Source organism: Adiantum capillus-veneris, chromosome 8, assembly GCF_014529385.1.
Source record: "Adiantum capillus-veneris isolate H3 chromosome 8, ASM1452938v2, whole genome shotgun sequence".
NCBI lineage: Eukaryota > Viridiplantae > Streptophyta > Polypodiopsida > Polypodiales > Pteridaceae > Adiantum > Adiantum capillus-veneris.
The window spans coordinates 169,361,950-169,506,128 of NC_140938.1; the positions used below are offsets into that span (position 1 = coordinate 169,361,950).

Here is a 144,179-nt window from a genome sequence, read left to right on the forward strand (position 1 = left end):
TGTCACTCTTTACTGTTGTCCGATGCCTTATTAATGTATGCAACATGAGGCCAGATATTCAATTTGCAGTCTCACAGGTCAACAGATTTATGCATAGCCCAAGGTCTGAGCATTGGCAAGCTATCAAGCGGATCTTTCACTACTTGAATGGCACTTTACATCTTGGGTTGTTTTATCCAAGGGGGGATCATTGCCGCCAGATTTACATGCTCTTTGGGACTTAGATTGGGCTGGTTGTTTTGACTCGCAAGTATCGACGAATGGTTTTTGTTTCATGCTCAGCAATTCATGCATATCATGCTTGAGCAAGAAGCAAACTACTATGGCCTCTTCCAGTTGTGAGGCTAAGTACATGGCAATCTCATAGCTGCGGTTGAGTGTGTATGGCTCAGACGCCTTATGGTTGATTTGGATGTTGGACGGGACATTGCCAACACCATCTATAGTGACAGTCAGAGCGCATTGGCAGTTGCGAGGAACCCAGTTTTTCATACTCGCACAAAGCACATTGAGGTGCATTACCATTATGTCAGGGAGAGGCTCTCAATAGGAGAGATCATCTTAGCTTATGTGCCGACACAGGACAACCTCACAGATCTTTTCACAAAGCATTGTCTTGTGAGAAGTTCGAAGCTTTCCGCAAAGCTTTGGGCTTACTCCTCTTTGTGGACTGGTCATGTCCCAGGGCATGGCACTTCCCTATACTTCATGTGCCAGCTCTCATTCACCGCATCACTCCCAGGGGGGATTTCTTACCATATACATGTGATAGTGTTGTGTGTGAACAGGCTTAGGATTGCTGGGGCAAATTTTCCCTCACTAGGAGGTTTTTTCCCCCGTGCATTGTATATACGCCCATCACTTTAGGGCTAACTAATCTTTCCATTGCACAATAAGTAATACACTCTCTCTTGTATGCCTTGAGTTTCCTTCGTCTTCTCCAAGCTGTGTGTGTTTTCCTACAACCCTATTCCAACAACTTTCCCCTAACTCGATACAATTGCTTGTCAAAACTCGAGGAAGACATGTACATTTCACAAGCGCTGTATGTAGTCGATGTGGTTGAGGCCATGGCTCTCATCGCACAGGTTGTGGGTTCGATCCTCCAAGGTGGGTGGGAAGGCAAAGTAAACTTGAGGACTCAAGTTTACATTTTTCCCGGGTTTACTTTGTCTGAGATCTACGGTGCTCAATCATCCCACCGTAGATCCCTCGTGTGAGACATAGGTGAGGGTACTCTCAGGTGCTCTCATTTTGATTGAAGGGTCCTCTAGCATCGCCATTATCGAGCCTATTGAGGAGCCTTGACACTAAAGGGCAAGAGGTATTAAATGAAGGGGGAGTGGTGGGTTCGACCTGCATGCACGAGTCTCGAGGACATTGGATGGCTCAAATTTTTTGGCAATCGCGAGATTTGAACCCGAGAGGGCGCCATGTGAGGCTTGTGGCCTATCCAAACCTCTTGTGCGCATATGATGCCCATGGTGGGAAACAAATGCTTGATAAGTAAACTTGGACAAGGGTAGAAGTAAATTAGGACAAAAAAGCTCGAACACGTCGAGTGAATCAGACGACCTCGACCTTGCATCGTGCGCACTTAGTTCTTCATGTCTTTGCAAGGTCTTCATTAAAGACCCCTTGCTGGATATACATTGCCTATACGCCTGCCCGTCAATTTGGGGGCATGGGCAACGGGTATTTGTTACACACCAGCAAGCTTTTCATTTAAACAAGCGATAAAATCACAAGGCTTGCCCTTAGGTCTCCCCAATCTCAAAAAATTAAAAATCATTTCAAAACATCTCAAGTGCATAAGTGAAGGGTGAGTTTACGAAATGAAAAGACCATGGAGGTGGAAAGTCAAAATACTTTTTGTGTGGATATAAATAGACATGGTCGAAATGCACCTTATACATTTATGTTTTTTTTCTTAATTTTTTTCCTCTAACATTTTCAACTATTAGATCCACTAGAACGGCCTTCGACTGCTTCTCTCTCTCTCTCTCTCTTTGTCACTGTGTTGTCGGGCGCTGTAGGCTACATTGTCGGAGTGAGCAGTTGCTACCATGTGACAGGGGGGGGACCCAGAATCCCTCCCCCTATTATAATAGTATAGATTAGGAAATTCTTTTTATTTTTTAACATGTCCTTGAGAGCAACAATCGAAGGTAAAAAAAATAGTTTCCATAGTGAGCTTATTAAGGAGAATGTACCGAGATGCTCGCATACGTTTGAGGACAAAAAAACATCGCGATGGGACGTGGAGAGAGAGAGAGAGAGAGAGAGAGAGAGAGAGAGAGAGAGAGAGAGAGATGCCTTGTGTCAGTAGGAGCTCACCAAGAGAGACATATTTTTATGCCTGCACAATGGATTGGCCCAAGGCAAGAGAGAGATATAAAGTTTTCTTTTGTTGTGCTTTTGTGCGATGGCCTCCTTTTGTGTGTCACGCGCCTGTCAAGTGGTCTCACACATGTGAACTGTGTGCAACTATCAAGTGGTGTCTCTAATTGCAGAAGACCAACAAGAACGGAAACACCCTCTCTCTCTCTCTCTCATCCATACTGTAGGCATGCAGGCGGAATGAGAGCTCCTTGAGAGTCTCTCTCTCCCATCCACGCTATAGGCGCATAGGCGGAACGAGATCTCAAAGAGAGAGAGAGAGAGAGAGAGAGAGAGAGAGAGAGAGAGAGAGAGAGAGAGAGAGAGAGAGAGAGAGAGAGAGAGAGAGACCCTATGTCAAAACAACAACGGAGGGACAAATGGATATATTTTTGTCTATCCTCAGCTCGTGGGTGTGGGGATGAGGTGGAGCGATGGCATAGAACAGACACAGGGGGATGGGGATGAGGTGGAGAGATGGCGTATATCAAACAAGGGTGATGGGAATGAAGTCTTGGGATGCGGGTAGGCAGTCCCGAGTTCTAGAAACCAAGTGGGGGATGAGGTTGACATGCTCCCATGGCAGAGGTCCTAGGTTCTATAGAACAAGTCTGGGATGGCAATGGAAAGCAAGATAGCGGGTGGGAGGGAGCACTATGCAATGGCGATGTCGAGGGATTTGCATAGAGCTGATGGGTACAAGCACAAGACATTTGCTTTGCAATTGTAAGATTCACTCGGCATATTTGTAGGAAATTGATTCAACTTTTTGAAAGCAATAGCGTGCAAGTGTAATAATAGTAGGACCTAATCTTCACGTACTCACAAGCCCCCAAGTTGATGATATATTGGATATCCTCTCTGCCACTACCCCTATCCACCAATAAACTGATAGTAAAAGCTATGCAATTTTTTTTTTTAACGTGTCTTTTTTCATTAGCAAAAGGGGAGGCCTTTGGGGTAAGCCCATCAAGTAAAAAGAAGAATGGGAGGAGGTCACGTTACTTTTGAGTTTGAGAGGTATCTCTAAAGATAGGGAAATTTTGCTCTCTCAGTCTCTATGTGCTTGTGTTTTCATCTCTCTCTCTCTCTCTCTAGTTTGCAGATAGCATGTTTTGGAGGTCACATTCTCTCTGTTTATCTCTGTTGTAGCCTAAACTAGTGACGAAACGGAAATCATGCACAAGGGTTGGTCAAGTAGAAAAAGGGATGCAGCGGAGGACTACATCATTGGAAGCATGCGCAAGAAGGATGGTCTTTCTTTGCAAGTGTGCAAAGGCACACCTCTCTCTCTGTCTCATTGGTTCAAGCCAAATGGGCCACCTTTGGTGCTGTCTAACATCACTTGAGCAAAGCACGTGAAGTGTGTGTGTGGTCGGCACAAGCAACAGAGTCGAGACTCGGGCATAGAGATCATGGCAGTGACAGAGAGGGGGCGAGCTCTGCGTGGAGCAACCATGGCAAGCTCTCTTTAAAAAAAAAAAAGTGGAGTCACCTCTCATCATCCCTGTTCAAAAGACCAAGCTGTCTAGCAATACATAAAACTCTACATTTGCCTAATACAAATAAACACTGAAAAAACACCGAACTTTCTTGAACTTCTGCAAAGTCATCAAACAACAAAAAACGCTTGTTAATTCTTCCTCCAGCTGCCAGAGTCTGGACCTCCACCATTGCCAAACTTGCTTCCTCCACCATAACCGTTTCTCCCCCCCTTCGCCGCATTAACCGCCTTCTCAGTCGTAACCATGCACTCTTGTCCACCATCATATCCTCCTCCATACCCACCTTCCACCATAGCGTGAGCCACTACTATACCCTCCACTCCCACCTCCGGATTCTCAATAGCCACCTCCAGGAGCTCCACTACGGCTTTGGGCCTGGCTCACAGTGATGCTTCGGCCATCCAAATCTTTTCTGTTCATGCCCTCAATTGTGTCCATCATGGATTGCTCATTAGCGAAGGTGACAAAATCAAACCCATGAGACCCAGTTTCCCGATCATTTGTCACCTCGGACTCGATTGTTGGCTGTAGGGATTGATCAAGGCATCTTCGAGACCCTGGTCGCTGGTAGACTAGAGCTCCCATGAAGCAGCAATGTTCTACGGCAGCGGCAGCTGTGCTCGAGACCGTGACAAAGGAAGGAAACCTTGAAGGAGAAGATCTAACCTAGAGGGTTCCTCAATCCCTGTAGAAGACAAAACCCGTCAAAAAGGGAAGTCTCTCTCTCTCTCTCTCTCTCTCTGGGTTGCTACATAACTATGAAGGATGGGGCTTATGGGAGCATCGTAAGGCAGAAGGGGATGCAACAATGTGCATTGTGGATTGCCTTGCAACAATGTGCACTATGGATTGCCTTGTGTTGGGAGGGACGGTCGGTCAGGGAGGACATAGTCAGTACCACCCTGCAGTAAGAATCACCAAGGTTGAAAGTCACAAGTAGGGGGAAGGCTTATGCACACAAAGCATGGAAGGGAAATTCTCAACCTCGTGCGTGCAAAGCATGCTAGGATGCAAGTTGCAACCTTGTTATTTCTCTGTTTCTCCCCCTAGCTGGTTAGCATGCACGCAAAAATAAATTTGTCCCTTCCTCTCCGGTTTCTCTGGCTAGCGATGCATTCATTTCATATTCAAAAACTCAAGACATGTCCAAACTCTTCATTCAAATGACTGCCCACTATCTTATTTCAATCAATTAGCATTTTTGACCTATCAAAAAATGCTTGAAAATACAACTCAACTTTTTTTCTATTTTAGTCAGCAAAAAGAGAAGGCATGTCCATAGCCTTTGCCCTTTGGGCAAGCCAAAAAGTGTTCAGATTTCAACGCATGGCCTTAGCTTATTGGTTTGACCCTTAGGCCTATTGGTTTGACCATGGGACTTGGCTAAGCTGGTCGACATTCAAATTTCAACCTCTGCCCATGCTTGGACGGGCGAGTTGGCGCTGCTGGGCGCTGCCCATTTTTCGCAGCCCGTCATGCTGTCTTCCCCAAGCAGGGGCAGGCGGTGTGAACCCAGCCTTAGGGTGCTTACAGACCGGGGTGCCCAAAGATGGGCAGGCATTGCGAGCGCCAACGTGGCAGGGGTGTGTCAAAAAAATACAGGCTACGTGAATCTCGCTCTGGCTATGAGTTGGGTAGCGGAGCTCCCCCGTGCAAAGATAGGCAGGGATTGAGCCGCGGACCCCACGCCTGAAAAGGGACTGCTGAACCAATCAGCTAACCAACACTCGCTGAAATAGGGTTGCGAAATTAAATACATAAAAATACTTGTTTGCACAGTCTGTAAACGTTGCCCGCCCGTCCCATGGTGAGATGGGCAAGCACGTTGTTGGTGTGTATCCAACCTGAGGGTGGGTTCAGACTAGGCGACGAAAGAAAAATGCAAAGGGACGTCGATCTTCCATGGTGAAATTTGATTGGTTGGAGTTGAGGGACTCTTCCGCCGGCCCTCACTTTTTCTTCCGAACCTCCCCCCCCCCCCCCCCCCCCCCCCCCCGAGTTGATGGCCTCTCTCAGCCCCCTTCACTTTTTCACTTTTTCTCCTCCACACTGTTGACACTAGGCGGCACCAGATTTGTGAAGGCTTCTTTCTTCCGCCTTAGTCTTGGCGAAAGTGTCTTGTGAAAGGACTCTAGGAGTCGAGATTCCAGAAAGAGTTGTCCAAAATGACGGGTATGAGCGTGCCATGCTGCTCCGACTGCTTGGGCATCTTCTACTCCCATTCCCATCCCGTCTCCTACGCCCCCCGACCCACTCTCTCGTTCCCGTATTCTCCCTGCTTCCGGCTCAGTTCCTCTCCACTCTCCTGCCAATCGCGTCATTTCGTTTCGCCTCGCAGTTTCTTCCAAGAAGATGCAGGTACTCCTCTCTCTCTCTCTCTCTCTCTCTCTCTCTCTCTCTCTCTCTGTTTTGTATTACAAGCCCGCCTTTGTGAATGGGTGTTTATTAGTATCCCCGTCCTCTTGTATCATCAGGGCCTAGTGCAACAGATAACATTCATGGAAAGCCTTTTGAGAGCTCAAAAGCACTCAAGTCAAGTTACAATCGACAGAGTGAAGAGGAGGATAATGTGCCCCATTCCAGAGTAGATTCTGGCTCAATTGCAGATGGGGAGGATGAACATGTCCATAGGGAAGATGCAACTAGCAATGATGGTGGAAATGTGCTTGAGGATGGGTATCGAATGATCAGGGTAGCTGACAAGCTCATTGACATCTTCCTGGTAGAGAGAACCACACCAGAAGAGTGGAGAAAGCTGTTGGCTTTTTCGAAAGAATGGAGTAACATCAGATCACACTTTTTCAAGCGTTGTAGAGCCAGAGCAGAACAAGAACTGGATCCTCAAAAAAAGGGCAATCTCTTGAAGCTGGGCAGAAAACTGAAAGAGGTACACTTGTTGGAGTGTTTTATGTTTTTTGTTCTTATCGTTTACTTGCTCTTTTTTGTAGCATTGTTGCTTCAACTGCAGAAACTTGAAAGAGTTACACCTGATGGTGTCTCTATCTTTTTTGTGGAAATTTTTCTGATTTAATACTTCTTTTAGTGCTAGGCTTCATTATGGCTGAGTTTGCCCTTGATCTCTAGAGTCATGACAGAAACCCAGTACGCCGAACTTTGTGTTGATGTATGTGTGTGTGCTTGTGGTGTGTGTTGTGCTTGGGAGCCTATGTTAGTACCTAGTTCTACACTCACTATTGAGCAGTGACGACATTAGTGGGATGTCGTGGTATTTAGTCTATACTATACATGATGGAGTTGATGGTTGCATTATCTTGTGGGTGACTACCATTGGTCTATACCTTGCAATTTTGTTTAAGGGTGATGCTGGTCTTATCTTGGATTCATCTAGGTATGTTTTTCAGTCATACTTCGGACATGTAGACTTCACATTGTGAAGTTTTGGTCAGAGTTATGAGCATTTGATATTGTGCTAATTTTTTTCATCTTTTGTGGTGCGTATGCCCTATCAACTATCTCATTTTTGTGCTAATTTTTCTAATTCCATGCTTCTTTTAGTGCTAGGCTTCATTACGGCTGAGTCTGTCCTTAACCTCCGGAGTCATAACAAAAACTTAACATGCTGAACTTTGTGTTGATGTATACTCATGTGTGTGTGCGTGTGGTGTGTGTCGTGTTTGGGAGCATATGCTAGTACCTAGTTCTACGTCCAATATTGGGCACTGACACTGTAGTGGGGATGTCGTGGTATTTAGTCAATACTTTGCATGATGGAGCCGATGGTCTATATCTTGCACTTTCTTTTAAGGGTGAATCTAGGGTTATCCTTGATCATCTAGGTATATCTCTTTTGTTTTGTTGCTATATTTTGTGGCATTGTTACTTTTGACGTTTTTGTCACTTCATTTCTTTAGTTACAAGGTTTGCGCACATAGTAGGTGCTTTTTCTACCACAAGTATCATCCTTTTGTACCTTTTGCTTTCCTTTCTTGGACGATTGTCTAGCCATGGCCTCTGAGCCCCCTCTGAATTTGGACCTCTTGAACTAGTCCTCCTGATCTAGCACCATGGGAACAAGCTCCTCCCATGTCAAATCACTGGTCCTCACGAAGTAATCAAGGCTAAGTAGAAAGCATTGTAGTCGGGAGTCAATGTCATCATCAAGATTATAGCCATATCTTTTGAAGAGATCATCTTCCGTACCTCCAAGTGTACCTCCAAGTCAGCTCTCTTCATAGGTGTCTATTCTATTGTGAATTTGCCTAAAGTTGTTCAAGATAACTTGAGCATTAGTCATACTCCATGTTAGAGTTATGACATCTCTCTGTATTTCATCAGTCGGTCCCAGTTTCTCCCAGGGACAGGAGTTTGCATAGGTGTCATCCTATTGTGAATTTGCCCAAAGTGACTTGAGCATTAGTCATACTCCATGTTAGAGTTATGGCATCTATGTGGATTTGTTCAGTCGGTCCCAGTTCCTCCTAGGGACACGTGTTAGGGAGTGGGCTGTTTTGTGGCTGTCCCAACGAGTGTGAGGGAGTTTTCTCGTGTTGGGACATTCAAGCCATGTTTAGCTTATGGTTTTGGCTTGGTTTCATGGCCCTTGTCGGCATTTTTCTTATAGCCCTAGAGGACTTCCGGTACTTCTTGTGTGTGTGTGTGTGTGTGTGTGTGAGAGAGAGAGAGAGAGAGAGAGAGAGAGAGAGAGAGAGAGAGAGAGAGAGAGAGAGAGAGAGAGAGAGAGAGAGATGGTGAAGAGGGGGCGATCAGCCCCCCATGACTACCATGAGCAGAAGACCCTTAGTACAATCTGTATGATGGAAGTGGGTTTCCCCTTGGCCCTATAAATAGGTGCCCAAGGGGAGGTAGGGCAAGGCCTGATGAAAATCCTCACGACCCAACAGAAAAATGATACATGAAAATATATGTGTGCGCCCGGACAAAAGTGGGTGGTCGGCCCCAAACTCGGGCGGTCGGACTAGGTACAACCTAGACTATGGGTGGCCAGCCCGGAGACATACTAGCTGTACAAGTATGCCCTAGACCTGTGAAGCAACAGAGTGGTTTAACCAAAACCCCTCGTCTCAGCACTTGATGTCGAAGATGTGAGACAAATGATGAAGGTGTCTGCTGCGATGTCCACTGAAGGACAATACTCCGCGAGTGTAGCAGCAGTCTGGGGTGTCACAACCGCCAAGAAATCTCCATGGTAAAGTGCCGTCACGAGCAATGTAGTAAACTGTTGTACTCCGCCGATACTGTATGAAGGTACTCATGAAGGTCCCAAACTGAGTGTGAAAACAACTCCTTTGTCGTAAAAGAAGTGCCAATAGACCTGCAAGTGTCCTGCCCAACAGGATCGGTGGTGTCTGTAGTCAAACCATCTGGAGAAAATGGAGAAGCCCAGGAACCATCATGAGAATGATCGGAAACTTGTCAATGCATGAACCTGTAACCCAGTGTGGCCAAGTGGCTAAGCTGTGTAAAACTCCAGGAAGGCCATATGTAGCAATCTGCGTCGTAAATGTTCTCCGAATCAAGGAAAGCCAGACTAGACAGTCTGCACTGTAGAAGCTACCGTAAGCTGCAGCAGTCACGGAAAGACCGCACGGACCACCACCTGATGGTGTCCTGTCAGTAGATAGGGTAATCCAAGATGAGGGAAAAGCCAGACTGAGAAGTCTGCTGTAACAAACTACTGATGTGTCAAAGCCTAAAGAATGGAGCCAACTTACAGATGTGGCCAAGGGGCCTAAACCCTAAGAAGAACAAGTAACAAAAGAAGTCCTACCAACTAATGGGGACCCCGTTCGATGGGGCCCCAAGTGACATAAAGGATTAAAATAAAGCAGGACCCGCGCACACGCAAAAGTTGATCACGTGGCAAATTTTTTTCGAAAATTGCAATGGCAGGATGACGTGGCAAGTTGTACGGATTTCCGTGTTTTGCGCTGGTTGACGTGGCAGGCTGTACGGAATTCCGTGATTTACGCTGGCAGCTTTTTGGCTTGCTTTTGGACCATAAGCTTTTGAGTTTTAAAGGCTTTATTACTTTTTAGGCCAAGGGCCTTTAAATATGAGGTTAGGGCTCATTCTCTGGCATGCTTCCTGGAGAAGGTGTAGAGTCTGGAGTACCGGCTTGTACTGCAATATAAAGAAATTCCGAAAGGGGCTTCAAGGTTTGGGGCCAATACTCTATGGGGTGGAATTCCGCCACTCCGTGTCGCGTGTCGTCTCTCTCTTTTAATTCAGTTGTTATTGAAGTGCTAAAAGTCTGTTCAGTCTGTTCTTTTCTATTGGCACGTGGTGCCCGTCTTGTGACAGTGGTATCAGAGCATCAGGTGTGCGCTTTTCTGAAAGCATACCGGTCCCACAAAAGAGCAGATAGAGCAAACCAGAGACTTTATGCGAGGTATCTTCGCCCTCCAACCCGGACTTATCAGCCACTCCCACCCTTACTTCATCGCGCATCGAGCGCGCTCCCGTCTTCACCGCTCATGTCTTACAGGGCATAAGCCATTAAGATCACTTGCAAGAGAAGGATCCAAGATTTGTTTCGAGCTGCCGTTCTTCTGAGAGACAGTACTATGCAGATGTTTATAGCTACCAAGCAGCATACTCCAAGTACTTGGCAAGCTTTCAAGGGAATTTTTTTTTTGCCCAAAGTTATATGGTTTCTGACATCTTTCTTCGGAGTGCAACTTCTAGCAGAGTGGGGTATCTTGAAATGCTTGCCATGGAAACCCTAGCAGATTATAACTTGAAGTTTCTCGACATCTCCTAGTAGATGTCTCTTCACTATCAAATGACCTTGGAGGTCCAGTGCGATTGCTATCTTGGGACTACCATCGCCGCCAAAGAAACACTTTTTGTCCAAGAGCTGATGGACCATGTTGTGCTCGGCTACGACCCTATAGAATGAACCTAACCCTAATTTTTTGGTGCAGGTTTTAGGATGGAAAGTCAGTTGACTTTTCGAGCTCGACTGATGTCGAGATTCTTTTTAAGTTGCAGTTCTGTTTGATCTTGTTTGGTGATCCTGTTTGGAATTTGTTTGAAATGGATGGTATCTGTTTTGAACCTGTTTTGGTGCCGATTTGAATTGTTTTGACTCTGGTTTGATACTGGTTTCAATGATTGGTGATTTTACTCCAAGGTGGAGAAGTGAGAAATGTTGTTTTGGTTTTGTTTGAAAACCTCGGAACGACGCAAGTCGAAGCTTGGGGAGCGTTTCGTTGTATGCTAGAAAACCTCCGAACGACGCAAGCCGATGCCTGGGGAGCGGTTGGTTGTATGCTTGAACCTCCAAGCGACGTAGATTGCGGTCTAGGGAGCGTTTGGTTGTACAGTGACGAGGTAGTCGTTGAGTAGCTTCATACCACAGACCGTTTGTCTCGGGGAGTGCTCAGTTGTCACGTGACACATCCCAACCCTATGTGTCTGTGGACAAGCTATACCACAGCAGGGTTCAGTCTGTTAAGTCAAGCCTAGATTAGCAGTGATCTGGCACTTTTGTGAGTCTATTTGTAGACCGTGCATGCCCAGTCACTTAGCATAGATGCATATCCTCCGGTTGCACACAGCATAATCATCGGAATTCCCATCAGAATCCATTAGCATTAGTTAGGGGAATTTTCCAGTGCATTTAGCCTATTTTCCTATTTATTGGGATTTTCACTTATTGTTTTTAAGTGACTTTCCAACAAAAGTAGGTAGGGCAATTTTGCTAAGTTAATATATAAGCAAACCCAAGTTAGCACTTTCTGGCAGAAGAGGCAGCAGGAGCTTCCCACTCAACAGGCAACTTCTTAGCAGTAAACAACACCCCCCCCCCCCCCCCCCCCAAGCAGTAGACCCTCGCCATCCTCCCACTTCCCTTGGCGTTTTTCAGATTCAGTAGCTATCGCCATCATTCCCCAGTGCTTGGCATTTTCCCCATTACCAGTAGCAGCAAACAGGATTTATTAACGCTAGAGAACCCTTGCAAAACCTCAGCGATTTCAGCCCAAGGCCCAACGTTTTTGGTTCTTTGACCCAGATCTGCTTGGCGTTTTTGGCCAGAGATAAGATCAGAGCTTTGGAAGTGTTCTGAGCTTTGGAAGTGTTCTGCATTACTCAAGGGAAGAACCACAAGAACCACAAGATTTTTTTTTTGCTTGTTGTGATCGCACGAACCCAAGTTTACTTGGGCGTGGCGATTCCTAATCGTGTTTTGTTGAAGAGTGATAGGAATCCCAAGAAAGAAGGCCTTGTCCGGCCTTCCCTTGTGTCTCTTTTCACTCATTGAGAGCGGACCGTGCACTTAGCGGCCGGCCAATCGACGTGAGGTGGGAAAAAGCAACCTTGGTGTGAGCACAAGGCCGCCAAGGGGTGCGCCCGCAGGAAGGAGTAGAACTCGGGTGAAGAGAAGATCCTTCTCCAACGCGATTTGCAAGCGAAAGAACCCCTCAAGAACCTCAAGAACCCAAGATTCTCACGAATCAAGGACCTCAAGACCCCCAAGAACCCCAAGAACCCAAGTTCCTCGTGAACTTCAGAATCCAAGACCCTCAAGAACCCAAGTTCCTCGTGAACTTAAGAACCCAGACCACAAGAACCCACAAGAACCCACGACTTCAGAATGATCATCACTCGAAGCGGAATGGATACTTCGCTTGGAGGTGATGAGCATGAGAGAGGCGAAGGAGAATTTTCTCCACGAGGAGGTTTTTCCGACCCTTCCTCATCTACGACAAAGATTACACTAACTCCTATGGAGGAGTTAAAGCAGATGTTAAAGGAAAGAATGGTAGAAATGAAACGCAGACACATAGAAGAAAAAGCAGAAAGAAAAGCCGAAAGAAAGGCAAGCCAAGAACGGCGCGACCCACACATGCAACAGTCCTTGCGACTCTTGTATCCCGCGCCGACACAGATGCAAGAGATTTAGGAGACGGAGACTCTCTCAGTCTCTTCTTCTCCACAGCATGACACACAGGATTTGCATGATTGTGTGAAGCATGATGATGATTTGAAGCACAATGATAAGCATGATGATTTGGATGCTAGTGATTTGCATAATGATTTGGATGACAATGACAAGCATGATGATTTGCATGATCAAGATGTGATTTCTCACAAGCATGATGAATTGCATGAAGATGATGTGATTGTTCACAAGGATGATGTGGTAGTGGATGCTTTTTCTAGCGAAGCTAACCTCATTGTAGATTCGATCAATCACGAAGAAGCGATCTTGGCTTTCGAGTCGAGGTCCAAAGAACCCCCATAGGACGATTCGATCATTCAAGTAGAAGCGATCTTGGCTCTCGAGCCTAGGTCCACAGAACCCCTTCAGGAAAAAGCGATCTTCGCTATCGAGCCTCGGTCCAAAGAGCCATCACAGGAAGTATTATGTGTTCGCATAATTGATATGCACGCATTGTTCGAGTGTTTCATTCGTGAATGTTTCGTTTATTTTAGTCAACATCGTTATGTGATCCCTTTTCCTAGGCATGACATTGTATGTTAAGCACGTTTCTCTCATGAATGAGCACGAATGTATGCGGATTGTTCAGGAAAAGCTGAAAAGTTTGTATGTTAGGAAGTCGCATTCCATGTGTCTTCCTTGGCATGACAGTTATAGAAAGAACACATGATTGTATGAGCACCAAGCATAGGCATTTCCGTTGTGATTTGCCACAGTTGATTGATTTCGATCAAACAGAAAAGATTCGACCTCATTGTTTGCATGTGTTGGGTGAACGGGTTGTCACTCCGTCTCTATGTTCATCTACATTGCATGCACAGTCTTTAGAGAAGACAAGATTTTTTTCCTTCACTTTACATGGAATGGGTTTGTTCATGGTTTTGTGTTGGAGATGGTTTCATGAATTTTCAGCCATGGAGATTCTTGAAGACGAAAGAAGCAGCACTCTAGACGAAGTTGAATCATCGAAGGAGCCACGGAAGACTTTGTGTCGCTTTCAGCGCGGCCCAAAGAAGCAAGCGATGCATACCTTTATGAAGTTCAAGTACCGGTCGACCCACACATCAGAGTGGGCCGGCGAAGAGTCCCTTCCAGGATTCCGGATGCTGTTGGCGATCTCCCTCGACGCCATACAGTTTGGTATCAGTACCTCACTTTGAAAAGGAGGGGATGTCACGTGACACATCCCAACCCTATGTGTCCGTGGACAAGCTATACCACAACAGGGCTCAATCAGTTCAGTCAAGCCTAGATTAGCAGTGGTCTGGCACTTTTGTGAGTCTATTCGTAGACCGTGCATGCCCAGTCACTTAGCATAGATGCATATCCTCCGGTTGCACACAACATGATCATCGGAATTCCCATCAGAATCCATTAACATCAGTTAGGCGAATTTTCCAGTGCATTTAGGCTATTTTCCTATTTATTGGGATTTTCACCTATTATTTTTAAGTGACTTTCCAACAAAAGTAGGTAGGGCAATTTTGCTAAGTTAATATATAAGCAAACCCAAGCTAGCACTTTCTGGCAGAAGAGGCAGCAGGAGCTTCCCGCTCAACAGGCAACTTCTCAGCAGTACCCCCCCCCCCCCCCCCCCCCCCCCCAAGCAGTAGACCCTCGCCATGCTCCCACTTCCCTTGGCGTTTTTCATCTTCAGTAGCTATCGCCATCATTCCCAAGTGCTTGCCGTTTTCCCCATTACCAGCAGTAGCAGCAACAGGATTTACTAACGCTAGAGAACCCTTGCAAAACCTCAGCGATTTCAGCCCAAGGCCCAACGTTTTTGGTTCTTTGACCCAGATCTGGTTGGCGTTTTTGGCAAGAGATAAGATCAGTCAGCGTTTTTGTTTCCATCCCTACACTGCATCAGACCACAACATTTTCAGCCCTATACACAGTAGCAGATTAGCCCCGAAGATGGTTGCAGAGGTTCCCCCATTTTGAACCATAAAAACGCAGCCAAAACAGTCATTTTCAGCCACTGAAACAGTCCCAGAATTCAACAATTAGAAGATCTCAGATTTCAGCCATCAAGTCGCCGTCGTCATCACCATCATCGTCATCGGCATAGTCCAACTTGTATCAGTCCATTGCATTCGCATTGTACACGTTTGTGCTATCAAAGTAAACCACTCGCCGACGAGAGTGGGGCCTTCGGAGGAGGGTTTTACAACCTCTCGGTGTCGTATCTCTTCTCTCTCCTTCTCTCAGTCTCATTCACCTCCACGCACAATATCCACTCACTTTGTTCGTGACCACAACACTCTACAAGACGGAAAGCTCTCTCTTTCCCTAAGAACTAAAAGGAACCTTGAGCAGTAAAGATCACTAATCTTGAGAAAAAACAACATTCATTCCGCTGCACTTTACATTGGTATCAGAGCTTTGGAAGTGTTCTGCATTACTCAAGGGAAGAACCACAAGAACCACAAGGATTTTTTTTTGCTTGTTGCGATCACACGAACCCAAGTTTACTTGGGCGTGGCGATTCCTAATCGTGTTTTGTTGAAGAGTGACAGGAATCCCAAGAAAGAAGGGCTTGTCCAGTCTCCCCTTGTGTCTATTTTCACTTATTGAGAGCGGACCGTGCACTTAGCGGCCGGCCAATCGACGTGATGTGGAAAAAAGCAACCTTGGTGTGAGCACAAGGCCGCCAAGGGGTGCGCCTGCAGGAAGGAGTAGAACTCGGGTGAAGAGAAGATCCTTCTCCAACGCGATTTGCAAGCGAAAGAACCCCTCAAGAACCTCAAGAACCCAAGATTCTCACGAATCAAGGACCTCAAGACCCCCAAGAACCTAAGTTCCTCGTGAACTTCAGAATCCAAGACCCTCAAGAACCCAAGTTCCTCGTGAACTTAAGAACCCAGACGACAAGAACCCACAAGAACCCACGACTTCAGAATGATCATCACTCGAAGCGGAATGGATACTTCGCTTGGAGGTGATGAGCATGAGAGAGGCGAAGAAGAATTTTCCCCACCAGGAGGTTTTTCCGACCCTTCCCCATCTACGACAAAGATTGCACTAACTCCTATGGAGGAGTTAAAGCAGATGTTTAAGGAAAGAAGGGTAGAAATGAAACGCAGACACGTAGAAGAAAAAGCAGAAACAGAAGCCGAAAGAAAGGCAAGCAAAGAACGGCGCGACCCACAGATGCAAGAGTTCTTGCGACTCTTGTATCCCGCGCCGACACAGATGCAAGAGATTCAGGAGACGGAGACTCTCTCAATCTCTTCTTCTCCACAGCATGACACACAGGATTTGCATGATTGTATGAAGCATGATGATGATTTGAAGCACAATGATAAGCATGATGATTTGGATGCCAATGATTTGCATAATGATTTGGATGACAATGACAAGCATGATGATTTGCATGATCAAGATGTGATTTCTCACAAGCATGATGAATTGCATGAAGATGATGTGATTGTTCACAAGGATGATGTGGTAGTGGATGCTTTTTCTAGCGAAGCTAACCTCGTTGTAGATTCGATCAATCACGAAGAAGTGATCTTGGCTTTCGAGTCGAGGTCCAAAGAACCCCCATAGGACGATTCGATCATTCAAGCAGAAGCAATCTTGGCTCTTGAGCCTAGGTCCACAGAACCCCTTCAGGAAGAAGCGATCTTGGCTATCGAGCCTCGGTCCAAAGAGCCATCACAGGAAGTATTATGTGTTCGCATGATTGATACGCACGCATTGTTCGAGTGTTTCATTCGTGAATGTTTCGTTTATTTTAGTCAGCATCGTTATGTGATCCCTTTTCCTAGGCATGACATATTGTATGTTGAGCACGTTTCTCTCATGAATGAGCACGAATGTATGCGGATTGTTCAGGAAAAGCTGAAAAGTTTGTATGTTAGGAAGTCACATTCCATGTCTCTTCCTTGGCATGACACAGTTATAGAAAGAACACATGATTGTATGAGCACCAAGCATAGGCATTTCCGTTGTGATTTGCCACAGTTGATTGATTTCGATCAAACAGAAAAGATTCGACCTCATTGTTTGCATGTGTTGGATGAACGGGTTGTCACTCCGTCTCTATGTTCATCTACATTGCATGCACAGTCTTTAGAGAAGACAAGATTTTTTTCCTTCACTTTACATGGAATGGGTTTGTTCATGGTTTTGTGTTGGAGATGGTTTCATGAATTTTCAGCCATGGAGATTCTTGAAGACGAAAGAAGCAGGACTCTAGACGAAGTTGAATCATCGAAGGAGCCACGGAAGACTTTGTGTCGCTTTCAGCGCGGCCCAAAGAAGCAAGCGATGCAGACCTTTATGAAGTTCAAGTACCGGTCGACCCACACATCAGAGTGGGCCGGCGAAGAGTCCCTTCCAGGATTCCGGATGCTGTTGGCGATCTCCCTCGACGCCATACAGTTTGGTATCAGTACCTCACTTTGAAAAGGAGGGGATGTCACGTGACACATCCCAACCCTATGTGTCCGTGGACAAGCTATACCACAACAGGGCTCAATCAGTTCAGTCAAGCCTAGATTAGCAGTGGTCTGGCACTTTTGTGAGTCTATTCGTAGACCGTGCATGCCCAGTCACTTAGCATAGATGCATATCCTCCGGTTGCACACAACATGATCATCGGAATTCCCATCAGAATCCGCTAGCATCAGTTAGGCGAATTTTCTAGTGCATTTAGCCTATTTTCCTATTTATTGGGATTTTCACTTATTATTTTTAAGTGACTTTCCAACAAAAGTAGGTAGGGCAATTTTGCTAAGTTAATATATAAGCCCCCCCCCCCCCCCCCCCCCCCCCCCCCCCCCCCCCCCCCCCCAAAGCAGTAGACCCTTGCCATCCTCCCACTTCCCTTGGCGTTTTTCATCTTCAGTAGCTATCGCCATCATTCCCAAGTGCTTGTTGTTTTCCCTATTACCAGCAGTAGCAGCAGGATGTACGAACGCTAGAGAACCCTTGCAAAACCTCAACGATTTCAGCCCAAGGCCCAGCGTTTTTGGTTCTTTGACCCAGATTTGCCTGGCGTTTTTGGCAAGAGATAAGATCAGCCAGCGTTTTTGTTTCCAGCCCTAAACTGCATCAGACCACAGCATTTTTAGCCCTATACACAGTAGCAGATTAGCCCCCAAGATGGTTGCAAAGGTTCCCCCATTTTGAACCATAAAAACGCAGCCAAAACAGTCATTTTCAGCCACCGAAACAGTCCCAGAATTCAACAATTAGAAGATCTCAGATTTCTGCCATCAAGTCGCCGTCGTCATCACCATCATCGTCATCGGCATAGTCCAACTTGCATCAGTCCATTGCATTCGCATTGTACACCTTTGTGCAATCAAAGTAGACCTCCTTAATAAAAAGAGCAAATTGATTGCCCCTCGGAATGACCCTCGGAAATTTTTGAGCTAACTTGAGTTGTTTTGCAGATATGCTGTAATCGCGGACGATTACTCTCTTTCAAGAAGGGGAGATATAACAAACTGCTGACGTGTCAAAGCCTAAAGAATGGAGCCAACTTATAGATGTGGCCAAGGGGCCTAAACCTTAAGAAGAAGAAGTAACAGAAGAAGTCCTACCAACTTATGGGGACCCCGTTCGATGGGGCCCCAAGTGACATAAAGGATTAAAATAAAGCAGGACCCGCACACACGCAAAAACTGATGACGTGGCAGATTTTTGAAAATTGCACTGGCAGGATGACGTGGCAAGTTGTACGGATGTGGTGCCCGTCTTGTGACATCTGCGCTATGAAGATCCTCTAAGAAGAGGAAAGGCCAGACCAATCTTTCTGCGCCGTCTTGCGTGTATCTCTTGCCTCCAATCCGCTGGTGTCAACCAAAATAGAATCCGCGCCAACAACGCCACCAAACCGCAAGTCAATGTGGCTCTCAATGTGAATGAGCTGGGAGTGGCCTCATGGCTAGGTCGGGGGATAAGTCTGCTGTAAGGTTACCGAGGGTGAGTGTAAGCAACTCTGAAGGTAGCAATCCAAATGATCAGGAGTGTAGAAGAGCAACTGCACTACTATGCGAGCCAAGCTCCGGGTGACTCCGAATGTAGTCGTGGGATGCCTAATCTCCTCCATCTCGCAGGTAAACTCTCCAAGAGAGTCCAAAGCACTGAAGTCCCACTCCAGTATGTAGATCCAAGCAATGAACCTGTCCAAGAAGAGATCCAAGATCCTCTCCCTAAGTCCATGTAGATGCTTCTGTGTAAGCAAGTGATCTGACGTGTCGAGGTCAAGTGGTAAGTGTGTCCACCCAAGATGGTGGTGTCTTCTCTGGGAATGTCAGAATCCCATATGCCATGAGCATGGCCATATCTCGTGTTAACTCCTCTGATGAGCGCATAGGCGTGTCCATAGCAAACCATAAGTCACCACCCCCTTCGGAGTGCGTAACCGCCGAATGATGGCTGGAATGAATGGATCTCCCAAGGATCGTATGCCCGTAGATGATCAAGCCGATGTCGAAGATACCGTATATTGCAGCAGTAACTGAGAGACCGCATGGACCACCACTGGATGGTGTCCGGGCAGGAGGTAACGTCAATTCTTTGTAAAAAAAAACAAACCATGTGGCTGCTGTCCACCCAAAAACACAACTGCGAGGTGATGAAAATGCTGTTGTCTAGCGATTTTCAGCGTGCTCGTATGCTCCCGGCATGGTCCGGAGCGGTGCAGAGGGTCTGGGGAGGGTGGTGAATCGCTGTCCCGCCCCTGATGGGCTGAAAACAGAGAAGACAGCAAGGGTAATGGCTGAAATCTGTAGATTTGAAGAGGAACTTCGCGCTAGGAAGGCATCGGATGCCAAGGCCGGGTAGGTGGTGGCAAGATCCGGGGTCCAGAAGCTGAGTGCTGCCCTCCTGCTGCAAAAACGCAGGTCAATTTGCAGCTCACTTTTGTTGCACTCTTTGGCACCAAAAAACTTCTGTTTGCTGAAAAAACAAAGGCTTGATGGGTACCCTAGGTGCCCAGCAACTTGTGGAAGGTGTGAATGACACAAAATGATCAATAAAACCGCGGAAAATGGGCTGAAAACCCAAAAACGCAGATAAAGGTAAAAAACGCAAATGGATCTGGAGGGGTTTTCCGGGACAAAGATGTCCAGAAATGGTAGCGCTAGCAGGGAAATCAGCAGATCTGATGTTTCTTGCAAAAACGCAGGTGGCAAAGCATTCCTTCGCGATGGAAGCTGTCCAAATGTTGGTCTTACAGGCAGATTTGCAGAAACGTTGATGCTTTCTAAAAATGCTGTCTGTTGTGATCCCTTGGGAGGTGAACCTTTGCAATGTAGCCCCTCTGAATAGGCAGAGCCTGAAGCTGCTGATACCATGTGAGTGTGCGTGTGCGGAAGAGAGAGAGAGAGAGAGAGAGAGAGAGAGAGAGAGAGAGAGAGAGAGAGAGAGAGAGAGAGAGAGAGAGAGAGAAAGAAAGAAAAGAAAGAAAGAAAGCTTTATTAACGTCTTCGAAAGGCCGAACTCGACCTATGAGACAATATCATATACATGTGTTGATGCTCTAGGCATCGGAAAATAAAAAAAGGGTACAAACTGAAATGAGCCTATGCTATGCAAAAGGGTGTGGTAGGGTGGTGCATGTGGTGTACAATGTATAGTGTGGGTCCTCGTGTCGAGGTGTGCTCACTCATCATCAGGCTCAACTAGGGGATGCAAGGTGATACCACCATGAGATGATAGGGAGGGTATCTAAAAACAAGCAACATATGTAGGGTAGAGAATGTGGTACATCGGTGGTGGCCTGCTCAAGTATCTCTGGAATGCTGGATCTCCTGGCGCTGGTACATGACTCTGCTCTAGATACTGATGGTGTAAGGTTAGTATCCTCGAGATCTCCCTCTGGTGACACCCATGTGTCCTGTATCCGAAGACCCTCGGTACAATAAGTATGATGGAAGTGGGTACCCCCTTGGCCCTATAAATAGGTGCCCAAGGGGATGTAGGGCAAGGCTTGATGAAAATCCCCACGACCCAATAGAAAATGATATATGGAAATATATGTGTGCGCCCGGACAAAAGTGGGCGTCCGGCCCCAAACTCGGGCGGCCGGACCAGGTACAACCTAAACTATGGGTGGCCAGCCCGGAGACATACTAGCCGTACAAGTATGCCCTAGAGTGGCGTAAGTCTTAACACTTCTTTCCCTATTTACCCCATATATGAGGTCGTTGGGCTGATGATTGTTGCCCTACCCAGACTCTTGGGGTATATAGGAGAGGCCAGGGGTACTTGGGGAGACCAGTGCATGCACATGCCCTAGGGGTGCAAGGCGCCCCTAGGGAGAAGCCCTAGGATGGGCGGTGGGGAGGGAGCAGATCAGCCTAGTGTTGGTACAGATCAGCCCCAATGTTTTCCACATTCAGCCCTAGCATTTTTCATCCCTAGCAGTAGGGCCGCAGCACATCAGGCAGGCGATGGGCAGGAGGACACCTTGCGTTTTTCTCCTCAGGATAGCCTACCGATGAGAGATCACATGCAGAGGTAGAGCATCTCTAATCATACAACATCTCTGATCACTTGCATTTTTCTCCTTCGGACATCCTACAGATAAGCCATCACATCTAGAGGTAGAGCATCTCTGATGCAAGCCTAGGAGAGTAGAGGATTCTGTTTCCTCTAGAGGGCAGCCATACGACGACATCCTTGAGTCATATTTCCTCTCTCCGGATCCAGCTTGTTGTTGGGAGATGGAGTTTGGTATTGCCCATCATAAGGTCGTGCCCGTGGTGTCATGTGCAGGAGCAGTTGGCAGTGTGAGTAGCAATCGTAGTTGTGTGTACCTCGGGTCTATGCATTGGGGCGTGTTAGATCTATGACGGACCACCCTTGGTCACTTTTATGAGCAATTGTTATCAGTATGGAGAGCCTTTCACATCTCTCTCTCTCTCTCTCTCTCTCTCTCTCTCTCTCATTCTCAAATGCCCCGTCTCTTTTCTCCTTAGTGATCTCTCTTCTCCACATGTGCCTTGTTCATGTACGTGGCATTGCAGATGTTCTAGATTGGAGTCGAGGTGTCCACCGGATCGCGAGCAAGTTCTCATCTTCATTGCATCTTCCATTGCCTCCTTTGACTTGGTATCAGAGCTCTAGGTGACTTGACCACCTTGTATGCTCATATTTGGTCGATCTGGTGCTGTTTTTTCCCGTTTTTTCTCCAGTTTGGGGCTGATTTGGGTATGTGGAAGCTATGGACCCTATTCTATGACTTTTCCGTCTTTACCCTTGTTTACCCCGACCCACTACATCGAGGGGAACCTGATGGAGGTTTCAGGATATTTAGCATTGCTAGATTATTCCGGTTTCTTCCGAGATGGAGTTATGTTGCCGTGCCTTCTCGCAAGGGGAGCATGCATGCGGCTTTTGGATCCAGAGGGGGAACCACTTCATTTTTAGCTTCTTCTTGAGAGAGGTGTATGGACAACAGACTACAATAGGATCTGCATCACTTCTGGAGCAGGTTTCTATGGCTGTGTTTTCTTCAAAGAGATGGATTGACGGATTTGTTGTGCATTTGCAAATGAACATCTTTTCTTGGAATTGATGAGGGAGTTATGAGTAGCAGGTCTGTTGCTTCATCTAGGGTTAGGGCATGCTTGTATGGCTAGTGTGCTCCTAGGCAGGCCGCCCACACGCATTTCCATCTCTAGGTTGGATAATGTGGCTTGGGCCATTCTAGCTTGCGAGACATGGTCCATCTCATGTGCACATCTAACCCTATGTGCATGTGGACAAGCTATCTCAGGTCTAGGGTTCAGGTTAGCTTAGGAAGTGTTATGGCACCTTTGTGAGCCTGTGTGCAAGCCTGCATGTCCAGGCACTTAAGAGTAGCTGCATATCCTCTGATTGCACACCCATTACCACCCAGCATATGAATTGTCCAAGCAAAAGGTCCAAATCCCGGCCAGTTTTGGGACATAACATTTTACAGGAAATTGATATTTTTATTATTTAATTGCACCAATATCCGGGTCGTGGGGCTATAGGGATGTCTGCTCGACCGAGCCTTCAGCATGTATATAAGCACAAGAGGGGGTGCTCAATTCCAGCAGAAGAGGCAACAGAAGAAGTGTTAGGTGCAGCGGAATGAATGTTTGAACTTTGCTCAAGATGAGTGCTCCGAACTGTGCTCAAGGTTCCTTTTTCTTACGGAAGGGAGAGCCTTCCATTCCTTTAGTGAGAGAGTGCAATGATCATAACAAAGTGAATGGACACTGTGCGTGCAAGTGTATGAGATTGAGAGATAGAGAGAGAAGAGAGATACGACACCAGAGACGTCGTGAAACCCTCCTCCGAAGGCCCCACTCTCGCCGAGAGTGGTCTACTTATGATTGCACAATCTGGTACAAAGTGGATGCATGTGACTGATGCAAGTCTAGGCTAGATTGATGACGACGACGGTGATGGCGAGACTGATCTAAGGGCTGAAATCTGCTACTCTTTATCTGCTGTCCAAAAACGCTAATGGGCTGAAATCTGCTGCGGCTGAAAACTGATGTTCTTTAGGGCTGAAACTGATGGTCTTTTAGGGCTGAAACTGCAGGTCTTCATTGCTGAAATTGCAGGTCTTCATTGCTGAAAATCGCCAAGGCTGAAATCTGTGAAGGCTGAAAATCTGAGTCTTCTCTTGCTAGGACCAAAAACGCTAGGCATGGGGATCTGCCGGCAATGGCAACTGTTGCAAAACTGCTAGGCTGTGGGAAATTTTGCCGATAAACTTCTTGATAGAAAACGCTAGCTGACTAAGGTTGATGAGGGCGATGAAGCTTGAGGAAAACCGCTAGGTGTGGGGATGTCTTTGCTTGGAGGAAAGTCCACCAAGGGTCTTGCTGAGAAGTTGCCTGTTGAGCTTGGGCTCCTGTTGCCTCTTCTGCCAATTAGTGCTAGTTTAGGTTTGCTTATATACAAACTTACTCAATTTGCCCTACCTACTTTCCAACAAAAGTCACTTAAAAATAATAAGTGAAAAATGTCAAAAATAGGTAAAATAGGCTAAATGCACTGGAAAATTCCCCTGAAGGATTTTGATGGGAATGCTTGTGATCATGCTGTGTGCAGCCAACGGATATGCATCTACACTAAGTGTCTGGGCTTGCACTGTTGCCACATGACGCATCCAACCCTGTGTGTCCGTGGACAAGCTACAACACGACAAGGGTTCAATCAGTCCAGTCAGTCTAGATTAGCAAGTGTTCTGGCACTTTTGTGAGTCTGTTCGCAGACCGTGCATGCCCAGGCACTTAGTGTAGATGCATATCTTCCGGTTGCACACAGCATGATCATAAGCATAACCACAAGAATCACAAGATTTTTTTTGCTTGTTGCGGTCGCACAAACCCAAGTTCGCTTGGGCGTGTCGATTCCTAATCGTGTTTTTGAAGAGTGCACAACAAGCAAAAAACTTATTGTGGTTCTTTTCTTGAGTGATATTGAACACTGTCAAAGTTCTGATTGTGACAAATTGGTGACGTGGCACTGCTCCCGGATACACACACAACCTAGCTGACGTGGCAATGGCGGAAAATGTGGCGGGATTTGCGCTGACATGCTAATGTGACAGGCCATACGGACAACAGTACAGACGCTCTGCTTTTTGCGCTGACAGGCCGTACGGAATTCCAGAAATTACGCTGCCAGCTTTTGGGCACTATGCTTTAATTTTTGAGAAGCTTTTGGAGTTTCAAAAGCTTTTGAGTTTGAGATTTTGGGTCTCTGCTATTGGGCATCCCTTGTAACCATAAAAAGGTCTTTGGGTCTCATTACTCGGAGCATTTGAACGTAGAGTCTGAGTGTGAGATCCTTGAGACTCCCTTGTACTTTGCACACATATTAATATAAAAAGAAAAACCGAAAGGGGCGCCAGTCTTTGGGGCCAACACCTCTTGGCACGGAACTACGTCGGGCCGTCTCGACTTTATTGTGAATTGTGAATAAGTTTGAAGTGAATCTCTACAGTGTCGCGGTAGAATCTAGACTTGGGGTGTCCAAGTTTGTTACAGTGGTATCAAAGCGCGGCCAATTGCTCTTCTACCGGGAAATCCGATCCTTTTCTCGCGACACTTATGGATTCCAACAAGAATCAGTCGACTTTTTATGCATCTGCTAATGCGGGAGGAGATCACGAAGAAGATTTTGATGATTTAACAAAGGAAGAATACGGGCCATCTCGGCCTACTTAGTACGAACTTGAAGAGATGGAACGTCGATAATAGGTTGACGAGTGCACATGGCAGATGATTTAATTTGTGAAGGATCCTCAGTTTGCAAAATTTTTGTCTCAGCAATTCATTGCAGAAGTGCACACCCAATGGTAGAAAGCCACAGAAACACCCATCAAACTGGCAATCAAGAAACCTCTTTCTTCGAGAATGTTTACAGAGCAAGAATTACAAGAGGTGGTTCATACACAGATCAATCGGCTTTTGGACGCAAACAACCAATCCAAAAAGCAAGAGAAAAAGCACAAGAAGGAGACTGACTTCCCGTGTTATTTGGGTCGTCAATCTTCTTTTGCATCGGGAAGAAAGCAAAAGAAGCGTGTACGATTTGAAGGACTACCCAGTTCTTCTTCTTCTTCTTCTTCTTCTTCTGGCAGTTCTCCTAGCTCTTCTGACTTGAGCGAAGAGGACAGTTGAGAGAGAGAGAGAGAGAGAGAGAGAGAGAGAGAGAGAGAGAGAGAGAGAGAGAGAGAGAGAGAGAGAGAGAGAGTTCTATTATCGTCCTGGGAGGTCAAATATGACCTATGAGACCAAATGAACATGTCACGTGGTGTGAGTGGAGTTCATAAGTGACTCTCGAGGCTCAAAAATGGCTAAAATGAGCGTCGCAATAGAGAGTCCACATCATGGTTGGGAGAGGAAGGTATGTAGGGAGAGATCATGGCTGGATATATGGGGAAAAGAGGACCTAATGTGGTCAAAAGCTGAGCACTCAAGTAGTGTGTGGTACTCACTCTCTCGCACTTGACGAGGGCATAAGGTGCAAAGTTGATGACACTCCTCGCCAGTGCCCCAATGTCCTGTCTCGCAGCGTAGAGAATGGGAGCTAAGATGAATGGAGGCAATGGTGCGGATCGCACTCAACGGGATGGGCTCAAGGATGTAGGAATGGGTTCGGTTACCTCGTTCCGAGAAGAAGAGAGATTTGTAGTTTGGGGCAACGTGTGTGGTGTAATGGCTGAAGCGAGAACCTCCGGATTTCTCCCAAGCCATGATACATTGGCGTTGTAAGAAGGCCTCATTAACTTGGGAGTCGATCGACGCATCCTTGACCAAGTGACATGCATCCCATCTTCCAAACCATTTCTTGATATCAAGCATCCACCCCGAACTTAGTATTTTGCTCTTGCATGTCTTTTGAACCATTTGACTTGCTTCATATGCTATTCTAGGAAGTCGATGCAAAGGGCTACGTTGTGTCTTACGCATGTACTCCACAACCCTTTGCATGCCCAAGACCTCAATGGGAAGCAATCCGGACTCAAGAAGTAAGAGCATGTAGGGTGTTTGTGTCTTGACTTGGAGAAAGTTGGTGAGAAAACGCTTTTGGACATTCTCAAACTCTTTCCAAGTAGACTTCCCGATGCTTCCACCCCACACCTCCACTCCATAAAGAAGCACCGGTGTCACCAATGTGTCAAAGAGGTACTTTTTGAGAGCCCAACACTTGATCTCTCCTGCATTGCACATGTTCTCAAATGCATAATAGGCCCTCTTTCCGGCTTCCAAGCGATGCATTGCACAATCCTTCCATTTATGATTGGATGGAACCTCAAGGCCAAGGTACTTGAAGTGATCTACCACTTCAAGTTTCTTATTGTTGTATACAATGCATGGATTTTCATCATTGAGGGTCTTTACAAGCATAACCTTGGTTTTGGATCCATTCACGATCAGCCCGCTATGTAGGCAAAAGCGTTCCAAGACACTCATAAGCTTTTGTGCATCTTCTAAGGTATGTGCCAAGAGCACTACATCATCGGCATAAAGCAAAAGCATGATCACCGCATTTCCGATCTTAACCTCTTCTATGCCTTCTTGCTGCATAAAGTCAAGAACCATGCATTCCAATTCATCAATTAGTAGCCCAAAGAGGGTTGGGGAAAGTGGGCATCCTTGTTTTGTTTGACACCAATAGTGCTTGCAAAAAATTCTGAAATTCCATCTCCCATACGTAATCGACATATCACTTTTTGGTAGATGCGAAAGAGTGCATGCATAAATTCTCTCCGCACTTGAAGGCTTTGCATACGTCTCCAAAGATTTCCTCGCGGTACCATGTCAAAAGCTTTCATGAAATCCACAAAGCAACAATACAACTTTTTTCCTTTCAATCTAGACGCTTCCATAAGAACTCGAAGAGTGACAAGGTGATCAATAGTGCTATGATGCTTTCGAAAACCTGCTTGGCCAAGTGCACGTTTGCCATTCTTTTCAGCCCATTCACTTATCTTCATCTCCATGATACATCCAAATAACTTTGTCATCAAAGAACCAACCATTATAGTGCGATAGTTGTTCACATTGTTTACATCTCCTCCTTTGTGCAAAGGTTTGATCCAATTTGCACTCCAATCATGAGGCATGCCATACTGAAGTGCAAGGTTAAACATATCGCATATCCAATATCGTGTTTTCTTGCTTGTTCATTTAATCATTTCAGCCTTGACACCTTGAAGGTCACCTGCCTTGCGAGTAGCAAGTTTCTCAAGCGTGCGGCATACATCTTCAATGGTAAAGAAGGGAGACATAAACGGAAGGGAGCTACAACACTCCATCTTATCAACATTGGGTTGCTCATAGAGGTTCTTACAATGCATATACATATCCTCAAGAGTCAAGTCACCAAAGCTCTCAACGCGCTTGCCTTTTAGATTTTGCCAAAACTTGCCACATGCATGTGCTTTCTCTTGTGCTAAAAGAAGTTGTTTTTCGACTTCCCACCTTCTCCTCTTCTTTTGAACAAGTGCTTTGTATGTGTGTGAACATTCCAAGTAAACTTCCTTGTCTTTGATTGCATCCAATCTTAGCAAGTGTTTTCGGGCTTGACTACATTCCATGTCAAACCATTTCTTCTTGGTGCTACCCTTCTTAGACCTTTTGCAAGACATGTGTTTCACCGAAAAGCATTCCTTCGCACAAGAGAAAATTACTTCTTTGAAAACTTTCCACTTGCATTCTAATGTTGGGCTCTCTTGATGCTCTATCATGCTTAACATTTGGTCCACCATATCAGCATATATAAGTGCTCGTTTGAGGTCTAGACGTAGGTACAAATGATTCACATCATGATTGGAGGCTACATGCTCGGGCCGTTTACCACACTTGAGGTCAATACATAACATCCTATGATCCGATTCCGGATTCCATTCACCAAGTGTAAAGCTTTGTATGCATTCTAGAGTGGCTTCCGAGAACAACATATAGTCAATCACGCTAGCACCGTTGTGCTTTCTACATGTAAAGTCATTGGTGCCTTGCCATAGAGATACACCATTTGCAATGAGCATTCCGGTACTATTGCACATATGTAGAGGTGACTTTCCATAGTGATCCACTTCTCTTGCATCATTAGAACTTCGATTATACATGTATGAGTCATCCATTCTTCTTGAGACATACGGCATGTCTACTTGTTGTGTGTCGTGTTGTAGCATATTTGTGCGAGCATTCATGTCTCCAAAAATAATGACTTCACCTTGATCCTTGTAATGAGCAATGTCTTCCTCTAGTTCAACAAAGGGCTGATCTCTATCCATATTCAAGCAAGCATAAAAGTTGGACTCATAGTGAGGAATGTAGCAACCGGCCACAAACATGACTTGACCATTTGGTGGGCTGATTTTCAGCCATAAGTAGCGTTTATACTTATCTTCTTTGACAATGGAAACATCTTTCAAACCCTTTTTGGTCATACATGCTATGCCTCCTTGGCCTCTTCGTTGCTTTGCATTTTTGGCCCACATCAAAGAATGCACATTGTATTTGTCAAATTTAAGAATTCGTTTCGCATCATGCTCCCATGTTTCGACAAGAAGTATCACATCGGAGTCATTGGTAAGCTCATCAATGCCAATTCCCGCATTCCATGGATACCCGTTACAATTCCAAAAGCTTATTCGCAAGCGCGAGTTGGTCTCATAGCTCATGTGTCCCTATTTGTTGGGTGGACTTGCATCCTCCTTAAGTGGCTTTTCTTCTTGAGGTGATACCTTAACCTTCTTGCTTCTTTCCTCATATGCTTTGCGACGTACATTTTGTTGCATAAGAGTGCGATCCTCATATACATTACAACCTGTTCCTTTGAGGTAGATCCAACCATTGTCAAGGATGATCTTTCTCTTTACCTCATCAGCCATGGTACATACAATAGGTCTTTCTCCCGAGCGAGGGACTCCTTGTTTTCCAACTCGATGTGCACCATAAGCCATGATTCCTGACATGCCAAAGTGTGTAGCAAAAAACTCTTCAATAGCAACTGCAAGAGATTGGGGTGTTTCCATGCTTTCCTCCTTGATTCCACGAATGACGATGTTCTTCGAGCGTTTTTGTCGTTCGTGTAATTCTTGAGTGTCCACATTCTCTACATTCTTTGCTTGGACAACGGCTTGCGTAATAGGAGATGTAGAAACCACATTATCCTTACATATATCAGCCCATGATTTGGATGCATTTCTCATCTCACATACATCATATCGTATTGTATCTATTGTTTCCTCTTTCAATACATGATCACTCTCAACTTTGCTCAAGCGCTCTTTCAATACATTCATGTCAACAAGAGAGCGTTTACATTCTTGAACTTCATTCTCAAGATGCATCAAGCGTGTTGTTTGCATTTCAAGAACCTTCTTGAGGTGCTCATTCTCCACAACGAGAACTCTTAAAGTACCATTCTCCATTGCAAGTGCGCGCAACTCTTCACCTTGTTTGTTGACGGTTTCTTGTAACGAGATCAAGTAAGCCATGATCATTGCTTCCGTTGTTGTAGATGATGTGGTTGGATTAGCATCCAAATTCCTTGGAGATTTTGCATCATTCTCCATGGCGAGTGTGGCTTTTCCACCCTTGCGAGTTTTGTCTGACATTGCCTTCAAGTCGGCAACAAAAACGCAAAGTTTTGACAGTTTCTTCAGTTCTGAGATGCTGTTACAGCAAAGCCTTCCATTACACAGAAAAATTCTGTCTTTACATCAATGCGTAGAGGGCTTCGTGCTCTTCGATTGAGGCTATAGATCACCTAAATCGGAGTTCGGATGAGCAAGTTATGGTCAAAAGAGTGAACTGCTGTCTACTAGGTCAAAAACGGCTGAGAGAGAGAGAGAGAGAGAGAGAGAGAGAGAGAGAGAGAGAGAGAGTCCAAGCTTCACTTTGGGTCCTGCTTTTATCATTTGCCAGTCTTGCCCATTCTTCATGGCGGCTTTGACGGTCTCGAGTGCTTCTCATGGCGCTCCATCATCACTTGCCTGTCGCGTGGATTGCACTGGCGACCTATTGACACGCATTGACTCCAAAGTAAAGCACTTGGCTCATCATGCCTTAGTTGGCCGGATGATTGGACAGTCTCCACCCTGATCTTCTATCTGTGATTGGTGTCAGACTGCATTGGGCACTACTCAGGGACGGATCTCGGAGCTTACACTCCTTGGCAGAGGCATATTCATGGTACGTCTTTGAGATCCCGCCACCGCCTCAGCTCTCTTGGCTCGCTCTCCGATACTCTCTGATCGCAGGATGATATACTTGACGAGGTGGTATCCCGAGTTTTCCACTGAGGAGTTTGACAGTCGACACCTTATTCCCAGATTCCCTCTGACGCTCTCCTTTCCGGATATTCCTCTCCATTTTATCGATGAACATCTCCTCCAGATGATTCCTGCTCATTTTGGCAAGGTAGTTCCAGGATCCTGCATCTTCTCATCTGGCCCACCTCGCATTCAGGTCTTGGCGTTTGGGAATACTTCATTACCAGATAGAGTTACTGTGGCTGTGCGCGATCGAGACTACTCTCTCCGTATGGTAGTCACTGGCCGCCCAGGACAGTGCTTTACGCTGTCACGAGATGGGACACTTGGCGCGAGATTGCCCCACCCTGCCACGACATCGGCGGCAACAACAGCCGGCCCGCGGCAGTCATGCTCAGCTACGTGGTCAGCGTCAACAGCCGGTTCCTCCTTCTTTCCCATCTACTACTCAAGCACCTCAACTGCCTACAGGCCCTCCTCGAGCTCCCGTCCTCCATGTTCCTCCCTCCGCTTCAACTCCCACTGAGGTAGCATGGCAGACAGTGGGTCGTAATCATTCCTTCCGTCCTCGTCAACAACCAACAACGCAGCCAGCTCCCAGTGTTACCTCTCTTGCTCCCTCTCAAGTTTCCACCACCCCCTTACCCCCTGCATCTCCTCGCCATTCTTCTTCTTCGCGACAGGATCACTTGCCTCTGCTACCAGCTCCTCCTTCACCTGTAGTTCCCCCGCCCGCTCCTTCCCCTCTTCCCGAGGTCCCTGTTCCCATGCAGATGGATCATTCACCGCTACTACCTCTCCCTTCTCCTCCTCTTCCTCTCGTCCTTACTCTCCCCCCTCCGCCTTCTGGTCCTCCCCTCCCTCAGCAGCTCATACCTACGTCTCACGCAGTTTTCTCAGCTCTTGTCCTCTTTCCTGGGGCACTCATCGGGCTGAGATGTGCGGTGACTCAGAAGGGCCATTGCGGGTGCAGCTCTATCTTATGCATCACAAGACAGGTTGTGTTCCCTCTTTAATAGGCAGTCGCTCTCAGCCTACCCATTCCTTTTTCCTTCCATTCCACGCTGCTCAGGAATGGACCGAGGATCAGGTTCTACATTTTGTGCACGCATAGACTATGGCTCAGCTTCATTTATGGTTGTCTACTTCCGCTCGTGATGTTTTGTGTCCTCACTATCCTTCATGTATTGGTGCTATGGAGTGGAGTGATGTTTATGCTTGCTATTCATTGCCTATGGTCATTCATGTATCCTCAGATGTGGTGCTTCCTATATCTATGCGCATTTGGGGTGTTAAAGCTGTAGCATCGGTAATGCAATGTAAACAAGCTGAGGTACGCAGTTGGTGCAATGAGACACCATATCTTAGAGAGGGCTTGCGGGTAGCTTTCCTACCGCCTGAAGCTCACCCCTTGGATGGCCCAGCTGCCTCCAAGAAGATGCGCAGTTAGTCAGATGCTATTCAAACTCTTTCATGCAGTCTATGGATTTACATGTAGTTTCTTGGAATGCTAAAGGTTTACAAACTTCTCGGGTAAAAGGTTCCCGTAAGCTTTTACTTCGCAGAGATTTACACACTCATGTAGTGGGCACTGTGGATATATTGCTAGTACAGGAGCATAAGATTGCCACTCCCTTTGGCAATCTCATGCCCTCGGGCGCCCGCACTTTTTGGGAGCCTGCTCTGGGCCTTCATGGACAGAGTTGCGGTGTATGCATCTCAGTGGGACCACGTTACTTGGCCTCAGTTCAACAGCATGGCACCCTTGTCGCTGGCAGAGCAGTTTATGTTTCTATTCGGATTCCGAAATCTATCATTGGTTTTATGTCAGTGTATGCACCCACTACTCCTCGGGAGAGGGCTACATCTTGGTCCTCTTTGGCTGCTGTTCTACCTGTTGAAGACTCTTGGGTTGTTGGAGGTGACTTCAACAACGTTGAGAGCGACTCTGATTGGCGAGCCATCACACCTCCAGTTCTATCATCCATCTCTCCCAATGAGCAGCCAGCTTGGGATCGATTTCTTCTAGCTATTGAAGGTGTTGACGCCTTGCACTTACCCTCTTTTGGTCATCACCCTGCTACACTTCATTACTCTTGGGGGTTTCAGAGACAGCAGGGGAGATTATTAGAGCGACTTGATCGTTTTTACATTGGCCCTTGGGTAGCAGCTCTAGGCGGATTCACTACTATATGGAGAGGGACCAGCCTCTCAGATCATTTACCCATCTCATTGTTTATCTCCTTCACTAGATCCTCTGCACAGAGACGAGGCTGCCGCATCCCTAAGAGTGTTCTCACCACCCCAATATTGCAGCAGCAGATTCGTGACTTATGGTCCACGAACGCTTCTTATTGTGGACCCCCTGGAGAGTTTCTTGCTCATTGCTATACGTAGTCTAGTATTTACTGCCTCTTGGTTCCACTCAGCGCTTGCTTGAGGAGTGGCCTCAAGATGCATACCTCGTTGCTAGACAGACAGAGCTCACAGAGGAGATTCGTCGCGTACAGGATGCTAGGTCCGAGTTCACTCATCGTGCTTCAGTATCTCATTGGATAGCTAAAGCTGATCGAATGGATAAAGACTTCTTCGCTGCGCATAAAGAGCGCCCTCCTGGCACCACCCTTCGGACTTTGTGCGATGCTCAGGGGACACTACATATGCATCCTGATGTTATACTTGATATGTCTGCAGATTATTTTGAGACATTGTTCACTGCTGATGTATGCACTACTGAGGTTTTACTTGCTCGTGAGTAGATCTGGCATCACACGAGACACCGTTGTACAGACACTATGGCAGAGATCTTGTTGGCACCTTTCACACTTGCAGAGCTCCATGTTGCTATAGAGAGTCTTGATCCATCCTCCTGTCCAGGAGAGGATGGCCTCACTAGAGCTTTCTTTTTGACATATTGGGATGTATTGCATATGAAATACCGCTGCTTCACGGTTGTCAGGACATCTTTGCATCAGGATATATGCATCCGGATCTTTGTTCAGGTCTCATATCTCTTATTCCGAAGGGGGGTGACACCACTCAGCTCCGACAGTGGAGACCTATTACCCTACTTCCTTCGGTCTATAAGATATTAGCGTTAATGATCAGCCATCGCTTGCGGCCGTTCTTACCAGATATTATTCATACTTCTCAGACAGGCTTTGTCATGGATCGATGCATCTTGGATAATATCTTCACTTTTTATGAGGTAGTAGAGTGGGCCAGATCATTTTCTGAGCCTCTCGCTTTTTTCATCCTTGACTTTGAGAAAGCATACGATCGTGTTGAGTGGGACTTTCTTGAAGGAACTTTAGCCAGGATGGGTTTCCCTTCGAGATGGATCTCAGGCATTTCTGCTCTCTTTAGGACTACCAGCAGTGCTATTACTATTGGTGGCCGTGTCAGTCGCAGTTTTGAGCTTTCTCGATCTGTTCGTCAGGGATGTCCTCTAGCAGCATATCTGTATCTATTTGTCGGAGAGACTATGTCCGACTTTCTTCGTGCTCCGAGTCATGCATTTTGTGGCTTGACCATGCCAGTACCTACCGCTCCAGACCTTATGGATCAAGAGTTTGCTGATGAAACTATGCTCATGTTACGCTATTTGCTAGCTGCTCTTGATGCTATGCGGGAGGCCCTAGAGGTTTTTTGCATTGCTAGTGGCGCACTCATTAATTGGCATAAATCCTATGGGTTACTGGTTGGCAGTGATGACATACCTACTGGGGGGTAGCTGATGGTTTCACATGGCTGCGACCGGGTCAGACATGCAGATATCTGGGCTTTCAGGTTGGATTCGATGTTACCTCACAACAGCAGTTTGCACCCGTACTACAGTCTATTCGCAGGAAGCTATGCCATTGGTCTTCACGTCATCTGTCGTTGGCTGGCCGTGCATTGGTCGCCAACCAGGTCATTCTGGCTACAGTATGGTATACGGCTTCTTGCTGGATGTTACATTCTGGTGTGATAGCTCCGCTCCGTCGCTTAATGCGGAACTTTTTATGGAGTGGCACAGATGGGACTACTGATACCCATGCTTGAGTTCGCTGGTCCACGATTATTCGTCCTAGGTCAGAGGGAGGCCTTGGCATTATTGATCCAGAGTTACAGAGCCGCGCCCTTCTTACCAAGCTTATTGTTCGGGGTCTTTTCCCCGGACAAGAACCTTGGAAGATGCTTCTTCAGGCCGCTCTTTGCGCAGTGACTCCACGACTCGGCACTAGAGATGGTCATACTTGGCAGTCAGGGTATCGTTTTCTCTTTACTGATGCCCCCGTGTCTACCGCCTCCCTCTCACCCTTCATCGGATCGCTCCTTAAGATTTGGGTTTCCATGCGACGGGCTATCATACGCTCACCTCCCTCATGTCGTGAGGAGATTGAGCGCCAGCCTCTCATTTGGAATGCTGCAGTTCTTGATTCTTCGGTTGATCCACCCCGTCAACTTGGAGAGAGGACTCACATTGATTGGGCTGCGTGGGACACTGGCCCTGCTGCCTCTATGCGGTTGTTTCATGAGTCCTATGCTGGATGCTGATTTTGTGGCAGAACAATGACATTGGTCGCGGGGTGACAGACAGACTGCTTGAGATTGATTCCGCCGTTCCTTCACAGTGGGATGCAGTCATGAGAGGCACGGTTCAGATGCCTCCCCATTGTGGCTGGGAAGGCCTCTTTGCTCAGAGCACTCTCTTATTAGCTCGTTTAGACACCATGCTATTCACAGTTGATACTGACCAGCCTCAGGGGATTCATGCTAGATTGGCATATGATGCCACCTCTCCGCACCTTGCCCTTCCCGGAGCTCGATGGGAGGCCATCAGAGTAGTTGGCTCCCGCGGGAAGTGTCGTTGTGTTGACCCTCGTTTCGCTTCCGTCGATGCTGCACTTTGGAGGCTTTGGGTGTGGGAGGGTCGTGCCCTATCTCAGCTTTATTGGGACCTTGGAGAATGGCATTGGCCTCACTCTGACCCCACCGGTGCACCAGTATCCTTCTTTGAGTACACTGTTAGGATTGGACGGTTAGCACTGATGAGACAGCAGCTAGAGCAGCCCACTCGTATGCGTTTCTGGTTACATTCAGGCCTCTCCCATGCCTATCTGCAGCAGTTTTGGTCCACCATCTGGGATTTACATGCGGCTCGTCGTATTTTTTTTTTTCATGTGGATGATTGCACATGCGGGACTTCCAGTTGGGACTTGGCTAGCTACTATGGGTCATGATCCGTTATGTACTCGCTGTCCTTTGTGACTACTTGAGTCACCTGCACACTGTCTTTGGTCATGGTCAGCTTCCCATGTACTGTGGCTTGCAGTTTGCTTTCTACTTAGCAGAGCAGGTGTTCAGCATGGATTTCTTACTTGGGGATCTGTCTCATGGTTGATGCCGATGCTTGGCCCCCATCTTTTCTATGAGGGCTCAGACACAGATCCAGCCTTTATGCTCACATCGACTGGTTATCGGCGAGGTACTTTGGCTATGCTACCACAGATTGCTTGACAGGGGGATTCTCAGACACGTGATGAAGTTTTTTCAGTCATCACTAGTATTACACTATGGAATGTTTGGAGAGCTCGTTGTCTCCACATTCTAAGTGCGGCTCCACAGCTCCTTCAGGTACCCTCACTGCTATTTGGCTGGACATCATTCATACCCTGATTTGGCAGTGGGATTCATCCTCAGGTACATCTCGAGGAGCTGAGGCATGACGATTTACCTTCCTTCGGCGTTGGTCTCGATCCCCACTCTTCTTCACACTTACAGGTGGCCAGATTACGTGGCATTATGCCCCTCCTCGGTGGTTTCTCCTCCACTCATGACACCGACCACTATGAGATTGTTCTAGTCGAGTTGTCACTATAGTGGCTCTCCTCCTTACATTCAGCTTGTACACCCCACGTGATAGGCTATTTTGGCATCCACTGGGGATTATATTGTACTCAGTAATATACAACCCTGACTTTTTCCAAAAAAGAGAGAGAGAGAGAGAGAGAGAGAGAGAGAGAGAGAGAGAGAGAGAGAGAGAGAGAGAGAGAGAGAGAGAGAGAGTGCGTGTGTATATCTGTGAGGAAAGCAAATAACTAGAAGCTATCATCTTAAATATATCATTAAGGGTCACCAAAGCCTTTGCATTGTTTTCTAAAAAAATTGGTTTAGCTAGGATATTGACCAAGGATGGGAGGACAACATGATAGTAAGGTTTAACAGAGGTCACCAAATCCCATGCATTATTTTAAAAATTTGGTTTAGCTAGGAAAAGGACCAAGAATTCAACTTGAAAGCGATATATATGTATAGGCAAAAGCAAAGCTTCGGAAAGGGCAGGAAAAAGGCAAAGAAATCGAGTCCAGATTTGTGCAATCTATAGCATAGACCTCTCTCGCCATAGAGAGGGGGGCCCTTGGAGGAGGGTTTGAGAACCGTTTGTGTCAAATTCTTCTCTCTCTCTTTCTCTCAGTCTCAACACTTTTTATTCACAGTAGCATTCACTTTGTTTGTGATCATTACACTCTCTCTCTAAAGGAACGGAAGGCTCTCCCTTCCATAAGTAAAAGAAACCCTTGAGCACAGTTCGGAGCACTCATCTTGAGCAATAACAACATTCACTTCTGTTGCACCTTACAGTGGTATCAGAGCTTTTTGGCAGTGTTTTGTATCACTCAAAGAAAGAACCACAAGAAATTTTTTGCTTGTTGCGGTCGCACGTAACCCAAGTCCACTTGGGCGTGCCGATTTCTAATCGTGTTTTTGAAGAGTGACAGGTAACCCAAGAAAGAAAGGCTTACCCAACCTCCCCTTGTTCCTCTTTTCACTGATTGAGAGTAGACCGTGTACTTACCAATCGACGTGAGGTGGGAAAAAGCAGCTTTGGTGTGAGCGCAAGGCCGCCAAGGGGTGCGCCTGCAGGGAAGAGTCGAGCTCGGGTAAGAGAAAAGCCTTCTCAAACACCGATTGCAAGCTAAAGAACTCAAGAACCTCAAGAACCCAAGAACCTCAAGAACCCAAGTTCCTTAAGAACTGAAGTACCCAAGATCTCAATATGGTCATCACCCGAAGCGGAATGGATACTTTGCGTAAAGGTGGTGAGAGTAGAGTTGGTGAAGAGGAAGTTTTTGGACCAGGAGGATTGTTCTCCGATCCTCCCCCATCCCCATCTACGCCACGGATTGCACCAAATCCTATAGAGGCTTTGGTCAAGTCGATGATGGACATGATACTACAACAAGAGGCGCAACGCTCCACCATGGATCGCGACTGCAAAGAACGAAGGGTAGCTATGGAGCTTGAGTGTGAGCAAGCACGCGAAGCTCAACGCATAGCGGCCGAAGAAAGGCGAGCGGCTATGGAGGTAGAGCGCGAGGCGCAGAGAGACTAACGCATGCAAGAGTTGGTCCTACAGGTACTCACCTCGAAATCCGAGCCAATCAAGGATGTGGGCGGTTCATCAGGTAGCACAAGTAGAGATGCGGACTCCAACAATCAAGTCACTGAGAAGTTGACATTCACTAAGTATGACGGTAAGATGGATATTAATGTTATTCATTCTTGGTTGCATCAATTGAATGCTTACTTTGTGACAACTAAGAAAACAAGGAATAGCAAAATTTTGACGGCACCCATGTATCTTGCTGGTGATGCCATTAATTGGTATCAGGCATGGCAAGAGGCACAGTTGGCCGTGCACTGTGAGGAAGCCGAGGAAGGTGTATCCCTTTCTTTCAATTGGGCGGACTTCCAATACAAGCTCAAGGTGCGGTTTATGCCGCCTCAGTACTTAGCGCGTTGAAAAGAAGATTGACGCAATCTCAAGCAAAATGGTATGCCAATTATGTCTTTCTCTAACTGTGTTTTGCAGCTCGGCACCCAATTACGCAAATCGGATGATGAGCGCAAAGAGGCATTCCTTTTCTGGTTGGACGAGTATATCAAGTTTGATGTTGAAGTACAAAGGAAAGCCTAAGGAGAACAAGTCTTCTCACAGTACTTCTCAGACTCCTCAAAACCCACAGAACGGTAAGAATGGATTGCTCTCGCAGAGGAGATGAAGCACAACAAAGGAAAGCCTAAGGCGAACAAGTCTTCTCACAATACTTCTTAGACTCCTTAGAACCTACAGTAACGGCAAAAACGGTAAGAATGGTAACTCTTCTAGCCCATCTTCCCCTAATCCTTCGGAAAAAGAACTCCTAAAATGAATCTAAGGGTAAAGCTAAAATACCTGCTAAACCTAAGCTAACCCATATGAAAAAGCTGCACAAGGAATTATAGGAGGATACATAACGCCAAAAGAACAAATCATTTATGCTAAGGAAGGTCGAGGTCATCAATGTCACATCAAGGGTCATAATAGAAGGCATGTCCTAAGACGACAACACCTAAAAAACCCAAAGCATCGACAACTACCATAAGCACTTTAGTGAACGAATTTGATTCTCCACATGTTTTTGACACACACATTGATGAGTCTTTCTTTAAATGTTATGGTCATGTGAAGGGTCAGCGTTTTGTCACTGGATGAAAAAACCGCAAAAGGAATTGTAGGAGGATACATATCGGCAGAAGAACAAGTCATTTATTCTAAGGAAGGTCGATGTTATCATTGTCACGTCAAGGGTCATATAAAGAAAACATGTCCTAAGATTGAATCTAACAAATCTAAAGAACCCATAGAACCCTCTGTTAATGCCATAAATGAGAACATTCGTGTGTCCCAAGTTTCTCATGATCCTCTCATTGATGAGTCTCATGAAGTTTATGGTCATGTGAATGGTCAACGCATGGTGGTCTTGTTTGATTCTGATAGTGTGCATGATGTGATTGGTGATTCTCTTGTCGAAAGAGCCCGCTTGGAGATTAGCAAGACATCTCCTCTCGAAAAGTGTCAGGCTTCGCTCCCGGTATGGACTCTCTCATTACACGAGAGTGCCTTGATGTGGTGTTCACTGTTCAACAAGCGTCCTTCCGCAAAAAAATTGTAGTCTCTCCTCTTTTAGGATGTGATATGATTCTAGGCATTCGATGGTTTCGTGAGCATAACCCTCATTGATTGGGCGGACAATACTCTCACTTTCAATGCCAAAAGTGACTCTCTCATTGTCATTCGTGGAGAGGCAGTTGTTCATTCTCTACCTCTCATTTCTAATGTGCAGGCGAAGTTTGAAAAGAAACAGGAGATGGAGACTCTCTTAGTCTTTTCTTCTCCAAAGCACGACACACATGTTTTGCATGATATAGATGTGATTATTCACAAGGATGATGGTTTGCATGATAAAGATGTGATTGTTCACAAGGATGATGGTTTAGATGGTGGTTTTTTCAGTGGAGCTAACCTTGTTGCAGATACGATCAATCACGAAGAACCGATCTTGGCTCTCGAGTTGAGGTCTAAGGAACCAACTGAGGAAGTATTATGTGTTCGCATGATTAGTCAGCACACATTGTTCGTGTGTTTCATTCATGAAGATTTCTTGTATTTTTGTCACCGTCTTTACGTGTTTCATTTCCACAGGTATGCCGTATTGTACGATGCACATGATTCACTCATGGATGAGCACAAATGTATGCGGATTTCTCTCGAAAAGAAAAAACGTTTGGATTCAAGGAATTCACATTCCATGTCTCTTCCTTGGCATGACACAGTCTTAGAAAGAGCACAAGAAAGATTGTTTATCAAGCATCGGCATTTCCGTTGTGATTTGCCACAATTGATAGATTTATATCAAAAAGTCAAGATTCGATCTCACTTGTTGCGTGTGTTTGATGAATGGTTTGACACTCCATCACTTGGTTCATTTGCATTGCATGCACAATCATTTAGGAAGCATAGTCTTTTTCCAGGTACTCTACATGGAATGGGTATGTTCATGATTTTGTGTTGGAAGTGGTTTCAAGAATTTTCCTCCTCGAAGATTCTTGAAGAGTGGACTGACGTCCATAGACGCAGTTGGAGCATTGAAGCAGCCACATATCACTTTGTGTTGCTTTCGGTGCGGCCCAAAGAAGCAAGTGTTGCAGACCTTTATGAAGTTCAAGTATTGCACGATTCACGCATGAGAGTCGGCCGACGAAGAGTCTTTCCTAGGATTCCAGACGTTGTTGGTGATCTCCCTCGATGCTATACAGTTTGGTACCAATACCTCACTTCAAAAAGGAGGGGATGTCGTGCACATCTAACCCTATGTGCATGTGGACAAGCTACTTCAGGTACAGGGTTCAGGTCAGCTTAGGAAGTGTTCTGGCACCTTTGTGAGCCTGTGCGCAGGCCGTGCATGTCCAGGCACTTAGAGTAGTTACAGATCCTCTAGTTGCACACAACATGATCATCAACATTACAATTAGTATCCATCATGAGCATTTAATAGTACACAAAACCCATTTGTCTTATTTTATCCATTTTTTCACTTATTATTAATAAGTGACTTTGTTGGGAAACTGGGTAGGGCAAATTTGCTAAGCTCTATAAAAGAAACCTAGCGCTAACACTTTTTGGCAGAAGAGGCAGAAGAAGCACCTACACTTGCAGTGTACCTTCTCAGTAAGACCGGCATATTTCCTTAGCGTTTTCAGCCATCAAGACCAGCCAGCGTTTTTCTGCAGCAGATCAGCCTTGGCGTTTTTGCAGCAGATTGCTTGGCGTTAGCAGATTCCCAAGATCAGCCTGGCGTTTTTGCAAGTTGCAGATTTCCCTAGTGTTTTGCAGTTTCTCAACGTCAGATCAGCCATTGCATCTGCGTTCCCTATTTTCAGCACTTAGACTCTGTAGTAGTAGCCCCAAACCTCGCAGATCTCACCTACCTATAGCAGATTCTCGCCGCACGGTCAGATCAGCCAGTGTTTTCAGTGTCAGCCCGTTGTTCGCATATTTCAGCATCTGCGTTTTCAACGCGTCGTCGTCCTTGCCGTCCTCGCCAACATAGAGTCAGAATTCAGCCCTTAGCGTTTTCAGTTTTCAGCCGTCTCGTCCCCATGATCATTGTCGTCGACATCGTCGGCGAGTCCATTGCATCTAGACCATTGTACCAGATTTGTGCAATCAATAGCATAGACCTCTCTCGCCATAGAGAGTGGGGCCCTTGGAGGAGGATTTGACAACATTCTGGTGTCGTATTCTTCTCTCTCTCTCTCTCTCTCTCTCTCTCTCAGTCTCAACACCTTCATTCACAGTGTTTTTCCACTTGTTGGTGATCATTTGCACTCTCTCACTAAAGGAACGAAAGGCTCTCCCTTCCGTAAGTAAAAGGAACCCTTGAGTACAGTGCGGAGCACTCATCTTGAGCAAAGTTCAACATTCACTTCCGCTGCACCTTACAAGGATAGGAGCGCTAGGGCTAGAAGCTGAGATCGATGGCTGAAAACTGCAATACGCTAGCGCTTGGCTGAAGATTTGCAAAAGGCTACAGTTTGCAAAACGTTGGCTTGTGCAATTAGCTCTACATGCGAGTAATCTCCATCGACGGGTCGATTGCTCCCTTTATGGGTGAGGTTTTTGGCTCATGAATCATCTAAGGCTTAGGTAGGGCAAAACCTCTTATCAAATTCCTATAAATAAATCTAAAAAATGTTTAGGGGGTTAGTTTCTGGGTGAAACTCTTGCACATCCCACTTGGGTATCCGATTGACCCGGGGAATGGCTCGTTCGATTCCTTTAACCTAAAAGTACATGCACGTCATGCCAGATGCTCATCGTAGTGTAATAACATTTGTCAAAACACGCGTACAAACCATTTATGCAAGAGGGTTCCAGAATTGGAAAACCTAATCTAATGAACTCGTCCGGACATGTAGTCCTTGCGAACAAGCTCACAAAATTGCGGGTACTAATCCTCCTAAGATTCTAGACACTCCTATCTAGGAATAGGGGAAAAGTGGCTCTGGAAATTGATGAAACATGTCCACGCAGCACATAAAGCAATGTGCACGTGACACTATGCTGACTGCTCGGAGATAAAAAAAACTAGAGAAGCCCTGGACCTGAAAATTTGGAATCTATATTTCCTCGTACAAGCGTTCTCAAAGACCTGCTTCTGGGTTTCAAAATCTCAAGCGAGGGAAAGAAGCTTGCACTACCATGTACATTCAATTGTTGAGAATCAGCTTGTGCTACAATTCACAATGTGTAGAAGTACTTAAGCAACCAGTCAAACATTTTCAGCTATAGAGGTGTGCTTCTGTGTGTTTCACTTGGTGAAGAGTTCTTTTGACTAATTCTAGCTTTGCAAGTCTTAATCATGTTTTGGGGCATATTTTGTATAGCTAACGTGCAAGTAATGTTTCGAGAGTAGATACACATTGTACCTTATACGTATGTGGCGTGTGGCAAATGGGCTCAAAGTTGCAGGACTTCCCATGCTCACCTCTCTTTGTGTTCAAGTTGTGGTGCTTCATTTCTCTTCCCTTGTTCTTGTTAGCTAAATTGTCTTTATTTGACATAAAAATATTTCTAAATGAATTATTGATTTATAAGTGAGAGTTTTCTCGCTTCGAACATCAGGAAAAATAATTCTAAATGAATTATTGAAATTTTAAGTGAGACGGTTTTTCTCACTGGAGACATCCGAATATAGAGTATCCCTAGTGCGTCATTTAGAGTAATGACAGGAGCACTGTGAAAGGAAATATCTGTATGGCCGCCAGGAACGGGTACTTCTGATGCGTCACATTGGATGGGTGACGGGGAGCATCGGTAAGAAGTATCCGACCATCCGAGAACGGACATCTCTGATGCGTCATAGGATGGGTGACATAGAGCATCGTGAAGGAGATTGTATCGTAAGTTCGGTAGGAAAGGACTAGGTGATGGGTATTCCTGATGCATCACAAGGTGGGTGACGGGTGCATCGGAAATAGTTAGGAGGAAATTCCGAACCGTGTTAGAATTGTGCAGAAGGAAAAACAAGCACTTGAATGAAGATGGGTTGAGAGGAAACTTTGAGGAAAAACGGATGCTTTCTGAGAAAGCGGGATTGCTTTTCGGGAAAGCAGATGCTTTCCTGTGAGAGGAAATCTATGTCTGCATTGCAACTGTGCATGTGATTGCATCCAGGGACGCCTGAGAAGTGCTGTGAAAGCATTGTTTTTAACTTATAAGGTTTTATTGAGTTTTTGGGCAGATTAGGACCATTTTTAAAGGTGACCGGCCGCTCACTTAATAAGTGGGTAGCCTATAATTAAATAAAGCAATAAAAACCAGCCAACGATTTTTCTCTTTTTTTTTGGTAGAACAGCGCAAAAAAAGAAAAAAAGAAAAAGAAAGGTTGCGATCTCTATGCGAGCAACCAATGCTTTGCTATCTGTGCCGTGGCCAGGGAGCTATAAAAGCATCACACGCCCTCTCTCAGAGGGGAAGACGAGTTTTCGCAAGGAGGAGATGCTGCTGCAGATTTCGGCCGCAAAGAAGACGTTGTCGGTGATGCCCATGGCTGCCTCAAGTGTACCAGATGTCGCCAAGACCCAGTGCTCGAGCTCCCTCGTGAAGAAGTGCCTACGGAGCGTGTTTCCATCGCGACAAGCTGCTGTTTTTCTCTGTTTTCAGCCCACAAACGTCGTAGACGGGGCTGTTTTACGAGGAGGAACCTGAGAACACACCTCTTTTGTGTGTAGGATTGGAGGAGAGGATTTTCTATGTAGAGATCTCTTCCGGGGAATTGCTTTTCGAGAACCGAGTTGCGTTTCGAGTGTTGAGACTTTGAAGGTAACAATTTTCATGTTATGATCTCTATGTATTTGTTTGCAGGTGTACTTCCTCTTAGTGAGGGAGTATGAGCAGAGGAAGGCATGAGCCTCTGCAAGAGAAAGCGCTCTGAGGAATTAGAGCCAGATCAGCCGAAGGGTTTCGTACCCGAGTTTGGGAAGTAGATCCATGGATCCGAGAGTGGTAGACTCTCAAGATGTGATTCGGAAGTTGAAATTCCCAAGGGAAGGACTTCATGTCCTGGAAAGCAGAGTTATTCTGCAGGAAGAGGACTCTGGGAACAAAGTCGGAAAAGAGTTGCAGGGATGCCATGCCCTGAGTCTGGAAGGTGAGATCCAGAGGCGAGAACCTTGATTCTCGAGGATTTGGAATAAGGAACGGAAGTTCCTTGGAATAGGGTTTTTCCCTAGGAATAGGAAGCTGAGGCTTCCAGGAATCATCAAGTCTTAGTTCAGAACGAACCTGGTAATACGTTCGGTTCAAGTGCTTGTATAGACTTCTCCTGAGTAATAAAGATACTATTATGGGGGGGGTGGGGGGAGGGGGAGGGACCAGCCCATCTTCTGGTCCTTAGTACTGTGTCGATCTTCTCTCTCTCTCTCTCTATATATATTTATTTCTCTCTATATCCTCTGGCTTAAGTTATTAGTGATAAATTCTATTTATCCGAGTATATTCTATATTGCTATTCGCTCCCGTTTGTGACAGTTCTCCTTTGCGTGCGACTGCAAGGTTTGTTACTGCTATTGTTCTTTTCATCTTGCATTGCACTCCTTTTTTTTAAGTGCAGAAAAAGTAGTTGTATGCTGTGTACAAAAGAGACCGCTGGGGATGCTGAAAGGCCTATCACCGAGAGGATTTACAAGATGGGGAGAACAATGTGAGGGCTATGTACATAGTCGCACGAACGATGTTTCGGGGGGCGGGAACGGAGTTTCCCCACCGTTTCGGACTGGCTGAAATGATTTTATTTCTTTTGAAGGTTCTTGAGCATGATTTAAAAAAAAAAGATTCTTGAGTATTATCATTCACATTATGGACTACTATTTTGATTATGGACCCTATCTTATGTTTGCAGTGATTTTAGTGATATGCAATAGACATATTAGGACTCTCACCTTTGCTTATGTTTTATGACAATTGATGTTTTGGATCATGGATACTATGAGTCATGGCTGACATTTTGACATGTCATATGTTACAAACTTACATGTATCATGTGTGATTGTATCTTGGTTTGACTTGTCACACCATGAAGTACTAGGTTCTGGTTTGAAAACAGTCTATGAAGTGGTGAGTTGTAAGTTTGTAACTAGTAGGTTTACCGTTTCTGTGTTTGAGCATTAAGTTTGAAACCTTTGAATTAGGTTTTTTCATTTTTGTGTTCAGAATACACCTATGGCCCCTCCTAGGCTACTTGTATTATGAAAATACATTGTTTACAAATTGAAAAAAAAAAGTACCGTTTCTCAACCGTTTCTGCTTCGGGCGAAACTCCGAAAACACCGGTTTTTCCGTTTCTGTTTCGGTTGGTGACTATGGCTATGTATACATCAAGGTGGTCTGTATGAGGAATGCAAAATGAACCGCTTTGGAGGTGCCTAATGTCATGTCTGAAAAGAACTGAAGATCTCGCCCATGTCTGAAGAAAGCAGTATCTGTCTCTTGGCTGGCCTCGAGGAGCCTACTGAAGTATCCCACTGGCTGCCGAGAGTATGTAGCAGCTCAGTCCTCTCCTACATCCACCATCTTGCATTGCACTCTTTGCCTCACGTAATCCAGAGGAAACTAGTGACAAAAGCGTTTGCCCTGGGAACCTGGGTGCATAGTCTCGGTCGTTCTTCTTGTGCACTTTTTTGGTGTATGACGTCTTTGTCTTCAAAGAAATTGCTTTCTTCCATGAATGCAGTCATGATAACACCACGGATGAGTGAGACGAGAAGTATTGCCTCGGTGTGTGTCAAATTTTGTTAAATATGATAACACTACGGATGATTGAGGTGAGAAGTTTTGCTTCAGTGTGTACAAAACTTTTGTAAGTCATGATAGTGCCACGGATGAGTAAGGTTAGACGTTTTGCTTAAGTGTGTACTCTAACTTTATAAGCCTTTCAGATTGAGATAGTGCTCTTGCAATTGAAAATCAGCTGTTTACATTGAGGTAGTACTCTTGCAACTCTCACCTTTACACTTACAGGTTGATGATGACATGGAGAGGCACAATGAATTATTCGCCTTTGTGAAAGAAAATGAACAGAATATTGACAAAGTGATTGCCAGACGAAGAAAAGACTTCACAACAGATTTTTTTCAGCATCTTGAATTGATTTATCAAGCTAGTTATGAACAGCCTGATCAGCAAAATGGTAAATCTCCCAACTTAATGACTGTGTTGTATGTGAAACGTAAGGAAAAAAGTTGATTGAGAGTTGGTTCAATATCAGAGCTGATGAAATCCAATGGCTTCCAATTCCCTTGTGAAAGGAAGATGAAGCGGGCTAGGAAACAGTTTTTTGCTTCATGTAGGGAATGATCTTTGGTCGTGGGTCTCAAAGGAATTTTCTTGGCAAGATAGTGTGCATGTGCTATGCTCCGTGTTGCTTCCGGACACTTGGAAAAGGATAAACGCTTTGAATGTCTCTGGATTGAATGACTTGTCTGATGTGTAGTGCTGTAGATTATTTCTGGTCGAACCCTTTGTGTGTGTTATCACAGTGCACTTGGCATGCCATCTGGGTCTTTAAGATCATGAAGTCAAGAGTCTGGATATGAATGCACTGCATGGTGCTCTAGAGTCAGAGGGGCACAACAAGAGATATATTTTGTCTAATAATTGATGCAAACAGAGTCTGACACATGCTTATCAGCATTACCATCCCCTGAAAATGTGGCATTGCACTCGTGTTGTTTTTGGACTGGAATGAGTAGAGAGGTTGCTGAACTTTTGAACTTCAATATGTTGCTAGATCTTGCAAAGGTTGCTCAAAAATGTGCTGCAGCAATTGAGGCTCACGACAAAGCTACAGAGGAAGAGGCAGCAATCAGTACAGCACAGTTGAAATTTGAGGAAATATTGAACTCTCCTTCTTTGGATGTAGCTCGTAATAAAATCGATGAGTTAGCAAAAAGAAATGAACTGGACTCAACCCTGATGCTCTTGATAACAAAGGCATGGGCTACGTCAAAGGAGTCTTCAATGATGAAGGAGGAGGTGTGGTTTCTGTTTGTACCTTTCTGTAGAGATTCAATGTGGTTTTTTCTTTTCTATCTTCCAGCATACTATTAATTGTTCACTTCAAGGAAATCTGCTTGCCATGTTGTCAATGTGCAAGTTTGTGGCTTGAAAGGACAAGGATGGGGTGTGCTTTTATTACATGTAAATACTTATGTATGTAATTGTGTTAAGCCTTCTATCTTTAGTGGTGCATATGCCCAATCAGTCGCCTTATTGTCGTAAGTATTTGCTTTATGTAATATTTTGTCAAGTGGTTGACTTAGTTATGGCTGAATTTGCCTTGCATCTTTGCAGCCATGACAGAAGCTCAGGTTATCTACACCCTCTCTTGCACAAGAGAGGTGGTGGCCTTGAATTGTCATTGCTAGCACCTGTATAGGTATTTCTTTATTATATGGTTGTCGGCTACAAAGTTGATATGCGTTCAAGGTCAGAAAAGCAGCTAGAGAGAAAATTTCTGCTCTAGAGGAAGAAAAAGGTTTAGAGAGAAAACTAGGTTTTAGATGCCCAAGTGACTCATGAGTTGTCAACCATAGCTTTTGACTCATTGAGCATAGCTTCAGCCTTTGGAGGTCTTATTTGAAATCTTTTTTGATAGCTATCTTTCTTGAGCCTTTTGAGGCCATCATTGTATTGATACGAGCGATGTAGTCCCGCAACAAAAATTCAATGATATTTTAATATACTGGTGTGTATATATGGAGCTGTTAGTTTTTCCCTTGCGCCCCCAAGGGTTTTTTCATCCACAATTAGGGACCTTTGTTTGAGGGGGTTGTTGAGCTATATATACAGTTGCTCTATGTATAGCCCCTAGCTATGGAGTGAGCGACGGTAGAGGATTGCTACTCCGCCAGATCCTCTAGTGGTGTTGTGCCGTGTGCACTTCCTGTGTGTAGACTCCCACTGATAATCCTGTACTCGGGGTAGACCTCTCTTTGAGCTCTCATGTGTCTCTGTGAGTAGAATGACGTCTCTGTCATGCATCACCTCCTCCAATCTCCCTGGGTGTGTCCACAGAGAGCCGTTGCAGTTCCAAACTGCCATGTGTATCTCCTCATATAGTGTCCCATAGGCTGCGAGTCCCTATGCTACGGTCTTGCCATCGATGATGACCCGGCCGTCGCGATAGGAGGCTCGTTTTCCTTCATTGCGTGCTTGTTGGATCCGGGGCATGCATGCTCTTCTATGCTCCACTTGCATTTTTGTGAGGTCGTCATCTAGGTAGATGGGGGGCCCTGTGAGACCTCGTAGGATTACCCTCTTTCGGATGAAAAGGGTGCGTGCTTCTTCCGATGGGAATTGGAGTACAAGAGGCCTCTTCTTGGTGAGGTCTTTGCCGGCTCGCCAAGCTTTGGTGAAGGGGGTTGGGTCTTCTACTTTGTAACCAAGTGTGTTGCATAAGGTTTTACCATCTTTCTCGGGGGTGGATTCCTTCCTTTCTTCAATGCCGATGACTCGTATGTTGAGGCGACGGGCGTTCCGCATCTTCTCCTCTTCAAGGGTGGTGTGTACAAGGAGAGCTTCTTCCTTGTGGGCGTCCTCTTTCGCTTCTTTCTTGAGGTTCTTCTTGACCACTTCCACCCATCCCTCCTTTGTGGCTTCGAGCTTGTCTTCTAGGCTCTCGGTAAGGGCTTTAGTGAGTTCTTCTTTGATGGCCTCCTTTGTGTCCTTGTTGATTTCCCCTTCCTCGGGGGTAAGGGATGCAATTGAGGCCTTGAGGATGGCCATTTGCTCATGCATCTCTTCCTTCTCTTTCTTCCATCCTTCTAGCTCCTTCTTTTTGTCTTCCTTCTCCCTTGCCCATTCTTCTTTCTCTTTGTTCAAGACTTCTACTTCTTTCTCAAGCTTGGAGAGGCGGTTGATAATAGTGGTGATGGCGGAGTCGGTCAATTTCTTGTTTTCTTTGATCGTGGCGTGTAGCTTGTCCTCCATTTTGGCCATTTCATCCTTTGTGGCCCCTTTTGCCATAGCCGTTCAGGGGGTGACTCAATGGGTGAGGCCCCTTTGTATTGAAGGTTGAAAAAGGTGACGGGAGAAAACTTGATGGGCAGGGCAGTGGGAATAGCTGACGGGCAGGGGCAGTGGGAGAGAGAAAAGAAAGAAAGAAAGAAAGATTTTTAACGTCTATGTCAGGCCGAAATCGGCCTATGAGACAAATCAAATGTACATGGCGTGTATGTCATCCGTCTATCGGAAAGACAAATGAAACAAAACTGATACAAAACTGAACTGAATGTAGGTAATGGAGTATCTGAGGAGGGATGGGGCTCTATCTCTAGGGGTATATGCATGTCTATATGCTCAAGGTAGTACAATCATGAGAATGCATCAAGCTCTCTAGCTCCATCCTGTACAAATGGGGGGATGTAAGATGTGATACATGGGCGGGGCTGGTGCCAAGGCTACCCGGATGAAAGCTGTCGGGTCGGCCCTCATCTGAGCTACTCGCTCCTCAGTGGCACGGCGCTCCCGGGCTCGGATCTCCTCGATCTGTCGGTGGTGGGAGCTCACGCCCCTGTAGCCTGTGACTCGTGGTCGTCGTCTAGCTCGGTTCACCTCCGCCTGTGGGAGTGTCACTCCTCTCTGAGTATCTGGTGAGGTAGGGGTGGCAATCCTCTGAAAGAAGTCTGTGAGCTGCGACTGTCTCCCCTCTGTCTGTGTAGCTGTGCGTGGCTGTAGTAGTGTGTCCCGATGGCTCTGTATCTCTAGTAAGAAACGTCCGAGCTGTCTCTGATCTCGAGAGTCCATGATCTCTTGGAGAGTGGGCTGTCCTCTGAATAAGGCCTCATACCTGCCTCTGATCTCAGTGTATGCTCTGCATCTACATACAAAGTGCTCCTCACTCTCCACCTCCTCTGTGCAGGCTCTGCAGACTCGCTCCTCCCTGGGAACACCAGTATGTCTCCCGATCTCAATCTCTAACCTGTGTGAAGCCACTCTCAGCTGACCAATCGCCACCCGTGAGCTATGTGGCATATATGTGTCCATATAGCGTGGTCTCTGTATGAACCCCCCAGACAATATGGTGAGAAACTGGTCTCTGTAATCTGACATCCTCGTCCCCAAGCCAGGTGACTCCCAGACTCTCCTAGTGTATAGCTGCCACAGATCTTGTCTCAATACCAAGTTTCTCTCACTGCGAGAGAGGTGAACAGATGGTGAGTGGGGGTCGTACTGGAATGGTGGTAGGCTCTCCATGTCAAGACCGTGTCCCTCAAACCATGCTCTGACCTGTGAGTACCAAGCTCTCGCATGCCCACTCTCTGATAGCTGTATAGCTGCCTCAAATGCTCTACGAGTAAGTCTGTCAGGAGGTAGCTCTCTCATCCTCTGGATGAAGCAGACTGTCTGGAATAATGCCTCTACAACCATAGGTGGTGTGGCGAGCTCGGCTCTAATAATGTCATGTGGCACTGTCTTCTTGCTGCGGAGATCATACATACCTGTGGTCTCTCAAGCTGTGTCCACTGGTCATCTGTCAATCCTGGTGCCCATACTGCCGCCGAGTACATCAGGGCCGGGGTGACTAAGGTGTCAAAAAGCCAGCCCTTCGTGCGGGGCTCCTGAAAGTGTGCCTGGTGGCATCTCCGTTCTAGCATGGTCAGAGCTGCATATCCTCGGGTGAGCCTGTCAGCAGCAGCCTGCCTCATAGTGAAGGGTCCTGGTAGACTGGTGAATGTGATGCCAAGATAGACATAGGAGGTGACTACATCAACCTGTCCTCCTGCTGTTGTGAAGGTGGCAGCGCTCCTCACTGCACTGGATGTGTGAAAGATCATGACCTTGGTTTTGCCAAGGTTCACAGTCAACCCCTTGTGTGTGCTGAATTCGTCCAAGGCCTCAAGATGGCGTTGCAAGCCCTCGGGTGACTCTGAAATCAACACAATATCATCAGCATATAACATGATGTGGACCGGAGTACCTGCCAAGTCGCTCCCCTCTCCCCCTGCTCGTAGTATGTAGTCGGAGATCTCGTCGATGTAGAGCCCAAAGAGTGTCGGGGAGAGTGGGCATCCTTGCTTAACACCAATGGTGCTAGCAATGGTCTCTGAAAAGCCGCCTGGGCAACGAACTCGACCCGTCACCCTCTCGTAGAGAGTATATATGGCCCAAATCATCTCTGTCGGTACCCCAATGCTGTGAAGGCGTTGGAAGAGTCTCTCGCGTGGGACTGTGTCAAAGGCCTTGCGGAAATCCACAAAGCTGCAGTAAAGCCTCTTCTTCCGCGCCTTTGCCCCATCAATGAGGCAGCGCAGAACGAAGATGTGGTCAGTGGTGGAGAAAGCTCGTCTGAAACCTGCCTGGCCTGGAGCTCGTAAACCCTCGGTCTCTGCGTAGCAGCTAAGCTGTGCCTCAAGTACTGCTCCATATAGCTTGGCCATCGTGTGGCCAATCATGATAGTCCTGTAGTTCCCTGGGTCCAGGGTGTCGCCAGATTTGTGGATAGGCACTATGGTGTGCTGTGTCCACTCCTCTGGGAAGCCCTCCCCTATAGCCCGGTTGAAGACATGTGCAATCAACGGGGCTATAGTGGAGGCCGCATAAATGATGTGCTCACTCTGTAATCCAGTGTGGTCAGCTGATCGTCTGTGCTGCATGCGGCGTATGGCCCTCTCTACCATCTCTGCTGTAAAGAAGGAGGAGCACGTGGGGCGTGGCTCATGTGGCTGTGGGATAGGAGGCTGCCCTGGCACCTCATAGAGGCGCTCTGCATAATCATGCCATATCTGTGGATCCTCAATAGCTGTGGTCGGACGTGGCTCGTGCAGGGTGCGCCATGCCGTCGCGCTATCTATGCTCATGAATAGGCGGTATAGCTCAAGCTCCTGTGCCTCTTCGAATGCTCGCCGCTTTTGGCGTGTCAGCGTCTTCATATCTCGTCTGGCCTCTCTCTCTGTGATCTCTCCTAAGGCTCGCCGTGCACGGAGGCGTCGGTATAACTCTCTGCACTCATCATCATACCAGCGGTTCTGAGGCATAGTCCCGGGGGGGGGAGTGCGTCCTGTGTGAGTGGTGTGTGGAAAAGAGCTAATAGCTGAAGTGTGGAGAACGGAAGAGATATGTGATGTGAGAACTGAGAGTGGTGTGGATGGGTGGAGGAGGCATAGGCCATGCTCGACCTCGGCTGAGTAAAGAGAGGCTAGCTCATGTGTGAAATGGATGGTGGTGTGTGGAGTGTGTGCTGTGGAGCTATGTGGGATGGTATCTCCGGTGATGGAGAAAGAGAGGTATGTGTGGTCGGCTCCGATGGGTATGGGTGGAATGGTGAAGGATGTGATAAGGTGTGTAGCCTCCCTGGGTCCCAGAATATAGTCGACTGTACTCCCCCCTCCCTCTGTAACTCCATGTGGCATACAAGTCAGGCCCCCTGAGGTGGGCCACTGGGCCATCCCGTTATAAATAACGAGACGGTGCTGGGAGCCAAGTCGAAGTAGGTGTCGTCCGTAGGCTGTGACTGGAGCTCTGTCTGCTGTATCTCTCATAGTAGCCTCCTCATCTAGAGTGTGTAGTGCCTCTGGGTCCTCGTGGTCATATGTCTCACACTGCTCACTGCGCGTACGAGCATTGAAGTCTCCCATAAGGAAGACTTCACCCAATGTGGAGTACTCCATAATCTCCTCCGTGAGGCATGCGTACGGTGACTCCTGCTCAATAGGGGCGAATCTGGAGCCTGTGGGAGAAAAGTAGCAAAGGGCAATGTAGACGATCCTGTCTCGTGAGAGCTCGAGGCGAATCCACATGTATCGGGCCTGTGGGTCCCGGGCAACAATCTGTAGTCTGCTGTGAAGCCCCTGTCTAAAAAGTATAGCCACTCCTCCTGAACCGCGAGTGGTGTGCTGGCGCATACATCCCCGATGTAGAGACTCCCATTGGAAACCATGTATCCGTGGTAACCCTCTCTCTGGGCTCTCGTGTGTCTCTGTAAGTAGAATGATGTCTCGACCTCTCATCACCTCCTCAAGTCTCTCTGGGTGTGTCCATAGGTCTCCATTGCAATTCCAAACCGTGACATGAATCTCCTCGTGTGTCCCACAGGCCGCGAGTCCCTATGCGATGGTCTTGCCATCAATGATAACCCTACCATCTCGATATACTGCCTTCTTCCCTTCTTTGCGGGCCTGGTGGACTCTAGGCATGCACGTGCGGCGGTGATCTTGTTGCATCTTTGTGAGGTCATCATCAAGATAAATCGGGGGGCCTTCTAGCCCTCTCAAGATGACCCTCTTTCGGAGGAAAGAAGTTCGAGACTCCTCGGAGGCGAATTGGAGGATGAGAGCTCTCTTCTTTGGATCTTTGCCGGCTCTCCAAACTTTGGAGAAAGGGATCTCTTCTTCCTTGTATCCCACTTTCTTGCATAAGGCTTTCCCATCGCTCTCGGGTGTGGACCCTTCTTCTTCTTTGATGCCGGTCACTCGCACATTGAGACGGCGAGCTTGTCGCATTTTCTCCTCCTCGATGGTTGTGTGTACGATGAGTACCTCATCTTTTTGGGCTTCCTCTCTTGCTACCTTCTTGATATTCTTTTTGACCACTTCGACCCATCCTTCTTTGGTGGCTTCTAATTTGTCCTCAATGCTTGCGGTGAGGGCTTTGGTGATCTCCTCCTTGAGGGCTTCCTTAGCCTCCTCTTTAATCTCTCCTTCCTCGGGGGTGAGGGATGTGATGGAAGCATGAAGGAGGTCGATTTGTGCCTTCATCTCTTCTTGCTCTTTCCTCCATCTCTCCCTCTCCGTCTCGTTCTCCCGTGCCCTTCTCTCCTTCTCCTCTTTGAGGTTTTGGATTTCCGCTCTCATGTCCTCTTTTTCTTCGTTCCATAGCTTGATGAAGGTGGCTTTCTCCTCCCTCCATATCTCTCTCTCCATCCACCATTCTTTCATGTCCTTCTCCAATTGTGCAAGCCTCTTGTTCGTGAGCATGAAGGTTGTCTTCATTGTCGATTTCGGCGTCTTGATGATGGGGGAAGACATAGTTGTATTCGGAGCTACCCTCTCTTCATATTGTGAAGAAGAGGGGAGAAGGGGAGTACGTGTATGTATGCGTGTATGTGTGTAGTGTGTGTGTGGGTATGTATCCGTGTGTGTGTGTGTGTGTGTGAGAGAGAGAGAGAGAGAGAGAGAGAGAGAGAGAGAGAGATGGCTGTGTGATCGGGAGAGAGGAGGGGCTGCGTGAGGGGGAGGCTGGGGGGGGGCAGTTCAGCAGCAGGCGGCAACAGCAGGCGGGGGCAATGGCGGGAGCGACGCAACAGGGGGAGTCGGCAGCGAATGGCAGCGGCGGTAGGGGCGGCAGTGGCAGGTGGGGCTGCAGCAGCGGCTGTGCCGCGAACTGCTACAGCTGGGGGTGGGCAGCGTGCGGACACGCAGGGCAGCAAGGGGCGGCAGTGGCAGGTGGGGCTGCAGCAGCGGCTGTGCCGCGCACTGCTACAGCTGGGGATGGGCAGCGCGCACAGAGAGAGAGAGAGAGAGAGAGAGAGAGAGAGAGAGAGAGAGAGAGAGAGAGAGAGAGAGAGAGAGAGAGAGAGGAGAAATGATATATTAATGTCTTCAATCGAGAGAGAAGATGATATATTAATGTCTTCAAGAGAGAGAGAGAGAGAGAGAGAGAGAGAGAGAGAGAGACCTCTCTCTTTGCTTCCGCTCGCTGCCCCTCCACGCTGGCCACCCCTCCACGTTGGCTCCAAATTGGCGCCCCTTGTGCGTGCTGGCCATGGGCAACCACACGCCCTCTCCTCTCCTTCGTGACCTCCATGCGGCACTATCAACGCGCAGCTTCTTTTTATTACGTTGCAAAGTTTGCGTTGATTTTTTTAAAAAAAGGGGATGCCAATTATGTTATGTGGCCAAGGACACTTACAGTTTTTTTAAAGTATAGTTTGGACACTTCTTTTTTTAAAAGTTAAATGTGAACCATGCATATTGTTAATAAACTCACTTACAAAGTTGCAGAAACTTACAGAGACCTTATTTCTTCAGTCTCCTGCTTCTCACGCGCGCTTCCTCTCTCACAGCTGCTCGCGCTCCCGCGCTCCCGCCATCGCCTGCTCGCCTTCAGACGCTCACACCGACGCGTGCAGCTCCTTGTACTTCAACTTTTCGCGATCGAAAAGTGCAAAAAAGACCCGGCTTCGCGTGAAATTTTCAGCTTTTCACGCACTTCGCCATGGATTCCTCCAGCTCAGATGTGCAGCGTGACGACGCGCTAGGTAACATCCAAATTCCATTCACGCATGCTCTCTACACATGGATTACAAGTACTTTCCAGAGTTTCAACCAGCGTGTTACCGCTCTGGAAAATGCGAATGTTCATACGAACCTTCGCTTGGCCTCTCTTGAAGGGGTCGTACATGGGCTCGGTTCCCGACTTTCTACTCTCGAAAATATGGCTCAGTCGACGACTGCGCGTATTTCCGAGGGCGAAACCCATCTCCAGCAATTGCGGATGCAGATTGCTGCTTTTGGGCGTTCGCAAGGTGGTCCGATTGCCACAATTCCATACAAAACTACAAATTTCTCAGGTGAAGAGGAGTGTACGGAACTGGCTGTAAATAACTGGCTGCACCAGTGGACCACATACTTTGATCTCCATGGAGAGCATGATGAACGGAGGATTCAGACGATTCCTCTCTATCTGCGCAGTAAGGCGCTTATCTGGTGGCGTGACATGACAGAGAAGCCTACGACGTGGGCTGATTTTTGTGTGAAATTCAAGAGGGATTTCACTAAAATGGACCCTTTGAAAGCTTATGCCAAACTGCAGAGTCTTCGATGAAAGCTCTGTCTTTTGATAAATATACGATAGCTTTCAAAGAGACGCTCACCTTCTGCAAGGTGGATTCTACGCACGCTGTGCACATGTATTTGCCGGGATTGCATGAGGATTACTGTTGGGCCTTAATTAAGGATAAAGCACCGATTGACGTCGAGGATGCAGTGGCAAAGGCCAGGACGTTCCATTTGATAAATGGAGAGAATTATGTGAAGAAAAGAAATGCAGACCATCAATCTAGTGAGGGTGCTTCGAGGAAGCGACCCCGATTCAAGCATAAGTCCAAATCACCGCCGAGATCTTCTTAGGAGAAGAAGAAAGCCAGAAATGCTTCAGTTGCTGATGCAGTGAAGAAGGGGGCTTGCTTCGGATGTGGCCAGACGGGTCACCAAATCAAGGATTGTCCCAAGAAGAAGAAGACGTAGAAACCGCAAGGCCGTTCTTCGGTTCCGATTTACGAGATCTCAGATAACTCTGATGTTGTTCAAGTTGAAATCCATCATTTAGCGCACACTTCATGCACTAATTGTATTTTTAGCACCAAAGTGTTTGATAAGCACGATCTTCTCCGTTTCCCCGGGAAGATCAATGGTCACGACGTGACCGTACTCCTTGATAATGGAAGCTCACACAATTTTGTGGATGCAAAATTGGTGCAGAAACTGAGCCTGCGCCAGTGTTACTTTCTAGAAAGAAGGATAACACTATGCGCTTCTTCGTGGATTACAAGGGGTTGAATAAGCTCACTGTCAAGAACAAGTATCCGCTCCTGCGCATGGATGATCTGATAGATCGGCTCCATGGAGCGTTGTATTTTATGAAGATAGACTTGCGATTAGGCTATCATCAGATACGGATCAAATTGGAAGATATTCCTAAGACAGGCTTCCATACGCGTTATGGTCACTACGAGTTTTTGGTCTTGCCTTTTGGTTTGACCAACGCTCTAGCTACGTTTCAGCAGATGATGAATGATCTGCTGAGACCACTTTTAGGCAACTTCGTTGTTGTATTTCTCGATGATATCTTGATCTACAGCCGAAGTTTGCCTGAGCACCTAGTGCATATATGCACTGTTCTCGAAGTACTGAGAACTGAGAAGCTTTATGCTAAGGCTTCTAACTGTGAATTCTTTAAGAAAGAGCTTCTGTACTTGGGTCACATTATTACTCGCGATGGAATTCGCATTGACCCTGAAAAATTGGATAAAGTGCGAAATTGGCCCATTCTAAAGAATGTACGCCAAGTAAAGTCCTTTTTAGGCTTTAGTGGATTCTTTCGCAAGTTTATCAAGGATTACTCAAAAGTTGCTGCTTCGCTTACGCAACTTTTAAAAGGAGGGGTGGAAGGGCCAAAGACTTCGGATCCTCATCGCAAAGGTAATCCCCCTGTTGTCTGGAATGAGCGTCTCGACGAGAGCTTTCGGACACTAAAGCACTTGGTGACTATTGCGCCAATATTACACATTGTGGATCCTAGCAAACTGTTTGTGGTTGAAAGGGATGCTATTGATTATGCTATTGGTGCGGCATTATACCAGGATGGACGTCCTGTTCTGTTGCGTTTGAAAGTAAGAAACTTTCTGACGCTGAGATGCGTTATCCAATGTATGAGAAGGAGCTTTACGCCGTAGTCCACGCCCTGAGGAAATGGCGACACTACTTGTATGGCTCTACGTTTGTTGCATGGACATATCATCATTCCTTGCGTTATATCTGTGATCAGGGTGATCTCAGAGGCCGGAAGGCTAGATGGGTTGAGCTTTGCAAGAGTTTGACTTTGAGATCCGCTATAGAAAAGGATTTTGCAATTGAGTTGCTGATGCGCTCAGCAGGATTCTTGAGGTTAATGCCTTGTCTATGGCTGAAATCTCGACGGATTTCTCTCTCTCTCTCTCTCCGAGGGCTATGTTGTTCTGATGGCCATTTTGGCAAGATATGGAACGAGGTCGAAGCGGGGCATGACTCGCATACAGGCTTGGGTGGTCCGGAGGCCCAAGTGAGTCGTGCCGGAGAGACGAGACAGCGACAATACTCCATTAGAGGTGGACTATTGTTCAAAAATGGTAAAGTCTGCGTGCCGGAAATCGATGAGATTCGACAAAGGATTTTGTGCGAATGCCACGATGTTCCTAGCGCTGGGCACCCAGGCATCCAAAGAACTTTGGCTTTGGTCAAACGATATTTCTATTGGCCAAGAATGCGCTCTTACATAGAGAGCTATGTGAAGAGATGTGCTCAGTGTCAGGTCAATAAGGCAGAGCGCCTTAGGAAAGCTGGCCTGCTACATCCATTGGAAATGCCAATCCCAGATGCCAAGTGGCAGAGTATTTCCGTGGACTTTATTGTTGGTTTGTCAAATACTAGTCGGCGCAATGACGCTATTTGGGTTGTGGTCGATAGACTCACAAAAATGGTGACGTTTATACCAACGAAGTCGACAGTAAAAAGCCATGAATTGGCAGTTTTATTTGTCGATCAGCTTTATAAGCTATATGGTCTGCCAAAGGATATCGTCAGTGATTGAGATACTAAATTCATTGGCTGATTTTGGCGAGATGTGTTTGCTCACCTTCAGACGAAGCTGAGTATGTCCTCTTTTGACCATCCTGAGTCCGACGGACAAACTGAGAGGATGAATCAGACGTTAGAGGACATGTTGAGAGCCTATGTCTCTCATAGGCAATCTGATTGGGAAAGGTATCTTCCATAGTTGGAGTTTGCCTAAAATAGTAGCAAGCATTTTGCTACTGGATTTAGCCCATTCATGTTGATGTATGGATTCGAGCCTAAATCCCCAATTGCTATTGGCTTAAAGAAAGTCAAGGAACGCCAAGCTCGTGATTTCCTGTATGACATGCAAGAAATGCTCGAATTGGCTAAGGATAGTATAAGGACGGCTCGTGATCGAGTCACTACTTATGCTAATCAAAAGAGGTCTCCAAGGACTCTAGATGTGGGACAATGGGTCTATCTGAAGATACCCAAGGATTCCAAGACTATGCGAACGGGAAAGCATTATAAGCTTTCAGCTAGATATTGTGGTCCATTCTTGATCACAAAGAAGATTGGCCAAGTTGCCTACAAACTGGCTCTTCCTTTGGATGTTAGTGTACATCCAGTGTTTCATGTCAGCCGCCTTAAAGTGAAATTGGGCGAAGCCAACGTTGTTGTGCCTATTGAGGAAACTGTATGGCAAGATATGCAAACTGAGTATATTCCTCGAGAACCAAAACAGTTTTAGATCATCGTACCCGTCATTCGCGCCAAAAGGCTTATAACGAGTACTTAATTAAATGGAAGGGTCAATCTGAAAGGTTTGCTACTTGGGAACCTGTTAGAGCTTTGAAGGCTCAGTATCCCCACTTCATTGATGAGGACATCAATTGTTCTTAAGGGGGGAAGTATGTTATGTCCCGCTCACAGGAGAGGGGATCTAGCCCAGATGTCGTCGGGATGGGTGTTGAGTGTCCGAGCGGACGTAGTGCGAACCCGGTCAGTGTGGCCGGCCATTATTATAAAAGGGAGGCCAAGGCCTCATTTACAGTTATCGACCCCCACTGGCAGAGTGCTAGTGGTTAGCCCGCGAGGCTAGGAGTGCGCGAGGTCACCTCGAGGAGGTGAGGCTGGTTGCTATGGGACACTCGGTCTTACAGGTGCACGCCTACTACCTCGGATGCTGGCCCTAGCACGGGGGAGCTGCCGGATGGTGGCTTTGGTCGGGTGGTTCGTCCGACGCGTATCTGTAGGCGGTCTGTGTAGCCGGGAGATCCTTTCTCCTCGTTCGTTTCAAGGGGGTGGTGGTGTTGGTAGTCTTAGAGGTGGTGGTAGAGGTAGGCGTGAGGAGATTTCTCTGTTAAAGGTTGCAGTGGTGGCGGTAGCCCACTTACAGAGAAATGAGCAAAATCTGGAATTGCAACGAATCGTTGTGGGCACAACTTGGACAATTTGAGCATGTGATAAGCGGGGAGGAACATCCTATTTGTGTTAGAGAGAGACCAAATTTCGGAGAGGGGACTTTGGACATTGGTGGAGAACTCTCGCTGGGAGTCATCATATAGGAGGACTGCACGTCAAAGCACTTTTAACAGGATCAACTGGATGGTTGAAGTGGTGGCACAGGACCAAGAGGCGAGATACTTGTGGATTAGATACAGCTCATATAGGACAGGGTCAGGACTCATCTACATTGCTTTATGTTATTTCTCCCCGTCAAGCTTCTCTTATGCCATCACAAAGAAGGACCTGCAAGAGGAGGAGATGGGAGCCTCACCATATGCATGCCTATCAAAGTCCCATTATGTTATTCTATATTGGGAGAGGTCTTGCTCATGGGGAACTTCAATACCCAGACACAAAGCTGCCAGTGTTAGAATTATGATAATGAGGATGTAGAGATGCTACACCTATTAGAGCAAGCAAAGGTGGGGACAATCGCACATTAAAGGATAGAAGAGGCCACTATGGGGATCACTTACTAGAGCTAGGCTTGTTAAGAGTCTCGGTATCTATACTGGGATGACATAGTGGCCTGATTCGGGGGGTGCGTCACCAGGACGTGGCAACTGCTAACACTGAAAACATTCACTCACTGAAAACATTACAGTCATCGACTGAGCTGCGTTTTTGGGAGCAAAATACAAGTATCAAAAGGCCACGCTGAGCCTCTCGAGATGACAAATATTAACGCTTATATTCCATGAAAATGGCGTACAAAAACATAAAATAATTTCTTACTTGAGTGCCCTCGTCTGGTAAATCAAAACTGGAGGACTCCATCACGGGAAACCCAGAGGAAATATCAAAATTCGACTGAATTAGGATTTTTCGCGTCGCGAAAAGATGAGATTCCACGCTCGACCGTGTCAACAAGAGCATACAGAGGCGTGCAGGTGACGGCAAGGGCGCGTGAGCGCGAACAGATGAGAGAGAAGCGGTGGGAGAGAAGCGGTGGGAGAGAAGCAGGAAAGTTAAAGTTTTCACTCTCTGCCAAAACTCAAGTCTCTATACGTGATTTCAATAATGTGCAGGGTTCATACCATACTTAAAAAAACCCCAATGACCAAGGCACTTAAAAAAGTCACTTGGCCAAGTTTTTAAAAAAGTCACTTAATTAAATAAGTGATAGTGTAGAAATTCCAACGCAAAGAAACTCCAGCAGGTACCACGTGGAAACAAAGAAGGAAGCAGCTTTGCGTGTGGTTTCCCGTGCCCAACACACGCCATGCCTCCAATTGGCTGCCACGCTAGGCAAAAAAATCAGCCACGTTGGAATTGTAGCGCCTGCAGTCGATGGAATTTCTTTCTCCCTGCAGCACTGAAGATCTCTCTCTCTCTCTCTCTCTCTCTCTCTCTCTCTCTCTCTCTCTCTAGCATTGAGGAAAGCCACAATTGGCACCCACGATGGTAGGTAGGGAGCACTCTCTCTCTCTCTCTCTTTTTTTTTTTTTTTGTTTTTCTTTTTGGAAAAATCAAGGCTGTATATTACTGAGTACAAGATAATCCCCAGCGGATGCCAAAATAGCCTATCACGTGGGGTGTACAAGCTGAATGTAAGGTTGAGAGCCACTATAGTGACAACTCGACTAGAATAATCTCATGGTGGTCTGTATGAGGAGTGGAGGAGAAACCACTGAGGAGGTGCATAATGCCATGTAATCTGTCCACATGTAAGTGTGAAGAAGAGTGGAGATAGGGAGCAACGCCGAAGGAAGTCAAATCGACGAGCCTCGGCTGCTCTAGATGTACCTGAGGAAGAATCCCACTGCCAAATGAGGGTGTGAATGATGTCCAGCCAAATGGCAGTGAGGGTATCTGGTAGGAGCTGGGGAGCCGCACTGAGAATATGAAGACAACGAGCTCTCCAAACATTCCAGAGTGCAATGCTAGTGATGACTGAGAAGATTTCATCACGTGTCTGAGGATCCCCCTGCCAAGCAATCTGTGGTAACATAGCCAAAGTCCCTCGTCGGTAACCAGTCGTGGTAAGCATAAGAGTTGGATCTGTGTCTGAGCCCTCATAGAAAAGATGCGGTCCGAGCATCGGCATCAACCAGGAAACAGATCCCCAAGTGAGAAATCCATGCTGAACGCCAGCTTCGCTAAGTAAAAAGCAAACTGCTAGCCAAACTGCATGAGAAGACGAGCATGACCAAAGGCAGTGCGCAGGTGACTCAGGTAGGCGCAAAGAACAGTGAGTACATAACGGATCGTGACCCATAGAAGCTAACCAAGTCCCAACTGGAAGTCCTGCATGTGCAGTCATCCAGAGGAAAAAGGAAATACGACGAGCCACATGTAAATTCCAGATGGCTGACCAAAATTGCTGTAGATAGGCATGGGAGAGACCTGAATGTAACCAGAAACGCATACGAGTGGGCTGCTCTGGGTGCTGTCTCATCAATGCGAATCTTCCAATTCTGACTGTGTACTCAAAGAATGATACATGTGCGCCGGTGGGGTTAGAGTGAGGCCAATGCCACTCTCGTGGGTCCCAATAAAGCTGAGATAGGGCACGACCCTCCCACACCCAAAGCCTCCAAAGTGCAACATCAGCGAAGCGAAACAGGGGTCAACACAACGACGCTTCCCGTGGGAGCCAACTACTCGTATGGCCTCCCAGCGAGCATCGGGGTAGACAAGGCGTGGAGAGGTAGTAGCATATGTCAGCCTAGCATGCATCCCCGAAGAGTAGTCAGTATCAACTGTGAACAGCATAGTGTCGAAACGAACTAATAAGAGAGTGCTCTGAGAAAAGAGGCCTTCCCAGCCACAATGTGGAGGCATCTGAACTGTGCCTCGCATGACTGCGTCCCAGTGTGAAGGAATGGCGGAGCCAATCTCAAGCAGTCTGTCTGTTACCCCGCGACCAATGTCATAATGTTCTGCCACAAAATCTGCATCCAGTATACGTGTCTCATGAAACAACCGCATAGAGGCAGTAGGGCCAGTGTCCCAAGCAGCCCAGTCAATGTGAGTCCTCTCTCCAAGCTGACGGGGTGGATTAACCGAAGAATCAAGAACTGCATCATTCCAAATGAGAGGCTGGCGCTCAATCTCCTCACGGCATGAGGGAGGTGAGCGTTTGATAGCGCGTTGCATGGATACCCAAAATCTGAAGGAGCGATCGAAGGAAGGGTGAGAGAGTGCTGGTGCACAAGGGGGCATCCGTAAAGAGAAAACGATACCCTGTTTGCCAAGTATGGCCATCTCTAGTACCGAGGCGCGGAGTCGCTGTGGAAAGAGCGGCCTGAAGAAGCATCTTCCAAGGTTCTTGGCCGGGAAAAAGAGCCCGAACAATAAGCTTGGTAAGAAGGGCACGGCTCTGTAATTCCGGATCAATAATGCCAAGGCCCCCCTCTGATCTAGGACGAATAATCGTGGACCAGCGAACTCGAGCACTAGTATCAGTAGTCCCATCTGTGCCACTCCATAAAAAGTTCCGCACGAGTCTGCGTAGCTGAGCTATCACTCCAGAATGTAGCATCCAACAGGAGCCGTATACCATACTGTAGCCAGAATGACCTGGTTGGCGACCAATGCATGGCCAGCCAACGACAGATGACGTGAAGACCAATGACAAAGCTTCCTGCGAATAGTCTGTAGGGCGATCGCTCACTCCTCCAGTTCTATCATCCATTTCTCTTGATGAGCAGCTAGCTTGGAATCGATTTCTTCTAGCTATTCAAGGTGTTGACGCCTGGCACATACCCTCTTTTGGTCACCACCCTGCTACACTCCATTACTCGTGGGGGTTTCAGAGACAGCAGGGAAGATTATTAGAGCGACTGGATCGTTTTTACATTGGCCCGTGGGCAGCAGCTCTAGGTGGATTTACTACTATTTGGCGAGGGACCAGCCTCTCAGATCATTTTCCCATCTCATTGTTTCTCTCTTTCACTAGATTCGCTGCATAGAGACGAGGCTGCCGCATCCCTGACAGTGTTCTCACCACTGAAGTTTTGCAGCAGCAGATTCGTGACTTGTGGTCCACGGGTGATTCTTATTGTGGTCCCCGTGGAGCGTTTCTTACCCATTGCATTACTCAGTCTAGTATTTACTGCCGTGAACAGACTGCTAGTATTCATCGTCAGTTGAGAGTACGCGAGTCTGACCTCCACATTCCTCTTGGTTCCACACAGCGCTTGCTTGAGGAGTGGCCTCAGGATGCTTATCTCGCTGCTAGACACACAGAGCTCACAGAGGAAATTCGTCGCATACAGGAGGCTAGGTCTGAGTTCACTCATCATGCTTCAGTATCTCATTGGACAGCTAAAGCAGATCGAATGAATAAGGAATTCTTCACTACGCATAAAGAGCGCCCTCCTGGCACCACCCTCAGGACTTTGTGCGATGCTCAAGGAACACTTCATATGCATCTTGATGCTATTCTTGATATGTCTGCAGATTATTTTGAGGCATTGTTCACTGCTGATGTATGCACTACTGAGGTTTTACTTGCCCGTGAGCAGATTTGGCATCACACCCGACGTCGTTGTACAGACACCATGGCAGAGATTTTGTTGGCCCCATTCACACTTGCATAGCTTCATGCTGCTATCGAGAGTCTAGATCCATCTTCCTGTCCAGGCGAGGATGGCCTCACTAGACCTTTCTTTTTGACCTATTGGGATGTATTGCATATACCACTGCTTCGTGGTTGTGAGGATATCTTTACATCAAGCTATATGCATCCGGATCTTTGTTCAGGTCTCATTTCTCTTATTCCGAAAGGGGGCGACACCACACAGCTTCGCCAGTGGAGACCGATTACCCTACTCCCTTCGGTCTATAAGATATTAGCGTTGCTGATCAGCCATCGCTTGCGACCGTTCTTACCAGATATTATCCACACTTCTCAGACGGGCTTTGTCATGGATCGATGCATATTGGATAATATCTTTACTTTTTATGAGGCAGTAGAGTGGGCCAGATCATCTTCTGAACCTCTCGCTTTCTTCATCCTTGACTTCGAGAAAGCATACGATCGTGTTGAGTGGGACTTTCTCGAAGGATCATTAGCCAGGATGGGTTTCCCTTCGAGATGGATATCAGGCATTTCCGCTCTCTTCAGGACTTCCAGCAATGCTATTACTATTGGTGGTCGTGTCAGTCGCAGTTTTGAGCTCTCTCGATCTGTCCGTCAGGGATGCCCTTTAGCAGCATATCTGTATCTGTTTGTGGGAGAGACTATGTCCGACTTTCTTCGTGCTCAGAGTCATGCATTCCGTGGCTTGACCATGCCAGTACCTTCAGCTCCGGACCTTATCGATCAGGAGTTTGCTGATGACACTATGCTGATGTTGCGCTATTTGCTAGCAGCTCTTGATGCCATGCGGGGAGCCCTGGAGGTTTTTTGCATTGCCAGTGGAGCACGCATTAACTGGCATAAATCCTATGGGTTATTGGTTGGCAGTGATGACATACCTACTTGGGGGGTAACTGATGGTTTCACATGGCTGCAGCCAGGTCATACATGCAGATATTTGGGCTTTCAGGTTGGATTAGACGTTTCCTCACAGCAGCAGTTTGCACCCGTGCTGCAGTCTATTCGCAGGAAGCTTTGTCATTGGTCTTCACGTCACATGTCGTTGGCTGGCCGTGCATTGGTCGCCAACCAGGTCATTCTGGCTACAATATGGTATACGGCCTCCTGCTGGATGCTGCATTCTGGAGTGATAGCTCAGCTCCGCAGACTCGTGCGGAATTTTTTATGGAGTGGCACAGATGGAACTACTGATACTAGTGCTCGAGTTCGTTGGTCCACGATTATTCGTCCTAGATCAGAGGGTGGCCTTGGCATTATTGATCCAGAATTACAGAGCCGCGCCCTTCTTACCAAGATTATTGTTCGGGGTCTTTTTCCCGGCCAAGAACCTTGGAAGATGCTTCTTCAGGCCGCTCTTTCCACAGCGACTCCGCGCCACGGCACTAGAGATGGCCATACTTGGCAAACAGGGTATCGTTTTCTCTTTACGGATGCCCCCTTGTGCACCAGCACTCTCTCACCCTTCATCCGATCGCTCCTTCAGATTTGGGTATCCATGCGACGAGCTATCAAACGCTCACCTCCCTCATGCCGTGAGGAGATTAAGCGCCAGCCTCTCATTTGGAATGATGCAGTTCTTGATTCTTCGGTTAATCCACCCCGTCAGCTTGGAGAGCGGACTCACATAGATTGGGCTGCTTGGGACACTGGCACCGCTGCCTCTATGCGGCTATTTCATGAGACACGTATGCTGGATGCAGATTTTGTGGCGGAACATTATGACATTGGTCGCGGGGTAACAGACAGACTGCTTGAGATTGGCTCTGCCATTCCTTCACACTGGGACGCAGTCATGCGAGGCACAGCTCAGATGCCTCCACATTGTGGCTGGGAAGGCCTCTTTACTCAGAGCACTCTCTTATTAGTTCGTTTCGACACCATGCTGTTCACAGTTGATACTGACTACTCTTCGGGGATGCATGCTAGGCCATACGAGTAGTTGGCTCCCGCGGGAAGCGTCGTTGTGTTGACCCCCGTTTTGCTCCCGCTGATGCTGCACTTTGGAGGCTATGGGTGTGGGAGGGTCGTGCCCTATCTCAGCTTTATTGCGACCCAAGAGAGTGGCATTGGCCTCATTCTAACCCCACCGGCGTACATGTATCATTCTTTGAGTACACAGTCAGAATTGGAAGATTCGCTTTGATGAGACAGCACCCAGAGCAGCCCACTCGTATGCGTTTCTGGTTACATTCAGGTCTCTCCCATGCCTATCTACAGCAGTTTTGGTCAGCCATCTGGGATTTACATGTGGCTCGTCGTATTTCCTTTTTCTTGTGGATGATTGCACATGCGGGACTTCCAGTTGGGACTTCGTTAGCTTCTATGGGTCATGATCCATTATGTACTCGTTGTTCTTTGCGCCTACCTGAGTCACCTGCACTGCCTTTGGTCATGCTCGTCTTCTCATGCAGTTTGGCTAGCAGTTTGCTTTTTACTTAGCAGAGCTGGTTTCATCATGGATTTCTCACTTGGGGATCTGTCTCCTGGTTGATGCCGATGCCTGGACCGCATCTTTTCTATGAGGGCTCAGACACAGATCCAACTCTTATGCTTACCATGACTGGTTACCGGCGAGGGACTTTGGCTATGTTACCACAGATTGCTTGGCAAGGGGATCCTCAGACACGAGATGAAATCTTCTCAGTCATCACTAGCATTGCACTCTGGAATGTTTGGAGAGCTCGTTGTCTTCATATTCTCAGTGCGGCTCCCCAGCTCCTACCAGATACCCTCACTGCCATTTGGCTGGACATCATTCACACCCTCATTTGGCAGTGGGATTTTTCCTCAGGTACATCTAGAGAAGCCGAGGCTCGTCGATTTGACTTCCTTCGGCGTTGCTCCCTATCTCCACTCTTCTTCACACTTACATGTGGACAGATTACATGGCATTATGCACCTCCTCAGTGGTTTCTCCTCCACTCCTCATACAGACCACCATGAGCTTGTTCTAATCGAGTTGTCACTATAGTGGCTCTCAACCTTACATTCAGCTTGTACACCCCACGTGATAGGCTATTTTGGCATCCGCTGGGGATTATCTTGTAGTCAGTAATATATAGCCTTGCTTTTTCCAAAAAAAAAAAGAAAAAAAAAAAGAAAGCGAAGCAAGGAAGTTAGAACATGAAGCAAGAAGAGTAGAAAGAAAACCAGAAATTGATCGTAAGTACCAAGAAAGAATGGCAATCATAGCGCATAAGCTTGAGCAAGCACGCTTGGAAGCCAACGTAAGACAAGCCGAATTTGATCGTGAGCACGAAGAAAGAGAAGCAGAATTTGATCGCGAGAACAAAGCCACTCTTTTCTCAAGGGCAGGCACAAATGCAAGAGATTCGGGAAACGGAGACTCTCTCAGTTTCTTCTTCTTCAAAGCATGACACACATGATTTACATGATAACGACAAGCATGATGAATTGCATGATAATGATGAGCATGATGATTTGGATGATAAGGACAAGCATGATGATTTGCATGATGATCAAGATGTGATTTCTTACAAGCACGATGATTTACATGAAGATGATGTGATATTTCACAAGGATGATGTGTTAGTTGATACTTTCTCTAGTCAAGCTAACCTCATTGCAGATTCGATCAATCCCGAAGAAACGATCTTGGATCTCGAGTCGAGGTCCACAGAACCCCCATAGGAAGATTCGATCAAACACGAAGAACCGATCTTGGCTCTTGAGCCTAGGTCCAAAGAACCCCCACAGGAAGTACTACGTGTTCCCATGATTAGTCAGCACAAATTGTTCGAGTGTTTCATTCGTGATGCTTTCCTGTATTTTAGTCACCCGTCCTTATGTGATCCCTTTTCACAGGCATGCCATATTGTACGATGAGCATGATTCCCTCATGAATGAGCACGGATGTATGCGGATTATGCATGAAAAGATGAAATGTTTGCATTCAAGGAAGCTACATTCCATGTCTCTTCCTTGGCATGACACAATTTCCGAAAGACCACAAGAAGCATTGAACATCAAGCATCGGCATTTCCTTTGTGATTTGCCACAATTGATTGATTTAGATCAGAAAGTCGAGATTCGACCCCATTGTTTGTGTGTTTGATGAACGGTTTGGCACTCTGCCACTTTGTTCATCTGCATTGCATGCACAGTTTTTTCGAAGGAATAGTATTTTTCCAGTCACTTTACGTGGATTGGGTATGTTCATGTTTTTGTGTTGGAAAATTCGAAGTGGTTTCAGGAATTTTCCGCCTCGGAGATTCTTGAAGAAAGTAGACGCATGACTATAGACGAAGTTGAAGCATTGAAGGAGCCATAAAAGACTTTGTGTCGCTTTCGGCGCGGCCCAAAGAAGCAAGCGTTTCAGACCTTTATGAAATTTAAGTATGCCGCGACCCACACATCAGAGTGGGCCTGCGAAGCGTCCTTCCCAGGATTGTAGATGCTGTTGGCGATCTCCCTCGACGCCATACAGCTCGGTACCAATACCTCACTTTGAAAAGGTCACGTGACACATCTAACCCTATGTGTACGTGGACAAGCTACTTCATGACAAGGGTTCAGTCCAGTTCAGTCAGTTTAGTATAGGAAGTTATCTGGCACTTTTCTGAGTCTGTTTGCAGGCCGTGCATGTCCAGACACTTAGAGTAGATGCATATCCTCTGGTTGCAGACAACATGATCATCAGATCTCCAACAGAACCCATCAGGATCATTTTTACAGTGCATAGACCTATTTTCCCTATTTTTGACATTTTTCACTCATTATTTTAAAGTGACTTTTGTTGGGAACTAGGTAGGGAAAATTTGATAAGCTTGTATATATAGAAACCTAGCGCTAGCACTTTCTTGCAGAAGAGGCAGCAGGAACTTCGCGTTCAACAGGCACCTTCTCAGTAGGACCCCACAAGACAGTAGGCCTAGCGTTTCTGCAACAGCATTGACCTAGCGTTTTGCTCCCAGATTAGCCAGCGTTTTTGCATTGCAACAACTTGGCGACAGAACCACAACAGATCAGCTCCAACATTAGCAGATTCCCACCGCAGGAAGATTTTTAGCCCTAGCGTTTTTGCATCTGCAAGACACCTCAGCGTTTTTGCAGATCTTCGCGACGAAATCAGCCCTAGACTCAGCGTTTTCAGTTTTCAGCAGTTAGTACCCGTAGTAGAATCCCCAAACCTCCCAGATCCCACCTTCCCGCGCAGCAGATCCTCGCCGCACGGTCAGATCCCGCGAAGTTTACAGTTTCAGCCCGGAAACGCAGATTTCAGCATCTGCATTTTTAGCGTGTCGTCGTCGCGTCGTCGCCATCGCTGTCGTCACCAACATAGAATCAAAATTCAGCAGATAAAGATTTGCAGATTTCAGCCCTTAGCATTTTCAAATTTCAGTCCGTCTTGTCGTCGTCCTCATCGTCGGCAAGTCCAAGCATTGTAGAGATTTGTGCAATCAATAGTAGACCGCTCTCGCCATAGAGAGTGGGGCCTTTGGAGGAGGGTTTGACAACATTCTGTTGTCGTATTCTTCTCTCTCTATCTCTCAGTCTCAGTACCTTCATTCATAATGTTCAACTTTCACTTCCGCTGCACCTTACATGTCCCAAAAGGAAAAGACCAGCTGACTGAGATGATTAAGAGGAGTAGGCAATAAGCCTAAACCCACGGCAGGTTTGGTGCCAGATATGGTGGGTGACAGGCCTAGTACAGATGCCAACGAGTTATGCAGAGCATGGGGTAAAGTTAGAGATCAGACGGCACTCTTCTTCTTTGTTCCAGGTGTCAAAGTAAACTTTATCTCACCAGAGTTAGCTATGAAGCTGGGCATCAGAGCTGAAGAGATGGGGTACACGGCAGAGGAAGGGTTGGCATGTCCTGGCCACTCAGAGTGTGTTACTCCCATTATTGGAAAGCTGCGTCTGCATATTCATATGTAGACACAAAAGAATTTTATATCATGCCATTGAAAGGGTGCGATGCGCTACTTGGAATTTCGTGGATGTTCAGAGTACATGGCGTGTTGGATGCTTTCAGCAAGACGATCACCCTTCAGCATAGGGACAAAACTCATGTTTCGGATGTAAAGCTCAAAGGGGAGTCTGTCCCTATTGTATCTGCTTCTGCTATCACTTATGTAATAAAGAATCATCTTTTGGTATACTTGATTTTTGCACGTGATGTCTCAGATAATTGTCAGTCAAATTTATTTGTGTTAGATAAAGAAAGGTCTGCATTTTTGCAAGAGTCTAGTGATTGTTTTTCTTATTCTTTACCTTCGCAATTGCCGCTAGAGAGACCCGAGGATCATCGGATAGATTTGGTGTCAGGGTGTAGCCCACCAAATAGACCTTCTTACAGGGTCAGCGCAGCGCAGTAGAAAGAGATTATGGGCCAGGTTGAGGAGTTATTATAGAAGGGGTTGATTCAGCCTAGTTCTTCACCCTTTTGCTCCCTAGTGCTCCTAGTGCAGAAATAGGATGGCTCATGGCGCATGTGTATTGATTACCGTGTGTTGAATTAGAATACCATCGAGAATAGGTTTCCTATTCCTAGGATTGATGATATTCTCGATCGTTTAGAGGGTGCTGCAATTTTCACCAGGATAGACCTTAAGAGTGGGTACCATTAGATTCGTATAAGGCCAGAGGATGTACACAAGACTGCGTTTAGAACGACATTTGGTCTTTATGAGTTTTTAGTGATGCTGTTTGGGCTAATGGATGCTCCTGCCACGTTCAATAGAATGATGGACCGGATTTTCCACTCGCATCAACAGTTTGTTGGGACGTTCTTCGATGACATGATAGTCTATTTGAAGAATAAAGAAGAGCATAGACGTCACTTGACCATTGTGTTCGAAGAGCTGCGCAGTCACAAACTACTTGTCAATCCTAAGAAAAGCGAATTCTTCTTGGAAGAGATCCACTTTCTTGGTCACATAGTCTCAAAGGATGGTGTCAAAATGAATCCCGCAAAGGTCGAAGCTATTAAGACATGGCCAGACTTGCAGACTGTGCACGATGTCAGAAGCTTCTTGGGATAGTGTTCCTACTATAGAAGGTTTATCAGGAATTTTGCAGAGATAGCATCACCTCTTCATGCTTTGCAAAAGAAAGAGGTCACTTTCAGATGGACCCAAAAGTAGATTTCAGCTTTTAGTCTCTTAAAGAAAAAGTTGACTTTAGGTCCAGTAATTGTTTTGCCAGATCTGACGCGTGTGGCAGTAGCATCGGAGCAATGCTAATGCAAGATGGATGACTAGTAGCTTACGAAAGCCGAATTTTGCAAGAGCCAGAGAAGACTATGCAAGTCTATGAGAAAGAGCTCTTGGCCGTGATGCATGCGCTTTCTAGTTGGAAGCACTACCTTTTAGGTGCTGATTTGGTTGTCCAAACAGACTATCAGACTTTGCGATACTTCTTGACACAGTCAAAGCTATCCGAAAAGCATATGCGATGGGCAAACATTCTTTCTATGTTCCACTTCTAGATTATACATGTGGAAGGCAAGAAGAAGGTTGTGGCTGATGCGTTATCAAGGAAGCCACAAATTTCAGCTTTGTCAATTTCTTATCATCATGAATTGGATGACATGAAGGAACAGTATGAAGATTTTGCAAGGATCTTTGAACAGTTACAAAAGGGGCAACATCATGAGCACTACCTCCTCAGAGATGATTTTATGATGATGCATGGCAGACTTTGTCACTAGGCCATTGCGACATAAGGTCATGGAAGAGAGTCATGTCCCACCGTATGCAGGGCATCGTGGTATTGATGTGACAATTAAAGCAGTAGACATTCTTCTATTGGCCTACCTTGAGGAGTGATGTGGATGCCTTTGGGCGAGCATGCATGATTTGCCAAAAGGTTAAGTTTGATAGGCAAAAAGGCCAAGGCACCAGGGTTGTTACAACCAATGCCGATTCCGAATAAGCCATGGGAAAGCATTGCTATGGACTTTATCTTTGATCTTCTAGGAACTCCAACAGGGAATGATGGTATATGGACCATTATTTGCAGGTTCAGCAAGCAGGCCGATTTTATCCCTGTCAGGAAGAAGATAAAATCTGATCAGATGGCACGCTTGTTCATGTGAAATGTGTTTAAGTACCATGGTATGCCACAATCGATTGTCAGTGATCGTGATCCCCGCATGACCAGTTTGTTCTGGAGAGGATTGTTTGAGAACATGGGCACTACGCTCAAGTTCTCGTCTTCGTTTCATCCACAAACCGATGGGCAGTCAGAAGAGGCTAATTCTATTGTCTTGGATCTGCTGAAATGCTATGTGTCAGATAATAAGGGCAAGTGGGAACAGTATTTGCCTATGCTTGAGTATGCATACAATAATACGGTGCATTCGTCCACTGGCAAGGCACCTTTTGAGATTGTTGAAGGCGGCAAAAAAGTTCCTATCATTTTGTATACAAAGGATAAGATATTTGAGGCAGATCGATATGTTGAGAACATGGATGAAATGTACAAGAAAATTAAAGTTGCCTTGGAGAAGACTCAGGCAAAGCAGAAAAAGGCTGTTGATCGTCACCGTTGTGAATTATTGTTATCACCTGGTGATTTGTTTCTGTTAAGGTTCGAGAAGGCAAGGTTAAAGAAGATGAACGTCAAGGAACGATTGTTGTCTAAGCTTAGTATGCGTTACTATGGGCCTTTTCAAGTGCTTGACAAGATTAGCGATGTGGCTTACATGCTGAAATTGCCTAATGCATGGAAGATTCATAATGCGTTTCACGTGAGTCTTCTAAGACCCTTCGTGGGTGATGTGCCAGAATGAGGATCAACCAAAAGTTGAAGAACTTGATGAGATCCTGGTACCTAAGCAAGTTTTGGCACATAAGAACAGAAAAGTTAAAGGACAGGTTGCAAGATGCTACTTGGTGAAGTTCAAGAACTATCTGCCTATGGATGCAAAGTGGATGGAAGAGCATGAACTCTCAGAGTCACTAAATGTATTGCAGCTTTACCTTGAAGCCTTTGGGTTACAACCTACCTATGCCCCAACCCAAATGTGCAAACGAGGGCTAATGATAGAGCTAGCACATCAAATGTACATGTGAATTCAGTGTAATAGATAGAAATGACAAAAGTATGAAGGTCTTATTAATAGTAAGTCTGTAATTGGCCACTTAAGTGTCTTGAGACACTAAAGTGTCTTGTTTTTCGACTAAGTTTTGGCAATTTATTTGTCAAGCTAGAAAGAAGTTTTTTACACCTTGCTTCTACCATAGGTTGGTTATGAGGGAGAAAAAACACTTGATTTTTCTCCATATCAGTATACAATCCGTATGGAGAGTTGATAAGTTCTAAGTCATAAATTTTAGTAAAATTTCAAGTAGTTTTTCCATAAAAATCATAAAATTCTTATATCTTTTTATAGAGATGGCCCTTTTTATGTTTATAAAAGCCAAGTGTTAGCACTTAGTGTTACAAAACAATGGAATGCACTTCAAAGATAAGTTTTCAAGTCACACACAAGTTATAGACATAATTTCATACTTGAGCACGTGCTGAATAAGAGCATAATTTTGGTCTTCCAAAGGTTCCCTCATGAAATTGGTACTTTTCTAATGCAATTTGACAACTACAAATGACTTTATATGTTTAAACCAAGAAACTACGTATTTTTTGGGCTCCCTAACTCAATTAAATCTCGTTGCTTGAACTCTATCTTGAAATTTTTTTTGTGCAAAAACTCTTGAAAACCTTGAGTTCTCCATAATAACATTGAAACCAAGGTTTTAAGCACCCCAATTGTGTATGTACCACGTACTTTGATACAATTAGTTGATCTACGTAAAAAGTTTGATATTATTTGAGGTTTTGAATGCTTATGTTCAAGAATGAAAATACCAAAAGTTTTCTCTTATGCAGTTTTGAATATTTAAAGTGATCCAATATTTGTTGCATACCAAAGCCCTTCTACTTGCCACCTTGAGTGCTCAATGGAAAGGGCAAGCAATGTATCACTTTCTAAAACTCACATATACATCAAAAACATATTTTTCTTGGTATACAAAGGTATGCTTGAAATGACCATATCAAACACATGGAGCTTTCCATTATTTTATATACTCCAAAGTCAATTTTTTGCACATGAAACTTTCAATTATCTATAGCAAAATCGTGGAAAAGTCACCTAAAATTTTCTACAAGGTCGCTTCATTTTTTTTTGAGCTTATAAAGGCGATTTCTTCAAAGCATCAATCGCAATCTTACCAGGGTCAACTCGATGAGTATAGTTCTTGATCATGATAGATTCTAAAATGCAAGGTTATATTTTTTTAAGACCCTCTAGCTAACATATTTAAGCATATCAAGAGGGTTTTCTTAAATAAACTGTCTAATGCAAGCAGCATTTAATGTAAATTTGTAAAAAAAGGACACTTAAGTGTCCTGCTTTGGTACCAAACTAGTGTTAAGTCATTTCTATCTATGTGTTACGACCTTTTTTGCGGATACATGCGATGATAAAAGAGTGCTAACAACACAAGATCATTAGTGGCGTGTATAACTGGCCTGTACAACGTAGAGGGCGGTACTATTTCAATTACCTGTTAACTTTACACAGAGCACTGAGAAGGAAAGAGAACACAGTTGCGCCCGGCGACTAGAATGTCACTGCGCACACAAGATCGACACCCTGTAGACCCCAAAGACTGGCGCCCCTTTCGGTATTTCTTTATTCAAATTAAAGCAGACGATCCGACCACTTAGCACAAGCTTTCACAAAGCTGTCCAAACCTGGCGAGGGCTGAAAACGCAGGTTTTCGACCTGATTTCGGCAGCATAACGGCGCAAAAACCCCTGCAGGTCAAAAGCACCTGTCTAGGACGGATTCCCTCGCTATCTGGAAGCTTTCTACTGAGTTTTCATAGAAATTCAGCGGGCTGTAATTCTCTGTTTTTCACTGTGGGGTGTCCAAAAGCCTGTACACGCATCCCAAGGCTCTCACGAGGCTCCCCTGGTGTTCCCTTGCAGTTTAGGTGCGAAACCCTAAACTTGCAGAAAAACACAGCAGGCTGTAATTCCCTGTTTTGGATCGTTTTTAGCGGAGCGAACACGCCTACGCGTGTCCCAAGGGCTCCCGCACACAATGGGACAGTTCCCCTGTGAATTGGACGAGTTTTCACGCGAGAAAACTCTCCAAACTCGCAATCTTTCGCGATGGAACTGTGCGTACCTGTGGGGGATTAGCAATTAGCTAATCCGGTTCTTGTACAGAACGCTCTTGCCTTGGCAAACGCGCATAAACCGCCAGAACTGTACATGTTCATGTGAGTAGCCGAGCTAGTGGGACATTACCATATGTGCCAAAGGGGAGAGAGAGATGCATGAGAGCAAGTCATCGCGCTACTTGGGATAGAGGAGAAGGCAAGCTTTCCATTAAAGCTGTAGACCCGCACCCACTACTCACACACACACTGTAGATCACTTGTGTGTAAAATTCAGCCCCTCTCACAAATTGGACGCCTCCTCTTGCTGAGGTGTCCTGCAGATTGATCTCCTCCTGCCAAGTGTCCAGTTTGCCCCTTTGAGTTAATTCCCTAGTTCCCACTCACTTATAAAGTTGTAAGTGACTTTCCGAGTGGCCCAGATTTCGTTTGGCGGGCACAGGCTTCCATACTCATCAAAATTCAGTGCCAAATGGGCCGACTAGTCCCAGACTGACCGACACAGAATCCCGATGTGAGAAACCTATTCGGCCGCAGCCGTTTGACACTGGCCATGCAATGTCCACTTGCACCTTTTCAAGGGTCCCGGGGAAACAAGTAAAGATAAAAATATCTAGTACTTATTTATTGAAGGCAATAGGAAAAATACACCTCCTGGTGACACACCCCACGCTTGAAATAATGCAAGCGACTTCGCTTGCATGCCAATAATACATGTGGTATCTCCTGATATCACATATATTCTATGATGGGAATCCAAGATATACATGCTTCCGGAAATGTAGCGTTGGACGATTGAACAATCCCACCAACCTGGCTACGACACATATATCAAGCATAGAAGTCTTCTAGTGTACTCTCAAGTACAAACTTCTCTACCTAAATTCTGTATGAAAAGAGTAGATACAATTGCTTAACTACTCTCTTGAGCATCATGAACCATGTTCTTGCCTTGCTCCAAAAAGGCTACATCAAGTCACTGTGGGTTCCATCTGAAAGGCTTCAAGATACAATTGCAATGGCTAAGGTGAATCAACCAATTCAGACTCTTCCATCCATTTGGCATCTAAGGATGGATAGTTCTTGAACTTCACCAAATAGCGTCTTGCGACCTTTCCTCTAACCTTCCTTTCTTTATGTGCCAATATCCTCATCAAGCATATTCTGTGGCACATTACCAACAAAGGGTCTTAGAAGGCTGACATGAAAAGCATTATGTATTTTCCAGCTTTTTGGTAGCTTTAACCTGTAAGCTACATCGTTGATCTTTTCTGAAATTTGAAAAGGACCATAATATCGCATACTGAGCTTAGGAAACAAGCGTTCCTTGCCTTTTTGTTTCCTTAACTTGGCCTTTTCAAAGCGCAAAAGCACCCAATCACCAAATGAAAATACAAGTTCACGACGGTGACGATCAACAACTTTCTTTTGCTTAGCCTAAGTCTTCTCAAGAGCAATCTTTATCTTCCTGTATGTTTCATCCATATCTTGCACATACTTGTCTGTCTCAAAAATCTTGTCCTTAGTCTGCAAAATGGGCGGTACTTTCTTCCCTCCTTCCACTATCTCAAATGGTGCCTTACTTGTTGACGTATGCGCAGTGTTATTGTAAGCATATTCAACCAATGGAAGATGGTGTTCCCAAGTTGCCTTGTGCTCTGACACATAACATTTGAGCAGGTCCAGAACAATAGAATTTGCCTCTTCTGACTGTCCATCAGTTTGCGGATGAAACGAAGAAGAGAACTTTAGTGTAGTGCCCATGTTCTCAAACAATGCCTTCCAGAAAAGACTCGTCATACGTGGATCCCTGTCACTGACAATTGACTGAGGCATCCAGTGGTATTTAAAGATATTGCTTATAAATATCTTGACCATGTGTTCTGGCTTTATCTTCTTCCTAACATGAATGAAATGGGCTTGCTTACTGAACCTGCAAATGATAGTCCAAATCCCATCATTGCCTGTTTGTGTTCTTGAAAGATCAAAGATAAAGTCCATTGCTATGCTTTCCCATGGCCTATCAGGGATCGGCAATGGTTGCAACAATCCCGATTGCTTTTGTCTGTCAAATTTGACTTTTTGGCATATCAAGCATGATCTTACAAATGTGTCAACATCTTGACGCAAAGTTGGCCAATAGAAGAATGCCTCAACTCCTTTCACTGTCGCATCAATTCCACGATGCCTAGCATAAGGTGGAGCGTGACTTTCCATCAAAATCTTTGGCCGTAACTGTTTAGTAACGCATAACTTTCCATGCATCATGAGAAAGTCATTCTTAAGCATATAGTGCTCATGATGTTATCCATCAACAAGCTGGTCATAGATCCTTGCAAAATCTGAATCTTCAGCATATTGTGTCTTCATTTCGTCTAGTTCACAATGGTACGGAATTGACACTGCTGAAATTTGGGGTTTTCGTGACAATGCGTCAGCCTCCACGTTCTTTTTGCCTTGCACATGCACAATCTGAAAATGGAACATTGACAAGATGTTTGCCCATCGCATGTGCTTCTTAGACAACTTCGTCTGTGTGAGAAAATATCGCAAGGTTTGATGATCCGTTTGAACAACAAAATTAGCCCCTAGCAAATAGTGTTTTCAACTAGTGAGAGCATGAATTACTCCCAGCAATTCTTTCTCATAGACTTGCAAGTTCCTTTTAGTCTTCAAAAGAATTCTGCTCTCATATGCGACTACTCTGCCATTTTGCATTAGAACTGCACCAAGACTATGGCCACACGCATCACACTGAACCACAAAAGGTTTCGAAAGATCTGGCAAAATGATTACCGGATCTGGAGTCAGCTTCTCTTTCAAGTGTTTGAACGCTAAAATTTCCTTGGCTGTCCACTTGAAAGTAACTCCTTTTCTTTGTAGTGCATGGAGTGGAGAAGCAATCTCAGCAAAATTTCGGATGAACCTCCTTTAGTAGGAACATAAGCCTAGAAAGCTTCGAATGTCATGTACGGACTTCAAGTATGGCCATGACCTAATTGCTTCCACTTTACCGGGATCCATGTGTACCCCATCCTTTGAAACAATGTGCCCAAGGAAGTGAATCTCTTGCAAAAAAAATTCACTCTTCTTCGCATTAATGAGTAGCCTGTTCTTACGTAACTCATTGAAAACTGTAGTCAAGTGATCCCTATGCTCCTCTTCAGACTTCGAGTAGACAATCATGTCATCAAAGAAGGTACCCACGAAGTTTCTATGTGGTCTAAAATTTTGTCCATTATTCTATTAAATGTGGCAGGAGCATTTGTGAGACCAAATGGCATAACAAGAAACTCATAGAGACCAAATGTTGTCCTGAACGCAGTCTTATGGACATCTTCTGGCCTAATGCGTATCTGATGGTATCCACTCTTTAGGTCTATCCTTGTAAACAATGACGCTCCCTCAAGCCGATCAAGAATGTCATCTATCCTCGGTATGGGGAACCTGTTCTTGATGGTATTCTTATTCAAGGCGCGATAGTCAATGGACATGTGCCATGAACCATCCTTCTTCTGCACTAAGAGTACAGGCGAACAAAAAGGGGATGAACTGGGCTGAATCAACCCCTTCTCTAAAAGCTCGTTGACCTGACTCATAATCTCTTTCTGCTAGGCTGCACTAACCTTGTATGGTGGTCTATTTGGTAGACTAGAACCTGGCACAAGATCTATGGTGTTAGTTGCAGCGGAATGATTGTTTGCGCTTTGCCCAAGATGAGTGCTCCGAACTGTGCTCAAGGTTCCTTTTGTTCTTATGGAAGGGAGAGCCTTCTGTTCTTAATGAGAGAATGCTATGATCACAAACAAAGTGAATGGACACTGTGCGTGCAAGTGTATGAGACTGAGAGATAGAGAGAGAAGAGAGATACGACACCAGAGATGTTGTAAAACCCTCCTCCGAAGGCCCCACTCTCGTCGGCAAGAGTGGTCTACTTATTGATTGCACAAAGTGGTACAATGCGTATGCAATGGACTGATGCAACCTGGGACTATGCCGGTGACGACGACGGTGATGACAACGACGACCTTAGGGCTGAAATCTGTGGTCTTCTAACTGCTGAAAATATGCAAATCTTTGGGCTGTTTTGGGTGCCTGAAAATGACTGTTTTGGCTCGCTGTTTTTGTGGCTGAAATTCCTTGTTTTGTCGCGGGTATTAGTGCTGATAAAAACGCTGAGAAGAGCAAGTCTCTGGCTGCGTTTTACTGCTGCAAATCGATGGCTGAAAACGCTGAGGATGTACTGCGACAAATGCTGAAAAACACTGCCTAAAACGCTGGATTAGGGCTGTGTTAAGGCTGCGTTTCCACTGCTGGCTTCAATGATGAAAACGCTGAAGTTCCTGATGCATGTGAGGCTGATCTGCTAACGCTAGATGCAAGGGGTTATTGCGATCAAGCAAGCTGGGAAAAACGCCAAGAAGGCAGACCTTGATGGCGATGGCTGTTGGAGGAAAAACGCCAAGAGGGAGATGGTATGGCGCTAGGTCTTGGATGGGGATGGCTCACCAAGGATGGCTTGGCGAGGTTCTTGTTGAGAGAGGGAGGGAGTACTTGTTGCTTGAAAAGCTTGCTGTGCTCCTTGCTCATCTGTCCAATTGTGCTAACTTGGGTTTGCTTATATATTAACTTACCCAATTTGCCCTACTTAGTTCCCAACAAAAGTCACTTAATAAATAAGTGAAAAATGTCAAAAATAGGAAAAAATAGGATAAAAGTAAGTTGAAAAATCCCCAAACTGATTCTGATGGAATCTGACGGAAATGCTTGGAATTGGAGCTGATCTCTTGAGACAGCTAATTCCAGTGTTGAAGGATTTCAGCTACTAGTGTGGGAAGATTTCAGACAGCAGACTGGACAGAAATCAGAGACTATACTGAAATGTGGATACTGAAATAAGAATCAGACTTATAGACTGGAATAAGGTTCAGATTTAGATTCAGATTCAGAAGACTGGACGAGAAGTAAGTATCACTGAAATATATACCATGATTGAGATTACAGATCAAGATTACAATGAATATGATTACAGAGAGAAAGTACAGCCGACAATACTGCCACTGATGCTCAAGTACAATTATAGCCCAAAGCACTAATACAAGTGATAACAATTGCCAACCCGATAATAATGTAATGGGTCCTATTTATACACTTCGGGTTTACTGTAGTAATTACTCTAGTAATTACTAAGTAATTCGCTGCCCATCTTCTAAGAACACGTTCCCACACGGTGATTATCCAGCCGTCTACATCCTTCCCTTCTTTCTTGAATTTTGGCAAGATTCCAAAATTTCTGAAAAATCCCCCTGTCTGATTCTGATGTGAGACTGAAAAATCCATCTTCTGGTTCTGATGTTGGGATGCGAGCTTGACCACATAGAGAATGGCCATTCAAAGATTACAAGTAGGAGTTCAAGAAGGACCAAGGATTGCGGAAGGCAGTGGAAAAGGCCAAGGTGGAGCTGTCATTAGGCCAAGGTAGAGCTGTCATCTCTCCCTGCGTGCTGAGAAGAAAAGTCGCCACTGAATTCTGAGATGGAACTACCCAATATCCTTCCATTGGACCGTCTTCCTTTTGCCTTTGCTCTTTGACCGGGATGGTGCCTGAGAAGTTCCAGCACCAGCATTCTCCTTCTGAATCAGTCGGTAAATGGCCTCTTGCTCAAGCTGATCCCGTCGGTCTGTGGTCATCTCTACCTCATAAGGCGGGAGAGAATGATAGGTTTTGGTGTCAGGATCATAGAGTGTACACCTGTCCTTGCTCAGTCTGGTTCTGGCCAGTTTATGACAATGCGAAGCAGTATGGATCCATCCTTCTGGAAGAGGGTGATTTGTTTTGACGCGAGCTTCGAAAAGAATCTCAACCATCTCCCTGTACTGCGGTGCCAGACCCGGCTTTGCTGCAATGTCTTTTTCAGGCAATTTGGAAGATTCGACCGTGAGTTGTAGCAACTGATTAGTAATCCTAGTCAATCCTCTGACTTGAATCTTCCACTGGCCCATACACAGCTGAATCCTATGCAGCTCCTCTTTCATTGCCTGAATGTCATTGATTTGGAGAGCATCATTGAGCAGTGTCTGCCAAGTCTTCCATTCCACAGTTGATCGCTCATACCAATCCTGAAGCTCATCAATTATTTTGAAATATGTGAGTCGATCAACTGGTTCTTGATGTTGAGGATACAGCGCTGGAAAGAATCTTGGCAGCTCAGTTTCTCTTGCTGGAACAACATACAAAAGAACTAGAGAATCAGACACAAATTCTAGGAAATTGAGAACAGCCTGGTTCTCCTGCTTTATCATCTTTTTGGTGATTCTCACTAGCTGGAACAGGGTTCGGAGAGCAGTTGCCTGTGCTCCTACTGACATTCGCGTTTGAGGTCCTCTGCCAGTGGCTGTTTGGTCCTCAAGAATGGCTTTGACTCTCCGATCCAAAACACCTCTGGCAGCTTGCATTTGTACCAGAACTTCCTTGAGTTATACCCTAACATCCTTCATGCAGCGGTAAGTTGGTTTGTTACCCAGCAGAAGTTCCAGTTCTAGAGCTAAGGACCGACAATGTGTAGTAGACTGCCTTTGCCAGTACGGGTTTGCCACTTTCTCATCAGCATTGAGTATCCATTCCGGAACTCGTTCCAACAACTGGACTGTACTGGGATGCGCAGGTAGTCTACAAGCTTCTTTATCGTGGAAAGCAACTGATTTCCAATGTTCTACCATTTCCTTGGCTCCCACATATAGTCTTTGAAATCTTTCCAAGTCAGTCCAGAGAGCATCATCCTCGAGATACTGTCTGGTGATGGAGGCCTGTTGATGTCTCAGTTGCTTATTCAGAGTAATGAGCTGCAGTGAATGCTGATGATCAGCCACTGGTCCCTCATCCTGAACTTTCATTTTCCCTTTAGCCTCTCTGCTGTGATGGGACTGATCCGTTGGCTGATTCCCAGTGTTACTGGGCTGCTGCTCTTCAGTCTGCTGAATACCCGACTGGTGCTCTTTATCCTGTCCTTCATGCTGACCCTCATTCTGGTCTGGCTGGTCTGGCTGTGATTGGCCTCCTTCATCTGGCCCTGTCCCCCCAGTACCCGGTCCTGGAGGTGGAGATGGTGGTGGGGTATCATCATCGTCCTTTGTATGTCCAGTTTCTTGATCATCCTCCTCTTGATCAGTTGCATCTTCTTCATCCTCTTCATCCTCATCCGGGGAAGTGTGTTGCTCAATATAATCCATTATAGCTTGGTTCATCAGAGCATTATTGAACTCACCCACCTTGTCCTGCAAATCGCTCTGTATACTTTCCATCAAGGACTTTAAATTTTCTAAGTCGAAAACAGCATTGCCTGAAGGGCTTAAAATTTCAGACAAGCTATTGTAGATGTATCTGTAAGTCAACGAACGCTTCAGAGCTGTATGGTGCAATAGCAGTTTTCTGAATTCCGTCCGCTTCATCCTGAGCATCGTTTCAGCTCGCTCGGCAGCTCTCAGTGCTTCATTCCTTTGACTTTTGATGATCATAATTTCAGACTCAGCCTTAGCTAACTTTTTGTTCAACAATTCCTGAGTCCTTTCTGATTGAGCTTCCAGTACCCTGTTTTGTATGTTCTGCACTTCCTGGGCTTTCTGGAGTGTTTCAATCTGATGCTGTGCTTCTGCCAAGTCAGCTTTAAGTTTTTTGACTTCGTCTTTTAATCCAGCAGCCTCCACCAATTGTCCCATACAACTGACAATGGTATTCCAAGAAGACTCTATCAGTACTGAACATCTGTCTTTGACCGTGGTTGGATCAGAATCAATAGATTCATATATTGCCACCTGAGCCACGTAGGGTAAAGTTGTATAATCAGCTTTGCTGAGCAAAAGATGCCCTCTCAATTTCTGAGTTTGCATTTGTTGCAACTTATCCTGTTTTACCAGTTGCAGAGGATTTCCAGTAATGGCAGGAACTCCACCAGACAAGTTGAGAACGCTGGACCTTTCCCTTTGTCCAGTTGACTCTTGCCTTTGTCCCCTGACTGGTCTGGTATCTTCTCAACAGTGACTGGCTGGACATGATCTTTCCCAGATCCAGTAGCAACTGTATTTTTGACAACTGGCTGATCAGGCACAGACTTCCGAGCAGATTGCTGCTCAAATTTACTCATCTCAGCTTTCTCAGTGCTTACTGCCTTAACCTGGCTTTCTATTTGCTTCAAAAACTCACTGCTTTTTGTCAGTGTAATTCTTGGCTTCTTTGAACTGCTAGCTTCTTCCGCAGTGGCTTTCCTTTTCAGGTAAGTAGAAATTGTTTGACTGTCTGTTTCCTTGTCGTCTGAGGACAATTTTCTTTGGTTCAGAAATGGGCTGCTCACTCCAAGCTTGCTTTACCTGCTCATTGACATCTGTAGCAATAGCCCAATACAAGAATTGCCAGACATACCATGCCTTGAAAACAGTTTGAGATTTCAGCTTGGCAGTCTGTTGGAGTACATTATGCGAGAGTATTTGTCAAAGGTTGATATGGACTTGTGGATCCAGTATCTTGGCCAACAGCATAGCAAACAATTTTTCTGACACATACGTTGGGTTGTTCTTAAGGCTGACTGCTTCAGCTACAAACCTGTAAGCAGCGGAGGCTTCCAGTCCTGCTACTGGAACTCCTTGAGCACTTGCCTTACGCTTCTTTCTAGCCGTTTCATTCTCCTTCAAAGCGATACTTATTTGCTGCGCAGTTGCCACAGACGGTTTGGGCTCATTAGGCATCCGAAATGCAAATGCAATGGCTTCTGGTGTCACTGACACCATCCTCCTATTTACCATAGCACTGCTAGTTTCAGCATCAAAGGAGTCAAGAACTTGCTTGATGATATCTGAATCAAAAGCAATCCTTGTAGCTTGCAACACAACTCGCAGATCCCAGAGTTGTAGCAGAGTCATTGCGTGATCAGTAAATACATATCGTTGGATTTTACTGTATGGAAGAACGGCAGGGTTGTCCACGTTCGACGTACGGTACGTTCCGTACGTTCCGTACTGTACCGTACGAATCGTACGTTCCGTACATGAGTCGTCCATTTAAAAAAAGTATATATATATATATATATATATATATATATATATATATTGGCGGGGGCGATTTTTGGTGTGGGAATGTTTTGCATCTCGACTGCATTTAAACAAGAGCCCAATGGCTGCATTGGCTCAAACCACCATGACCTATGTGCGACGAGGCTTGGGTAGCGGATCTACTATGGCTGCCACCACTTTGAAGATCATGATTCTTCTTTCTTCGGACATTGCCGTTTCTAATGTCCATGGACAGATCTTTCATGTTCTAACTTGTAAGACTTAAGTTACAAGTATTTAGTACTAAGCAGTGTTAGAAAAAAGCCGGGGTCTAGTGTATTTTAACCGGTTGAAATTATAAAATCCCGGTTAGATTTTGAGCTTGCCTCTAAGAAAACCGTTAAATTTACACAAGTTTTAGCGTAATTACTGGCAAAAGCTTCAAATTTTGACCTGAAAACCGGGAGAATTTCAAGTTTTCCCTTATTTTGATCGGTTAGGAAAAATGTTTGTTTCTAGCCCTGGTACTAAGTACTAAGGTCGATGTCATGACTCATATGATCTATCATGTGTAAGACGCATGGTTTTTTTTTGCATGGTACGTTACGTCACCGTACGTCTAATTTTTTTTAGTTCGATTAGTACCGCACGCCTTCGTACGTGTACCCATCGTACGTGACCGTACGTGTCAACTATGAAGAACGGGAAGACTTGCCTTTGCCTCAGCAACTATAGCCTGGGTTTCCTCAAGAGTTTCGTGCATCTTCTCTGAGCGTTTCCTTCTACCCATACACTGTGAGGTCGATGACGATGAAACAGGCGAAGGAGAAGATGACTTACTTGTGTCGAAGCCGTTTCCTGGTGTCGCTGGTAAGACTGTCTGACAGTCAGCTCTCTCGTCAGAGGTCGAAGTTTGCGGCTGTAGTGAAGAAACTTCGGAGCTCGGCGATGGCGAATGGTTGACAGGAGGAAAGCGTCGCGCAGGAGATTTATGAGAAAAAATGCTAACTCTCCTGACTGTTATACGTGTTCGCGCCATAAAAGCTCCACCACTCGTCGCTCCTAGACTTGTGTGCGCCGTTGCTGTCGTGGCAAACATGCATTGGACAAGACTGGGACCCATCCTTGTAATAATTACCACTGGCATACCACTTGACCGTTGGCCACTTAAAAATTGGAAAGTGTGTCCATACTGGTTCTGAACTGATTCCCACTATGGCTGGACCATATTGGTACTGGTTCTCAGGTCAGCCTGATCTGGTTCTTCTGGTATTGGTTCTGAAGCTGGAACTGGTTGCACATGGAAAAGACCAAAAATGTCTGATTCCGGTATTTCTTGATCAACAACCTCCAGTTCCTTAGTACCTTGTTCCAACCCATTTTCTCTGGTCTCTGAATAATAAAGTTTGATCTTTGCTCCATTATATACTCCCGGCAACATCAATCCTTATAAATCTTTCAATCTGACTGTGCCATTGGAGAAGACCCAATCGACCTCAAAAGGTCCTGCCTAGGCAATCTTCAGATTCGGCTTCTTTGGACCCAATCTAGACTGATATAGAAGCACTAAGTCTCCTTTCTGGAATTCTCGAACTTTAATTTGGCGATCATGCCAATGCTTCCTTCTTTATTGAACAATCTCTTGTTCCAATATAGCTCTTTGCCTGAGTTCATCTAACTGCATCAGTTCATCCAGCCTTTTCTTAAGATTATGGTTGAAGTCTAATCCATACTGCACAGCCATTCTCAGACTGGGGATGACAAACTCCATAGGAACCATAGCTTCAGTACCATACACCATTCTGAATGGGGTCATTCCAATAGTTACCTTATAAGATGTCCTATAAGCCCATAGAGCAGTCTGAAGCTTCAAATCCCACTGGTCTGGTTTCTTTTGCACCACCTTAGTGAGAATAGTCTTTATTGTCTTGTTGCTACTTTCAGCCTGTTCATTGCATCTAGGATAGTAAGGAGAAGATTTCCGATGCTTGACTGAAAGCATATCCAATAGGATTTCCATAGTGTCATTGATAAAATGTGTGCCTTGATCGGTCACAATCTCTACTGGACATCCATATCGACAAACAATATTCTCAAACAGAAACCTTGCAGTTGACTTGGCTGTGTTGTCAGAAAGAGCCTTAGCTTCAACCCACTTGGTAACATAACAAGTAGCCATCACTATGTACTTGTTCTTCCTTGGAGTTACCTTTTTAAAAGGTCCCATAAAATCCAATCCCCATTTCATGAATACTCCCAATGGTTGTATTGGCATTAATGGAGTCATATCTGCAGCTGTTGGTCGGCCCATTCTTTGGCATGTGTCACAAGTCTTACAAAAACTTCTGACATCAGCAATCAGTGTTTGCCACCACAGACCTGCTTGCAGAATCTTCTTGTAGGTTACTTCGTTGGAAAAGTGTCCACCAGACTCACCATTATGCGCTTCTGAAATCACTTGCATTCTTCCTTCCATAGGGACACATCGTCGAAGTATACCATCCACACCTAGTCGATAAAGTACTCCTGCAATGATGGTAAATTTCAGGCTTTTTATGATCAGAGCTTTCTTCTGATTCTGTTTCCAATCCTCTGGAAAGGCACCTTGGGAAAGGAATTGATATATATCATACCATTGAGGATCCACTGTTTCTTTTGCTTCTAACTGAAATAAATCAGCATGCACTGGCTCATCTCTTAGAGGTGATTCTGAATATCCCTCCGTACTTCTGGAAAGAAAGTTAGCTCCACAGTGGTTTCGGCCAGGCTTATGGAAAATTCTGAATTCAAATTCCATAAGGAACATCATCCATCTTATCAGCGTGCCTTGAATAATAACTTTGTTAATCAGAAACAGAAGAGCTTGATGATCCACATAAAAATGGAATAACTTCCCCAATAGGTAATGCCTGAACTTCGTAGCGCTAAAAAAACCATTCCGAGAGCTTCTCTTTCAGTAGTTGTATAGCCTTGTTCAGCCTGACTGAATCTACGACTAGCAAAATAGACCGGATAGTCTGTTCTGCCATCTGGTTGAGCTAATATTGCCCCCATTGCCAATCCTGAAGCATCTACATGTACATGAAAAATAATATCCCAATTCGGCTGCCTAAGGACTGGTTTATTGATAATGGCTTTTTTCAAATTCTGAAAACTCTCCTCACACTCAGCAGTCCAGTTGAACTTACTGGTCTTCTTTGTAAGCTCATATAGTGGTACTGCTTGAGAAGCAAACTTGTGTACAAATCTTCTATAGAAATTCACATAACCCAAGAAAGAACTTAACTCTGAAGCAGTCCTGGGTGCTTTAGCTTGGTGGACACACTGTATTTTGTCATTGGCCATCTCTATTCCATTGTGGGAAACCACATGTCCCAGTAGCTGTCCCTTCCAGACCAGAAATACAGATTTGAATGGATTCAAACAAATCCTCTTCTCCTGACAGCGTTTAAAAACCATCTCTAGGAATAGAAGGTGCTGTTCCTTATCTGAATAGATAGTGAAGTCATCCATGAAAATAGCGAGGAACCAATGAAGAAATTCATGAAACATCTCCATCATACACCGCTGAAAAGTAGCTGGTGCATTGCACAGGCCAAAAGGCATCACCAGATACATGAATGCTCCCCACTCAGTGATGAAAGTGGTCTTGGCCCTATCTTCAGGAGCAATCTGTAACTGGTTATAGCCGCTGTAACCATCCATGAAGCTATACATCTCATATCCTGCGATCTCATCAAGCAACATATCAGGAAAAGGTAAGGGAAATGGATCCTTAATAGTCTGGGCATTTAGTTTCCTATAGTCGACACAAACTCTTAATTTTCCATTCTTCTTAGGAACGACGACTATGGGAAATAACCAATCATTGCTTGCTACTTCCGTAATGAACCCAGCCTTGAGAAGATTATCAACCTCCTCCTTGACCTTCTTTGCATAGTTGGGGTTCATCCGGTATCTTTGCAATCTTACTGGCCTAGCATCCGGTTTCAGTGGTATTCGGTCCTGACAGACTTCAAGATCTACTCCCTTCAAATCTGTATGTTCCCAGGCAAACACATCTTTATAGTTCTAGAACATTTTCTGTGCCTTTTCCTTCATTGCCGGTTTGAGGTGCTTGTTGACTTTGATCATTCTGGGATTTTCCTCTGATCCCAGGTTCCACTTCTCTACTTCCTGATCGTCTCGAAGCAACCAGTTTGGTCCGCCTCCTTTTCGTTTGGTCGATTCTTCAGCGTAGTACCAAGAAGGTCCATTCATTTCTGAATCATTATTCTGATCCAGTGGGTACTCTTCAAAACATACTCGTTCTTCCATTATACCAGTATCAGCTGGTTCCTCCATTCTCCCAATTAGCTGAACTGTTCTTTCCCTTGCATTGACTTCAGTAAACTGGTCAGGAAATTGTCTCTTCTGCTTGTCAGCTTGCTCTTTGTTCAGCAAGACTGCATTCAAATCGATTTCTGCTAAAGGAAATATGTTCATAGCCGCTAGCATTCGTTCAATTTTCTTGGCTCTGTACTTCTGACACAACTCCTTCGGCCTCAGTTCCTTTTTCCAGCTCCTGGTGTTGTTAGTATGGATTTTGATTCTCCCATTGGCCCCTTCTATGGTCAAAGTTTGGTTTGCATAGTCATGAACATGTGCTGTTCTTAACCATTGGCAGCCTAGTAGCATTCCATATGCTCCCTGCACATCTAAGACTAGGAAACTGGTTTTCAATTTCTCCCTCCCAACTTTTATCTGCATGTTTTCAATCATACCTATTGTCTGTACGACTCGATGATCTGCCATTCTTACTTTGAATGGTGGTGGTTTCATGTTAGTGATACCCATTCTTTGCTGAAGATGGGCTCCCATTATGTTGATTCCTGCTCCTCCATCCAGTATGACTCTTGAGAGAGGTTCCCACTTCTTCTTGACCTTGTAGTCTACCTGAATAAGTGGAACTTCATCATCCCGGACAGCCGTCAGGTCCACTGTTCTGGCCTTTGCCTCAGTCTTCCTACGTTGTCTGATAAAGTTGGCCACCTCAGGCAAGGTCTTTCTTATATCCTCCAGCTCTACAGTCAGCTTCTGGATTCTATCACAAATTTTCACATGAATTTCCTCTCGCTCTTGGTCAGACTGATTGTCAGAGCTTGAAGAACTGGTGTCTTCACACTGCCATTCTTTTTTAGCAGTACTTCTACTCTTTCCCTCCACTCCCATTTCATCAGCTAGTCCATGTACTACAGCCAGCATGGTCTCTGTCATGGCCGGTACTGACTGATCTTTATCAGTCGATTGGGTTGGTATCTTCTGAATGACTCTAGCTTCGGAACTTTCCGGCTGCTCTGAGAGCTTCTTAGCTAAATCCTCTGTGATTTTAGCTGCTAGTTCCCGTTGCTCTTGCCACTCATCTACCACCTTTTCTTTACCTTTGGCCTTCCAAACTTCCCTGTGTTGAGCCCACTTGCTGCTGTTAAGATTGATTGGTACTTCTGAAATGTCTGGAATTTCTTCAATGATTACCCCCTTGCTGCTGGTAACCACCCTGATTGGGACTGGCTCTGGTGCCTTAGCCTCAGTAGCAGTCGTTAGCGGGGCATCTGGACATTGGGCTGCAAAATGACCATACTTCCCACAAGTATAGCAATTCATGCTCCTGGTCTGGAAGTTGCCTCTTCCTCTTCCTCTGCCCATTCCTGGTTGGTATCTGCCACGTCTTTAACCAGTACCACTGGTACCTAGTCTTTCCTCTTGAGCTACTTTGATTGGTTCTACGTGCACTGGTTTAGTGTAGGCAACCATTGATAGATCCTTTCCTTTCTTAAAATGGTGAATTCTGATGCCACAATTATTCCATAGGTGACCAAAGGCCTTGAAGTAGGTACATTGTGGACATTCAGTGGAGATGTGGTCCTTGGATTTACATCTTGAACACCAAGTCTCCATCTTTCGGACCGGCTGTCTTGTGTGGCTAATTTCTACAATGTGCCTAGCCATTTCTTCAATCTTCTTGGTCCATGATCCCTTCTTTGATTTCTCCTTTGTTCGTTCATTGGAGCTGCTCTCGGAGCTGCTGGACGTTGCACTGGAATTAGAAGCTTCAGTAGTCGAGCTACTGCTACTGGTCCTTCGCTTCTTGTGGCTCTTCTCTTTCTTAGCCTGCTGTTCCGGCTTTAATGCTCTTTGGACTAGATCATTGAATTTTTTTGTAGGGGCCGGTACTTCTTGTTCCCTAAGCTTTTTGCTTCTGAACCCATTCAGAAACCATACCCTCAATCTCTTCTCAGACGGCGGTTCTTGCAACTGCCTGGTCAGTTCTTTTATCTTTTCTACATAGCTGCGGACTGACAAATTCCTCTGTTTGATCTGATCCAATTTACAGAGAATATCCTCGTCCCCTCGATTGTCGGAATATTCCAACCTGAAGGCCTTAAGTAATTTGTTATATGATCTCAGCTGGCATGCAGGGTAATGGTAATACCATTTTCTCGCTGCCTCCTTCAAGGTTTGTGGAAAATATTTCCCCCAATCATCTTCATCAATGTTTTTTAGTTCAGCATACTGCCTGAAAGCTTGTATGTGAACATCTAGATCATCCTTTTTCCCTCCTTTGAATACGGGAAAGGAAATCTTCAGGGAAGCTGTGTAATCATTTCGTTTACTGCTGATCCCACCACTTCTCTTCTTGGCTTCAGAATGATGCTTGGGAGCCTTCTTGCAATTGTCAGTGTCAGCATCCCAATCAATCTCTGTCTCTGTCTCAGTATCAGTATCTTCTCTGTTTTGTCTGCTAGAAGTACGGTGACTTCCTTTTCTGCCCTTGATATGCTCATCTCTCTGGAGAGACTGAGAACTCTTGGCACTCTTTGCCTTTCGTGCTTCCCGTTCTGTTCGTCGGTGTCGAGAATGACTGGAGTGCTGTGAGTCATGCGTCTCATCAGCTTGACTATGCTCCTCCTGAGCCTCAGTGTCAGTCATTTTCTCTTGCTTGGGGTCAGACTCTCTTCCTGACTCCTCAGTAATGGGGTCCACACGAATGGTAGATTTCCAGCCACGATTGGATTTTGGTGCCATTGCTGAAAACTTCAACTGGGAGAAGAGTCTTTCAGTCAACGAGCTTCAGCTTGAGCCACTGTGATCGCCAAAATTGAATTAGAGCTGATCTCTTGAGACAACGAATTCCAATGTTGAAGGATTTCAGCTACTAGTGTGGGAAGATTTCAGACAGCAGACTGGACAAAAATCAGAGACTAGACTGAAATGTGGATACTGAAATAAGAATCAGACTTATAGACTGGAATAAGGTTCAGATTCAGAAGACTGGACGAGAAGTAAGTATCACTGGAATATATACCATGATTGAGATTACAGATAAAGATTACAGCGAATATGATTACAGAGAGAAAGTACAGCCGACAATACTGCCACTGATGCTCAAGTACAATTATAGCCCAAAGCACTAATACAAGTGATAACAATTGCCAACCCGATAATAATGTAATGGGCCCTATTTATACACTTCGGGTTTACTGTAGTAATTACTCTAGTAATTACTAAGTAATTCGTTGCCCATCTTCTAAGAACACGTTCCCACATGGTGATTATCCAGCCGTCTACAATGCTTATGCTTATGCGGTGTGCAACCAGAGGATATGCATCTACACTAAGTGACTGGGCATGCACGGTCTACGAATAGACTCACAAAAGTGCCAGATCACTTCTAATCTAGATTGACTGAACCCTGATCATGCTGTAGCTTGTCCACGGACACATAGGTTGGGATGTGTCACGTGACATATGGTATGATCCTCAGGTCTCTCAGGAGGTAACTCCCCGGCCAAAGAGTCCGAAAAACAATCACTGAAACCACTCAAAAAAGTTGACCTATCTCTATCTAAGGTAGACAAATTAGATACAACTTGAGGTACTTCTTTTGCAAAAAACAAGTACGCAGAAAGATCATTCTTTATTACAGATGAAATAGCAGAAGCAGAAACAACTGGAACAGACTCGCCATTAAGCTTTACATCAAGGACATGAGTCATAGAAATCTTTTTGTTGTAAGTATCCACCATAGCATGCAACCTGTAACACCATGGGATACCGAGTAACACATCACAGCCCTCAAGTGGCATAATATGAAATTCTTCCGCATCCACATAGCTCTGAATGTGCAGACGAAGCTTCCCCAAAATGGGAGTAACAGGCTCTGAATGACCTGGGCATGCCAAACCTGCTTCCCCTGTGATACCCATCTCCTCTGCACGAATGCCCAACTTTGATGCCAATTCTGGTGATATGAAATTTGCACGGGCTCCTGGATCAAAGAAAACCAGCACTGTCTGGTCTCTAACTTTGCCCCAAGCTCTGTATAGCTCCGTGGCATCTGAGTTTGGTTGGTCTCCAACCAGATCTGGAACAAGTCCTGCACTTGGATTTGGCTTCTTCCCTTTATGGTCTGACTTGTCATCCTTATCCTATGACTTCTTCTGTGGGCATTCATTTGCAAAATGTCCCTCCTGTTCACAAATGTAGCATTTCTTGGCCTCCCTAAGAGCTTTCCTTTCTTCAAAAGTTTTGCCAGAAAAATGCCCTTTTTGCCCTTGTCCTCGTCCCGAAGAAGATTTAGACTGCTTCTTTGACGTATCTCCTTCTTCAGTGGAGGGCTTCTTTGTGGGAGGCTCAGAAGGCTTTGCTGCAACATTGCCCTTGGCTGAAAACAGTTTGCCCTAGGACCCTTTCTTGTGGCTATTAAATCCATTGGAATCTCCCTTCGACAGATTGCTGGCCACTCTTGCATTCTCTATCAACTGAAACATATTCATGATAGTAGTCTTTGTGCAGTAGTCCCTGATTTTCTTGGGCAATCCACAACAATACTTCTCAATCTGTTCTGACAATGGCACAAACCTGTAAGAAGTGACTGGCAACAGTGCGGGCCAAAACTGTTTATTGTACTCTTCCAGATTCACACACTGTTTAGCATTCAACTCGTGCCATTCTGTCATCACATCCACTTCAAAAGTGTTTGTCAACCATGCAGGCGCAAAAAGTTGTTTGAATTGGACCCACGTTGTTGGGGCTTGACCGTGGTTCAACAATGCGGTCCACCATTGAAGCGCATTCCCTTTCAAGAAAGTGGAAGCCTTGCGTATCTTCGAAGACTCTGTGAAGTTTCCTCCAGCATAAGCTACATCGAACTGTTGTATGAAGGTCAAAGCCTTCAATTGGTCCTCGATTCCTCTGAAAGTTTCAAACTTCACTTCCTGCCCACCTTCCTTGTAATCCTTAGGTTGACTCAAAGGAGCCACATTATCATATACAGAAGCTTGAAACAGTGGTGCTCCATGATTGTTCATTCCAGCACTCGCATCAACTGTTTTCCCTGTCGTATTTGCATTTTGTACGTATGGCTGCGAAAAACCAGCCATACCAAATTGTGTTCCAGGCACTCGAAACTGGCCATAGGCACCCTGAAAACCTGGTTGGACACCCATGTTCGCGTACATAGGGTTACCCATGCCTGTTTACATTGTCCCGAACACATTCCCTGGCATATAACCTGTGGAAGGTCCAACCATAGCTTGAAACACCGAACTACCTCCAAAATAACCAGGATAAGTATTAGGTAATGGAAGGGTCTGACGCATAGCCTGTTCATTGCTCCCTTGGGCCTTGACCATTCACAGACGGTTGCTGTCCAGCTAAAGCAAGTTGCTTTGGATCATTGGACACCGCTAGTTGCTCAACCACATGGGCTTTCCCTCGAGCATCATGAGTCCTCTGCGCATTGGAAATCTCCTTTACTTGCAACGGCTCAGTCATGCCCTGTCTAGGAGGCTGAAAACCCTGTGTCGGAGCTTGTAAGAACTCCTGCATCCTTGGGTTGTTAGCCCAACTGTTGAAACATGTCCATGCAGCAACGCAGTTGAGTTCTAAACAACCTGTCCTCTTCTTGAAGAGTTGAAGGAACTTCCTCTGTGCCATGTGAGGAAGCTCCCTCTTCAGGTACTTGGTCTCTCTTCTCTGCCATAACGACAAGTTCTGTGTTGCTTTCACCCACAACAATCCACGCTGCACTTTTTGAAGAAAAAGTGACTATCCCGTTGATGGAACCATATAACCGGCCTGTACAACGTAGAGGGCGGTACTATTTCAATTACTTGTTAACTTTACAAAGAGCACTGAGAAGGAAAGAGAACACAGTTGCGTCCAGCTACTAGAATGTCACTGCGCACATGAGACTGACACCCTGTAGGCCCCAAAGACTGGCGCCCCTTTCGGTATTTCTTTATTCAAATTAAAAGTAGACGATCCGACCACTTAGCACAAGCTTTCACAAAGCTGTTCAAACATGGCAAGGGCTGAAAACGCAGGTTTTCGACCTGATTTCGGCAGCATAACGGCGCAAAAACCCCTGTAGGTCAAAAGCACCTGTCTACGACGGATTCCCTCGCTATCTGGAAGCTTTCTGGTGAGCTGTCATAGAAATTCAGCGGGCTGTAATTCTCTGTTTTTTACTGCGGGGTGCCCAAAAGCCTGTACATGCATCCCAAGGCTCTCACGAGGCTCCCCCTGTGTTCCCTTGCAGTTTAGGTGCGAAACCCTAACCCTGCAGAAAAACACAGCAGGCTGTAATTCCCTGTTTCGGATCGTTTTTAGTAGAGCGAAGACACCTACGCGTGTCCCAAGGGCTCCCGCACACAATGGGACAATTTCCCTGTGAATTGGACGAGTTTTCACGCAAGAAAACTCTCCAAACGCGCAATCTTTCGCGATGGAATTGTGCGTACTTGTGGGGGATAAGCAATTAGCTAATCCGGTTCCTGTTCAGAAGGCTCTTGCCTTGCGAACACGCATAAACCCCCAGAACTGTACATGTTCATATGAGTAGCCCAACTAGTGGGGCATTACCATATGTGTCAAAGGGGAGAGAGAGATGCAAGAGAGAAAGTCATTGCGCTACATGGGACAGAGGAGAAGGCAAGCTTTCCATTAAAGCTGTAGACCTGCACCCACTACTCACACACACACACACACACACTGTAGATCACTTATGTGTAAAATTCAGCCCCTCTCTCAAATTGGGCGCCTCCTCTTGCTGAGGTGTCCTGCAGATTGACCTCCTCCTGCCAAGTGTCCAGTTTGCCCCTTTGAGTTAATTCCCTAGTTCCCACTCACTTATAATGTTGTAAGTGACTTTCCGAGTGGCTCAGATTTCGTTTGGCGGGCACATGCTTCCATACTCATCAGAATTCAGTGCTAACTGGCTCAACCAGTCCCAGACTCCCGATGTGAGAAACCTATTCGGCCGCAGCCGTTTCACACTGGCCATGCAATGTCCACTTGCACCTTTTCAAGGGTCTCGGGGAAACAAGTAAAAATAAAAATATATAGTACTTGTTTATTGAAGGCAATAGGAAAAATACACCTATTGATGACCGCGTGTATTTATGTTATGCAATCGAGGAGGTTTGCGATTTCAAGAGGGGGGTGTGTCACGAGGTGGTGGCAACTGTTAACTATGTTACGAGGACGTGGCAACCGCTAACCTTAGTTGTTGGTTTCTTTTCAATGAATTTTGTTTTATTTTTGGGACCCTCTTTTTGAAGTTGCAAATGGTCGGACATTGTATGGCCAATGTGAACGGTAGTTTCACTCGCAAACAAGAAGTTGGTCGGCACTGGAATTTGTATAGTAAGAGGATGTCTAGGCTCAATTCAAGATCATGTAGGTTCCCTCGTCGCACTTAGCAAGTTGGTGGATACCAGGAAGTGAACTCAATAAAGGCACAAAGCCAAGGTGGGGTCACCAAAGGAAAGTACCTAACAGTTGGGCCACATTGCTTTTTTGGATGTGGTCCCAATGGGGATAGATGGTCAGAGGACCAATAAGAGCCCAACGGAAGCATCTCCTAAAAATTAGAGAACTGCTATTTTGGGCCATGAAATATGTTCGCGTCATTACCTCTGGAATGACAGGGGAACATTTTAGAACTCTGTTGCAAAGTCAACTGAACAACCAGTCGCGAGAATTTTCAAGCGGCAACCCCGAAACAGGAAGTTGCTTGTAACCGTGCCAAGTGGCACATTTTGGTGCACTTTCCTCTTGCAGCAGAAGTGGCACTGAATTTCTAGCTGGGAGGCTTCATTTGCAAGCTCCTGCAACCACGGGTTAAGAGCTATTGACTACAAGCTTTCTCTCTCATGTACAATGTGGTGCAAGAAGTCATGTCCTGCACACCCCACACTGCTCTCTCTCTTCCCTACGTGTAGTAATGTGATGCCCCTCAAGAGGGCTCTTCATTTGACTCATGTACAACTTGTGGTTACATGCGTTTATGCTGAGGCAAGAGCCTCCCTGAGCAGGAACAAGAGTTGCTAATTGCTTCTCGAAAAGCAGGCACCGGTTATGGTGATAACCTCACCGTACAGGTGCGATTTCAGCGCTGGTTATGTGCTGTATTTTGACTGTTTTTCAGCCATACGGACGCCAGAACCCTTGGGAATAGTGTCCCAGTGCTAGAGGGCAGTTCAGGGACTGTTTAGGGCTGAAAACAGGGCAAAAACCAGTAAATACAGCACGCTGAATTTACTGTTTTTGGGCAGGAATCAGAGGGTTTATGTCAGTGGAAGCGAGTTCTAGCAGGGGAATCGATTTCGGGCAAGTTTTGGGGTTGTTATGTTGCCGAAATTTTACCAGAACTGGTGGTATCTAGCTGGATACAGTTAAAGGATTCCCAAGAGTCTTCTCTGTAATTTACCCTCTTAAAGAAGAAAGAAATACCGAAAGGGGCGCCAATTTTGGGGCCTATAGGTTGTGGGCGTTTGCTCGGAGCATTCTAGTTTTCGAGCCGTGTGTACTTAAGTGTTAATTCCCGTCGTAGGTTATTTTTGCAAAGTGCTCTTTATGTGTGTCTAAAGTAAAGAGTTTCGGGTAAAAGCCAAAGCCTACTGCCCCACGGGCGGTTTCAGTTGACATCATAGTAACATGGGACACCCATTTTTGGGTGTTCCATTCCAACTATCCCCCTGTCTTGAGCCGTCCTGATTGTTTGAAACCTCTCTTTTGGAAACAAGGTTCCCCTCTAAGCTTGTCCCCTGTTCCCTAACACCCTCAAAGCCAGAGGCCACGCCTATGCTGCCAGTAGCTAGAAGTTCTTTTTAGGCCTACAAAGGGCACTTTCTTGCAGCATTGGTTGGAATAAAATGAGTAACATGAAGCATCTTTACCTTGAACCTTTTGAAATGTATGTCTTATTTAATCTGTAGATTATCGAAGGCCCTGCTAGCACATGCCACAAACACCATGCACTCGCTTTGATTCTGACGACACATTTGAAGGGGAGAAGCATCAACAACAACGACACTTTGTAGCCGGCACCGGCAACAATGCTTCACACAAACTTTGAAGATTTACAGTAGGACTTCACCTTTGAGAAAAGCCCCATTTGTATTTGACCTACCACCTAGTTGCCTACAAATCTCTAGGGGAGGTGGACACTTTGATCCTACACCCAGTTGACAATCCTCTGGGGAGAATGTTGTGACTCTATTCTTACACCCAGTTGACAATTCTCTGGGGAAGACAACTTTGTACTATTTGGGTGCTACTACATCACACACGGGAAGGCTTGTTGGGGTGTGTGATACATCCGCACCACCACAAGTGAGAACACCCTCTACTTTGGAAGCCTACATGATTGCAATGACTGATTAGGTCACCAGATGCCCTTTCCCAACTCTATATAAGAAGCCCAAAGCTACACACTTTGTATCCACTCATTAGCCATCATTTACACCTACTTTGTACCCACCATTTGCATGTAGCATTTTCTCTTAATCTAATTATGATTTGCTATTAGCACTAGTGTTAATCTCTCTCTAATCTCTCTTGTAATTAACTCTCTAATCACATCAGTTACGACTCATTTTCGTTTTGTGGCCGTCTGTATCTTCGTAGCTCCAGTGCTTGGTCGATGAGAGTCCGGTAGTGGTCGAATGAGTGTGGGCCGAGCTCTGCATTGATGGTTGCTCCTCTAGCTGTCCCATATCTAGTGAAAAGAAATCTGTAATTTGTCTCTGGGACTGTCTCTATCTAGCTCTCCCTAGTAAAGTGTCTCTATATCTGTGTAACTCAGAAGTAGATATAGCCCAAGACATCTCTGATTCTCATAACTCACGACCCTAGAGAAAGGACCAGACCCCTCTCTTAATAAGCAGTGGAAACGCCCCCGTATCTTAGAGTACATTGTGCAACGACATATGTAATGTAGCTCTGTCTTTGGCTCTAGCTGGCATAAGTGGTATATTCTGTCCTCTGTTGGTATCCCTCTGAATTTACCACTCTCAATCTCCAGCTGATGTGAGGATGGGCGTATCTGAACAATGGCACACCGCAAACCATGAGACGTGTGTCCATGTAGCTGGGTCGAATCACAAACCCATCTCCTGTGAGGTGGAGAAGATGCTCTCTATAGAAAGCCATCTTTGTGCCCAACTCCCATGGCAGGTCTATCCATGTCCTCTTGGTATCCAGCTAGATTACGTCCTGACGAATGAGTCTAGTAATCTCCACCCGTGTAAGAGACATCGAGGGTGCGTGAAGAGAGTACGGGAAAGGGGGCAGCCTGTTCATGGTAAACCCATGTGTCTGAAACCATGATGTCATGTATGCATACCAGCATGAAGTGTCCCCTTGAAGAGCTAACCATGTGGAAGACTCAAGGGCCAGTCTAGCATATCTGTCTCTAGTAGTATCCCACAAGCTGTGCACAAAGCAGACTGATCTGGTAAGCGCCACAATCTCCATAAGAGGGGCAGCTAGCTCTGCTCGAATGATAGCGTGGGGTACAGAGGCCTTGGCTCTGATAAGTCGAGAGATCGTAGATACCAAGGGCCTCTCCATACGTCTCGGAGTCTCTCCAACCATCGTGTCCTATAGAAGGTCCTATATTTGCACACCATATAACATAGCTGAGGCTACTAAAGTATCAAAGAGCCATAACTTTGTTCGAGGTTCTTGGAACTGAACCTATGAACACATCCTCTCCAAGCCTCCCAAGGCAGCTGGCACGTGACACATCCAACCCTATGTGTCCGTGGACAAGCTACAACATGACCAGGGTTCAGTTTTGTCAAGTCAGTCTAGAATAGGAAGTGATCTGGCACTTTTGTGAGTCTGTTCGCAGACCGTGCATGTCCAGACACTTAGGTTAGATGCATATCCTCTGGTTGCACACAGCATGACCATTAGATTCCAGTCAGATCCCATCAGTAGCATTTTTACAGTGCATAGACCTATTTTCCCTATTTTTTACATTTTTCACTTATTATTTCTAAGTGACTTTTGTTGGAAAGTAGGTAGGGGAATTTTGTTAAGTTTGTATAAATAAAAACCTAGCGCTAGCACTTTCTGGCAGAAGAGGCAGCAGGAGCACCTTGCTCAACATGCAACTTTTCAACAAGAACCCCCACATCAGCACAACTAGCGTTTTTGCATCTGCAAGGACCTAGCGTTTTTCATCCACAGGCAGCTTGGCGTTTGTTACACAACAGATCAGCCCCGGCATCAGCAAGACCAATCAAGAAGCCTAGCGTTTTGCACTTGGAGGACAACTGACAGCAGTAGGACCATTTTCAACCCTAGCGTTTTTGCATCAGCATAGCGTTTTGCAGTTTCACCGCGACGGAACACCAAGAAGCATCAGCGTTTTCAGTTTTCAGCAGTCAGACATCGTAGAAGAAGTCCCTAACCTCGCAGATCTCACCTTCTCGCAGCAGTTCCTCGCCGCACAGTGGGATTCATCGAAGTTTGCAGATTCAGCCCAGAAAACACAGATTTCAGCATCTGCGTTTTCAGCGCGGCGTCGTCGTATCGTCGTCATCGCCGTCATCACCGACATAAGAGTCAGAATTCAGCAGATAAAGATTTGCAGATTTCAGCCATTAGTATTCTCAGGTTTCAGCCCGTCTCGTCGTCGTCTTCATCGTCGTCGACATCGTCGGCAAGTCCAAGTATTGTAGAGATTTGTGCAGTCATAAGTAGACCGCTCTCGCCATAGAGAATGGGGCCTTCGGAGGAGGGTTTTACAATGTCTCTGGTGTCTTATTCTCTTCTCTATCTCTCAGTCTCATGCACTTCCATTCACAGTGTCCATTCATTTTGTTTGTGTTGATTGCACTCTCTCATTAAGAATGGAAGGCTCTTCCTTCCATAAGTAAAGGAACCTTGAGCACAGTTCGGAGCACTCATCTTGAGCAAAGTTCAACTTTCACTTCCGCTGCACCTTACATTGGTATCAGAGCTTTGACAGTGTTCTGTATCACTCAAGGAAAGAACCACAAGAACCACAGAATTTTATTATTTTTTTGCTTATTGAGGTCGCACGAACCCACGTTCGCTTGGGCGTGTCGATTCCTAATCGTGTTTTTGAAGAGTGACAAGAAACCCAAGAAAGAAGGGCTTGTCCAGCCTCCCCTTGTGCCTCTTTTCACTCATTGATAGCGGACTGTGCACTTAGCAGCCGGCCAACCAACGTGAGGTGGGAAAAAGCAACCTTGGTATGAGCGCAAGACCGCCAAGGGGTGCGCCCGCGGAAAAGAGTAGAACTTGGGTGAAGAGAAGATCCTTCTCTAACACAGATTGCAAGCGAAAGAAGAACCTCAAGAACCTCAAGAACTCAAGACCCTCAAGAACCCAAGACGCACAAGAACCTAAGTTCCTCGTGAACTTAAGAACCCAAGATCATAGTGTATGATCATCACTTGAAGCGGAATGGATACTTCGCTTGGAGGTGATGAGCATGAGAGAGGCGACGAAGAATTTTTCCCACCAGGAGGTTTTTCCGACCCTCCCTCTTTCCCATCTACGCCACGAGTTGCATCAAATCCTATGGAGGCGATGGTCAAGTCGATGTTTGAGATGATGGCACAACAACAAGAAACGAATCGCGTTGCGATGGCACAACTAGAAAGAAAAGCTGAACAACAAGAAGCGACTCGCATTGCTTTGGAACGCAAGCGCGATGCACGAAAAGAAAGAAAAGCACAAAGAAAGGAGGAAGCCAAAGCAAGACGAGCGGCCTTCGAGGCCGATCGTGAGGTTCAGAGAGACCTCCGCACGCAAGAATTGGTTCGATAGGTTCTTGCCTCGAAGTTCGAACCAGCTAAAGATGTTGGTAGTTCCTCAAGTGGCTCAAGCCGCGATTCGGACTCCAACAACCCAGTCACAGAGAAGATCCTGTTCAGTAAGTATGATGGTAAGATGGATGCTACGGTTATTCATTCTTGGTTGCATCAATTTAATGCTTATTTTGCGACAACTAAGAAGACAGGAAATAGCAAGGTTTTGACGGCAGCTAAGGTACTTTGCCGGTGATGCCATCAATTGGTACCACGCATGGCAAGAGGCACTGTTAGCCGCGCACCTAGAGGAAGCCGACAAATTCACGCTTCTTTTCTTCAATTGAGCTGATTTCCAAGACAAGCTCAAGGCGCGGTTTATGCCACCTCAGTACCTCGCACGATTGAAGAACGATTGGCGCGCTCTCAAGCAAAATGGTATACCAGTTATGTCTTTCTCTAATCGTGTTTTGCAGCTAGGTACCCAATTACGCAAGTCGGATGATGAGCGCAAAGAGGCATTCCTTTATGGATTGGACGAGTATATCAAGTATGATGTCAAGGTGCTCGATCCAATGGATCTCAACAAGGCGGTAGCGATTGCTCTCGCACAGGAGATGAAGCACAACAAGGGAAAGCCTTAGAAAAAGAGGATGTCGACAAGTACCTCTCAGACTTCTCAGAACCTTCAGAATGGTAAGAACGGTAAGAATGGTAAGAACGGTAACTCTTCTAACCAATCTTCCAATTGTCTCTCAGAAAAGATCTTCAAAGTGAACCTAAGGGTAAAGCTAAAACAATTGCTAAACCTAAGCTCATTGCAGATGAAAAGGTAGCACGAGGAATTTTAGGAGGATACATCACGTCGGAAGAGCAAAGTTCTTATTCTAAGGAAGGTCGTTGTTTTTATTGTCACATTAAGGGTCACATAAAAAGAACATGTCCTAAGCTTGAATTGAATGAATCTAAAGAGCCCACAAAACCCATTTCCTCTGTCAATGCAATAAATGAGAACACGAGTGTGCCCCAAGTTTCTCATGACCCTTCCATTGACGAGTCTCTCATTAAATGTTATGGTCATATGACGGGGCAGCGTTTTGTCATATTGTTTGAACCAGGTAGTATGCATGATGTGATTAGTCCCACTCTTGTTGAGAGAGCCCGCCTAGAGGTTAGTCAGAAATCTCCTCTCAAGGTCTCTGGCTTCGCTCCCGGTACGAACTTTCTCATTACGAAAGAGTGCCTTGATGTGTTGTTTACAGTTCGACAAGCTGCTTTCCGAAGAAAATTTGTAGTCTCTCTTCTCTCAGGATGTGATATGATTTTGGGCATTTGATGGTTTCGTGAGCATAATCCTCTCATTGATTGGGCAGAAAATACGTTCACTTTCAATGCCAAAAGTGACTCTCCCATTGTCATTCGTGGAGAGCAAGTGATTCATTCTCCATCTCTCATTTCTAATGTGCAAGCAAAGATTGAATGGATTCAGGAGAAGGAGACTCTCTCAGTCTCTTCTTCTCCAAAACATGTGTATTCTTCTCCAAAACATGATACACAGGATTTGCATGATGGTTTGAATGATAATGACAAGCATGATGAATTGCATGACAACGATACGCATGATGATTTGCACGATCAAGATGTGATTTCTCACAAGCATGATGATTTGCATGAAGATGATGTAATTGTTCACAAGGATGATGTGTTAGTATATACTTTCTCTAGTGAAGCTAACCTCATTGCAGCGATCATCAATCACGAAGCACCGATCTTGGCTCTCGAGTCGAGGTCCAAAGAACCCCCTCAGAAAGAACCAATCTTGGCTCTCGAGCCTAGGTCCAAAAAACCCCCACAGGAAGTATTATGTGTTTGCAAGATTAGTCAGCACGCATTGTTCGAATGTTTCATTCGTGATCGTTTCCTGTATTTTAGTCAACGTGTTTATGTGATCCCTTTTCATAGGCATAACATATTGTATGTTGAGCACGTTTCACTCATGAATGAGCACGAATTATGCGGATGATTCATGAAAAGATGAAATGTTTGCATTCAAGGAATTCACATTCCATGTCTCTTCCTTGGCATGACACAGTCGTAGAAAGAGCATAAGAAAGTATAAGCACCAAGTATGGGCATTTCCGTTGTGATTTGCCACAGTTGATTGATTTAGATCAGAAAGACAAGATTCGATCTCATTGTTTGCTTGTGTGTGGTGAACGGTTTGACACTCCGTCTATTTGTTCATCTACATTGCATGCACAGTCTTTTAGGAAGATGAGATTTTTTCCAATCACTTTACATGGAATAGGTATGTTCATGGTTTTGTGTTGGAAGTGGTTTCAGGAAATTTCAGCCATGGAGATAAAGAGGCATGATTCTAGACGACGTTGAAGCATCGAAGGAGCCTTAGAAGACTGTGTGTCGCTTTCGGCGCGGCCTAAAGAAGCAAGCGTTGCAGACCTTTATGAAGTTCAAGTACCGCACGACCCACACATCAGAGTGGGCCGGCGAAGAGTCCCTTCCAGGATTCCGGATGCTATTGGCGATCTCCCTCGACGCCATACAGTTCGGTACCAGTACCTCACTTTGAAAAGGAGGGGATGTCACGTGACACATCCAACCCTATGTGTTCGTGGACAAGGTTCAGTTCAGACAAGGTACAGCATGACCAAGGTTCAGTTCAGTCAAGTTAGTCTAGAATAGGAAGTTATCTGACACTTTTGTGAGTCTGTTCGCAGACCGTGCATGTCTAGACACTTAGGTTAGATGCATATCCTCTGGTTGCACACATCATGACCATTAGATTCCAGTCAGATCCCATCAGTAGCATTTTTACAGTGCATAGACCTATTTTCCCTATTTTCGCATTTTTCACTTATTATTTTTAAGTGACTTTTATTGGAAAGTAGGTAGGGCAATTTTGTTAAGTTTGTATAAATAAAAACCTAGCGCTAGCACTTTCTGGTAGAAGAGGCAGCAAGAGCACCTTGCTCAACAGGAAACTTCTCAGCAAGAACCCCACATCAGCAAAGCTAGCGTTTTTGAGTCTGCAAGGACCTAGCGTTTTTCATCCACAGGCAGCTTGGCGTTTGTTACACAAAAGATCAGCCCCGGCAGCAGCAAGACCACTCAAGAAGCCTAGTGTTTTGCACTTGTAGGACAACCAGCAGCAGCAGGACCATTTTCAGCCCTAGCGTTTTTGCATCAGCATAGCGTTTTGCAGTTTCACCGCGACGGAACACCAAGAAGCATCAGCGTTTTCAGTTTTCAGTAGTCAGACATCGCAGAAGAAGTCTCGAACCTTGCAGATCTCACCTTCTTGTAGCAGTTCTTCGCCGCACGGTGGGATCTATCGAAGTTTGCAGATTCAGCCCGGAAAACGCAGATTTCAGCATCTCCGTTTTCAGCACGTTGTCGTCGTATTGTTGTCATTGCTGTCATCACCGACATAGTCATAATTCAGCAGATAAAGATTTGCAGATTTCAGCGATTAGTATTCTCAGGTTTCAGCCCGTCTCGTCGTCGTCTTCATCGTCGGCAAGTCCAAGCATTGTAGAGATTTGTGCAATCATAAGTAGACCGCTCTCGCCATAGAGAGTGGGGCCTTCAGAGGAGGGTTTTACAACGTCTCTGGTGTCGTATTCTCTTCTCTATCTCTCAGTCTCATGCACTTCCATTCATAGTGTCCATTCATTTTGTTTGTGTTCATTGCACTCTCTCATTAAGAATGGAAGGCTCTCCCTTCCATAAGTAAAAGGGACCTTGAGCACAGTTCAGAGCACTCATCTTGAGCAAAGTTCAACTTTCACTTCCGCTGCACCTTACAGCAGCATAAGCTCTAGTCATTCTAGTCTCTGCTGCTCTCTCCAAAGAAAACCTTGGCCCAATGAAGACAACCCAAGGTAAGTGTATGCATTTGTATAGTCTAATCTCTTTACCATATGTGAAAGTCGGTGCTGATCTTTTGATCCACTGTGGTGTGGTGTTAATTATCATAACCTTCGTTTTACCAAGGTTTACAGACAATCCACTATCCTCTGCAAAATTGTGTAATGCATCCAACTGTCGCTGCATACCCTCTGGTGAGTCAGAGATCAACACAATATCATTAGCATACAACAAAAATGGGATCCACATCCGTGCCAGTTGGGCACCTCTATCACCCTCCCTGTCAACGTAATTAGACACCTCATCAACATACATACCAATTAGAGTAGGAGACAATGGGCAACCTTGTTTGACCTCAATGATGGAGTGAATTGATCAAGTATCCCCTCCGGGGTGCGTATATCACTGGTCTGTATAGAGGCATAATCCCCCAAATCAACACAATGGGCACCCCCCTCTCCTGCAGTCTGTGCATCGATCGAGCTCTCGGTACCATGTCAAATGCTTTGCGAAAATTCACAAAGCTACAATGAATCCGTCTTCCATGTGACCTGCCCTCCTTAATGATGGCTCTGAGTGTCAGAATATGATCAAGAGTGGAGAAACCTCCTAAAACCGGCCTGGTTCAAAAAGGAGATTGTAGCAATTTCATCAAGCCTCGCATCGATTCACACTCGCTTGGATCAGATGCAAATACAAACCTCTTCTCGAAGTCACCCAACAGCTTGTTGGACTATACATGCATCTTCTTTCGACGCTTCAATGGCCGACCAGAAAGAACCACTTAAACATAAGCCTTCGGAACCGAAATTTTGTCACCCAAAGCATGGTTTCTCAGAGACAACTAGACGCAAAGTACCTTCGTGCGAGCAGCAAAAGTCTCAGCATGTATATTCTTGGAAATGTTACAATTCTAAGCATCAAACTTTCAAACTTCTTATTGGAATCATCAGCAACAAAAGCAACAACATGAAGCTTCTAAAGGATCATCAACGATATCAAGATGGGTTTACTTAGTGGCACATGTATCCGACCCTAGTCGAGCACTCGGCCATGAACGCTGCGATGCTGGACAAGTTTCCCCTTGCGAGCCATGCCTACATTTAAGTCTTTCTTGTCTGATGGTGGTACAGTTACAGATTTATTGATCCTTTCCTTGTGCAAGAGGATCGTTCAGAGGTCTAAGAGGCAACAACTTCCTCAACCTTCCCCTTGTCAATTGGAAGCCTTAATACCCACTGAGAAAGCTGAAGATTCAGAAGATTCCAGTTCTTATGTGACAACCAACAAGCACATAACCCCTTCTTTGGCCGTGATCCAGGCAGGAAAATTCACCTCGTCACCGCCCTTGCTGAACACAGTCTCTGTCTCTAAACAGATACCAGATGCTATGGTGAATGAAGATTCTTCTTCAAACTTGAAGATTTCAATCCTTACCTCAAAAAGTACAGAGCATGACTTAATTACAGACTCTTGCAGCACGACTTCAGTCGCTGCAATTGAATCTTTGGACACAACTTGTTCTATTGATAAACCTTTACAAATGGATATACCTCCAAACACTACTCTGTCTACGACATCCCTTCAGGAGGATTTTACTGTTCCAGACAAACCCATGGAATACCTTACAGATTTCCAACCAGTGGTCATCACTCATTAGAAAACTCAAGGCAGCTTACCAATAATTTCACTCGAAGCAAATACATATTCAATCTTTTATTGGACAAAGCTCGAAGTTACAAATGACTTTGACAAAGGCACTTATCAAGTTGCAGATATGATCAGTTTTCTGTTTGGCAAAATAGTCATGGTCAATAACAGTGCCTTGACATGGGACTTAACAGAAAGAGCTTTGGATGCAGAAGCACAACAACAATACATTTCCTTCTCCCGCAGTTTCTTCAACTACCCTGGGTTTTATTTAAAGACGGAGGGAATGTCACGATTGTGACTATGTTAACAGCAATACATCTACTCCTAGTTGCAGATACGCGAAGTGCCATGCCAAGGAGGACCCCTGTGCTTGGATGGTGACGACCCTTCGCTCAAGAGACGTGCCTCTTCGTCAAAAGCCACACTCCTTCGACGAGTGGTCACACCCCTTCGCTCTACTGGTGCGACTCTTCGCCCAATGGTTGCAGCTCTTCGCCGAAAGGATGTGTCTTTACGTTTAAAGTCATGTCTCTTCACCAAGAGATGTGTCTTTTCATTTATGTCTCTTCGTCTCCTATGTAAGGAGCCCTTGTATCACACAATCAATCAATCAAACACAGAGTCTGCTAAGTCTTGTTTCTGAGTATAGTTCAAGTTTTTGAAGTCTTAATCATGAGTTTAAGGATTAGCACCTAGAATCCTCACACGGTGATCGCTGCTGAAGGGGTGCTGGGCTGGCAGCAGTGGCCTGCCGGGTGGGGTTGGGGGGAACAACGGGCGCTGTTATAGGAACAACTTCAGGGCAGGCACTGTGCAGCAAGGGAAAGTGTGGCCGGGAATCAGCATGCAGATGGGGTGCAGATTGTTTTGGTGCCAGACAAGCCTGTCACACAGACTGAAAGTTTCTAGCTATCGCCATTGACGTATTGTTGTCTTTCTACACCTAGGCTCCCCCATTAATCATGTATATTGTCCTATGTCTTTTTAGGTTTTTTCCTTGAAATCTTGTATTTGGCTAGAGACATTTGTATGTATTTGTCCCATTAGTCTCTTAGTGATGAGCTTGAGTGATATGCTTGTGAGGATTAATTCAAATTTTGAAGCAGAGCATTGGACATGACTGTTTGTCTGTTTCACATCTGGAATTGAGTTGTATGTTTTGGGGCTTGAATAGGTCGAGTCTTGAAAATTACAATTGTACAGTATTAACATGAACACCACATGTATGCTTCTTGATTACAGGTCAAAGACATATTGTACTACCTCTACACGATAGCTCGAGGAAATATGCAGAGACTTGTACCTAAAGAAGTGCGGATCTTGAGGCACGTCCTTACTTTGGAAGATCCCAAAGAGCAGTTTGCTGCTCTTACTGATGCGTTTTCTCCGGGAGCTGAACTGGAAGGAAAAGATGTCGATCTTTTATACACGTAAGATAGTGTTTGGGATAAAGTCGAACTTGTTTTGAAGTATAGCTGGGTGATTGACTGTTTCGTTTGGTTCACAGGACACCTGAACAGCTGCATAACTGGATCATGGTCGTGCTCAATGCCTACTACAACAACCAGAAGAATAGCTTGATGAAGTCGGCCCAGGAGTTGATGAGCCCAGCAACTATCAAGCGGCTAGAAACTCTGAAGAGAACCATAGAAGACCAGTTTTTGTGATTTTCTAGCTTCTACTGGAGGGAAGGACTCCCGGCTTCATTAGCAAGAATGAGTTGTCAGCTATGCAGCCAACCAGGTGTGGAAGCAGCAAAAGAGGTGCATTACAAAGAGATGGATACAGAAGCATAAAAAGTAAATGTGAAATCCCTTTGTAAATAAGGAAGATTACTTGTGGGAAAAGGATGTTATGAAAGCATTAGGCCCTGTCCAATGGATGAGGGTTCTTGGGTGCCCAAAGACATTCCTACCTTTTTCTCAGCCAGAGAAAGTAGATGTACGAACTTGATTCGCCAAATGATCTGATGCTGGTGCACATGTCGAAGCTTATGACCAATGGCTAATGGTAAAAGTGGTTTCTGCGACGGATCACCTCTGTTTAAACGACATGTTGAGGGAGGTGCTTGCCTTGATGTTTACAACATTAGAAAAATTCATACAGCTTTTCCTGAAGGTTTTGGCATAGTATGTGGCAAAGGAGTCATGGAAGTCCTCATGTAGTACAAGAGATGAGGAAACTACACGTGGTACATTTTCACTCATGCTATGGAGTCTCTTTTTGACTCTGAAGTTTATCTTCACCTACACAGGTCTCTTTGTTCTGAGAGACGAAAGTAGGGACCATAAATGTTTGGAATATAAAACAAGGTTTTAGGACTTAAGGTGGATGTAATAAGACCGTCTTTGCTTTTGACTGATACAATTAAGAAATTTTGTCCTACTAGAAGTCCTCCATATGCTCAACTACATTTCTTGCATGGTGGGACAAGGTACAAAATTGCAAGTGAACTTCGTTGTTTTAAATTAAAGCAACATTAGGATGTTTTAGAATCTTACCCCACACACTAGGTTGCGAATTGTCCCATAGTAGCACCGTTGTTGACACTAGTAGTGGCCTTTTGTCTTTGGGAGTATACTTCTTGCTAGTACATGCACCTTGTGAAGACTAACATAATGCCACAGTAAGAAAAATTTGTTCCTTAGCTTTGCCCCCTGCACTATCCAATGTCCAATTTGTGAGCCCAACAATAGCAATGGTTACTATCTAAGTTGACAATGCAGAAGCGTAGAGATAAAGACAATTCATGAGAAAGAAAGAGGTGCTCGATCAAACGATCAAGGCAATGAAGTAGATGATTTTACAATGGCAAAAAGAGTGCTTCTTATATACCTACCCCTCTCAAGAATTGTTAGACCCAAAGTTAGTCAAATAAGTAAAATAAATACCTAAAGTGACAAATTAAATAAATGGATCGCATTGTGCATTCACTTGAGATGAATAAACTTTTAACACCCTCTATGTAGCTCATAGTGGAAATATGTAGTCAAGGGGGTCACTCAAAAAATAAGTAACATATCACATGAATCCAATAGAACGGGTTATATGATCTCAAATTTTACACATTCCATAGGTAGAAGAATACCTAGAACACAATTTAAATTGGAAAAGCATTTGTTTTATTCATGAAAACTTAATAGATAAGGGATTTTAAAATTAGGCATTGAACCCACATGTTGTGGAAAGGTATGCATAGAGTGACCTCCCCAAGCATATGTCGGAAAACCAAGTTGACAGACGCTACCATGGACACCCCAATAGTACGTCCCTACCAAATTCACCTCAGATTTGCAACCACAACCCTATCAGCAAAACGAATGCCATTTTGAACACTAGTTGCCTCATAGAAAGTTGAATTGTAGATCACACCACATCCAGAACTCCCCATTCGTGAACTATGACCACATCACGTCCAAGGTTTTCAAGATTGACACACCTTGCCCATAATCTCACCAACAATAGTAAATTGTCTGCAACACATTCATAGTGTTTTGTGAACACCATGTTGGCTCCTTGCTAGATGCATGTGCTTTGAACTCAACACATGGGTTCCAACACCAATGATGAACTCTCCACACGGCTCCAATTCAAGTGTTGGGAGCATCACTTGCCTCTCTCTATCGCTCACATGCCTCTATTTGACTGAAGCATGTTACGGAAACCACCAACAAAATAAAGAGAGAACGTTCATCATTGTAGTATGTGCCACACAGATAGACTTCGTTGATTCTTTGGTAGAATCACTATCACTGCTGTCCTCATCAAGTTTGCCTTTGCCTTTTTCCTTTTGCAAGATTTGCCTTTGCCTTTGGATTTACAATTCAAAGACAAATGACTACGCTTTCCACACTTGTAACAATGGATCCATGATTTCCTTTTAGTTTGCAATGTAGCAAGTGCCTTGGGAGACTAAGAAAGCTTCCTCCTCTTTGAGAAAAGAGTTGAGAGCATCACAATCCACCTTCTCCTTCATAATTTGTAAGCGTAATGCTCTTACTATTAGAGTTCAGACATCTCTCTGCATTTTTCCAGTTGGTCCTAGTTTCTCCTAGGGATAGGAGTCAAGCAATGGGGATTGTTTTGTGGTCGCGTCTAGCCAGTGTAAGGTAGGTTTCTCATGTCTAGTTGTGTTTAGTCATGTTTACCCTTGGGTGTTGGGTTGGTTCCATGGCCATTAGGCGTCTACAGGCTGAAGGTATTTTTCCCAGCCTTGCCGGTATTTCTTCCCCTGAGCCCTATGGGCACCCGATGCCTTCTTTACCATTCTCTCCTATTTTATCCCTATTTTCTAGGGTCATGGGGTTAGAGGAGTGGGTCAGGCAGCCAACCTATGGGCATACATATGTGCAAGGGGGTCACCTCTACAATATATATTGCAATAGAGCCTAGAGGAGGGGCCTTGGGGGGAAATCTGGCCTTGGCTTGCAATCATAGCATAGCACATTCTTAGAGTTTTTGCCCAGTTCATCAGCGTTTTTCAGATCACCCCCATTGTTTCTTTTTGGGCAGTAATTGCAATGTGTAGAGACCATCTCCACGATGCAATACATCTCCAAGGCGCCCTCTCACATGCATTGTGATAATGCAGTGGTAGGTTTTCTCATCCGAGATCAAGATCTAGACCTGGATCTAGCGAGGAGGAGGTGCACTCGGAGGAGGAGGTGGACTGGGTCTATGCTCTGAGAGCATATTGGAGATGGTACCCATGTGGAGACTGTTTTAGAGGTCTCATGTGCAGGAGCAGTTGACAATGTTAGTAGTAGCAGCCACAATTATGTGTACGTGGAGTCTATGTAGTTGGCATGTCAGTTATATGCTGGACCACCCTTGGTCATTTGTCTGAGAAGATTGTTATTAGCCGGGAGAGAATGCCTCTCTCTCTCTCTCTCTCTCTCTCTCTCTCTCTCTCATTCTTGGATGTCCTGTCTCTTTCTACCTCAGTGATCTCTCTTCTCCATAGGTGCCTTTTTCATGTTTTTGGCAGTGCAGGTGTTCTACATTGGAGTCGAGGTCTCTAGCGGATCATGAACCAGTTCTTGTCTTCATTGCATCTTCCGTTTCCACCTTTGCTACTTACCACCATCTCATACTCTTCAAGAAACTTTGTAAATATCAAGGTAGCGAATTGAGTACTAGTTGGTGCACGTTCCTACGAAGGAAAGTCTAAAACCTCGAATCTCGTGACTTCTTTTGGTGTCTCTCCCTGACGTTGTTTTTTCTATTTTTGGGTCAAATGGACCTATATTCCATGAACCATGGCATAGACCAGCAGTCCTCGAAAGCCTACTCCTAAGAGAAGGTCGAAACTTGTGCTTGTCCACAAAATATTGAATTCAGTTGAGGATGACACTAAGGGCAATGCCACCCTACCCATTGAGTACACATGCAATAAGTTTTTGGCTATCCTTGATATAGGCGCTGGCGTGAGCATAGCCACAAAAAAAACATGGAAAAAATGGGGACAATGAGCTCTCTGGAAAACCCGAATGGTCCTTCAGTTGGCTGATGGCCATCTTGAAAAGCCTATGGGTTTGCTAGGGAATGTTCAAAATTTGATTATGGATGACCTTTGCCCTCACTCAGGCTGCATGGAAATGTGAGCTTGAAACTTGATGGAAAATAACTGTATAAGAAGGTTGACTGCTCGCATAGTAGAGTCTTGATCAAACATTCCTCAGACCTCTGACCAAATTTTACTGGGAGTTTCCCAAGTGCGTACATTGTGAGAGACTTCCTTCATGAGTGCCTAAAAAATGGTTGACAATTCCTTTACATTACTTGCATCTCAATCAGCATGTGATTGACGATAATCATCTTGAAGCCGATCCTACCTTTTAATGCTGGACCTCATAGGTCTTGTCTCCTTGGCATTGATGATGTCGCACAAGCCTTTGGGTACATGGTCAGTTTCCAATGAGCATAGTTGTCTTCGATTAGTTTGTGGTTGGCGTTCGAGTAAGGAGATGCCATGGAAACGTGTAAACTCTAGCAAATTTCCACCGTGTTGAAGTCCCCCTCGTTGAGGTTGAGAGAGAGAGAGAGAGAGAGAGAGAGAGAGAGAGAGAGAGAGAGAGAGAGATTTACTAGAGGGCCCTCTTTGGCCCTCTTTGGTACCCCATAGTTATGTCAAATAAGTAATAAATATTTAAACTAACAAAATAAATAAATAGGATCGCATTGGGCATTCACTTGAGATGCATGAACTTTATTAATTACTAGAGCACAAGCTAAACTTCAAGCTCAAAGCTTTGAATCGACCAGTACATCAAGTTCTCCTGTAAGTCAATTGCATGACTTAAGCAAAGCAAGACTTTCGAGAAGATAGTGGGACAGATAGCTCAACAATGAGTACTTGTGCAACAAAGGATTCAATATTAGGCATCCGCCATTGGATGTAAGTTTTAGCATGAGCGCTTAGAAAGAGGATGGGTCTAGGGCCCGTTTTAGTTGCCATGATATTATGGAGGTGTTAAACATTTAACAAATAGGTGCATGCCATGTGTGCAAGAATGGTGGGTGTGTAAGAGAGGCATAAGAGTGGTCAAAGGATTCAGTTTCCCCCCAAACAAGGTGGACAGTTTATGGGCCTTCGATAACTCCCACATACAATCTTTGATTTGAGCAAAGATTATAAATTTTTGATCTACATGTTGAGCACTTTCCGAAGATATGATATGTGATGTGGTTTTATCCATGAGATTTTGAATTCATTTTGAGGAGAAAGTTTGAATTCAAATAGACTAGCCATTTGTCTGTTTAAATTCAAAAATTGTCCTTTGATTGCCCTTTTAAGTTCCAAATAAATAGGCCCTCATGAAACCTCATTCTCTTCATAATTTGGATGTGTAAGAAAGTGGCCTAGGGAGCCAAGGAGCTAGTTGAGCAAAGGGAGATAGTGATGGTAAGAGAAAAAGAGTTAGAGAAACTTTGGAAGGGATTTCACTAGATGGAGTCAATCGTCATATAACTAGTAAAGAGGTTCAATTCATGAATGTTGTAGAAGCAGTGGGTCAAGTGACCAAGGGAGTTGGCAAGGCTAAGAAAAGAGCTGCTAGTCACGAGAGGTATACCTTGAGAGGATGTTAAGAAGGAGAGGGTGCTAAGTCCACAAAAGAGGGTTTCTAAAAGCCAATAGCGGCAATTAAGGAAAATTTGGACTCTCAAAAGGGTGCTATAAGCATGTTGAATTTCTCTCATTTTGCCAAAACGGACGCATGTTATTTTTTTTTCAAATGAACTTGAAACTTGTCAAACCTTTTGGAATCAAAATGTATTCTTGGAGATGGATGAGATCCCTCATATTTTCGAAGACTTTGTTTCTTGATGTGACAACTTTGTCTTATGAATGTAATCTTCTTCAAATTTCCGTTTTAGTGGAAAGGACATAACTTCTAGAAATCAACTCCAATTTTTTTGAAGGTTTTGGATGTAGGACCTACTTTTTAAGATCTGTTCAATGATGTGCCACTTGATAGGGTTTTGATGAGTCCTTCATTGACTTCACCGGGTCAGTCACTCTAGACGAGAGAGAGAGAGAGAGAGAGAGAGAGAGAGAGAGAGAGAGAGAGAGAGAGAGAGAGAGAGAGAGAGAGAGAGAGAGAGAGAGAGAGAGAGAGAGAGTCCAAGTTTTCCATAGTGCAAGGAGAAAAGACCAAAGGTTTGGAAGAAAAGGAGTAGTCAAAGGCCAAGTAGGCATGAACACGTCCATGGGGTGACAATAGAAGAAATAAAAAATGATGAAGTCCTAATGGTCCTAGCTAGATGGGCCAAGATAAAGGGAAATGAGTATTCTTAGTGCTTTTGGAAGCTTCTAAGGTGGCTCAATAACTAGAGGTAGTAGCATGTATGTAGAATAAAACGATGGAAGATTGGCTGTCCAAACTGGGAATCAATACAAAAAGCGTACATGGACTCTAGAGATTGAGAAGAAGATCCCAACTCATCAAATGCTCCAATTGAGGTACCCTTTACCAAAACTTCTAGGAGAGTCACTAATTTAAGTGAAGAATTAAAGAAAATGGATCAAGAAAGGGGTGCTAGCTCCTGTGTTTGAGTGAATCACATTGGTATTAAAGATGATCAAACTCCGTGATGGATTTGATACCAATGAAGGTCAAAGGCATGAATTTTTTGAACTTGTTCTTGGTGTTGGATGTGGGAAATGCTTATAGTATGTTATTGAGGAGGCCATGGCTTAGACCTGCATGATCGTCAAAGACTAAGGTTACTCTATGTATGAGGAAGAAGTAGGTAGTTGTCTCAACAAACTCGATTAGATTTGTATGCACCCTGAGGGCTAAAGAGGTATACCCCATCCACAAAAAAGTTTTAAGAGAGATGAATGTGACGAACATCATTCCAATGGAGACCTTACATTTAAATCAATCATTTCTGATTGGAAGTTGGAGGACCAACAACAAAGATTTCTAGCTCATTTGATAGAGTTTTCGGAAGGCACGAGGAAGGTGGCGACTCTTGAATACTCTTGAATAGACAAAAGCGATTGGCAAGGTTACATAAGAGGACTTCAATGAGCTTGACAAGATAGAGCTGGGCAAGGAGGAGAATTCATAGAGAATCTAAGTGAGCAAGCAATTATCTACGCCCATTAGGATGCAAAGGTACAAGATGAAATTGAAGTTTGTTGGGTAGGAAAAGGAAGACATTGATAGCTTGCTAAAGGCATGGTTCATTTTACCGAGGTCTAGAGTAGAAACTAGCTATTCCTTGTTGTGGTGGTTCCCAAGAAGAATGGGAAAATGAGGGTTTGTGCAGACTTTACGAAGTTGAACGATTAGACTATCAAGGATCCCTTACCTTTGCCTTTTATTGACATGATGTTGGATTAGGTAGCAAGGCACAAAATGAAAAATTTCTTGGATGGATACAATGAGATTGCATTGGCACCTAAAGATAGAGAAAAAAGGACATTCATCATAGAGTGGGGGGCATTCGTGTACCTAGGGATGCCCTTTGGTTTCTGTAACACTCCATCCACATTTCTACGTGCCATGATGCAAATCTTCAAGGGTTATTTACAGAGGTTGATGGAAATATTTGTCAATGATTTCTTTGTGTATTCCACAGTGCTTTAGCACTTGGAGTGTTTAATATTGGTCCTCAAGAGGTGGAGGGACTACAGGGTGGGTTTGAACCTGTATAAGTGTGTATTTGCAATGTTCAAGGGATTTTTGTTGGGCATGTTGTGTCGATAAAGGGTATGGAGATGGCTAAGGATAAGACTAAGGCTATCATGGAGGCTAAGCCTCCCTAGTGTGCTAGTGAAGGAAGCAATGTTTTGGGCTACGTAAAGTTTTATATTTTCCTTTTGGAAAAGTTGCGACAAAAGTTGATGCACTGTATGTGCTTACAAATAAAGATACCGAGCTTGAGTGGCCTAGTGAGTGCCAAGAGGCCTTCCAAGCTTTGAAGCAACTGGTCAATACGTGGCTAATATTGAGGTAGCCAAGATGAGATACTATTTTCCATGTTCTCTTGGATGCTTCATGAATTTCTCTAGGACCCATTCTTGCATAACCTGATGGTGATTAGAATTCTCAATTAGTTATATCAAAGGTGCTAGGTTCAAGCCCATCTAGCAACCCATGGAAAAATACCTTGTCAAAGCACTAACACACAACACCCTTTTTTATATGGTATGTGCATGGTAAAAATAATGGTTAATATCAGTCTCGCCAATTCTATATAGATGTAAGAAGGTTCAATGAATAAGATATCTTTTTTTTGGTTGTCCTGCTTGTGGAAGCTCTCTTTCTCTCTCTCTCTCTCTCTCTCTCTCTCTCTCTCTCACTCACTTTATCTGTCTATCTATCTCTGTTTGTTTCTTTACATGGCCCTTCTCCCCTTGCTACGGTTAATCCATACTACCCACACTCCATAGATTGGAATTCCTAACAGATGTTGAGAAAGGCTACACAACCACTAAATGCCAGGGATGGTCTTTTTTGTCAAGAAGTTTGCCATTATCTACTCATTAATCCTTTCATTTACTTATAGATCATGAAATATTTTAGTTCTTAATCAACAAGGTTCAAATGAAAGGAAGGTAGCTACTCTAGATGCTTCTTATCCAAGAATTTGATTTTCAGATTGTACATAAGCCAAAGAAGGACCATTTTGATGTCGACTTCTTGTCACAAGCAATTCCAAGTAAGGAGGAATATTTACGAGGCATTCAGGGTTAGTTTCATGATGCCAATGTGTTTATTGTAGAAATTTGAATGTCCCACAAGGTGGACATAAGGAAAAAGGTAGGCACTAGTCATCGAGTAATTAAAGTTTTCACTCATAAATGATGTCTTGTATTGGATGGGTAAGGATGGGGTACTCATGAGGTGTGTGTGTGTGAGTGAGAGAGAAAGGGTGGAGATTCTAGCCGCAACTCATGAGGGAGATGCATGATGTCATTATTTGGGGAAGATTATATAGATCTAGACTTTACAAACTTGTTCATGGTGAGAATCATTGTTCAAAGATGCCAAGAAGGTTGTCCAAGCACTGTGATACATTGAGGATGCATGCCAAAGATAGGGTAGGCCACTAGCTGAGGATATGATGCCTCTTCACCCAATGGTTCCATTGGATCCTTTCATGAAATGGGGATCGGGCTTCATGGGTCCTTTCAAGACGACAATGGAGAAAAAATAGATACATTGTGGAAGCTCGGGGAGTTCCGACTATGTACAAATTGTGTATAACACGTGCATTCAAGGACCGTTTCTAAAAATCTTTATCTATGAATTTTTTATAAATAAAATACACTCTTTTCCCACTCAATTCGTAAATTTTTTCCCAATTCCATTTTACGATACCTTTTGTATGTGAAAATGTGGAAAAAAATAAAATTTAATAACCCATTCCATTGCACTCACATGATAGTCACATAATTATTAAGTGAACCCCCTCAAGTGTGAAAGCTACATATTATGTCACCAAGTGGGAAGAAGCTCAGTCACTTCCAACCAAGACAACCCAAAGGGCAACCAAATTTATCTATGAAAGCACCATCATTGAGTATGGTTTTCCTTCACACTTTTTACTTTACAATGGCACGGAGTTTATAAATGGAGTGATGGAACGATTAATAGATGGATTTTCTATCAAGCATCATAGAGCCACTACTTATTATCCCAAAATTAATGGTCAGGCTAAGAGTTTCAACAAAATGTTAAAAGTGCATTGTCACCACCATGGTACATGTTGAAGATGATGAAACAGGAAACAGAAGGAAGACAGCAACTCAGAGTAGGAAGAAGATGGAGAAGGAGAAGACACAGAGCTTGTGTACGAGATCTCTGTAGTCTCTCTCTCTGTATTGGAATAATAATTTTTTTGTACAAACTCAGAGCTACAAAGCTTATATGAAACCCTAAGAGATAAGGTGTCCTTTCACACCGGATGTCCAGGGGGAAAAACCCAGTGGGAGAAAAGTGCCCCTGGTGAAGCGTTTATACACACTAACACTACTACATGTCTACAAATCCCCCCTGTAGTGATAGTGTGAATCCGTACAAGGTAGCAGATCATCATGTGTATGAGAGTAAGCCCAAAGCTTTTCGGAAAGCTTCAAACTTTTCTCGTGATAACGCCTTCGTAAATAGATCTGCAATGTTATCCTGTGTAGGACAGTAAGTTAGTGTGATCTCCCCTGCATGTAGCCTTTCCCTGACATAGTGGTAGTGAACCTCTATGTGCTTTGTTCTTGCATGAAATACTGGATTCCTTGCAACTGCCATAGCACTCTGACTGTCAGTGAAAATGGTAGTGGGTGCCTGTTGACACTCACAAAGATCTGCCAATAACCTGCGTATCCATACACAATCAACTGTTGCCGTGAAAGCTTCCCTGTACTCAGCTTCACAAGTTGATGTAGCCACTGTGGGTTGCTTCTTGCTTAGCCAAGATATACATGCATTTCCCAAGAAAAAACAATTGCCACTTGTGGAATGTCGTGTGTCAAAATCACCAGCCCAATCTGAATCGCTATAACCAAGAAGCTGCATAGAACTGTGCTTTCCATACATATCCCCCCTTGGAAAGAACATGGCAAGATTAGGGGTACCTGAAAGGTAACGAAGTATGCGCTTCACAGCTTGCCAATGATGCATACCTGGGCTGTGCATAAATCTGCTTGCTTGTGAAACCCCAAATTGAATGTCTGGACGAGTGTTGCCTGCCAAATATATCAAGCAACCAACGGCTGCTGCATAAGTATGTACATCAAAAGGTTCTCCAGCATCGTGCATGCTCAACTTTGATCCAGTTTCTGCGGGTGTAGAGATTGGCTTACAATTTTGCATACCAAACTTGTCCAAAATTTTATGCAAATATTTTGCCTGCAACATGTATATGCCATCTTCTGATTGCACAAACTGAATACCCAAGTAATAATGTAGCAAACCAAGATCAGACATCTCAAAGGTTTTTCTCAAAGCATCTTTAAACGCTTCAATTTCATCTGCAGTATTGCCTGTAAGAAGCATATCATCCACATAAAGTGTTAGCATAATGAGAACTCCATCTCTCTTTTTGACATACAAAGTACTTTCTGTTGGACTATTTTGAAATCCCTGGCCAATCAAATAAGTATGTATCTTCTCATACCATGCTCTTGGAGCCTGTTTGAGACCATACAAAGCTTTACGCAATCTACATACCTTTTGCTCTTGACCTTTTACAACAAAACCACTTGGTTGACTTACATAAAATTCTTCCTGCAAATCACCATTCAAAAAAACAGTTTTGATATCCAACTGATGCACTTTCCAACCATGATGAGCAGCAATTGCAACTAGTGATCTAACTGTGGACGCACGAGAAGTAGGAGCAAAGGTTTCATCATAATCTATGCCTTTCTGTTGCGCATAGCCTTTTGCCACAAGCCTTGCTTTGTACCTGTCAACAGTACCATCTTGTTTCCTTTTTACCTTAAAAACCCACTTTGTACCAATAGGCTTTTTACCTGTAGGCAAGTCCACTAGATCCCATGTATGATTCTTATGAATAGAATCAATTTCTTGCTGCATAGCATCTTTCCACTGAACACACTCTAAAGCTTGATCAAATGAATCAGGCTCATCTGCATCACAAAGAGTGCTAAAGCAAGCCAAATCTACTTGCTCTCTGCCAAAAGTAGTACCAGCACGTGTTTTCCGTGGCAACGGTGCATCCAACTTGCTATCCTGCAAAGTTTTCTGAACCCATTTAGGCAAGGTTCTTTCTTCCCTGAGAACTTCTTGCTCTTCACGCACAATTTCCTCTACATCATGAGGTGTCACATGCTGATCAAAAGATTGATCAAGATTATCAACCTGTTGTGATTCTTGATTCTCCACAAAAGAAGGAAGCAAACCTTCAAATACATCATGTGTCTGCATATGAGGTACATCAAAAGCAACCATAGGTTGAGCAGTAGTTTCTGCAAAAATTACATCACGACTTTCAAAAATCTTGTTTGTAGCAGGATTGTAAAGTCTATAACCTTTACTTCCACTACTGTACCCCACAAATATACATTTGATTGCCTTATCATCAAGCTTCCCACGTAACTGCTGAGGGATGTGAGCATAAGCAAGACAACCAAAAACACGAAGATAACTGACTGAAGGTTTTTTGTCATACCAAGCTTCATATGCAGTAATGGTCTTCAAGGCACGAGTAGGACACCTATTCAAAACATGTGCTGCACAAGCAACTGCCTCCATCCATAGCTTATGAGGCAAACTCTTAGCCTTGAGCATACATCTAGCTGTCTCCATTAAAGACCTGTTCTTCCTTTCTGCAACACCATTCTGTTGTGGTGTGTATGGCATAGTGCATTGGTGTTTAATGCCTTTCTTTCCCAAAAAATCCTTAAATGCACCTGACATGTATTCACCTCCTCGATCGGTACGAAGAGTCTGTACTTTGCAACCTGTTTCATTTTCAACCATGGCGACATAATGTTGAAAAACTGCAAACACGTCTGACTTTGCTTTGAGTGGATACACCCAACAAAACCTGGAAAAGTCATCAATGAAGGTCACAAAATAAAGGCTGTTTCCTATAGATGGCGTCCTCATAGGACCACATACATCACTGTGTACAAGCTGCAACTTTCGTGTCGCTCTAACTGAACCATCCTGCGAAAATGCAAATCTGTGCATCTTTCCAAGAACGCAACCTTCACATACATGTCTTGGTGGCATCTCCAATAAAGACAAATCATGCACCATATTATGACGTTGTAAAGTCATCAAACTGCCATAACTAACATGCCCAAATCTAGCATGCCACAACTCAGCATCCTGCATGGCCTGAGTCTTTATTTCTGCAATACATACCTGAATTTGCTTTTCATAACGATCTAGCACAAATAGTCCATTGTCCAGCGTACCTGTAGTGATAAGAGAATAACCATTCTCTCGATCTCGTACAACACATCTGTCATCCTCAAAAATGACCCGAAGACCATTTTTTGCAAGAGAGGATACGGACAACAAATTCTTCTTGATCCCTGGAACATATAAGACATCTGGCAAGCATAAATCTGAACCATCTGAAATGGTAATCAAAATCTTACCAACGCCTTTGATTGGATAAGAAGCATTATTTGCACATGTCACCTTCTTTCCTGCTGGAGCTGCATCCAATGAACAAAACAAATCCTTCCTTGAAGTAATATGCCTGGATGCACCACTATCAAAGTACCAAATCATTTGTGTCTTGTCAACACTGTAACCAGAAAAATCTGAACATACTACAAAAGCATAAGAATCCTGCACAAAGTTTGCAGACTCTTCTTTAGCTGTAGAAGAATCACCAGAAGCTGAAACAACCAAACTTGACTCTTTCTTCTTTTCTTTAGCAATTCGCTTTTTACACTCACTAATGTAGTGACCAGGTTTCTTGCAGTAGTGACATTTACCTTTCTTCTTGGACTTGTCGGAATCACCTCTAGACTTCTCTGAAGATTGTCCTGCACTAGACTTGGAGTAATGAGCACTCTCTTTACCCCTGTTTTTGTTCTGTACAACAAGAGCATGATCCATACCATCCACCTGTAAAGACTTGTTCTTACGTGATTGATCCTCCTGCAATAGCAAAGCCACTAACTCTTCAAAATGAAGAGGGTCAGGATTAGCTCGCAAAGACAGAGTCAAAGAAGTCTGAAAAGTCAAATAAGATGGTGGTAGTGAATTGAGTGTTTTGGAAACCAAGTCCTTCTCTAGAATCACTTCATCAATGCTAAGTAATTGCTCTTTAAGATCCCTGATTTTTGTAAGATGCTCGACAATATCGTCACTTTCGTCCATCTGTATTTTGTCAAGTTGTTTCTTCAAAAACTCTATTCTGGCAGCATTTCTTCCTCCAAACATAGCTTGCAGAGTGTTCCAAGCATCCTCAGAAGTTCTGCAAGATCTGATATGTGGTGTGATTGTCCTCTTTATGGTTAAGGCAATCACAGCCATAGCCTGTGCATCTTTAGTATCCCATCTCTTTTGCTCTGGAGTGACTTGTGAGGGTCCTGCCCCAACAGCTGCACCACGACCAGGCGTGGCAGGTGCAATGCTACCTGGACGAACTTCATCTCCAGATACATAATCCCACAATCCTTTACCAACCAAAATATTTTTGGCCATAAAAGACCAAAGAGAATAGTTGGTACCATCCAATTTGTCTTCGGATGTAAACGCACCAAAAATCTCTTTCTCCGTAGATTGAGCCATACTGTAGATGCACACAAGAGAGCAAAAGAACCTCCAAGAGATTCACAAATCTCCTCTCCAATCCAAGCAAAACTCTACACAAAATCTCAGCACAAAGCTAAGACAAGCTGCTTCCCAAAAGAACTGTTTACCTGAAGAAAATCTGTCAAAAAGCACACCCTCTTGATCTAAACGCCTCCGAAAAGTAACTTCTGCTACGCTGCTCAGAACAAAATTCTGAGGGCTCGAACGGCTTCGAAAGGGGGGTAAAACCCCAGGTCACTTGATCAGAATACTCCCGGAACGTCGAGGATGCTCCCACGAACAAATTTTCCGAAAACTGCCTGAAAACTGCGATTGCGCGCGCGGACGCGAAAACGCAAGTAGAGGCTCTGGAAATCACCTTGCTCTGATACCAATTGTTGAAGATGATGAAACAGGAAACAGAAGGAAGACAACAACTCAGAGTAGGAAGAAGATGGAGAAGGAGAAGACACAGAGCTTGTGTACGAGATCTCTGTAGTCTCTCTCTCTGTATTGGAATAATAATTTTTTTGTACAAACTCAGAGCTACAAAGCTTATATGAAACCCTAAGAGATAAGGTGTCCTTTCACACCGGATGTCCAGGGGGAAAAACCCAGTGGGAGAAAAGTGCCCCTGGTGAAGCGTTTATACACACTAACACTACTACATGTCTACAGTACATGCCAAAGGAACTTCTTGGGACGCTTGCCTACTAGTGGCACTCTGGGCATTCAATATAGTTTCATGGCTAGTCCAAAACAAATGAATTAGGTTAGTATATGGCTATGAAGCTATTGAATTCTATGTCCACAGTCTTAGGGTAGTGATTGAACACATCATGGAGGACACCCACACAATTTGGGAGAGGCAAGAACACCTAGCTCAAGAGAAGATTGCCAATATGCTTTGTGGTGTGAGACGTGCAACAAAGTAGGATAAAAAAGTATCATGATCAAAGTCTCAAGAGGGACTTTGAGAAGCGAGTGTTATTATGCCCAAGAGAAATGAAGTATAAAATGTCCAACTTCATAATTGAATGGGCGGGGCAAATCAGCTTCACTAGGTGTTCCGATAATGGTTTAGTTTAAATAAAGGACCTGATGAGTCGGGATCTCACCCCTAGTAAATGGGAGAAAATTGAAACTTTATGCACCTCTATCTCAACATTTAATAGACAATGCCATGTGAGGAAACACTACTACTGGATCAAGAGGAGCCACCATTACATCAACATGCAGAACGTCATGACAATGAAGAGCCAACTTTTTGGCAAAGTAGAAGAAACCACATCAGTACCCAAATTTGATAGTAGAATGATAGCCTAATCTGTCACATAAACATTGAGGAGAGTTCCATGCCATAAATGCTTTTAAATTTACCACTATTATTCATCATTATCCTTTTATTTCTATTGATTTTGATTGTTACAAATTTACCTCATTCCTTCACTTTTGGCTACAATCTTTTGTTGTGTATGTCTACACTTTTTCCATCTTTATTGCTAAACACAAAGAGAATACCTCTGTTTTCTTAATAACAATTGTGTTTTAGTTCACTTACTTACACAACCCACCTAACATTATCCATGTCAGATATATATGGCCACCAAGAAGACCACTCTTTTCATCACTATTGTCAAACAAGTCACACCAAGAAGACCACTCTTTTCATCTCCACCATTGTTGAACAAGTCACATCATGCCCAATATCCACGACTATGCTCACGAAGGATGAAAAAGAGTGCGTGTAGGCCCATCTCACCAAATTTTATAAGATTAAAAGCAACCTACGGACATTGACAGTGCAAATCCTGGATTTGCACAAGTACATCCGTGAGGAGTATGGCAGTCTCATCAAACAAACCAAAGTGAACGCCAAAAAAGACATAAGTGCACTATCCCTACCTAGTCAAAGTACAAGTGTTGCATGGATGAAAGAATAGGTGTAGAGTTTTGTGAGGGACATCAAGAAGGAGCTAGGAGCTAGTAAGAAAGCTACTCAAGGTATCTATACTGAGATATTGAAAGAAGTGAAATGCATGGGAGCCTTTGTGTCTTAGGCTGTAGCCTTGAAAAAGGATGAAAATCACATCTCACAAAACCAATTACAGGAGATGACAAGGATCATGGAAGGCAATCAATGGGACGTGTCTCACACTCTCAACAAGGATTTAAAAAATGGGATGATTGGGAGTACTAAAGCGGTATAAATTTTATAGTGGAGGTCACATTTTGTAGGATTTGTGTAATATCTAGGGCACTAGGTCTTTAGAAAAAGCTAGCAACAACCAGGGAACCAAGAGGCACTCAAAAGCTAGAATATTCAACACTGACTACATGAAAAATACCTCTCTTAAGCCATGCCATTGATCAATAAATGGATGGAATAGGTACATAATTGCAAAGACATAAGATCGACATGCGTCTCATTGACACTTGCTTCGCTATAGACAAGGTTCCTTTCCTAGAGTTATCGATGCTTAAACCAAACATTCATGCTGACCATTTAGAGCAGCGAGTGGAACTCTAGGTTAAGGCTGCTATGATAGCTCTAAGCATGTTTTCCCATAGCCTCAAGACAATGTCACAAGTCACCAGAGGACTAGCACTTGAAATTGAAATTGTAGCAAATAAGCACAAGGATCTGACCAAGCAAGTAGCCAAGTGAGTAGACGAGGCTAGACAATTGAAGGAACAACAAGACAAGTTGCAAAGTGTCACAAAAAAAAGGAGGCATTGGAACAAAGGAATATGGCACTACAAAAGCAATTTGGATGAGCGACTAACATGGACGGCCATTAAGTATGAACTAGATGTACACCTACTTAAAGGCATCACCAAACTTGAGTCAAACTCTCTTCTTGTGTGCACAACTATTTGCTAATATTCATCATCATGTTCTTATACCACCCTCTCTTTACTGTGTCTATTAGGAAAGCCATAGGCTTGCGCATCAGCTGGTATCCACGTGGTCTTCACCTTCCCCTCCGGCGTGTGCAACTTCTTCAAGGGAAATTGTGCAAGGCCTTTCAACACCAGGTTGCCAGTTGCTTAACTACTACTAGTTTGGTGAATGGAGATTTATGGAAAAAAACAATTAACATGCGATTATTTTTTCTCAAAACAATTCCAACCCACCTATGTGAAAATATATCCCTTTTGAGCATAGCTACTAATACTTTATGTTATTTGTTCTATTTCTAGTGTGGCAAATTTTTTGAGGGATTTGATCCTCAACATCAATCAATGAGCCATGACCCCAATCCATAACATTTCTTCCTTATCAACTTCATTGTGAGGATATGTTATGTCAATGCTATGCGGGATTAGACACCGCCTGCCTAGTAAGTGATGCGATACCCAAGCTAAGAACTTTCCAAATGTGAAGCCCCACGTCCTTGTATTCTGCGCTCGTGAGGTTATTGGATGAACCTAAGCCCAAGGTTTGGGAGTAAACTAAAACTCCCAAGTGTGATGGTAGCTACATTGGCCTATACCCTATGTGTTTGGGGAAGGTTCTTTGTGGTAGTGCCAGGTTATGGGTATACCTAAAACCCTTGGTTTTGAAAAAATTGAAAACCCACAATTTTTAGTACACCAAAAAATCTTTGTGTCATGAATGTAGTGAGCGTAGTTCAAGGGGGTGATGATATTTGCAAAAGTGCTAAGTTTGGCAGAAGGGGGCGTTGAGGCTCACCCATCACCCCCTTCAGCTTAGTTCAAGTGGATGATGATATTTGCAAAAGTGCTTAGTTTGTCTAAAGTGGGTGGTCCACCAAAAACTCTCTGTGTCATGAATGTAGTGAGCTTAGTTCAAGGGGGTGATGATATTTGCAAAGGTGCTAAGTTTGGCTGAAGGGGGCGATGGGGTTCACCCAACGTGGGTGGCCATTAAGTATGACAAGATGTACACCTAATTAAAGGCATCAACAAACTTGAATTCTTTTTTTGTGTGCACAACTATTTTCTACTATTCATTTTCTTCTTCATGTACCTCCCTCCCTCTACTGTGTCTAACAAAGCCATAAGCTTTCTTAGCAATGAAGAAGCCCATCGTCGGATGGACCATCAAAGGAATCTTGGCCAAGCATGAAGACAATGTGTATGTTGATTTTATTGAGCTAGAAGAAATGATCGTGAACCCACAAGCTTCATTCATGAAGCATGCAAGAGCCCATCTAGATGAACTCGTCAATGCTACAACAACAAGTCCGAGGGAGCAAGAAACAACTAGTAAGCAAGACAAGGAATAAGAAGAAAAGGAGAGAGACAGTGAGGAGGATTATGATGAGAAAGGATCTAAAGAAGAGGATGATGACGGCAATGACGGGGTAGTAAGTGTAGGAACCACAAGAGAGGCACATCCTAAAGGAAGACCTAAAGAGGATAGGGGGTGTTTAGGTGAAGGGAAAAAATGGGCAAATCAATTGGGACTCTCTCTCTCTCTCTAGCTCGTCAGCTTCATGCTGTTGAGGAGAACAAAACTTGTTGCAGCATGGAAGGGCAAACAGGAGTAGACAACTTGCTAGCCCTCTCTTTCTTCCCTGCGAAGTTGACTTCTGCCATCGTTGTATATAGAGAAGCATTTTTTTTCAAAAAACAATTCACATTATGGGCCTAAAGGCCACCTTTGTTTTGATCAATTTTGGGTGGCCAAGGGCCCCTTCCCTTGCCCAATTGTCGCAGATGAGCCAAGATCAAGCACGGACTTGGAAGAAATTCTGCCAATTTGCAAAAATCTCAGTTTTGCAGCACAGAGCTTCAAAAGTACCTGAGATTCTACATGTTCAAGAAGAAGGAGACCTCCAAGATATGGAGACCTCGACAAGGCCCATCTCTTAGAAACTTAAAAATGACGCAACCGAGTTGATCACGGAGATGCACTACAATCTCCTTAAGACTTTGCACTTGAGACTTCCAATGCCTATGGAGATGCCATGCCATATCAATGACATAATAAGCCATGCCGGTTACGGACAATCGGCAATGGTTGCATGCATACCAATTGATCAAAATGGGATTTTTGGAGTAGCTTCAAGCTTCAACCAGATTCGCAAATAAGGCAAGGATTTTTGAGAGAAGCCTCACAACAGGCCTCTTGCACGTGGGGATGAAGCGTCAAGGAGGCTAAAAGCAGTCGATCTCCATACAAGGTTCCTTGAATGCAAGGAAATCGACTTATTAAGGCTGTTTCCATGGCTGAGTATACCAGCAACGACATGGTCCTCATGTTTTCCATTTCATAATGATAAGGATTTTCTTAATCCTTATGTGGATTTATTTTTTGCAGATTTTTACGGATAGATGTCTGCAGGTTGATTTTGATGCAACGGCAAGGCATGTTGCTAGTTTGTCTCATGGGTGTAAAGTTGTTCGGCATGGCCGCATTATGGTCTACATAGCCCTCTCATGCAACAGAGGTGAGTTCACTTTAAGCACTCCAAGCACAAGCATGGCTTATGATAGTTATGATAATCATTAAAATTTTGCTACATATATCATTGGCAAAGGACCAATAATTAGTTTGTAAAGGTAGTACTCTAAGCATGTCAAGGAGATCGACACGGCCTGTTTATAGAGTAAAATTTAATGGCCTAGTAACTTGTGTGTAGCGGAAAATAACATGAACATAGTGAGCATTTCATTAGAATAGATTCCTAATGAGATTAACAAGAGTGCTTGGGTGGAGAAAGCAACAAAAAGCATAACACCTAGTTAGATAGCATGAACAATACTTCAAAAGAGAGAAATTAAGCAATTGATAAAAGTGAAGGACCGGATTTGCATGGAGCCGGTCCCCCCTTCAAAAGGCTTTGTATTATGGTTTCTCCATCAAGAGAGACATTTTACAATACAATTTCTTGTGTTCCTTCAATACTAGCTAGTGCAATGAAGATGGAAACTTCATGCACTACACAAAACACTTATCAAACACAACATCAATTCCATCACGGTCTTAGACCCAAGACCTCACACACCTTCGAAGATGGTGAGAGCTAGCGGGGTATGAGAGTAGATTGAGAGGAAGAAGAAGTATTCTTACGAGAAAGATGTACATCTCCTCACATAATCACTCATATTAGCATAACTTAGCTTAGTAATTAGAATGGTAGAGGAGATAGAGCATGCATTGAAGCTTGGATCTTGGTTGGATTTTCATCACAAAGCCAAGAGTTGTTGTTGTAGGCCTCCCTTCTCACAAGCTTGGAGTAGGTGGTAAGCTTTCCATTAAAGCTTGAGAAGGAGAGAGAGTCTTCTTTTCTTCACACATGATATTGTGTGTGTGTGTGTGTGTGTGTGTGTGTGTGATAATGCCTTGCAAAAATCAGCTCCCTCTCTCTCTTGGTTGACCCCTCTTGTTATTTTCTCTTGCTAGCATCCTATAGGACCTCCCCAGGCTTAGCCAATGGTAATTAAGCAGCATAAGTGATAGCCTTCTGACATGTGTCCCCCTTTCCCATTTTGTGAGAGCTTTAGGTAATTATTTAATTCAACTAAACTCTCATTGGACCCCTTTGCCTCCTGGCCAATAGGAATCATGCAAGCCATTGGGATGCTGGATGCTCATTGGTCCCCTTGGGAGACTGTCCAATAGTCTTCTAGAGAGCTTAATCTTATTGGTTCTTTTATTAAGTGTTTCTAAATTAATTAAACTAGATTTACTATAGCCTAATTCTCATTGGTCCACCTCCAAGGCCATCCAATAGGAATTGGGTACACCTTGTGGGCATCTGGGCTAGGGAGCTAACACGTGTCCCTCATTCCCTTTGTGTAAAGGGAGCTTGTGTGTGTGTGTATGAGTTTCTCTCTCATCCCCTACTTGCAAGGCTCGCCCCTCCTATGTAGGGATTGACAAAGACTTTTTGTGACACACACTAAGCATCCAATTTCCCTAGTGTTTGGCCTTTGGACACAACCTATGAATTTTGGAACCTTAGCAGTTTGGAAGTCTTAATGGGCTGAACCTTAGGGTCTTTTAAGCCCATTGTTGCACATTGCTCTTTTACAGATGGCCCCCCCTTTGGATCCCTATTTTCCCTCCTTTGGATCCCTACTGTGGCTCGGTCTGCTAGCTTAACCAATATTCTAGCTTTTTCTCCCCTGGCACTTCTCCATATTAAATGATCAGTTTTACATGAGAAAATTATTTAGGAGATTTCGATATTGATTATATGACATTACCTCTGTCTTGAAATCATAGTCGTCCTCGACTATGGGGTAGAGAAGATAAAGCATATTCATTAGTCCTTTTTCCTAGCGGGTAGAGGATACCTATGTTACCCTGCGACATCATTCCACAATGGATGACTAGTCCATTTGGCGCTTGAGAGCCTGAGGCTGCCGCAAGCATGTCTGCACATTAGTCCTATCATCTTCCATAGTAGAGTGACAAGCTCTACTTGGTGTTCGGGAGACGTCGTCTCCGCAAACTTGATCTAGGGTGAAAGCATGCTAACTTGTCATGCTTTTTCATGTCCCGGACAATGCTAACTAGCACAATTTTGACATATGCTAACTAGTACAATAACTTGAGCTACATCTCCAAGATCTATGACATATGATATATCAATAGAAAGCACTTGAAACAAGGAATCCAAATGTGCTAACTTGAAACTGCTAACTAGCACAAAAAGCGCGACAGGTTAACATGCTTTCACCCTCTAAGCATGCATACTACTTCATTTTTGTGCACAATAAAGAAAAAGAGAGTCTTATAAGATAAAAAGTTTGTTCATTTTTAACATTTGTACATTTGCTTACTCTTGGGAAGCATTGTAAGCATTGACAAGGTTTAGGTTATCCTTTAATTATATGCCTTGCATCCATCTAGCATCTTCAAAAGGATAATTCTTAAACTTAATAAGATATTGTCGTATAGTCTTACTGCCTCTTAGTACCTTGTCTTCATGTCCGAGAATGGACTCGAGCTGCAACATCTCTTCTTGGTCCTCGATCTCCGGTGGGTCTTCAATAGTTGGTTCTTGAGGTGGCTCTCCTTTATAAGGCTTTAGTAGGCTCACATGGAAAGCATTGTGTATGAGGCAATGGTTGGGTAACTTGAGTTGATAGGCCATCTCATTGATTGGCCTAAGAATCTAGAAGGGACCACAGTACCTTTTTGCTAACTTAGCATAGTACTTTTGGTGTCCTGTAGGATTCTTGCCCGTCATGTGCCTTCATCGAGCCTTGGGAAATTTGAGTAAGACCCAATCATTTTCTTTAAAGGCTTGGGCTCTTCTGTGCTTGTCAGCAGTAGCCTTTTGCCTTTGCTGTGAGATAGAGATAGCATCCTTAATCTTTTGGAACGATTCTTGTAGGTCTCCGCTATACTCATCTGCAGCAAAGATCTTCCCGTGTACCTTAAGTAGCAAGGGACTTTTTGATCTTCCCTCAATTACCTCAAAGGTGCTTTTCCTGTGGAAGTATGTACATTGTTATTGTAAGCATACTCCACTAAGGGTAAGTACTTCTCCCATTGGGATCTTTGATCTAATTCCGTTACATAGGCTTTTAGTAGATCGAGAATACTTAGGTTAGCTATTTCACTTTGGCCATACGTTTGCGGGTGATAGGTCGAAGAGAAGTTTAGCCTTGCTCCTAAATTCTCAAAGAGACCCTTTCAGAAATTACTGGTCATTCTAGGATCTCTATCCGAGACTATGGACATTGGCAAGCCATGGTACTTGAAGATTTGTGAAATGAAGAGGGTTGCCATTTGATGGGATTTGATAGTCTTTTTGATAGGTATAAAATGAGCTTGTTTACTGAACCTGTCTACTATCGTCCATATTCCTGTATTCCCATGGATAGACTTAGGCAATCAAAGATAAAATCCATGGATATGCTCTCCCATGGTGAATTAGGGACTGGCAAAGGTTGAAGCAATCCAAGTTGCTTCCCTCTATCAAACTTCGTCTTTTGGCATACCACACATTTAGCAACATACCCTTGTATGTTTGCTTTCATGGTAGGCCAATAGAAATATGTTTCGATGCCTTTTAGGGTAGACTGAATCCCAATCCCTCTATGTCCTGCATAAGGAGGAGCATGAGATTCATACATTACTTTCTCACGTAGTGAGCTAGTAATGCATAGTCTATTGCCATAGAGAAGATGACCATCTTGTAAAGTAAATGGTTCCTCTTTCTTCCCTAGTGCAAGGGCTGAAATCACATCTCTAAAATCGGGATCAATAGCATACTCACCTATCATAGAAGATAGATCATTGTGAGTTGCTATGGAAACCTCATTCACTCTCGGCCGTCTTGAGAGTGCATCGGCTACTTGATTATGCTTGCCAGCAATGTGAGCAATATGAAAATGAAATTGTGAAAGAAAATTTGCCCACATCATTTGTTTGTTGGAGAGCTTGGTCAACGTCATGAAGTACTTAAGACTTTGGTGATCCGGTCGCAAAATGAAAGGAGTCCCCAATAAATAGTGCTTCCATGAGTCTAAGGCATGTAGAACTGCAAGGAGTTCCTTTTCATATATGCCTAGAGCTTGCTCAACAGGGTCGAGCCTTCGAATTTCATAGCTTATGGCGTGCCCTTCTTGAAGCAAAACAGCTATGGCAATCACCACAAGCATCACATTGGACCTCAAATGGCTTTGAAAGATCCGGTAGTGTAAGCACAGGTTGAGAGATAAGCTTTTCTTTAAGCTTTTTGAAAGCATTGTTCTCTTTGGCAGACCATGTGCACCTAACGTTTTTCTTTGTTAGGTCATGTAATGGTCATGCTATTAGTGAGAACTTTTCTATGAAGCGTCTATAGTATGGGCACATACCTATAAAGCTTCTTAACTCATGAAGATTCCTTGGTTTAGGCCATCTTTTTATTACCTCTAACTTTGATGGATCCATTTGGATGCCATCTTGAGAGATAATGTGACCTAAGTACTGAATCTCTTGTAAGGAAAAATTCACTTTTCTTTCGATTAACATAAACTTTATTCTCTCTTAGAACTTGAAATATTACCTGGAGGTGTTGCTTGTGTTCGTCTAATGAATTAGAGTAGATGATGATATCATCAAAGAACACTCTAGTAAAGGTTCGGTGAGGCCTGAATAGCTTCTCCATCAAGCGGTTGAATGTGGCTAGTGCATTGGTCAAGCCAAAAGGCATGACAATGTATTCATAAAGACCAAACATAGTGTGAAATGCGGTCTTTACAATGTCTTGTCAACTATCCTTATTTGATGATAGCCACTTTTTAGATCAATCCTACTGAAGTAGGTGGACCCTTGTAGATTATCAAATAGGTCTTCTACCCGTGGAATGGGAAACCTATTTTTGATAGTGATCCTATTTAGTGCTCTATAGTGGACACACATACGATATGTGCCGTCTTTCTTTTGAACTAGTAGCACACGAGAACAAAATGGAGATGAGCTAGGCCTAACCATGCCCTTCTTAACTAACTCATGCACTTGCCGCATAATCTCCTCTTGTTGAGCTTGAGAAACTCTATAAGAAGGTTTGTTAGGCGGTGAACTTCCTAGAAGAAGTTTAATTGCATGGTCCTCATTGCCTCATTTAGGAGGTAGCTAACAAGGAATGTCGTCAATAAAGACATCTCCTCTTGTTGAGCTTGAGAAACTCTATAAGGAGGTTTGTTAGGCGGTGAACTTCCTGGAAGAAGTTCAATTGCATGGTCCTCATTGCCTCGTTTAGGAGGTAGCTCACAAGGGATGTCGTCAATAAAGACATCTTGAAACCCCTTGAGAAAATTGGATAACTCTAATTCCTTTTGATTGCGTATATTTTCTTTTGCTAAAACATTGGTTCATTTTGAGAATCTTTAACAAAAATCATGTACACGGAAATAGAGCTCTTTATTAGCTTGTTGAAAGCTTGTGTATGTACAATGGGTATAGTGTTACCCATTTCCTTAGCATCTATATACATATCTTTTTCCTTGAACTTAAAGGAGATTCTCCTTTCAGGGAATTTAACATTGGCAGCCATGCGATCAAACCATGGTGCCCCTAGGATTACATCCTCATGCTTGAGAGGAGAGATAAAGAAGTCCTCTTTGTCAACATAACTTTGGACATGGAGCCTCAATTTCCCGATTAAGGGAGTGACTGAAGCTTCTTGCCCCTTGAAAGCACCGTCTGCGGGTAGGACACCTCCCATCTCGTAGGTTTGTATGCTTAGCTTGGTGGCCAACTCTATAGATATAAAATTATGAGTAGAACTGGGGACAAAGAGAATAAAAGCATCATGTTCTCTTACCTTTCCCCAAGCATGGCATAGAGGAGATCCTTTGTGGCGAGTTTCCTCCTCTTGGATTTTGACCAAGGTAGCTTTAGGAGGATCATGACGGTTGTTCTTTTGGGGACAAGCGTGGTACGCATGCCCTTGTTTGGTGCACTTGAAACACCGGGTATCCTTGCGATAACGCTCTAGCTCTTCAGGAGAGAGTTTATTTTTGCCTTTATAAACTCCCTTCTCTTTAGCTTTGTTGGAGTTTCCCTTAGGAGACTTTTGGACATTGTCCTTCCCCTTAGGCTCATTGGAACCCTTGTTTTTAGGGGGCTTAGAATTCCTCTTAGCCCCTGTTTGGAAATTAATTTGAGAGGCCACCATAGTATGATGTATTATCGCCGATATGGTGTGTCCTTTGGGAGTTGACATACTCTGCCATTTCTTCGGTTAAGCCCGCACAAAACTGCTGCTTTTGCTCTCCAAAATCCAACTTTTTGAAGACAATGGCTTTGAGTTGTAGGTCCCAAAACTTGTCTACATATTTGTGGATGGATTCATAGGGAGAGAGCTTCAAGCTTCACCATTTAGTGAGTACTTTGTCTTTGGCATCGGTGGCCAAAAACTGCTTCATAATGGAAGCTCTTAAAGCTTTCCATATTTGTGGAGCTTCACCGTTGGCCCGTAGGCTAGACCACCATTGCCTGACGGACTTTTGAAAGTGCATAGATACATGGCGTAGCTTAGAGGACTCCATGAAGCCCTCACCTCCAAACACTGCATCGAATTGTTGGATATAGGCCAAGACATTGTCCATAGCACCAAAGGTGCCATCATAGGTAAGGAAAGAGATGCTCTTCGCTCCCTCTTTCAACTTTTTGAGCTTAGACGACCTCGTCCATGCGGCACATGATTTCCTATGGCCTCTTATTTTTGATGGTTCAAAGGTTGCACCATCACTTTCTTCAGAAGATGAAGAATTTGAGGAAGATGGAGAAGAGGGTGACCTCTTTCTCGCCTTTTTCTTGCCTTGATCTTCGTTTTCTTGACCATCACTTTCATAAGAGGAAGAGGATGAAGAAGATGGAGAAGAGGGTGTCCTCTTTCTTGCCTTTTTCTTCTCATGCTTTTTGTCATCCCTCTTTGAAGTATGGTGTGGGGAAGTATGCGATGGTCTTCTCCGTTTTGGAGGTGATGGAGAGCGTTTAGCCCGCCGTCTTTGTGGAGCCATCTCCACCGAGGTGGCGGGAGACTCACTTCTTTCTCATTCCTTCGATGAAGGCTCTTGAATTCTCCTTTGAGAAGGAGATGCGTTATCAAGGAGCAAATTTCTAAGCCCTTCATAGGGATCCTCTTCTTCTTCCTGAATCGGAGAGAGACCTCTTTTGGAAGTCTCACAAGGAGGCTTCCTAGGTGTTCTCTCATCATGGTGGGGAGCTTGGAGAATCCCATGAGCACGGAGCTACCGTTGCACTTCACTTTGGAGGGATGGATTGCCCATGGCTTGTTGCAGCCTAGAAACAAGATAGTTAACAAGCATCGGGGCATCATTAGTAGCTTGCTCATTAGCAAAATCAAAGTTATCAACATTAATTTCACTCTCTTTACTATTGTCAGCCATTCTAACTAAAAGTGTAAACTTTTTAGGTGTACTTTGGCACTTCAAGCCCTAGTTGCTACTCCTCTTTAACCCTTTAGAAAAAGCACTCAAGCTACTGTACCTGTGGCTCGAATACCATTAATTGCAAGGAATCGAAGAGAGGGTCGTTCAACACCAAAACATCACCGGCTCCTGTCAAGCTTCTAATAGCTCAATACTGGTTAAGCCGTAGGCAAGCCCCGTAGGACTCCACTATTAAGACCATAGTTCTCCACGGTGATGCCCCATTAACTGCACCAAGGCAGGCACAATGCAAGGCTGAAAAATCCCTATTCTACTTACTCACATGCAATTAATAGTACCAACCATTTATAGCTAGCTTGAGGACCTCCCTTCTTGAGCAGGAAAGGAGAAACCTTGTGCTTTGATACCAATGTAACATTTAATGGCCTAGTAACTTGTGTGTAGTGGAAAATAGCATGAGCATAGCGAGAATTTCATTAGAATAGATTCCTAATGAGATTAACAAGAGTGCTTGGGTGGAGAAAGCAACAAAAAGCATAACACCTAGTTAGATAGCATGAACAATACTTCAAAAGAGAGAGAAATTAAGCAATTGACAAACAGTTGAGGACCGGAATTGCATGGAGCCGGTTCCCCCTCCAAAAGGCTTTGTATTATGGTTTCTCCCATCAAGAGAGACATTTTACAATACAATTTCTTGTGTTCCTTCAATACTAGCTAGTGCAATGAAGATGGAAACTTCATGCGCTACGCAAAACACTTATCAAACACAACATCAATTCCCTCATGGTCTTGGACCCAAGACCTCACACACCTTCAAAGATGGTGAGATCTAGCGGGGTATGAGAGTAGATTGAGAGGAAGAAGGAGTATTCTTACGAGAAAGATGTACATCTCCTCACATAATCACTCATATTAGCATAGCTTAGCTTAGTAATTATCATGGTAGAGGAGATGAGCATGCATTGAAGCTTGGCTCTTGGTTGGATTTGCATCACTTGGTGTAGGCCTCCCTTCTCACAAGCTTGGAGTAGGTGGTAAGCTTTCCATTAAAGTTTGAGAAGGAGATAGAGTCTTCTTTTCTTCACACATGATATTGTGTGAGTGTGTGTGATAATGCCTTGCAAAAATCAGCCCCCCCCCCCCCCCCTCTTTCTCTCTCTCTCGCTCGACCCCTCTTGTTATTTGCTCTTGCTAGCATCCTATAGGACCTCCCTAGGCTTAGCCAATGGTAATTAAGCAGCATAAGTGATAGCCTTCTGACATGTGTCCCCCTTTCCCATTTTGTGAGAGCTTTAGGTAATTATTTAATTCAACTAAACTCTCATTGGACCCCACGTTTACCAGTCATTTTTGGAGGCCTGCCAATAAATGGGTGGAAAGAAAACAACAAAGAAAACAACCATACATACTACCACTCATTTAAGGACAGATGGGTAGTTGGTACGTATTAACCTAGTGCTAAAGGATATGCTAAGAGCATACACTAGTGAGAAGCAACCCAACTGGCAAAGATTACCTTTCTAGTTTGGAGTTTGTTCATCATGATGAAAAACATACGGAGATTGGGTTACTATTATATTTTCAACCTTGATTCCAATTTTGGTGAGGTTGCCTATTACTGAGAAACGATAGCAAGTCAAGGACTTGGTCGATACTGATGACCTAAGTAAGCATGTTACTTTCATGGAAAGTTGTGACGAAGTATTCTTGCATGTTATATTACTTTTAGAAAGTCTAAAACCTGATTGAGAACTTAAACACCTCTTAGTTTTGGTGACTCATTTACAATACTCAAGTGAGTTATAAATAGAGTCTACACACTATGTAAGCCAGTTACACCAACAGTTGCATAGGAAAAACAATGTGAAAAATCAAGATGTTTCTCTTGGTTTCTTTGAACCTTCTACTGAACTGTGTATTGATCACATGAACAGCTGGACCTCTCAGAGGTGCCACTATGGAAAACATTAGTGTTCTTGAGAAGATCTTATCACTTTTTTTTTCAAAGATGAAAACGCTTCTCCAAGGGGGAAGTAATGTCAGGACAAGGCGCATACGGCTAAGAGATAGAAGCTAAGAGCTCTGTCCTAAGTTTGTAGGCTAAGAGCAAGAGGCTTAGGGCTAAAACTGTGCCATGTGGAAAGGGGTTCCTATATATAGAAGTCCTAGGGCAAGGCCCTCGACTATATAAGGATACAACAAGGTGGAGTTTTGATGGCACAATTACCCTTTGCTTTACATTATCATTTTAGGGTGAAAGCATGTTAACCTGTCATGCTTTTTCATGTCCCGGACAATGCTAACTAGCACAATTTTGACATATGCTAACTAGTACAATAACTTGAGCTACATCTCCAAGATCTATGACATATGATATATCAATAGAAAGCACTTGAAACAAGGAATCCAAATGTACAACCTCCAACAAATTTTGATATTATTTGTAAAAATTTTACCGGACGCCCAACTTTTTGAAGATGTGCTAACTTGAAACTGCTAACTAGCACAAAAAGCGCGACAGGTTAACATGCTTTCACCCTTTAGGTATCCTTTTGGATACTACTCTTTATATATATAAATCTTCTTGCAAGGTCCATGCAGGAACACATTCTACACAACCTAGCCTTTTACCACCAAACAAGCTTTGTACTTGCTATTGCTTCTACCATCCTCACAATGTTGAATCACATTGTAGACTCCCTTACAACCAATTCCTTTCTTACCTTCTCATAATGGTAATAGCTGAATTCTCATTTGCATCATGAGCATCCATTTACTTAGTCATATTAATTTTCAATCTATACATCGAGCCATAATTTCAATACTTTTGGCTTGCTAAGCTATGCATGTACCTCCATTTTTCTAGAGACCATGTCATATACTCATACATTAAGGTGTTATGTTGAAATAAGTGGTTTTTGAAAAATTCAATTAAGGAGGTATTTAATTGAAAAGAGAGAGAGGAAGAAAGAGAGAGATTTTTCCCCATCTTTGCAGTAAGATTTTCATCAAGCCTACCATAAATTCATGGGTTTCAATGTTAGGTTCATAGGGGCATGCCTATCTCGATGCTATTCAATGCAAATAACCATGATGAAATGGTTAGACAAGAGAGTTTTTCCTCCCACTTGGAGGATCAACTAGTCAGAATTTGATGGAATTTTCTTCATTGATGCGGGAGAGTTAGGAGGTCTTGCATATAATTTGAAGAGACTCAAGTGGATTGAAGAACTTTAAGTTATTGAAGTTTACTTCTTGATTGGAATAGAAAGTCCAAATGAAACCATTATAGTAGAGGGTATTCAAATATCTCAAAATCAGTGGGGGTGTTTGATTAGGTGTCAAAAGTAATCTACTCAGGTAGGAATAGTCCCTTGGGTGTAGGCCCTAGTTTTAGAGGGCCAAAAGATGTTGTATATTTTGATCCTATATCTGACCCACCCATAGTCCACAGGAATCTATTATAGGGTTGTTATCACTCTTGTACATAGTAGGATCTTCATGGATTCTATCATCTCTTGTACATACTATGGTTTTCATGGGTATGCTATAAGCTATTTTATTTATCGTTTGGCCACTATCTTCATTTAGTGGATAAATTTTTTGAATACAAGATAAGTTTAAAAGCATAAACAAAGTAGATATTCATCTAGTAATAGTAAACTCCACTACTTAATCACAGGTAGCTCACGCATAATAGTCTTTATACAATTACGCAAGAGAAAAAACTATTATTAAAGCAAGACCAACTTCCTATCTTCAAAGGAGAAGGATCCAACCTTGAGCATGATGCTGAAGGATGGTTGGACACTATGGATGACTACTTTATGGAAACAAGGACTGCTAAAGAAAATCAAGCAATGCTAGGTATGATCCGCCTCAATGGAGACGCTAAAATTTGGTGGAAACAACATCGTAGAGACAATCCCATCAGTAGCCCATCTTGGGAGAAGATGAAGCAGGTAGTTAAAGAATGATATCTCCCTCCTGCACACTAGGATATTAAGATGAATGAGATCTTTGGCTTACACCAATTAGGGCTCTCACTAGAGCAGTACTACACCAAATTTGTGTCCTTACAACACCATGCTCCCCAGATGACAACAGAGGAGTAGATTTCCCATTACCCTTGACTCCAAGCCTTGAAGCTATGAGGCCTAGCTCGATTGAGGATGCCCTTCTTAGAGCCAAATCGCTTGCAGCAAAAGAGATCACCCCTACAAGGATCTATAAAAGTTTTAACAACTTTAGAAAAATATTTAGAGGACTCACAACCAAGGATATTTAGAGGACTCACAACCAAGGATATGAATAATGTGGAGTAGCGGCTACAGTAAACCTGGAGCAGACCTTTCCCAATGTTAGGTGCTATGGATGCAATCACATGGGACACTATAGAAACAATTTTCTAGAAGAAAAAAAGCTTGGGTTTACCGTTAGAACCATTCCTAAACCTCAATTCAATCAAGGAAACAATCTAAGAGGAGGTAGAAATTGAGGATGTGGTGGAGAAAGAGGACAAGAAGCAAGAGCTTACATAGCCATGGGAGAACCGACTTTAATAAACGAAGAAGATGAAAGAGCTACTCAAATTGCCACAGTTAACAACCGCAGATCTTGACAACAATATACAATTTTGTAAACCACTATAAACCGATAATGTAAAAACTTAGAGTTACTTATATAGTACACATTATTTTATTTTCCAAATTACTCAAGGAATCTGAAAGTTAAGCTAGTACTCAATCAAGAAATTCTGGGTAGAACTAGAAAATGAGAAAGAGTTTCTCTCTAAATTCGTAGAATTCGAACCTTAGGAATGGGCTAGTTATTCAAAAATCAACTCACAGTCCTTGTGCACAAGATAGCCTTCCTTGAGAAATGACCTAGATATAGAAGTATTAATGCACGAGACTCATTGAAAGCCAAAAAGTCTTGGTATGATAACTCTTAAAACCCTTTACATATTTTTGGTCAACCATGTTAGGGCACAAAGGGGGTACCTTTGGTGCAATGGTGAAAGCTTGTGCCGAATGCAGATTGCTCAAAAATGGAAATAACACGCCGAGCACATTCAAATTGGCAAAGCTGGAATACATAATACTTGTGAATGTTGATTGCTCTAAATGGTTCGCTAGATCAAGCTCGTTCATGTTCACATGGTGCATATATGGATCTTTTATAGGGAATGGATTTGACCTATTTTTGAGATGATACAGTTGGTTTGTAAAGGTTTTTAAGACGGACTCAACTCCGAAAGTTTCTTGGATAATTTGGATAGCAAATAGTTAGTAATGATAAAGTAAGGAATTATGGAATCTAAAAATAAATGGTATTCTTGAGGAAAGACAAAGAACTATTGAAAATAAAGAAATTAAAGAGTATATAGTCATATGAAAAGATAATCTCACTAAGGATGCTACATGGAAAGCTAAAGTTTTCTTGTTTGTAAAGAATTCCCTAACTTTGGTTGAGATGAAGACATCTCAAATTCTTAAGTTGGGGTGATTGTAGCATTTCTAGCTTTGCAATAAAGAGAAAAAAGGTACAAAGCCTATTTAAAGAGGCTCGATTCTAAAAATCAATGAGAACTTGTCCAAATATAGCAAAGAATGATATTTTTGAAATCTTAAGCACACCAATACTATAGCTAGAAATTTTCAGATTTGAATTCGGGCAAAAATTGATTCTGCTATTCCCTCTAGAAATTGCAACTACTTTAATTTACAAAAAATAATTAAAATGTTTTAGAAATCATTAAAGGATAAGACTTTTATCATAACCTACTAGAAATTTTCTAGATATTTACTATTAAAGAAAAAAATCGGCTTGAAAATTAGCAGATTTGAAAATTAAAGTAGGTAGGTGCTAGTAGGTGACATCATGAACCTTCCAAGGACTGGAATAGCAGCAAGGGGTGCCATGTGGACCTTGAGGGCTGCTTGAGATAGAAGAAACTGCTAAACACAGTCCCTGTGTGCCAGAAAAAACTATAAAAAGGTCTCTTAGGCTTCACAATTGGGTAGACTTGGAGTCCTGGCCAAAAATCTCTCGTGCTTAGAGAGATCCTTCACAAAAATCACTAAGAGAGAAAAAAACTCTAGTGGTTAAGCAACGTGATTAGTATTATTCTCAGTTAATTAGTATATGATATCAATTTATGTCTAATTTTTATAATTATCCTATTAATTAGAAAAGATTAGACCTTTCTCTACTATTAGTTACTCTCTTATGTGTTATTAAAATATTGGTTACTTAATCTTTAATTATAATTAGTAATCTAATTAATTATTGACATGTTTTAGGATTGGAATTGATTAATTTTGACCTTCATTTAGGAGCAATATATCAATTAATCTTAATTAATTACAATATAATTTTTCAAAGTTGGTGCAAAATAATAAGAACGTGTAGAAATTAGATCATAATTTTGTAATTAATTTTAGTATTTATTGAAGAAGAATTTATATGAATTTTATCCTAAAAATTAAGAAAAGAATAGAAATATAGTTAAAGTAAGAATTTCCCTCTATCAAATTTTGTCTTTTGACATACCACACATTTGGAAACATACTCGTGTATGTTCACTTTCATGGTAGGCCAATAGAAATATGTTTCAATTCCCTTTAGGGTAGACTGAATCCCTCTATGCCCCGCATATGGGGGAGCATGAGATTCATACATTACTTTCTCACGTAGTGAGTTAGTAACGCATAGTCTATTGCCATAGAGAAGATAACCATCTTGTAAAGTAAATGGTTCTTCTTTCTTCCCTAATGCAAGGGCTGAAATCACATCTCTAAAATCGGGATCAATAGCATACTCATCTATCATTGAAGATAGATCATTGTGAGTTGCTATGGAAACCGCATTCACTCTCGGTCGTCTTGAGAGTGCATCGGCTACTTGATTATGCTTGCCAGCAATGTGAGCAATATGAAAATGAAATTGCGAAAGAAAATTTGCCCACCTCATTTGTTTGTCGGAGAGCTTGGTCTGCGTCATGAAGTACTTAAGACTTTGGTGATCCGTTCGCAGAATGAAAGGAGTCCCCAATAAATAGTGCTTCCATGAGTCTAAGGCATGTAGAACTGCAAGGAGTTCTTTTTCGTATATGCCTAGAGCTTGCTCAACAGGGTCGAGCCTTCGACTCTCATAGCCTATGGCGTGCCCTTCTTGGAGCAGAACAGCCCCAAGGCAATCACCACAAGCATCACATTGGACCTCAAATGGTTTTGAGAGATCTGGTAGTGTAAGCACAGGTTGAGAGATAAGCTTTTCTTTAAGCTTTTCGAAAGCATTGTTCTCCTTAGCAGACCACGTATACCTGGAGGTGTTGCTTGTGTTCCTCCAATGAATTAGAGTAGATGATAATATCATCAAAGAACACTCCAGTGAAGGTTCGATGAGGCCTGAACAGCTTCTCCATCAAGCGGTTGAATGTGGCTGGTGCATTGGTCAAGCCAAAAGGCATGACAATGTATTCGTAAAGACCAAATGTAGTACGAAATGCGGTCTTTACAATGTCTTGATCAACTATCCTTATTTGATGATAGCCACTTTTTAGGTCAATCCTACTGAAGTAGGTCGATCCTTGTAGCTTATCAAATAGGTCTTCTACCCTTGGAACGGGAAACCTATTCTTGATAGTGATCCTATTTAGTGCTCTATAGTCGACACACATACGATATGTGCCGTCTTTCTTTTGCACTAATAGCACAAGTGAGCAAAATGGAGATGAGCTAGGCCTAACCATGCCCTTCTCAACTAACTCATGCACTTGCCGCATAATCTCCTCTTGTTGAGCTTGAGAAACTCTATAAGGAGGTTTGTTAGGCGGTGAACTTCCTGGAAGAAGTTCAATTGCATGGTCGTCATTACCTCGTTTAGGAGGTAGCTCACAAGGGATGTCGTCAATAAAAACATCTTGAAACCCCTTGAGAAAATTAGATAACTCTAATTCCTTTT

The 144,179-nt window shown here is 44.4% G+C and overlaps 2 protein-coding genes and 2 pseudogenes across 2 annotated transcripts; 1 reads left to right on the forward strand and 3 right to left on the reverse strand.

The window, feature by feature from the left end:
* Positions 1-3,870: 3,870 nt before the first annotated feature.
* LOC147453334 (glycine-rich RNA-binding protein GRP1A-like) lies at positions 3,871-5,344 on the reverse strand (annotated as a pseudogene).
* Positions 5,345-5,988: 644 nt separating this feature from the next.
* LOC147453335 (uncharacterized protein At4g37920-like) lies at positions 5,989-110,025 on the forward strand. The gene is made up of 6 exons (XM_086518729.1): positions 5,989-6,242; positions 6,359-6,771; positions 46,437-46,605; positions 47,206-47,450; positions 108,883-109,070; positions 109,148-110,025. The coding sequence occupies exons 1-6, from the start codon at positions 6,050-6,052 to the stop codon at positions 109,305-109,307; spliced, it is 1,368 nt and encodes a 455-aa protein (XP_086374855.1). The 5' UTR covers positions 5,989-6,049; the 3' UTR covers positions 109,308-110,025.
* Positions 48,558-49,442, reverse strand: LOC147453336 (uncharacterized). Its single transcript, XM_086518748.1, has one exon. The coding sequence runs from the start codon at positions 49,440-49,442 to the stop codon at positions 48,558-48,560; it is 885 nt and encodes a 294-aa protein (XP_086374874.1).
* Positions 110,026-140,213: 30,188 nt separating the features above from the next.
* LOC147453337 (uncharacterized) overlaps positions 140,214-144,179 on the reverse strand; it is a 6,055-nt pseudogene continuing 2,089 nt past the window's right edge.

Coding starts and splice junctions, on each gene's coding strand:
- LOC147453335 (XM_086518729.1), top strand. CDS start 6,050: ATGACGGGTATGAGCGTGCCATGCTGCTCCGACTGCTTGGGCATCTTC. Junction 6,243..6,358: donor TTTCTTCCAAGAAGATGCAG/GTACTCCTCTCT, acceptor TTGTATCATCAG/GGCCTAGTGCAACAGATAAC. Junction 109,071..109,147: donor GATGTCGATCTTTTATACAC/GTAAGATAGTGT, acceptor TTTGGTTCACAG/GACACCTGAACAGCTGCATA.
- LOC147453336 (XM_086518748.1), bottom strand. CDS start 49,442: ATGGCAAAAGGGGCCACAAAGGATGAAATGGCCAAAATGGAGGACAAG.